A 136,847-nucleotide genomic window follows, 5' to 3' on the forward strand; every position below is an offset into this window, starting at 1 on the left:
AACACAGGCTGAAGCGGTGCCGAAAACAGCGCGCAGTCAGACTTAACGTCTCTGTGGTGTCCTTCTGTCCTGCATTTCCAAATGCCCGTGGTAGCTGTTGTGGTGTCACTGGGAAACAAATGAGCACATGTGCCACTTCTTTACTGATCTGTAGTTGGATTGGAAGAGTCCACCTTAAACCATCCAAGCTGAGGGCCTCCCGCTGACACTGAGCTCTCGTGAAGGTGCGTGTGCCACCACCTGTGAGTGACCAGGATGCTGTGCCTTGGCTGCAGACGATGACCCAGGCTTTGCCTGGCCTCTGCCCATTGTGCAGCTGGGGTAGGCCATGGCCACCCTGCAGGAGCCCACAGGACTGGGGCTCCCATTTGAAATAGATGTCAAGATGGCACTGGACTGCGACAGGACCGGGTCCTCCTCACGAGCACCAGAGGAAGCGGAGGTCGGTGTGACCGTGATGCCAGAGCCCTCTTCCCGCCATGCAGGGTCCCTCATGCCCTCACCACCACCACCCCCGAGCCGACCCTCCACACTCCACCCAGACCCTGCCCGAACCCTCAGCCTCTTCCCAGCCACCTTCCATCTTTTCCCTCCTGTTGCTGCCCCTCCACCCCCTCGGCCTCCCTTCTAAACCCGCCCCAAAGCCCAGCACCCACCGCCCCACAGCGTCAGGCAGCTGCGCGGCCCCGGCCCCTCAGGCGCTGCCGGAGTGGGCGTGGCTACAGAATGGACGGGCCGCGGCGCCAGCGCCGATTGGCCTCAGGGGGAGAGCTCCGCCCTGGAGGGCGGAGCTCTCCCCCTGAGACCAATCGGCAGCGGCGAGGGGGGCAGGGCAGTCCTATTTAAGGGCGGGGCCAGCGGTGGTGGCGGATACAGCGGGGTGAGGCCAGCGGTGAGTGAGTGCTGCTGCTGGCGCGGGGTGGGGTCGGGGTCTAGCCGTGCCTGGGAGGGGGGCTGGGGGCACCTGGTCTTCTTCTGGGGCCCTTTTGGATTTTGGGGGGGGCGCTTGGGAGGAGGTGTCATGGGTTGGTGTGTGCTGGAAGGGCTTTTGGGGCTGTTTGCTGAAGGCTGTTTGCAGAGCAGGGAGAGCTGAGGCCGTGGCGGGGTTTAGCTGCTCTGGGGTATGAAGCTTTGCCTGCCGGGGGTGGTGGGCCTTGCCCCGGGGAGGCCATGTGCCAGGTTGGCACCTGTTAAATAGCCTGTAGGAATGGAAGAGGCTGGGGGAAGCTCGTGTGTGCGCCTGCGTCTCTCTCGCCCGGGATGCTCCGGGACGTGGGAGGAGGCGGGTGCTGTTCCCCTCACCCCAGCGGTGGAGGGATGAGTCTGGGGAGGCCGTGGCCTGATGGGTGGGATGGATGTTGCGACGTGCCCTTGGCAGGTGGTGAGGCTGGGTGTGGCCGCCACCAGGCAGGCAGGCGCTTGGAGAGGCTGTCACCCCTCTGGAGGTGATAACTATAACATCAGTGTGGATCCTTGTGACAGGCCAGTGGGGGGCAAAACTGCTTGTTTTAGGAGGAAGATAAGCGGAGTCCAACTTGGGTTGTTGAAGTGATTTTTAGGACCAGCTCGGTCCTGATGCTGTGAGGATCTGCTGTGCTCCCCAGAGCCCCCGGCTCACGGCGTGGTGGCACTGCCCCAGAGCATGGACCGGGGTGCCCAGGGAAGGGTGTAGTTCCCTCTCCACAGCCGGGCTGCTCTCCCTGGGGCAGCCGTATGCCAGAGCCGTCTGCTTTGTACTGTCTCGGTTCAGTGCTTGGGATGTTTTCCCAGCCCGCCGGGAGGAAGGACTGTCTCCTTGCTGGTTGTGTGCCAGGGCACAGGCACCCTGGCCTCGGGCCCGGCAGGTCTTTGCCCGGAGGCTGTGCCGGTGGCAGGGTCCCGGCAGCGCTGGGGCTTCCTCCCTGCTGCTGGCAGAGATGGGCCCTGAGCCAGGGGCTTGTTTCCTCTCCTCTTGTTTCTGCACAGCTTGATGGGGAGGATCGGCGTTGCTGTGTTGGCACTGGAGGGGCTGGGGGCAGCTGCTGCGGCTCCAGCCGGCAGCAGGGCAGGCCGCGGCCGGGGCTCGCTGGAAGGTGGCTTAACCCCCCGTCACTTCGGCGGCGGTGCGGGCCCGCCTGGGTGTCACGCAGAGGCCCTTCCCCGGGCCCGGCCGTGCAGGCCCCGCTGGCGGCAGTGCCGGCGCTGGGCCGGGCCGCGGCACCGCGCTTCCGGGGCCCGGGGCGGCGGTAGGCCCCGGCGGCGCCCCACCCCGCGGCCGTGCCGGGAGCCGCCCGCGCTGCCCGCTCCCGGCCGGGGGGGCGGCGGGAGGGGGGGTCCCTGCGGGACTCGGTGCTCCCCACGGCCAGCAGCGGAATGGGGGGCTGGGGGCCTGGGGGGGAGCCGCCTCGGGGGGGAGGCGGGGGGTAAGGCCCGTGTGGGGTGCTGCCCAGGGGCCCCGGCTGCGCTCGGCTCCCTGACGCCCTCCGTCGTGGTGCGGCTGCTGGCTTCAGCCCTGGCTGAGAGCCTCGGGGATGTTGAGGAGCTGAGGAGGGCTGTGGTCTGCTGGGCCTTCACTGCAACAGGGTGAGAGCAGCGTCCGGCAGCGCTGGCTGCTTGGTGGCTGGGGAGCTTTCTCCTACACAGCCCTCAGCATCAATGTACCATTGAGATGGCTCTTCCCTCCTCCTCCGGGCAGGGTGGCAGTACCAGGCCTCCCCCGCTGCTGTGACACAATGTTAGCTTTGAGTGCTGGCTGGTGTAGGTGCTTGGCCTCCCTCTGGCCCTTGTTCTGGAACGCCGGTGGGAGGAGGAGGGGGTCACTGTCACCCTCCTGGTGGCAGCAGTAGCCTGGCTGCATGCTCACCTCAGGCTGGTGTGTGGTCATGCACAGGGGTCTGCACGTGCTGGGAAACTGCAGGTTTAATAACCATGGCCAAGTGCTCATATGACCTTCCACAGGCGGTACAGGACTTGGTCTATAGGTGTCTCATGTGGGCCTTTTCCTCTGTTGTAATGAAGGGGCAGTTGGGAAAGCTGCTTTTTTTTTTTTATCTCTGTAACAGGCTAAATGAGACAGCATAAATACATAGGCATTGCGACAGGAGGGGTGGCTTTGGGGGTGGCAGGCTGTATGCCTTAGTGCCCAGGCTGCTTCCTGCAAGTGGGCTGTCAGGTGGTTTCCCTGCAACTGACCACCTTGGTTCTGGAGTCCTAAGGGCAGGAAGAAGTGGGGCAAATACCCCTTCCTATGCTTGGTGGGCAGTGTGGGATAACACTGGGTGCTTTCCCTGCTAGCACATTCCCTCAGAGCATCTCTTCCCCTCTCAGAGGCTAGGACTGGCAGTGCAGCAGTGTATCCATACTGCTGTGCTGCCCCAAATTGACCACCTTCTCTTCTGCCAGAATGCAGCCAGGGCAGATTCCTAGCTGGATGGAGCTGACCCTCTCCCCAGACCTGCTGGGCAGCTTCTTGAGGATGGTTTAGAGTCAGTTGGCTGAGCCCTTGGGGCTTGACTGAGACTGCTGTGTCTTATCTCTTTCCTAGGAAACCCCTCTAGCTTGTGTGAGCTGCCCCTGACAGCTTGTTCCTGTGTTAAGTAGCGTGATGCCAGCTGTTGCAGCATCCACTTGCTGCATCTTGCTGTGGGGCTTGAGCCATGCCACCCACACAGCCTGGGCCTCTAGTTCTGCTCTGTGTTGTATTCTTGGCTCTCTTTTCTAAAAGTCACTTAGATGGGGAGGATTATATGGTCCTCCAAGGCAGAAATGTAGTAAGAGAGAAAGTAATGTTAAAACTGAGGCTAGGGTGATTAAAAACTTACTCTGATCTAGAGCTGTCTCGCACCATGTTTTGGAGGTGAAAATAAGTGAGCTTATTCGAGGTGCTTAGTGTCTCCATTCTCTTCTGGTGGAGACAAGCTTTACATCTCCAAGAAGCTCTGAACCTGGCATCAGAAGTAGGTGCATTGCTGTGTGCTTGGCTTGGTGCTGTCCTTGAAGGTTGTGAGTGAACATTTTCCCCTTTCCTGCTGGGGTTACAGCACAGTCAACACTCAGGCTGAGATCCTTCCTTCAGGAAGAAGCTTACAGGAGATATTGGGAGTGGTGCCTGTGATGGCCCAAGAGATCTGTGTTTCTGTGCTTTTGTATTGGTGTGTGCCCTACTAGCTGTCAGATGGTGGGAATACTTGTGCTGGAAAGTCAGGTTCTTGCCAGTCAAACAGGTGAGGCAGCCTGGGCTGCTGCAGGGAGGAGCTGGTCCCCAGGAGCCAGAGCTCTTCCTTGCAGGAGTTGTGGGGCTGCTGTTGCTCAGAGATGACAAGTTGCAGGTGCCACAGCCAGCTCCCCATCAGCAGGCCTGTATCTTCAAGCCGTCTGAGACTTTAGTTGCATGGTGGAGGTGGTAACTGGGCTGATGGTTCTTGTTTTGCTTTAGTGTCTCACAGGGTATTTAATTTCTGGTTGATTCTTCCCTGTGGGATGGATCAGGGTGGTAAGCTGTCACTGTGGTAGCAGGTTCTCTAGCTTTGCTTCAAGGAGTGCTCTTACCCTGTGGATCAGATCAGCTAGCTTGTTCTCATGGTTTGTTAATAGATTTGCTCTGTATACATGCAGATTTATATCTTGCTGCTTCTACTTAACCTTAAGAGCCTTTCCCTGTCTGTACAGGACCAGCAGTAGGAGCAACAGCCCTGGCTTTCTGTGATCCATCTACACCTGTATGGAGATAATCAGGCCTGATGCTTCTTTTGTTCACAGAGGGCTGTGAACCCTGTTAAAGGTGGTATCTATTAAGCCTTATGCCTGTTGGGATCTGTGGTGCATATACTGTGCTGCTGGAGTCTGACATCTCTAGCACTGTCAGATAACATTCCTTTCCCTTGTTAGAAGGTGGTTATGTGACTTAGTGTGGAGCGTAGGGGGGCCCAAAGCTCATGTCATGGTGAATTCTAGGCAGTGACCCCTTGTCTCAATGAGATGTGGCTCTGGGTTTACACTTTGGGCTTCTTGAATAGTCCAGGTAGAGCTGTTGGTGGGATTCTACGAGTCTTTCCTTCTTGCATCTTGCTTTGTAGACTTCTAATGTCCATCTTGTCTTGGCGTGCCTGTCCAATTAATGCACAGGCCTGTATGGGACAGAGCACAGTAATCATTACTGTGTAATGATTACAGACACTGCTTTCAGAACAGAGGTGAAGCCTTGTAGTGAGGTACTTGCATAATGATTAAAAACCACAGAGATGAATGCTCTGGTACAGTCTGTCCCACCTCCAGATAGGGGTGCTCTGTGTTTCTCTGCTAGAGGGTTTTAGGAGGCTTGACTTATTTCTAAAAGCGGATTTCGGGAGTTGGCCTTGCTCAGTCTAGCCCTGCCCTCCTCTCTCACCTGCCTAGTTCTGTCCTTCCCAAGTGTGGTCTCCAGTGCACCCTGGGGGGCTCCTGGGTGGCATCACTTCAGAGTGAGCCCAGCCATTTCCCCCTCCTTTCCGCCTCACCTGGTGCTGCACAGGGGAGTGGACACAGCTCAGTGTGGTTAGCTTGGAAAGAAAATATCTTATTTTCCACTTCTTTAGGTATCTCATCCTCTTTTCTTCCTTCACTTTAGTCCTTTGTAGTAGGAGTCTGGCACTGCTGTGTCAGACTTTCTGCCTAATGGTGCCTTTTTCCCTGACTGCTCTCATCTGTACCGATATCAGTGCCCTGAATATGCAGCCACCAGTGTTGAGTGTGATAAGGTTGCCTAAGCAGTTTGGGGAGGTGCTGTCCCTGAAAAAACACTGTGTGCTGTGTATATAGACCTTTTACTGCAATGTATGCTCTTGTGGGACCTTGAAGTCCTGTTACCTGCCTTGTTTTTTGTACAAGGTTACTAGTACCCTATTGCATTGGGCTTACTCCTTCCTCTGAAAGCTTGTGAGGTGCCAGGTTGACTGCCTGGGCTCTGTGGAGTTTGCCTGCTAACCTGGGAGTGTACTCTTGCTCTCCCTGCTTCCAGTAAGCATGGGACTAGGAAAGCTTAATCTCTGTTTGTAGGATGCTATCCAAAGGCCTCAGGGTTTTACAGCCACCGTGTGAGAGGTGGGGTATTAACACACATTTGGTGTTGATGGGAAAATTCTTCAACTTCAGACAGGTCACTTCCTGCCACTTGGAGCCAGTGTGCCTCCCGGACCAGCTCTTGCAAAAGCTGTCACATATCATGAGATTGAGAGTTTGCATCCCTTCTTTGGAGTCCTCCTATAGTGACTTCAAACTGTGCTAATGCAGAGCATATGGTACCAGGCTGTTAGCCATGTCCTTTGACACTCGGAATGAAGTAGCTGAGCCAGAGGAAGTGACAAATGGATGTGATTCAAGTAGGAAAACTTTTCTGGTGGTGTTAGCATGAAGTTTCCTTGCAGACTTTGTAGTTGTGTGGTAGGCTGAGAGTTCTGGGACTGGTTGTTCTTAAACTCTGATCAGAGTCTGTCCTGAATCCTCAGAGCCAAGGTGCCAGGCTAGGAGAGCTACTTCCCTGGTAGGACTTTTCACGCTTAAAACATAGCAGCTCTCCTGCCAGGCTGGTCTTCTGTGCCTGATGAGCTGGTGCACAGGCATCTCTTTAGGCTGTGACTTCTTTTGAGGGGAAAAAACATGACTTCAGTAGCATGTGGACAACAGTGCCTTAACTGAGTCTTCAGTCAGATGGCTGAATCATTAGCAGTAATGCAGGTATACTTGAATACACTCTTCTGTTGAGTGCTTGGTACATGTGCTTGAGCTGGTGTCCTGAGATGCTGTGTGAAGCAAGCATGCACTCCTTGGTTACAGGCCTCTCTCCCTTTCACCTGGACACAGAGTGACAGAAGGAGGAGATTCAGATCCAGCTGTGCTTCACTCTAAAGTTTGGACTTAGAGTGGTCCCACTGCAGACTTGATAAAGAACAGGGTTTTGCTGCTTAGGAATGGCCAGGCTCCTTCTCACTCTTGTGTTTTCACAGCAGACATGGTTTTTGTTCCTCATCTTGCTGGATTCACTTGTACATAAGCTCAGAAAAGCTTCTCCTAGTGCTGTGACTGATGGTTCTTGGTGATGGTTTGAGGTGCCAGGTGTGTGCTGTGCCTGGTCTGGGGCCACCAGACTGTGGATTGGTCAGTCCCACTCTTCTGCAGTGGCACCTGCTCCTTGCAGATACTTCAGAACCACAGATCCCTGTAGCTCTGCTGGGAAATGTACTCCCTGGGTGCATGGAGCTGCATGCAGGCCTTGCTGGACCCCACAGTGACTTTCTGAAGCTCCAAGAAGCTGGGCAGGAGCTGAGGGAGGAAAATGCCCCTTTCTGAGAGGCTGTGGATCTCAGAGCTGCAGCAGGCCTTGCTGCCAGCTTGTAGGTCAGGGATGTGGGTTAGTTTGATACCTGGCCAACTGGTTATCTCCTGAGCTTTGAGGGCTGCTAATCCCCTGGTAGCATCGCAGGGGCCAGGCCTGCTTTAGCCAGTTCAGCAAGGGCCCTGTGCCAGCTATCCCTGGGGTAGCAGCTCTGTGGCCACCTACCAGCATGTATTGGTGCTGCCTGTAATTAAACGAGTGGGAAGATTAGGGTGGCTTGCTTTCACACTTATTACAGAACTGATTTCTGACTTGAATGCTGATGGAGTAGGAGTGTTGGGTATTGGATGGCTGGAGCTATCTGTCGCTTGCAGATGGTTGCTGTGGGAGAGATGTACTCTGTGAGGCTGTTAACAAAACTGCGTTGAGCTCTAGTCTCTGTCAGTGTCACGGTTCACAATGCTGTGGGCTGCTGGGGCTGGTTATAAAGGGCCTTGCTATTCTTGCTGAAGTTGCACTAATTATACTGTATAGCTTGTTGGAAATATGCAGTGTACATTGCTTGGCGTAAGCAAGTATCTAATCCTTGATGTTGGTTACTAGGGCAGAATGAGGCCTGATAATCTGGTTTGCGCATAGTGAGAACTTTCTCGCTGAGATGGGGAAGTGACACTTTGTTGGTGAGAGGTGAAAGGAGATGTGTTGCAAGGTCTCTAGGCATTGTGCAGGGTGTGTTTGGGCTTCTCCAAAGTGGGGAGTGCCACCTGACCTCTTATAAGAGCAGTGGGGTTCCCAGTGCTTTGGGATGCTTGGACCTGTTTGCATAATTTCTTTTCAGCTGTTTAAGGCTCAGCTTTGGGTTCCCTATCTCCTCCCAGCTCCTTGCTGAAGAGGATCAGGATCCAGGAGCAGTCAAAGGAGAGTTAGCATCTCCCCTGTGCAGAGAGAACAGGTACCAAGCACTGAGCTGTGAACACCTGCAGTGTAGCATGGAGGGCAGTAAGAACAGATGACTGGCTGGATGGTGAACCCCTCAAAGTGCAGAGGGACATCAAGTGCTGGTGTTCTGCTGAGAGGTGAGTCCAGGTTCTCAGACACTTGCTGCTCTGTACTGGAAAACGCCTGCCTGCAGCAGAAAGGCTGGCATGAAGTCAGGCAGGCCAGTGCACTTCGCATCCTCCTGCTTAGTGATGGTAATGCTTGGGCCTGCTCCACAACTCCCCTTGGCAGCTCAACTGCCAATGCTCCAAGGCCAGTGGCTGCTCCTTGGGAGACAGGATGGGGAGACATACCTGCATCTGCTCATTGAGCAGGGTGTCCTTCAGCCTCTGTCTAATGCAGCATCATGGAGCATGCCAGTGTGGATACCAGGTCTTGCAAACACCTGAAGACCTCAGGGCTTCCTGTGAGATGTGGTTGCTCTGTTAGCTGAGTGCAGCAGGATGTTGTTCTGCCTAGGGAAGCTGTGGAAAATGCATAGGTCCTTTTCATAAGGGCCTGTAGCATAATCCTGCTAATTCTGCCCTGGTAGAAGTCCTGGTGCTTGCCCAGAGCCCAAGTTCAGGACAAGTTCAGTGCCTCCTGTCTCCCTGTGGGATGTTTGGCTGTAGGAGTGCTGGAGGTGCTTCACAAGCAGTGAAGAGGGACTTGTTGCTGTTCACACTGGTGGGGATTTCTGTGCTGGGCTTAAGTGTGCTTTTCCCACTGCTTGGGGGGATAGTTGTCTGGGTTCAGGCCTGCTGCCAGGATGACCCTTGTCTGCTGTGAGGTCTGTGCAGCCTTCAGCAGGTCTGTCAGGGCAAAACTGCGGTGTGGGTCTTCTCACCTGAGTCTCCAGTGTCCTGGGACCCCAAACTGCTGGAACCAGAGTCCTAGTTGGCCAGTGGTGCCAGAGCCTTGCTAGCAGCAGGGTCAATAAAGTAATCTGTAGTGTCTGAGCTCAGGTGTTTCCCTGCAGTGTGAGATACAGCTCTGAGTTTGTGGTCAACTGATACTATCTTCTCATCCTGGTCTGCCCAAAATAGGCAAGTACTCTGCAGGAGTTTTGTCTCTGCCCTGGACCTATAGTAAGGCTGACTCATTCAGTTTGATAAGATAAACACAGAGCTTGAATAGTCAGGTACCTGTACTGGGAACTAACTCTTGAGGGCTCCTCAATCTAGCAAATAAAGGTGTAGCTGGATGTAGTGGTTGAAAGCTGAAACGAGACAGACAAGTTTAGAGCTTGCTCTTAGCCATTAAAGCAACATAAAACTCAGCACCTTTCAGGACTTGTACTTACTGCATTTCCCACAGCTGGAGCCTTGAGTAGCTCTCAAGGATGCTGTAGTTCCTGCTACACTTTTCTGGCCTCTGCTGCATGTGGAGAGTGGATAATCTTGGCAGTGCTCAGGACCTTAAATATTGCTTGTAGTATCACCGTGATACAAGTGAGTATTGTTTTCCATTAAACCTTCTGAAACCTTGGGTTGGGAAGGTGAGCATCTCTTCTGCTGCTGGTGCTCCTGTGGTGTGGGGATCATTCCTAAGGGGGCTTTATAGCCTATTACGGCAGCTGCCTCTGAGGTGGCATGAGGAACCACCTTCTGTGCTTGCTGAATCACAGAAGGACTTCTGGGCTCTGTCCTTGGGGTGCATGGTTGTGCAGGCTGCTCTGGAGCCTTGCTTGGAGAAATGGCTACTTTGTGGAGTGGGGGTGAAGGGGGAGACCTGTTCTACCCCACTACTGTTGCAAAGAGGTCGGGTGGCACTCCACACTTTGGAGGACACAGACAGTATGACTGGGCAGGCACAGAGCCAGCACTGTGCAGCAACAGTGATTTGCAGAGACTGGTGAGCCAGGATGGTGTGTGCCAGGCCCCTGTGAAGATTGCTGCCACCAAAGCCTTGGTAGCACTGCACAGGTAGTGTCTGCTGCTGTTCTGCCTGCCTCCCAGCTAGAGCAAAGGAGACTTTGAGCTCTTTCTCATCCAGCGAAGCTGAAGGAGCAATGCTGATGCTGCCTGGTGAGGGCTTGAGGAGACGATGGCTGCTGGATACTCCCAGCTGGGACCTTACTGGGAAGGTTACTCTGACTTCAGCCTCCTGGATGCTGGTCTGGGAGAGGCTGTGTGCTTCCTGGTGGCAGCAGCAATAAACCTCCTGGGGAGACTGGGCTGGGGACCTGTTTCCCCAGGCCTGTGCGTGGGCAGCGATTCATGTGCACCTTTGTGGAGGGATGGGTAGGTGGAGTGTCTGGTAGCAGCTGTGAGGAATGCCTCCCTCGCAGGTGGGTGAGTCAGATGAGGCTGGGCCTGTGCTCTGCCTCCTTTCCTGCTGCTCTGGTGTCTTGCAGGCTGGAGAGAGGTTGGGGAGCACAGGGGGCTGGGTGAGGATGTTTCAAACTTGCCTGCAGCAGCAAGAGCCTGGGCCCTTCCTGCTGTTCTGGAGAGCATCTGTCTGGATTGCTGTCTGGTGTGTGCTCATACTGAGGCTTAGCAAGTATGGGGAGTGCTAGTCCTTCTCCCTGCAGCTTTATATCCTTCTCCTGCAGCTTTCTCTACTACCTGGGGATACTGTCCGCTGTCTGGAAGGGGAGTGGAAATGTCATTGCCAAGCAGGATGCACCTAGTTTCTGAGGTGCTGGCTTATGGGGTGGTAGTTCTTGTCAGAAAGGTTTTGTGCAAGGATGTGAAACCAGGAACTCTAATGGCAGAAACTGTTTCTGAACCGATGACTTTCCTTCCCCATGCAGTAGGTCTGCCAGTGATGCTGTTGCTTCTCTGGCAGGGATCAGTGGGCAGGAGCCCAAAGCAGCTCATAAAAGCACTGCTCTGTAGAGTGTGGGCCAGCTCTGCTTTTCCCTTGGAGATGTTGCAACAGGGTCAGGCAGAGCAGTGTGCTGGGTGGGTATGGGTGGCAAGGCTGGTAGAATCATGATTGTGGATGATAATGCTTGAGCCTGTATAGCAGGAGCAAGACTGAGGCTGGAGATACAGTGCTTAGGTTGGAAGCTTTCCTAGATGGCTTGAAATGTTAGGATCCTGCCTTAGAAGGACTGTTGGTGGTGGATGATTGCATTCCCAGCAGAGTAGGGGAGAAGGGGCCAGGCTCAGTGAGGAGAAGTGGGGATCATGTGGCTCAGCTGTAAAGTGGATGCTTGTGTGTGATCAGCTGAGAGCAATGCTGGCCAGATACACATGACTCTACCTCTGAAGCTGTGCATGAAATTTGCTGATCTGCAGGGCTGTGCTTTGCAGGCTGCTCTCCTGGGAAAACAGCTGCCTGATCTGCCCTTCCTTTCCCCACAGAGATACTGCCGCCACCATGGAGGGGATTGTGACCATGTATCAGGACTTCATGAAGAAAGCAGGTGAGTGCTGGGCTCTGCCCTGCTGCAGGGCAGGTGGCATTGCATGCCTTACTGCCACAGGTGCAGGGGGGTGATCTGTCATCCATGAAGCAACCTGGGTCTAGGTGCATCCTGCCTCTGCCCTGACACAGATGCAGCTCTGTTTTTTTGGGCTGCTGTCTTGCGTTAGTGGCTGTGCAGGCCCTTTTGGGGCACTTGTGCTCTCCTGGGCAGATCTCCAGGCTGCCCTGCAGTGTGGCTTCAGGCTGTACCTTACTGAGTCTGGCTGGCTTCACCAGCCTCTGCTCCCAGACTGCCGCCCTACCTGCACTCCTGTCGTAGGAGAACAGGCCATGTCTTTGCCTCTGCTCTGGCATCAGATTGGGGTGAGGATGCTAACTGCTCTGCAATGTGGCTCTCTCTGCAGACCCCCGCATTGCTGATTATCCACTGATGCAGTCCCCGTTCCTTGTGATGGGCATCCTTCTGGCATATGTCTACTTTGTACTATCCTTGGGTCCCCGGCTAATGGCCAACAGGAAGCCTTTAAACCTGAAGAAGTTCATGGTGCTATACAACTTCTTTCTGGTGGGACTCTCACTTTACATAGTCTATGAGGTGAGTTGTAGGCTGTAGTAGTCTGGCATACATAAAGCAGTGTATGCAGGCTGCACGGGTAATAGGGAACCTTTTTGCAGGCTGTTCCCTGCCCTTCTGTGCACAGCTTGGGAAGTGTAGTGGTGATGTGTTGGGCCTCACCCTGATGGTGCTCTTGTTGCAGTTCCTGATGGCAGGGTGGCTTACTGGGTACACCTGGCGATGTGACCCTGTGGACTTCTCGCAGGACCCCAAGGCCCTCAGGGTGAGTTCTCATCCCTCTCCTGATAAATGGGGATGGCCTTTAGTGCTTCTATTAGGATAGCAAGGTCACAGCTACTTGCCTCTCCTGAGGCAGAGGACTTAGTCCTGGCTCTTGGGTTCACCCCAGGGTTACTGTATGGAGACCCTTGGTCACTGGGTGTGTTCAGGCTGGGGTGGGTCTCTAATGTTAACCTGCTCTGTTACAGATGGTCAGTGTCGCTTGGCTCTTTGTCTTCTCCAAGTTCATCGAACTGACAGACACGGTGAGTGAGTTACTGAGGAGGCCTCGTTGCTGCTTGTTGGACAGGGAGTTGGGACCTTGTATGTTTGGGCTAGATGCTTTCTTCAGCCCTTCCAGTCTGATCTGGTAGTGCTTCTGTCTGGCATCACTGCCAAGGAAGCCACTCTGGGCTGTTGCAGAGGCTGCTCTTGGCATGTTACAGCTCTGGAAGGTGTGGGATGACCTAATGTGTGGTGGCAGTGAGCTTGGAAGGGGGTGGGGGGGTGAAGTATCGATGAGATAAGACATTGAATTAGTGGCCCAGCGTGTTCTATCTGCTTTCAGGACTGCAGGTGCTTGATGCTGTTGGGTTCTCATTGCAGGTTATCTTTGTCCTACGGAAGAAGAATGAACAGGTCACATTTCTGCACCTCTTTCACCATTCAGTTCTGCCTTGGAGCTGGTGGTGGGGAGCTAAGTTTGGTCCAGGTAGGATAGAAACTTTCTGGGTGTGCACAGTTTAGGGAAAGGGTGGGATTAGCCCCAGCATGCTGAGAAGGGGTTTTTGGCCCTGCTGGGCTCCTGTGAGTTTCTTGTAGTACTGATTGCTGTGGAGGATTGACTTAACACTAATGAAAATCTGTTTCAACAGGGGGAATGGGCTCGTTCCATGCTATGATCAATTCCATGGTGCATGTTGTCATGTACTTCTACTATGGGCTTTCAGCAGCAGGACCTGCCTTCCAAAAGTACCTTTGGTGGAAGAAGCACATCACAGCCATCCAGCTGGTGAGTCTGTGCTGTGGAGCAGAGCATGTGTCCTCAGCCTCTGATGTGAGGGGCAGGACAGCCCTTGTACCTATGAAAGGTGCAGCCAGCAGCTGTAGCTGTCTCCTCTGTAGCCTCTCACTCTGAGTTTCTAACAGCTCTGGTGTACTGTGGGCCTCTGATAGCCCTCCACAGCCTGGTTAGGGTGTGGGTGCTGCTCAGCCTACTGCCCCTGGGCTGCAGCTGTGTTGGGAGGGTGAGAGGCACATGCTGCCTAGAGACTTGTCTGCCTCTTCCAGCTGCTGCTGACTGTGCCTCACCCTGAGGACCTCTACTTCAGAGTGGGAAAGGAGCCTGTTTAGTTTTGTTTAGAAAGGAGGTCACTGGTGGGATCCCTGACCCTCCTCCCACAAATAACTTGTCCCTGCTCTGCCTTGCTCCCAGGCACAGTTCGTGATTGTCTCCGTCCACATCTCCCAGTATTACTTCATGCCCAGCTGCCAGTACCAGTTCCCTATCTTCATCCACCTCATCTGGATTTATGGGACCATCTTCTTCATCCTCTTCTCCAACTTTTGGTACCAGTCCTACACCAAGGGCAAACGGTTGCCCAGGGTGGCTCAGCAAGCAGCCCAGCACAATGGTAGCAGCATCCATGAGAATGGCACTGTCACCAACGGCAAGGTCAAAGCCAACTAGAGGGCAAGGCCCTCCCAGAGCCAATGAGAGCCCCGGGGCAGAGGCAGCTGGGACCTGTTCCCCTGCTCCTGGGTGCCACTAGCCAAGTCAAGTGCCTACAGACTGTTGTACCCCTGTGCCCAGCCCTGCTGTCCTCTGTCTGCATGCCCAGCCCCTCTGCTCTGAGCAGCCGTGGGCAACTTCTCCAGTTCCTGGAAGGGCTCATGCGGTTTCTCAGTGTTGCTGAGCAGAGAGGCAGCTGCCTGCATCACAGCTGTGGGGCTGCAGTCCTATTCCAGTGTTTCCAAAGGAACTTCCCCCAAGTGCCTACATCTGGCCCTTCTGCCTAGGGGCCATTTCCTTCTGAGTAGGACCAAAAGAAGAGACCGGTCCCTGTCCTGGTGCCCTCTCCTCTACCCTGTCTCATCACAGCCTGTGTGGGTGAGCAGACTTGTCCCTGGCTGCCTGCTGCTGCCAGCTCAAGTGTGAGTGCTCCTGCTCTACCATGCCTTGTGCCACTTTGTTCCATGCCACAGTGCTGCATGTCCCTTCTGGTCCCTGTGTGTCCAGGTGTGGGGTCCTGCCCTGGTGTATGTGCTCAGGTGTGGCTGTGGAGAATGTAGGGGCAGCGTGTATGGGGCTTGAGGGCCCAGCCCTGCCCAGTACAGTACACATGCCCTGTGCCTAGTACATAGTGGGGGTTGTGACAGCCTGAAATGCCTCACCCACATGCTGAGCCCAGGTTGCCTTGCCTTTCTGTGCCTAGGCTGGGTGCTTTGTGTGCACTTGAGCCACACTTGCCTGATCCTGTATAGCAGCTGGAGGCTTGCTCTAGAATGGCAGAGGCCAAGCTCAGCCTTGACTTGGACCACTTCCATTCCTGCAAGCTCAAGACTTGAGCAATAATTGCCCCTAGAATCAGCTCCTGGGCTCTCCTGCTTGGGACCAGCCTTGCACTGGCCCAGCAGGAGCACAGCAGAGGATGGCTGTAGTGTGCCCTGCTGTGGTGTAACAGTGAGCACCTCTTGCCTCTGTGGATCTGACTGGACCTGGGTGAAGGTGTATGCTGCCCTACAGCAGGGCAGTGCAGCAGCTCTCCTGGGCTTGGCACCTATCACCTGCTCTGACTGTAACCAAAACCATGCCGATGGCCTTGAGGATGAGGTGAAGGAGCCAGGCCCTGTCAGATTGGGCTGCTCTTCTATCACAAATAAACAGACAGAAGGAGAAATGGCTCTGCCCTCTTGTTTCTCTGGCTTGCTGTGCTCAGAAGCTGTTCCAGATGCTTGGTCCTACCCAGTGTGGTTGGAGGCAGGGTTGGGAGAAACAGCTGGCATAGCAGGCTTGTGTGTTGGGGGGGAGAGGGTGATAGCAGTGTGCTGATGAAGCAGATGGCAGATTATTTCCAAGGGCTTTGGTAGATCCGTGCTCAGGGCAGGAAATGTGTCAAGGCTCCTGTTGTGAAAGTGGCTCCACCCTGTGAAAGAATGGCTGGGGTGGAGTGCGGGTGTGGGCTGGGACCCAGGCCAGCAGCCCAGGAGGAGCTGCTGCTTTTCAGAAATCCTGGGGAGCTGAGGTGTGGCAGAGTAGGGAATAGAGACCCTGGAAACCCGGGTGATGGCTAAACAGCAGTCTCTTGCTTTCTGTATCTGCTGAAGCCAAAGCTGCTGCCATCTGTGATTGCCCCTGCAGCTTGGATTTGTGCAGAATGTAGCTCAGGTTGGTCAGAGGGAAGTTGATGTTGCTGCTGCCTTGCTCTTGCTACAGAACTGCATCTTACCTGGCTGGGCTCTATCTCCCGACCACCTGGGACAGCCTGGCTTCCCTTCAGCGCTGTTGGGGTGCAGTGCTACCTTCGCCATCACCTTGTGACTGGGGCCCTCCTGAGTGGAGAAGCCAGCCTAGGTGCTGAGTCAACACTGGGAAGAGGGATGGGTAGCCAGCTGGGCTGCTTGTGGCTGGAAGGAATGTATTAGACCAGCAGACCTCCAGAAGCTGAGTTTCACTGTAGGTTTGGTTGGGGAGTGGATGTCTAACCAAAGTCTTAGAGCAGGGCTTGGTGTGAGGGAAAGCTCTGCTGACCCTTCCTAAGCTGCTCAACCCCTCAAGGCCATGCTCTGAAATGTAGGAAAACCTCTTTGTGTGACCTGAACGGGTGTCACCAATATACCAAACTGCAGTTGGCATCACCCTGCTTTACAGGGCTCAGCGCCCTTGTACATATGAAGCCTTAAAATGGGATCTGGCTGCTGCACTGGGTAGTGTTCTTGTTGTTGCTGCTTCTCTGTGGGCAAGGACTGGCAGGAGAGCTTTTTCTGGTCCCTGCTGAAGGGGCATGTAACATTATTTCAGTGCTCAGAATTCATCACTTCAGGAGCTGTAGGTGACAGTCCAGCTGAGATGGAGCATTCCCTGTCTAGCCTCCTTCTCTCCCTGCACTGCCCTCCCCCCACTGACAGTCCTCTCTTTTGCCCAAAATAGTAACAATACTTTAAACTCCTTATGCTTGGCATTTCAAAGGAGGCTGTTCCCTACGTGTGCTCTACTCTCCCTTCCTCCAATTGTTCCTGTTAGCTGTGATCTTTTTCTATGGGCTGACTGTGGCACTTGGTAATTTATATGCTGTCAGGGTCAGTCTGGGCTGCTGCTCTGAACCGATTTCACACCTTATATGGCAGCGTTTCCTGGGCCAGCTCCTTCCTCTGCTCCTCATTGCTCCAGGGCAGTAGGACCAGTATGGGGCCAAAGGAAGACAATGCAATACCATCACCTTCTGGTAATGCCTAGAGGACTTCCAAGGAGTGTGTAAATGCACAGCTGCTGGGGCTGGGTATGTGCTAAGGAGAGAGGCAAGACAGGCTCTGCTGTTACACAGGAGTGAAGAAAATACGCCAGCTTTCAGGCTTGTAGAGCCTTCCAGGGTCAGGAGCTACTGGAAGCCTTAATCGGCTGTAGGGCCACAGGGCCAGTCTGTGCTAACTCCCAGCATCATGAGGGGTGTGGGGCAGGGCTCCTACAATCTTCTGGTGAAGAGCCTAATCTTGTGGGGGGGCTCCTGACCCCTTCCCCATTACAGCCAGCTGCTGTTCTCAGAGGTGCTTCTGAAGAGGAAGGAGAGCATCTGCTTCCTCCTTGGATCTCCCCTGCTCTTCCCTGGGTGGCCAAAGGGGGATGCACCAACAGCACTGCTGGGAAGGTGCTGGGCTCAGCTGCTGTAAGCTGATTTTTGAGACTGTGCCACCCATATCAGGAATAAGTGGGGGGCTGCTCTGGCGAGGGAGGGTGCATGCTGGCTGGCCTCCCCACAGCACAGGGTGGTGCAGCACTGCCCACCTTTGAAGGCTCCAGCTGGCTTAAGGCTCAGGAGGCAGAGCAGGAGCCTGGCACCAGGTACAGCATGGTACTGTGCTGAGAGGAAGGTGAAAACAGTTAATAATAATCCACCCTCAGCTAATCACAGGCTGATGAGAGGCACAGGCTTTGTCAAGCTGCTTTGCACAGGCCAAGGTGCTAATCAGCTGCGTGGTGTCCCCAGCAGCCCCTGGCTGTGCTGGTGCAACTGAAGAACAGGCTTGGTGGGTCTGGTGCAGCCCCACAACCCCAGACACCACGGCTCCAACATGCAGAGCAGCATGGCCACTGGGGCCACAGCTCTCTTGCTCATGTGAAGGCTCAAATATGCTCTGTGCAACTTGCACCAGCATAACTGAACCTGGAAGAAATGCATTTTTCCAAGTGCTGGGGAATCAACCTCTACCAAATGTCAGCTTCCCTACCCTGAGCCTCAGCTTGGCACCAGGGCTTCCCCTCAGCAAGGAGGGTGGACAGAGATCAGGGCTGCTGGAAGAATGTATGACTGAGGGCAGTGTGCTGGGTTGATGGTGCTTTGGGTGGCTCTTGCATGATAGCCAAGCTGGCTTTGCAATGTAAACCAACCTTTTGATTTGCATCAGGCTTCATGCCCTTACCATCCCCTTTCTGGCCTTTGGGGTGATTATAGCTGTTGCTGTATGGTTCCAGTTTATGCCCCCCCCCCCCTTATTTTTTCCAAATAGCATTTGGCTTTTAAATGTACTAAACTCCCTGTAAAAGTAGCTATTCTACCATGGAACAGGCAGCACTGGCTGCAGCACAGAGGCTGTATGTAGCAGAACAAGGCTAACTGCTGACTGCCAAGAACAAGGCCCCACGCTGCTCTGGCACAGCTGGTCACTGCTGGTGGTTGCCCACAGAGTCCCACCAAAAGAGGCAGGACACAGGAAAAGCTGGGGACACAGATATCACTGTGCTTTTAGTTGAGCCTTATTCCTCCCCACCACAGCTGGCACCAAAGCAGGCAGGAGCTGGGCAGAGGGCACTGCCTTAGGCCCAGGCCAGTTTGGAGCTGGTTCACTGCTCTGGGGAAGCTGAGGCAAGTCAGGGGTACTTCCTCCCTAACCCCACTGCAGGGCTAGAGCTCTGCAAAGTGTCAGTTTTGACACACTCTGATTAGGGATGGAGGGCTAGGAAGTCACCCTGGCTACAGCTTCCCCCTGTAGCAGAGCTGCTGTGCCTGTGGTCAGGAACAGAAACAGAAGTGCAGCCATGGCACAGCTGCCTCCTTCTCCCAGGACTTCAGAGCTGTGCTACACTCAGGCTGCCTGAAACCAGCCCTGAAGAGCAAGAGCTCCACCACTTGTCCAGATCCCAAACCTCAGGGAGGAAGAGCTTGGTTCTATGAGCCACAGCCTTTTCTTCCATCAGACTCCATAAAAAAAAAATCAAATTAAAGCAGTTTATTAACTTTTAAAATACTGTACAGTGTGTAAACTAAGTTTTCCCCTCCCCAGAATAGCCACGTGCACTTATCGGATGCCCTGGTGAATAATGCTGCTTTTGGCACTGTTTGCCTTCTCTTTCTCCTTCTTCTTTATGGGGTCCAACTCAAAACAGCGCCAGAGCCGCAGTGTTTCATCAGCAGCTGCTGAGGCCACTGTTGCACCATCAGGGCTCATAGTCAGGTTCAAGACCCTGGCAGTGTGACCTGGGGAGGAGAAGGTGTGTAGTCAGTGTTAGGCTGATCACCACACACCCTGGTCCCTCTGGCTCTACCACAATGGTCACATCTACTCCCATATGCCCCATGAGCCCCACCAATTTGCACAGCTGTCTGCAGCAGCACAAATTCACACCCTGGGCATGCATCTGGAGCAATGATGTTTCTGCAGTAGGCCCCAGGAGTGCCTCCCTCTAGCAGCATGCCCGCAGACACCATTCTGCAGCCATGATACTTCAGACTGGACCACCAGCATGCTCAAACCCAAGGCTATATCTGCACTCAGCCTCTAGCAGCCCTCCCTCCCTCTGGCAAAGGGCTCAGCCTACCTTTCAGCTCAGTGACCTTGGCCATTGTTGGATACTTCCATATAACCAGCTGATTTTGTGCAAAGCCATGGCCCGAAATGAACTCCTTGTAGTTTGTTGACCACAAGATAGAACAGACCTAGGAAGAGACAGTAATACAGGTAAGACAAGCTGCTTGTGCTGATGTTTACCATCCAGATATGAGCATGGTCCCCTCCTTTCCTGTGGGACTCGGGAGCCAGCAGCTCTGTAGGTGTCCTACCAGAAGGTGTTTATCTCCACACTGATGTTCATGTCTCACCTGGGAATGGGCATCAACAATACTGAGGCAGCTGCCAGAACACACATTCCAGATGCGGATGTGTCTGTCACTAGTCCCACCTCCGGTGGCTAAAACATTTGACTGCCAGGGACACCACGACACAGCCTGAAAGAAAATGGTTAATTTTAAGACACGCAAGAGACAACCTGTGCCCAGCCAGAGCTGCATGTCTGCCTTGCACGCAGACACATTCTCACAGCAGCCCTGCGCTCACCTTGACAGCACCCTGGTGCTGAGTGAAGGTGTGTAGAGGAGCAAAGTGTCCACTGTCCCCCTGGGTGCACGGCCAGATGTTCACCAGGTTGTCATTGCCACCACTGGCAAGGTAGCGGCCATCTAGAGACCACTTGAGTCCACACACCTCCTGCGTGTGGCCAGCAAGCGTGGCCACATGATGCTCAGCCACTCGGACATCATGGTGGTGGATGTGGCCAGTCCGTGCCCCGCTGCAGAGAGAAGGCTTACAGAGTCAAGCTGGCACTTTTTTTTTTTTTTACAAAAATACATTCTTGTTCAAGGATGCTGTACCTGCCACTGGGTTTCAACCAGTGTTACCAGCATCACTGGCCTGATGGCATGAGTGAAGCAGCCACAGATGCTCTTCACAACTTCAGCATAAAGGGCAAGAGAGAAAAGAGCAGCCTTCTCCCCACAGTCCCAACAGAACAGGCTGAGTAAGAATCCCAAGCCAAGACAGAAACTCCTCTCTGCCACCCCTAACCTGCACCACCCAGAGCTAGGACAGGAATCTGCAACAGCCAGACACTGCCCTTCACCGCCCTCCCCGCACTGCTTTACCTGGAGAGGATGTAGCTGTTCCAGCTGAGGGACCCCACACGAGAAGAATGGCTGGTCATATTTCGGAGGCGTTTCTGGTGCTGTATGTCCCATAGCTAGAGAGGCAGAGCAGTTAAGTTTTCCAGAGGATGAGGAAACCTAGCCCTGTTGCTTTGCCCGGGGAACCTTAGTGCACAGGCTCTGGCTTTCAACCTTGTCAGTATGGGAGCAGAGATAATTTGTATCTCATACCTAGGGAGCAGAAGGTAACTCCAAGTATCAGAAAACCCCTAAACCAAAACCTCTGCCTTGTGTGCTGCAGTTGGTCACTGGCTGGGGACATTCCCACCCCACCCCGGTCAGGGCAAGTCAAGGTGCACTGCACCCTTTTTTTGCTAGCCAAGCCTTTGTCCCAAGACCCCACGGTTTCAGCAATCCCTAGACAACACCTCTAGTTTTACTCCTGCACTCACCTGGACCTCAGCATTACTTGTGCCAACAGCAAGGTAGTTTCCTTCTTTAATCCATGACACAGAGGAAACATAGTCATCTGGATGCTCCATCTGCAGCAGCTGGATGATCTCCCCAGAGGCGTGATTCCACAGATAGACAGAGTTGTCCAGAGCCACTGCCAGGAAGTTCTGAGAGCTCCAGTCAATGAGATTCAGATCTACAATTTGGAAGAGCGATGCAGGTCACACCATGGTTATCTGGCAAGCACTGCCCTTCACCAGTGCTGATGACAGCTCTTCCTCCCACACAGGTGTGCATGCACAGGCACACAGGTGGGTAAGGGGCAGCCTTCCAGGTGTCACCATGGCCAGTTAGGAGCCCTGATCCAAGCTGCCTACACAGCACTCTAGACCACTGTTCCTGTAAGGCCACACAGGGACACTCCAGAAGTGGTCCATAAGATACTGAAACAGCCTGGTTGTTACACTGTCCTGGGAACTGCACCCCAGCACAGAATTATCTCAGTGCCCAGCACTCAACATTGCAGCCTACTTACAATAGTCATTGCGGATCTCTGGTGCATCCAGGATCCGGTCTGGCATTGAGGGAATGTATCTGCCATTCTTCTTGCTGGATCCAGGTGTCCCTTTCTGACTGTAGAGCACTTTCAGGTTATTCTGATAGCCTGTGTGCAGAGGAACAGACTTGTTAACCTCAGTCACTCTTTCCTCCCAGCTGAGGAAAATGAAGCTGTGAGAGAAGAGATACATTGAGAAGAGCCCAACGTGCCAGCCCCACTGGCAGTGTGGCCTGCTGAACCAGGGTGAGCTCTGATTCCTAATTCATAGGAACAAATATAAACCAACAAGCACTTGGTTTTCTGTATCTCATTATGTTTAGTTACAGTTAAGCTCCGAAGTGCAGAGCAGAGCGTTGGAAGCTCTTGCAGACCTCAGGAAGGTTTGCAACCAGTAGTACAAGTGAGCAACTGGCAGTCATTTCAACATTTATAATTAAATTCACTGTAGTCATTATGTAGCCCCTCAAGCTCAGGAACCCCAAGGAGGGAGACTCCAGTGCGCACAGGAGCTCTGAGAAGCCAGCTGATGTCTCCCATGTCCACACGCAGGACCTCTGTGTTGCTGTTCCCCTGCCCAGATCTCTCCAGCTGAGTCAACTCCTGCAGGCCCTGTACCATACCTTCCGGAGCATTCTGTGGCTTTCCAGTGAGGCGAAGGATCTTTGCCTCTTCTATGTCAAAGCCGTTCAGATTCACTGCCCAGGCTTTCTGTTGCTCCTACAGAGACAAACCACCCTCAGTGAGATGCATTTGAAAAAAAGCCCATGCTGCACTTAAAACTGCAGCAGGCTAAGGACACACCTAAGACCCCTTATAGAATCAGGAGATGTACAGCTGTGCTGGGGGAGTCAGCTACAGACAGGCAGGTCAAAGTAGCCTTTCCTCAGAGACTGGCACACTGTCCTGCTCACATTTTCATACAGATGAGTGGCAAGTTCAGTGTCTCATTGCCAGTGGGGAAGGCCACAGCCACAAGGGACCAAATGCTTCATGAACAGATTTCAGAACACTGTGTACACATTCCAGAATAGTTCCCCATGTAGGCATTGTCCTAGAATAGCTACCACCAGCAGTTTCACTGTGCACAGGCTCACAGCTTTGTCTCTAGTCTCCTATGTTTTAAAGCCTCATTAGCCTAAAGTTGAATTTTGCTACCAGAAGTGGCACATGCTAGAGTGAGTGGAATCAGAGGGGTAATGCTCAATGCTCTTCCCTCTGCCTAGGGAAACAACCCTACAGAGCAGCTATGCTCAGGCTGTTCCATCTGCAACTTTATAGCTTCCACCTCATCCCAGGCTCCTGAAGCCTGCACTGGAAGCAGTGATGGCTGGGGCAGTCAGCCCCAGGTGCCCACTTCATAGAACTTAGTTTGCTTCTCTGGAACAGGCCAGGAAGAGTTAGCTGCTTGGCAGTAATCATTGTAGTAATCATAACTTGGCAACATGCTCACCTTCTTTGTGGGGGACTCCTCAGCAGGGTCATTCTCTTTGGTTAGGAGGAAGTTGGCCATTTCCATCTGCATAGCGCTACGGTTGGGTATGTAGCGATCGCCCCCAGCCTTTGTTGGGGTGCTCTGGATTTTGGATCCAGATTTACCTGCATTCACATGCATAAATATTGTCTTACAGCTATTAAGCAGCCTGTATTAGAGCTTTCAAGAGACAGCAAACCTAGCACTCTTCCACATCACACCTACTAGACAAGGTTCAGACAAGCAGGACTCAGAGTTCATGTCATGCAATCACAACTAACTCATTTTTCCCACACCCCCCCCATTGCACTAAACTCTGGTTAGGGACTGCCAGAAGACAGATCGTTGGGTCTAGTTCACAGATAAGGGGAAGATGCAAAAATACTGTTACAGCATGTAAAGCTTTCAGCAGACAGCCCCACCCACGCTTGTCCCAACACACGGCTGCGCCAGCACGGCTCAGCCGGGGCATCAGCAGTTCACCTAGCCCCAGTGCACGGGGCTCCGTTCCCCTCACGCTGGGGAGAAGGTGGGCGACTTCCAGGCGCCAGGCAGTGTAGCCCGCCGCCTCCCGCCCGCCCAGCATGCCGGCTCGGGCAGCCTAGCACGGAGTCCCCGCAGCCCCAGGTAAGCAGCCCAAGCGACGCTCCCCCACCCAACCTGTTGCCGCTGGCCGCCGCCGACGCTCACCGGGTGTCCTGGACGGCGTCTTGCTGAAGCTGTGGGAGCGATTCATGGGCTTCATGGGCGACAGGCCGGCGGCGGGGCTGGGCCCGGGGGCGCCGCTTTCCTTGGCCTTGCGCTGCCACCGCGCGGGCGGCGCGTTGGGGATCGGCGTGTCCAGCTTCAGCAGCCCGTGCAGGTCCGCCTCGAACACGAACTGCGCCATGGCGCTGCGGGCGAGCGGCGTCAGCGGGGGCCCCACGCAGGGACGCCGGCGGGGCCGCGGCCCAACCCCGCCGGGCGCCCCCCCCCAGCCGCTCCGCAGGGCCCTCTCCACCCCAGGACACCCATCTCTCCCCAGGGCCGCTCCACCGCAGCCCCCCCCCGCCGAGGCCGCGCCTCAGGGGTCCCTTCGCCACCAAGGGTCCCTCCCGCGCCCCGGTTCGGCTCAGAGCGCAGCCCTCACCTCCCCGGCCCCCCCGCCCGCCGCAGCGCCGCCGGCCCTCACCTCCGCTGCGCCGCCGCCGCTCCCGCAGCCACCCTCAGCCGCAGCATTTAAACCCCGCGCGGCCGCTCCTCCCATTGGCCGCTTCAAACCCAAACGCCGCGCGCTGCCATGGCGACCACCGCGCGCCGCGACGCGATTGGCTGAGCCGCGGGGCGGGGCGGGGCTCCCTACCGGTCGCGGCGGGCGCCGGTTATGCGGGGAGGGAAAACACCGGGGCGCGAGGGTAGCCCCGCCCCGCGCCTCTCCGCCCCGCCCCGCCCCGCCCCGCTGCGGGCCCAGGGGCCGGGGCGCCGCCAAGGAGAGAGGAGGCCGGGTGGTTGCCCGTGTAGTTTATATCGGGGCGGGGGGCGGGTCAGGGCGGCCCGCGCGGCTCCCAGCCGCTCATGAGCAGGTAGGACTGGTTGGCGATGTCGGTGCTGGGCAGCCGGCCGGCAGCCTGCGCTGGCGGCGACGCGGCCGCCTCCCGCTGCGGGGCGGGCAGCACCTCCAGCTGGCAGGGCAGGACGGCCTCCTCCGGCGGCTGCTTGTAGAAGGCGCTGGCCTGGGGGGCGACACAGAGGGGGCGCGGTGGGGGCTGCCCGTGGAGCTGCTCCCGGGGGGCGCTCAGCCGCGCTGGGCCCTGCCCCGGCCCCCTCACCTGCCCGTGCTTGCTGCTTTCGTGGAGGAAGCTGCCCAGTACGCGGTGCAGGTCGGGCACGGGGGGCCAGAGCTTCTGCTTCACATTGCTGGGTGCGAGGAGGGCGGTGTTGAGAGCACACCCAAGTCCTGGGGTGCCCTGACGCCCCCGAGCATGGTGCTGGACCCCCCTCACCTGCCCCAGGCCCAGCCCTTACCTGTAGAGGGAGGGGAAGGTGCACCGCAGCCCCAGGAGCACTCCCGTGAAGAGCAGCGGCACCACCGTAACACTTGGGATGATCCAGCCTACATCGGCAGAGGAACGCGGGGACTGCAGCCCTCTCCAGACCCCCCACCACTGTCACCCGTTGCCCAGTGCTCCCCATCCCATTTCCAGTACTCTCAGTCTCCCACCCTTGGCTCTGTGGCTCCTCTGGCCGCAGCCTCCGGTCCTGCCCCGTCCCTTACCCGCATCTGCCATGGCATCAACCACAACAGGTTTGGACCAGGCGCTCCAGCTGCCCTGGTACCACGGCCCGCTGGGCTGGGCCCGCACCTGGACACGGTAGCGGGTGCCTGGCCGTAGGTCCAGGACTTCTTTCCTGGCTGCCTGTGGGACCTGCAGGACCTGCGGGGCAGAGCTGAGCTGAAGACGATGACTGCTGCGGGGCAGACAAGGGGCAGCGCTGGGGTGTGGGACCGTCCTGCCTGACCCTGTGTGGGACATGTGCTGGCAGTGGAGGTGGGCAGGGCTGCTCGGGAGACAGCCCTGGCCATGCCTTACCTTCCAGTCATGGCTATTCTCCACGGCATAGCGGACCTGGTAATCCAACTGCTCAGCCAGTGCCTCCAGGGGCGGCAGCCACTGCAGGCTCAGCCGGCCCTGTGACACTGTCGCCTGCATGAGCTGTGGGGCATCTGTGAGCACTGATGGGCACGGGGATATGTCACCACCACAGAATGGGACATAGGACACCGATTCCGCCATCAGCCAGGCATGGGCGAGGGCATAGGCCACTGTGGCACTGGGACTCACCAGCCTGGTGCAGCCAGAAGGGCTCCTTGAAGAAGCTGAGAGTGAGAGGCACATGGGGCTGGGTGACGTTCACCAGGACAGAGATGGCACTGCCAGCCCTGGGCTGGAAGGTGCAGGCGTGGGTACCCTGTGCCCCCACGCTCTCCTCCTCGCAAAGCTGCCATGTGTCTTCCCTGTGTGAGGAGCAGGGAGCCAGTCAGCCCCACCATGGCAGTCCCACTCCCCTTCCCTGCTGCCAGCCCTGCTCTGGGGCCACCCTGCCCCCACAGCCAGCGCTGCCTTGCTCCTCCTGCACTTGCCCAGGAGGGCCAGTGCTGCCCATAGTCAGGGGGCCAGGAGGTGGTGGGGAGGGTTGAGGTGGATGGTGGCAAGTCAGGGCACAGGGCCTAGTGGCACAGTGTGGGATGTGGGGCACTGAGCAGGTCCCTGGGATATGCCATCCCTCTGCCTGAGTGCCGTGTCCCCACCATGCCCCTCACCTTGTGCTGGCCCCACTTGGAGGTGGCCGGTAGAAGAGCTGGTGGGAGCTGCGGGGCTCTGTGGCATCCCATCTCCACTCGCAGTGCATGTGCCGCAGGTCAGAGGTGCTGCAGCGCAGCCCGATGTCTCCTGGGCAGGCAAGATCCAGGGCAGGGAGGGGGCTGCTTCCCCATGGCTCCCCAAAACCTGGGTACTGCACCTCACCTACCCCAGGACCCCCGTCCCTTGCAGCCCCAGCCATGAGTGCCTCCTCACTGTGCCTGCCAGCACCCCGGAGGGGGGGATGGCCGCTCACCAGAGGAGTGGGGTGTCTCTGCAGCCACTGCCTGTGACCAGGGCCCCCAGACGCCATCCATGGAGGTGCCGTCGGGCTTGCTGCGCACCTGGATCTGGTACCTCATCCCTGGGCACAGGTCCCGGAGGATCACCCAGGTGTTTGTCTGGACCAGCCTCTGCAGGAGAGGGGCCAGGCTGGGGAACGGCTGTGACCCCCAAATCCCCCTGCCTGTCCTTGGCCCCTTTGTGTACCTGCCCCACTCCCGGGGAGGCTGTGGCTGCCCTGGCCGTGGGTGCATGGTTGCTGACCACTGGGTGGATGGAGGGATCCCCAAGGCGCTGCTCGCCGGGGTCCAACGCAGTGCTGCAGGGCATCTCTGGGGAGCTGGCAGGGCACCACTGTACCTCGTAGAGGAAGAAGTTGAGGTAGTCTTCAAGCGGTGGCTGCCACGACACACAGAGCTGCCCCGCAGCCCCAGCCCAGCGGGCTGTGATGTTCACTGGCGGGGCAATGAGACCTGCAGGGAACGTGCCGGGGTGTTTTCCCTCCTGTGACAGCCCCCATCTGGGCACCCCCTGGTCCTGCTGGGGGACAGCTGGCAGTCCCCTCAGGGCTGGCTCCATACCCGGCGTGCAGGGCACAGGGTGCTGCCAGCCCCCACAGCAGGCAGAAGGGCAGGGGATCCAGTTCTGGGGACTTCTGTTCTGGTGTCACAGGGGTATGTCCCGGTGGGAGGGACTCACCCACCGCGTCCACGCTGAGGTCCCGCCAGTACTTGGTCTGGTTGGTGGTGGCATTCAGGACACGTAGGTGGAGCTGGGTGAAGAGCCGCACGTCCTGGCTGGGGAAGACGCAGACGTGCCGCATCCCACCAGCCCCATGGTGCCATGTGGACACTGTGCACGCTGTGGGCATGTCCCTGAGGAATGGAGAGCGGGGTCCTGCAGCACCACGTGCCTCCTGCCTGGGGCCAGACTGGAGCAGAGGGGACTTGGGGCATGGCACCAAGACCTTGGTGTAACCAGCTCCTTCCCTGTGCCCCCATCCACTGCAGGGCACCATCCCCATGGGACTGAGGGACAGCCGAGGTCCCAGCCCTGCCGCAGGGTGTGTGGTGGCTGCCGTGTAGCTCCCATGGGCTGTCCACCATCTTTCCTTCCAGCTGGGAGCCACTGGGATGGCACAGAGGGCTGTGGCACCCTGACCCTGCTGTTCTCTGTGCAGGCAAGGGGGAGGCTGGGCTGTGTCCCCACCACCTCCTACCTGCTGTACCAGTAGTAGAAGTGGCACATCCCGCTTGCTGCCTCCTCTTTCTCCTCATCCCAAAAGCAGGTGAGATCCTCAAAGGACCGTGAGAAGCAGAGGATGTCCTCAGGTACCCCTGCCAGCAACGCAGCATCTGGGAGGAGTGTGTGCATGGAGGAGCCTGTGGGCACAAACCTGCCCCCACCTCACCCGTGTCCCCCCTCCCCATGCCTGCTGGCCAGCTTGCCCCTGAGGCCAGGCTGTGCAGGCACCTGGGGCAGCATGGGCACAGCCGTGGGCACAGCCATGGCACAGACTTGGGCACAGCTGTGGCATGGCTGCAGCACGGGTGCCTTCCACCAGCTTGGCACAGCAGGAGGGACATGGCATGTGCCCTGGCTGCTGGCTTGCACCGGGGTCCTGGCTGGCAGCAGGGATCCCGCCGGCTGGCCCCACCACCCCCCCCTCCTCTGCACGCCGGGTCCTTCAGGACAAACAAACATCCCGAAATAGCCCTGCGGTCGGAGGGGGGCTCAGGGCCCGGCGATCGGGGGGAAGCACCCCTGCCCTGCTCACGCCGGAAGGTGCGCGGAAGTGAGATAAGGAGGAGCAGCGTCCCGAGGAGAGGGAAAGGGCCTCGGGGCTGGCGTGGGGGTGTGTGGTCCTGAGCAGGAGGGGATGCTCAAACCCCAGCCTGGGGACTGCTTGGGGGGCTGTGGCTTTCTCTGCCCCACTCAGAAAGCTTCCCTCCTCCCTGTTTGCAGGGATGAACTGGAGTGTCACACCCTGCAGGATCTCCATCCCAAGCAGTGGTGGCTTTGCTGGCACATGGGTGCCTGTCCCTGTTGTCAGGGAAAAGGGGACAGCCCCAAGACGCAGATGTGTGAAGCAAAGGGGTGGCTTTGCTGCCCCCAGAATTGCTCCAGCACTCCCTTGTCTACCACTGCCTCTGCCCTGGGACCTGCTCCAGCCCCCCTTCTCCTCTTCCTCCTGAGATATGCCCCCTTCCCCAGGGGCTTCCCCAGCTGCAGGACCCCACTGCTCTCCTTGTCCTGACCCCCCAGACCTGTTCCTCCTTTACCAGCCCTGTGTTGCCTTCCTCACCCAACCAACATCCCCTTCAAGCAGACCACAGCCTCCCCACCTGCTCTTCCCTTTTTGTACCTCACTGTCCCCACCCTCATGCTGGGTCCCAGTGCCAGGATGGCCAAGTCCTAGCAGCCCAGGGACCCATGGCACCAGTGGGAGGGCACACCAGTCCTGTGGGCTACCAGAGCATCTTTGCTGGGCTCAGGTTGTTTCCCAGGAAGAGCGGCCACCCAGTTCTGCAGCCCACATCAGCCACGCTCAGGCAGTACGCTGCCAAGCTGGTGGTGGGCTCAGGGCACGATGATGTTGCAGAAGCTGCAGGCAGAGGGAGGATGAGCCCAGCCCCAATCTTCTTCCCGCTGCCCCTCCAGGGGCAACTCAGAATGTCTGCCTGAGCCTGCAGTAGTCAGAGATCTGGGGTGGGGCTGGAAGAGCAGAGCAGGATATCGACAGGATTTTGTTCAATTAATGGTTTTTATGGTGCTATAGAAAGCGTTAAAAAGATTTAGGAGGGGCTCAAAGAAAGTGTGAACAAGCCTAAAATGGGAGAAAGCCGTGAAATGGTTCTTCCAGGTGCAGTGAAGCAGGCTGGGGCCAGCTACCAGCTGAGCTGAGGATGCTCACTGGGGCAGTAAGATCACTGCAAGGCTGGCACAGAAGCATTGGGATCAGCCTGGCAGTGCCACCGAGTCACCCACGGTGCAGAGCCGTGCCGTCAGACGTTAACTTGAATTTTGCTCAGACCCTCATCACCATAACTCCAAGAACTTTTGATGAGCGGGGAGCTCCCTCTGCTACCTGCATGGGACTGGGAGCCCCAGATTGCCATCCTAGAGGGGCACCTGGGGGCTGCCAAGTCCTGCCTGCAGAGACCAGGGATGTCCCTTTGCTCTGGGCACCCCAGGGTGTCCCACAGGTGAGAAGGGTGCCCCATGGCCCATCCTGAAGACCACCTGCACACCCACCTGGGATGTTCCCCAACCCTGCAGATTTTGGCTGCCTTGGGGTGCTTGCTGCCCATGCCCAGTGTGCCAGCTCCTCTCTGGCCCATTCTTTGTGGGAGAAAATGGCCCCAAGGTCTTACCTTGGGATGTCACTGGTTCGAGGGCTGATGGTGGGCTGCGGAGGCTGAGCAGGATGGCAGGGAGCAGGGAGAGCAGCCAGCCCCAGTGCAGGCAGGCTGCCATCCTGCAACCTGTGTGCCAGGGCCACGCGTGCCTCAGCCCTTCCAAGCGTCCTGGGAGCTGCTGCAGCTCCTCCGGGCGGTACCTTTATCTGGGAAGTGGCGGCTGTGCAGCTCAGGAAGCCTGGCTGAAGGCTCCCCCCACCCCATCGCCGGCACTTCCCCGTGCCCAAAACCACCGTTCTGCGGCCCCTCCGCCACCAGCCGCAGTGCCAAGAGAAGCTGCTCCTATCAGATAGGCGGCACGTCATGCTCTTGTGGCTAAGGGCACACCGGGAGGCTGGGGTAGGAAGAAAAACAACCCCTGAGAAACCAGGGAGGCCCCTGTGTGGGGCAGGGCAGGGCAGGCTGTTGGGGGCTGCAGGCATGTGGGAGCATGGGACATGGGGCAGCTGCTCCAGCTCCATCCCACTCTGGGCCACCTGGCACTGGTGTGCACTGGATCTGCCCTGCACGGCCCAGCAGCACCATCCCCGTGGCTGTGCCAGGAGCAGAGCTGCAGGCACAGGGGCATTGGCAGGGCCCACACAGATGCTCGTGGTGTAGGTGCAGGAGCAGGATCACTATGGTGGGGTCCTGCAGGCATGCTCAACCTCATGCTAATCCACTACCATCGCTCAGCGCGGGCAGCTGGAGGGGTGTCCCACCCTGCTGGGGTGCAGCACCATGGCACAGCCCAGGGAGCATCAGTCGGGGCATGAGGAGCCACTCGCACACGCATCCCCACTGTGTCAAGGATGAGCTGGCTTCTCCTTGTCCTGCAGCCAGAGACAGCACCAGGGGCACTGAGGGTAGGCAGGAACAGCCAGCACCAACTTGTCATGGTTAAAATTTGTCGAACAAGTCCCACTTCCTTCTCCATCTGACTACTGGGCTTTGCCTCAGGGAGGCAAAAAGCAGAAAGCCCTTGGTTTGAGCAGGGTTGATGACAATGATTCAGATGCCATTCCCAGCCAGCAGCAGGGGAGGTACACAGGCAGTGGCACTCATCAGGCTGCCTGCAAGAGCCAGTCTCCAACACCCTTTCACTGGGGACCTCAGTGATGGGACAGAGAGGCTGCTTACTAACAGCTATGGTTGATACCAAGAAGCACTGGAGGCCAGAATGGGAAATCAAACTGGTATTGACAGGGTTGAAACACCTTCTGGGGAAAAAAGACTCTTGCCCAGAAGGGCAAATGCAAATGCCCCTGCCTTCGGCTGAGATACCGGACTCTGGAGGAGCAGAGTCCTGCAGACTGTAGAAGACGGCTAGATGGGCAGCTGGATGGCACGCCTAGTGCTTAGCAAGCTGAAGCCAACAGAGATAAAGGCCCACCCACTGTCTATATAACAAATGGCGGCAATGCAGGATGAAGCACCATGGCCTGGGACAGAAGCTCCTGCGGGAGGGTCAGCCCAGGCGACCCTCAAGGGACCGGCATGTGTTTGAGCAGGCTGGTTGAACATAACCGTCCCTTTGCGAGACACAGGGTTACCCGACAGCTTGGTGCAGCGCTGGGCAGTGCTGGCTGGCCACAGTGGGAAGGGTGCAAAGGTGCACAGACCCACAGGGACCGGCTGGAGGAGTGGGGCCATCCCCATGTACAGCAGCCAACCAAGGGGAAGCTGCAGGAACAGTTTTCAAGCATGCAAGACGCAGCTGTGCAGAAGAAGGACATAGTCTGTTCTCCATATCCCTTGGTGACAGGACAAAGCCTTAAATTGCAGGGGAGAGATCTCAGATGGATACTAAGAAAACGCATCCCTATTGCATGATGAGACCTGGGGCATCCCTGGAGATCATCAGAGGACCTCAACAGGGACAGGATCCCAAGGAGTGCAGCAGACCATCGGAGCCCTGCATCTTCTTCCCTGGTGCTGTCAGGGGCACAGAGCTGGGTCCCCTCCTCTGGACCCGGCTGCCTGTTGCTCTGCGTTTATTGTCCATAAGGCAGAGCTGGCACCTCTGAAGGGTTACTGCAGAGCTGGAGGCTATGCACAGCCAACGCTGTGCTGTCCCTTGTCCCTTGCCCTATCCCACGCCGGCAGTGATGCTCACAGCCTTGCTGGCACCACTTCAGGCCCAGAGCATGCTGAGGGCTGCAGGGCAGGCAGCTGCCAGGCTGCCGCTTCCCCTCTCACCCTAAACCTTGGGCATTTTGTGTCCATGGGCTCAGGCAGCAGCACCCTGGCTCCTGAGAGAGCCCTTCTCCTGCCCACTCTGCTGGGAACACCCTGCTGCTGCTTGTCCTTGGGGGCCATCCCAGCATGTCCTTCAGCAGCGTGGGGCTGTGTTGGTCAGTGGTGTGCCAGCATGAGCACAGGCAGTCAGGGAGGGGATGGCACAGTCCTGCTGTGGGGCAGGTGCTCTTGGGAAGGGGCACCGGCATTTGTCTGCTCAGCCCTGGAGAGGGACAGGCAGCCCCTAGTCCCCACAGCACTGTCCCAGCAGGCTGTGGCCAGCATTGCCCCCCTGCACGGTGCCAGCGCAGCCTCACGCCTCCTCAGCAGTGGCATCGATCCCCGCATAGGTGAAGTTCTCGAACAGGGCCATGTTCACGTAGGCCTGTGGGGGAACCCCAGTCAGGAGCTGGTTGTGACAATGTCCCCGTCTACCTCCCATCCTTGCTGGCATGTTTGAGGGTTCTGCGCCCTGGGGGGAGGCAATGGGGCTCCCCACACCCAAAAAGTGATTCTGGGGTTACTCCCATGCATGGTGGGGTCACACAAGTTCTGCTGCTGGATGTCCCTCCCTGAGCCCAAGGGATGCTCCAGCATTTGGACAAGCCCCATGCAGGGTGGGCATCCCTCCTGCTGAGCCGCCACCACTCACCTTCCTGGCCTCCAGCATGCGGATGAGCTGCATGGAGATCTGGGCGAAGGGAGGTCGCTCGTAGGGGCGGTCGCGCCAGCACTGCCGCATCAGCTCGTACCTGGGGGCAGAGAGCCGGTGGCGGCTCAGCATGCACGGGGGGGAGAGGGGGCAGCGAAGCAGTTTGTGGGAGATGAGGGGAAACAGGTGGGAAACTGAAGCCCAGGAAGTGTGTTTGGGTTGTGGGACCAGAGCTGTCACCCCCCAGTCACAGAGAGGAACCAGGCAGGAAGCTACAGCAAGTTGGTGGGATCCCCATGGGGCAGGGGGGGCAGGGGGATGTGGGTGCTGCCATCCCCTGGGGCTCTCTGCCTACTTACACCTCGTCATCACAGTTGCGTGGCTTCTCCATGCGGTAGCCCTGGGGCAGCTTCTCATAGAGCTCGGCGCACGTCATCCCGCAGTATGGTGTCCCCCCTGCAGCCACAGACACAGAGCTGGCTGTAGGGTGACTGTCCCCCGGATGTCCCCTCTGGAGCTGCAGGAGGACCAGACTTGCAGGGACCCAATTGGAGGCAGGGGACACAGAAGTGCCTTACCCAAGCTGACGATCTCCCAGAGCAGGACACCAAATGACCACCTGAAAGGGCAGGAGCCGAGGCTGTGACGGAGCCTCCAGGCATGACCCACTGATGAGCACGGGTAAAAGCCCAGGGTGGAGTGGGCAGCCAGGGCTTGGGCTGAGCCAGCAGCTCCCCAGGGAGATGCATCATCATCACCTCCTGCCCTCACAACACCCAGAGCAAAAGCATCGCTGCACTGACCACCCCGGAGATGGATGGAGGCAGCCGCAGCCCCCCATGCCCCTGCCTGCAGGACTTACACATCGCTCTTGGTGGTGTACACACTGTAGTTCAGGGACTCGATGGCCATCCAGCGAACCGGCAAGCGGCCCTGGGGAAACAGAGAGCAACTGTCAGGGGAGGGGGGATGTCCCACGGAGAGAGGAGAGCTGTGACCCAGCCAGTCCTGGCATGGTAGGTCATTCCTGCTGATGGTGGGGATCCTGCCCACTGCATCGGTGCAGGTCCCATGGAGATACTTCGCTCCTGCCTCACCATCGTCTTCTTCACATAGACCTCCTCCCCTCTGGAGAGGCCAAAGTCGGCAATCTTGGAAGCCAGGTTTTCTCCCACCAGGATATTCCTGGCTGCCAGGTCCCTGTGAATGAACTGAAAGGGGCCAGCAGTCAGCAGGAGCTGCACACTCCCTACTGCTGGCCCCAGGGCTCTCATGCCCTGATGGGGAGTCCCCAGGCCCCAGGGGAAGGATGTTCTGAGGGGCTTGCTGGGGATGTACCTGCTTCTCACTCAGGTACTGCATCCCCTTGGCCACATCTGAAGCAAACTGGAGGAGCTGCTGGGAGGTGAGGGTGGAGGCAGTACCGTGCTCCTTGGCAAAGGCAGGGTCTGTCTCCAAGACCCGGCTTTTGCGAAGGAAGTCGAGGAGGTTTCCATAGGGAGCATACTCAATGGCGATGTACAGGTATCCTGGGGGGCAGAAGGATATTGGGCTTGTGGGGCTCTCTCTAGCAAAGAGGAAATCACAGCCGGGCAGGGCCTGTGGGGCTGGGGAGAGGAGAACAGTCCTCACCCTTGTTCTCGCAGGCACCCAACAAGTTGATGATGTTGGGGTGATGGCCCAGTTTGCACAGCACCTCCAGCTCCCCAGCAAAGTCCCGATGGTCATTCTCTGAAGCAAACTCTGGAAGCAAAGAAGGGATGGTCACCTCAGTCTTACAACAAGGGCCCTTCCTCTGCTCCTCCACTGATGGCTCCTGCCCCTCCTCAGCCCCAAGCATGGCCCAGGATGCAGCTGCATCCCCCAGCCCACGCTGCCTGCCTGCCACCACACTCACCTTTCAACATCTTGATGGCTGCGTTCATTTTCAGGCCGTCCTTTTTGATCATGGCCCTGATGACCTGCCCAAAGTTGCCCTCCCCGATCATGTCCTCAAACTTGATGTCTTCCCACTCCAGGATGGGGTAGCTGAGGGGCTCTGGCTGTGGCTTGGGCCGGCGTGTCAGGGTCAGAGTCCCCGAGTTGAACTGCAGGATGGTCTCTTCCCCCTGGGAGATGGGAGTGGGTAAGGTTAGAGGCACCGGGCACCCCTCTACCTGCACGGGAGTCCCGGCAGGGCAGATGTCGTGGGCAAGGACAGGCTCCGCACCCTCTCTGCGTGGAAGTGAGGTCTGGCTGCATCCGGACTGGAGGCTATGGAGCGTGACCTGGATCGGGCTGGGAAGTGGGGAGCTGGGGACATGGTCCTGGTGGGGCAGGCAGCACTCACCGAGCCAGACTGGTATGTAAAGGTGCGGCGCCGGTGGAAAAAATTCTTCTTGATGAGGAAAAGTGCCAGGAGGGCAAAGAGGATGGTGAGGCAGGTGACGGACACGGAGCCAACGATGGCCAAGAGCAGCTGCTGGTCTACTCCTGCCTGCTCGGTGCTCTGGCTGCCCAGGCTGGGTGGCACGCTCAGCGCTCCTGCCAAAAGGAGGGATTGAGGGTCGTGGCCCACAGCTGAACCCTGCTCAGGCTGCACAGGTGGCCCAGCACCAAGATGGCAGCCCTCTCCCAGCACCCTGGGACCCCATGAAGACACCAAAATCACAGCCCAAGCTCTTGGTGCCATGGTGGCACAGGGGTGAAGGTGTCACTGCCTGGGCCTTGCCACCAAACCTGCTGGTTTCTGGTCTTCCAACCAGCTCTGGGTCCAGCCACCAGCTCCTCCCGTGCAGGCTCTGCCCTGCTCCTCTAGCCCCTCACACACCATGTCAGCCTCTGGCCAAGGCAGAGCCACTCTGGTGGCCATGCTGTCACCATGCCTCCCCTGCCCCATCAGGACTAGGAGGACCCAGATTTCTGAAAACACCCATAAGTGTTTTGGGCTTGGGCTGCTGCTTCAGAGCCACTCTCTGAGGTTACCAGAAGCACCCTGGTCATTCTTTGCTGACCCAAATGCTGAGCCCAAGCTTCAGCAGAGCTGTCAGCACCCTGCCTGCTGGGACACCCCTCTCACCGTCCCCCAGGGTCTTGGCTTTTACGGGCTGACTCCATTCCCCTGGGACATGGGAGTTGGCACGGACGCGAAACTGGTAGCTGGTGCTGGCGTTGAGGCCCCCGACGATCTTGGTGGTCTCGGCGCCACTGTCAGTGTCAATCCACTGGGGCTCGCTGGTGCCCCCCACCTGCTGCAGCTCCACGATGTACTTGGTGATGCCCCCGTTGGGGTACTCGGGGACCTGCCAGGAGAGCTTGACAGCGGTGTCAGACATGGACTCTGCTGAGAGCAACCGTGGGGAGGAGGGCCCTGGGACAAGAAGAGGAGAGTGTCAGTCCCAGGACAGGGCTCCTGGCACTGCAGAGGCTGAACGCTGCTGGACCGGACCCTGTGGATGGCAGTGGCAACCAAAGCTGTGAGGGACTTCCAGGGACCCCCAGACCCTGCTTGGAGGAGGTGCAGGAGGATATGGAGTTGCTCTCCAGGTACAACAGTGGGTCAGGACTGTACCCCTAAATGCTCCCAGCCTCAGGGACCATCAAGCTAGATGTCTGTGTATTGACTAGCCCTTGGAATATTTTCCTTCTTCAACCTTTCCTCACACGGTGTTCCCATTGCTTCCTCTGAGCCTTCCCCAGCCTGCCCACATCCCTAACTCCAAATCCCCAAATCACACAAAGCTCTTACAAGCACGAAGTGGAAAAAAACCTTGCATCCTCCAAACCTGATGCCCACCAGCCCTCCCAACACATACCAGCCAGCACCAAGCCTCACTGTGAAGGCCTCATGCACTCCTTCCCCCTTGGCTGCCAGAAAGGCTGGTCAGGCCGATGCTCCACCTCCCCACATGGAGGGCTGCATGCAAGTGTGCATGTGCCCACAGGAAGGACTGCAGGTCTCTCCAAGCCCTAGTGACCATCCAGCAAAATTACCAGGCAGCTGGGTTAAAGTGAACCTAAGGGAAATAATGTTTTCACATAAAGCATATTTATATTGAGGAACTTGTTGCTACAGGGTGTTGTAAAAGCTGCAGGTATAGACAGGTCCATCAGGGCTTGGGCAAGGGTGCGGAGGGCAGATATGTTTGTGAGCATCACTCGTGATGGCCTGAATGTCATGTTCAGCTTAGGGTGTTTCTCAGCCGCTTGGTGCTGGAGGCTGCAGAGTCTAGCAAGGAAAGGAGGACCCATTTTCCCCCCCAAGCAGCTGTTCATGCTGTATCAGAGATGGGATACAGGGGCAGCTGGACCTGAGGATGGTCACTGTTACAACTGTAACTGATTTATCATTGTAATTCCCTGTAATAATTCCCTGTGTTCCAATGGACCCACCTTTGCTGTTGATCATGACCTTGTAGAGGTCGGAGGGGGGCCCGAGGCTGGCACAATGGTACACCAGCACCTCCAACCCGTACTCCTTGTTGAACTCCAGGTCACCAATGCGGGCAGAGAGCACAGAGATGGACGTGATATTTTTCTCACAGACCAGTCGCCTTGCAGAGTCAAAGAGGTGGACAATGAACCCATGTGCTGGCTCGTGGTTACTTGGCAATTTCCAGTTGATGTGAAGCGTGTTTTTCTCCTCTATGGACCAGCCTTCAATCACAGGCTTGACTGTGGGCTCTGCGAACAAAAAGGCAGCAATACCTCACAACACATCAGTTGAGGGGCTTTGCAGACCCTGTGCCGTGCAGGGTTAGGGGTACAGTCAGTGTTAGAGTCAGAGTGAGGGAGATGGAGGCTCACCAAGGCACTCGGTCACCATGACAGCCTCGGGCCCCTTGCTGCCCTCCCCACCGTCCCCCGGCCGGCTCAGCTGCACCTTGACGATGTAGGCGGTCACCGGCCGGAGGTTCATGACAGTGATGTTCTCGCTGTTGTCAACTGTTGGCCAAGAGGACATGTCAAAGCCATGTCCATGACACACAATCTGCCCTGCCACTGGCATCCTCCTTGGCATCACCACAGGAGTCCCAGGACGGAGACGTCTGCCCACCCCTGACCCTCACTGGCTGGGGCAGCCATCCCTTCCCTTCCAGGTCCTACCTGTGCCCCCCACCCTGTGGCAGACACATACCCACAATGGATGACCATGCTGACGTGTCGTCCTTGGGCTTGTAGAGCAGCTTGATGGAGATGATTGGTCCATCGCCAGAGAAGCAGTCCACAGGCGACACCACGAGCTGACGGCTCTGTTTGGCCAGCAGCCTGGGGGGGCTCAGGGGCGCTGGTGGCACTTGGTGAAGAAGGGGGGAATGACACCAGTGGGACTGGGAGCAATAAGTAGCAGAGCGTGGGTACATCTGCCACCTCTTGGCTCCTTTCAGCTTTGTCAGGGAAGTCTTTTATCACTACCCAAACCTGTCTGCTGGCACTGGAGCACATGATGGGTGGCACCCGGTTCAGTATGGAGAGGTTGGCATTGCCACACAGTGCTGTCAGCCTCCCCCAGCAACCCCGGCTCATTCTACTTGTGCCACCACTCTTTCCTCACCTCGGATGTTGACCTTGACTTTCCGGCTGTCCTGGCCTCCGGTTGTGGAGACCCGGCACTCCCAGAGCCCCGTGTCTGCCTTTGTCAGACGCTGCACCTGAAACTCACAGGTGATCTGCCCCGGCTCAATGATGGCTTTGATGAGCTGTGGGCACAGAGGGTGCCTCAGTCCCCTGGCTCAGCCTCCCAGCTCCCCACACTGGTCTGAAGCTTCCCAGAAGCCAGGTGGGCAGACAAGTGCTTCTGAGTGAGCCAGCAACATGGGGCTGGTGGTGGGGCAAGGACATGGGGGCAGTACCTTGAGCACAGTGCCATCAGCCTTGCGCAGCTCCACGCTGTCGCTGGCAGGCAGTGGGTTGCCAGTGGCCACGCAGCTGACAACAGGCTCTGAGCCCAGGTTGAACTCCAGCTCCGAGGCCAGTTGGATGATCTGGGGGAACCGGTCTGGCACACAGAAATTGGCATTAGGGCTGACCCCGCTTCTCCCCAGACACAAGAGAGGCTGGCACCTTTCCCTGGTCCCAGCTGAAGCCAGCCCCAGTGCTAGGGGGCCAGTGCCACATGCTGCGGTCCAGCTCTGATCCCAACCCCATGTGCTGGGCTCAGCAATGTTCTTGGCATGGCTAATCCCAGGGGCCCAGACTAGATGGTCCCCTTGTAGCACCCTGGTTTCCATTCCCAGCCCCCACCTGGGTTGGGCGCTCTTTCTGCAGACAAGGAGGCTGCTGAGCTGGCTGGTGGTAGCCGATGGCTCCTCCAGTCACCAGTGAGGAAGGAGCCAGAGCCCACCTGAGGGTGAGGGACAGAAACCCACCACATCCCTGCGCCAGTCTTACCTGACTTCTCACAGTGCTGTCCGTGCCAGCCCGCCGGGCAGACACAGCCACTGAAGCGGTTACAGGTGCCTCCATTTCGGCATGCGCACGCCAGGGCGCAGTCGGGGCCGTAGTATCCTGGGGGACAGGCTGCAAGAAGAGGAGATCTGGCTGCTACCCGGGGCAGAGACCGCCGGCTGCTATTGCAGGCAGCAGCACTGCTCAGCCCATGCCACCTCTCAGGCTAGGGGAGGTTTGGATGGGTGCTGATGCTGCAGACCAGAGCCAGGCCTCGCAGGAAGCCCAGGCTGGATGGGCGAGCTGATGGTTGCCCAAGTCCCCGTACCTTGGCTGCAGCGGGAGCCACTCCAGCCCGAGGCGCAGGAGCAGCCGTAGGGATCTGGCAGGCAGAAGCTCAGCCCTCTGCAGCCCTGGGCTCTCTGGCACGTCTCCTGGCAGTTGCGGCCAAACTGGCCTTCCCGGCAGGCTGGAAAAACAAGCGTGGTTTGCCCTCACCCACTGTTCACTCGTGCACTGCTTGTGCATGGCATGGCACCAGCTCAGGTGCCCCAAGCCCCATAACTCCACCCTGAGCTGGCACAGGAGCCAGAAATGGGGCACTGTGGGCAGAGAGGCACTGGGGATGCATGTGGAATTTCTGGCCACAGAACACCAGTGCCTGTGTCTGGGGGTGCAGCAGGGCCCGCATGCACGCCCTGGGAATAGCTCCCACTGCTGGGCAGCCCCACACCTACCTCGCTCACAACGGGTCCCCATGAACCCGGGAGGGCAGATGCATTCGCCAACATGGTCATGGCAGATGCCGCCGTTCAGACAGTTGGGACAATCCTTCTCACAGGACGGTCCCCATTTCTTCGCGGGACAGGCTGCAGAGAGAGCGGAGGGGGCGCAGGGTGGCACCAGGCCAGAGGGCAGGGTGTGGTCACCTGTCCCTGTGTCCCGGGGAGCCAGGGCCCCACTCACCTCTCACGATCAGGCGGTAGAAGGCGCTCCACAGAGGGCTGTCCCCCATGAACGTGGCACTGTAGACACCGTTTTCAGTCACACTGACATTGGGGAGAGTCATGGTGACAAGGTTGCCCTGCACCTCGCCCCGGTCCGTGGTCTGGTAGTAGGTACCTGCAAGGAGGCAGAGGGTGACCTTGGGGCTCCCCCACGCCCCCAGGGCTGGTGCCAGGCATGGCATGGGAGCAGCCCTAGCCCCGTGCCTGCTCTCAGGGCCACTTGCCATTTCTTTTCCACATAACGTCTGTCTCCTTCCGCTTGAGGACCCTGGCAGAGAAGGTGGCTGGCTCGGCGACATTCACAGACTGTGTGGCCTTCACTGGGAAAAGGTGCGCTGCAGAGGAAGAGGAGGAGGAAGAGCAGGGTGAACAGTGATCACCTCCCAGGGCGCTCACACCCAAGGGCAGTGCCAGAGCTTTCAGCCCAGCCACACAGCCCTGGCTCAGCCCAGCACCCACCAGACATTTCTGCTGGGACATCGTGACACCCCCATCCACCTCGTGTGGGAGCTGGGACCTCACGAACCTCTGCAGGGACAGGCACTCCCTTCCTGACCCGGCCAGCCCCCACGGGCAGACACCAAGGAGTGGGACAGGGCATCCTGCCCTCTGGCCAGCCCGCCAGCCCCAGCCTGGTGTGGGATGCCGGTGGCAGCAGCCTGGAGAGGTGACAGCTGGGACAAATCTGCAGGGTAGATTCTGCTTGCTGCCAGCTTGGGCGGTGCAAAGCAGCTGCAGGCAGTGACAGCACGGGCAGGCGAGGGGTGGTGAGGGGAAGCAGGCGTGCGGAGGGCTGCACACCAGCCCATGGGACCAGTGGCCCTGTCGTGGCTGTGTGCCTGATTTCCCGGGTGTTGGGGCATGAAGCAGCAATGAACTCTCAGACTATTAATGTGTCAGCCAGAGCCCAGCTCTGAGCACAAACTGGGCTATAAATACATTAAGGTCTGGGAAACCAAACCCTGGGCGTGCCAGGACAGACACAAAAGAGGGCACAAGCCGGTGCTGGGTCTCAGATCCTGCACACCAGCTTGCACACACTAAAAGCAGCCACGCCAGGTTGGAGCTAAGGCACATCCAGCCCCATGTCCTGCCCCACCAAGGCCAGGGGCCAGGAGGAAGCAGCACACGCCACAGATGCCCAGGGAACGACACTGCAGGTCACACCTCCCAGTAATTCCCCAGAATCACCTCCCCACCTATCCCTCCAGTTGAGATCTGTCAACAGCGGACTCTGCAGTCCCTTGAAAAGGGCACACAGATGTGGCCCCTGTTCTGTCTCACTCCGTCTCACTCACTGGAGCGAGAGCCCAACATGTTCCCTGGGGATCCCCAAACACAGCACTTTGTGTTTACCTACACTGAATTTTATCTGTCACTCCATCCCTGCTCAGTAGCATCTGCAGTCCTGCACAGAGCGCAACCATCTCCCCATCTCTCCAGGCAGCTCGGGGACAGCAGCCAGCACAGCCCCTTGTTCAGCTGTTTGTAACCACAACCGGTGGCACAGGTTCCTGCAGACACCCCATGCCACGCGGACTTCTCCATGTGACAAGAACCACAAATTAACTCCTATTCTTGCTCCCTTTCTTTTAGTCAGTGATTTACCCATGCAAAGACCTCCCCTGCCACCCCCTGGGGGCAGAGTTGCTCCCAAAGAGCCTTTGAGAAGGAATTTTCCCAGTTTTCTCCAGGAACCCAAGCAGTCATCCACAGCATCCTCACCACTGCCACCCGACACCCTCACACTGCAAACCCATGCTGCCTCTTTCTCAGGGACCACATAACCACAAATTCTGCACTTTATTATGGTTCCTACTGATTTGCCCAGTTCTGATTTGGGTTTACAAGCCTGTAACTCCCTACACAGAAAGCCTTTAGGAAAGGTGGGCATCTCGCGAGCAGCCTTGCCGCCTGCCCTCTGCTCACACCTCCCAGGCAGTGGCACACCCCGCTCACAGAAAGCCCAGCCTGGCAATGCCATGCTGCTCTTTTTGGCTATTTATCACCTGTCTCCTGCTATCAGCACTGGCAGTTTAGACAGGTCCTCCAGCAAGCTTCCCCAGCTTCTCTATCAGGCACACAGATGCAAAAATAAAAGAATTTTGGTGTTCTGCAGTTGTTTTTCTGGGCATCTTTCTGCTCTGGATATTGTAAAAAAATAGTTTATTGCCAGATTTAAACCCTTCTGAAATTGCTTCTCAGGATCTCTTTGGTCTGCTTTACTTTGTTTTTACAGCAAAACTTCCAAAGTTTATCATCCTTCCTATGTCCTTCGTCATGCATGACCTTTTGGGAGATGCCAGTTTTCCTCTAACAGCATTCCCCAGCCGCTGCTTCATCACTCTGGCCTGTTTTGGTGTGCTCTTTGGCTTAATAGGAGAGACAATGTGCACCAAAGCCTCCCTGGTGGGTTCTATACACAGCTCTCCCTCTCCCTGCAAATATGCCTTTTTTTTTCTGATTTTTTCCTTTATTTTTTTACTTCTCCTTCTCTAAATTAAACAGAGAAACAGCAGCTTGTTTGGCGCTTGGTAAAAACCAACTTTTTTGGCACTTGTAAGTCCTGTAGGGACATGGACCCAGACACAGCACTGTTTTGGCCTGGATGTGTCGACTCAGGAGCAGGGGGTCCACCTTACCGCGGGACACACGGTCATGCCGATGGAGCCTCAGACCCATCACATCCCTCCATGACCTATATACAGGGACATCCAGGGGTGCAGAGCCCCCTCTGTGCTCCTCGCCCTCCACCACCAGCCCTGCCCCCCATGCCGCCTCCCGGTGCCTCTGCCTCCCTCCCTCGGCGTCTCTGTGCCGCTCTGCTTGCCCAGACTGGCTGGCTCCATTTCTGATAGGACTGCGATGGTTTGAGGTTAAGCCTCTGGACACAGGCCCTGCTCCTTTGGGGATGCTTGGACCACACTGGCAGCCTCTGTTCTCCCAGCCCGGAGATTACTTGAGCTGCTTGCTAAAGCTGTGTTTTAACACAGGCAGGGAAACTTGTATCGCCCACCCTCTCATTCTCAGCATCCTCAGGCAAGCACCTATCACAGAAAATTTCGGTCCTAATAGTTTTGCAAAGTCTTGAGCACAGAGGGAGTGGATGTCGAAGGGGCAGTGTGGAAGAGTGCTTCCCCGAGTGGTATCCCTGCCACTGGCCAGCCCAGGGAGGCCCTTTTGGCTTATGTGGCCCAAAATGGGATCTGGAGACCAGAGCCCAGCACTGCCCTTGGCTGCAGCGCATCCTGGCAGCACCTCTCAGCAGACCCCACTGCTGGAGCAGATACGTGCTGCTGTGGCATGGTGCTTGCCAAGCGCCTGGGGAGGCTGCAGCACTGCCTCCTCCCTGGGAGCCTGTGGTGGGGGCATGAGTTTGGCACGGCTCTGATGGGCTGCCCCCCACCCTGGTTAATGATTTCCAGACCCACCACCTCCTTCAAGGGCACCTGATTTCCTCTTGGACCTTGCCCTGCTCCTGGGCACTATTCCCAGCCCAGCCAGCTGCCTGCACTGCTGCCCATCCCCACACACCTCCATGGGGCTCGGCCGCGCTCCTCCAGCTGAACATCTCTTCCCCCTCCACCCCACTGGTGATGGAGGACCCCAAATATAGCCCGTGGGTCACTGCTGTCCCCCTGCCATGCTGGCTGGCGCTGGGATTGTGAAGCACAGGGCAGATAACACTCCCATGTGGACCCAGCAAGCAGGAGGGGGGCTGCCCGCCACCCCCCCAGTTCTCACCGTTGTGGCTGTTGTGCACATAGACCACCTGGGCCTGCTCGGTCGGCGTGCGCCCCAGGCAGTAGAGGATCCCCACCAGGTCAGACATAGAGAAGCTCCTGGCCTCAACATGGTTGCTGCGGTTGCGGTAGATTTGGAAGCCCGTCTTGGGGTGTGTCATCACGATCTTGTTCTCCCGCTCAATCTGCAGGTAGCTCACGTCGCGCTCCCCCATGACACAGGAGAGGAAGAAGTTGGAGTGGGACAGGCTCTGCACATTGGCGATCAGGGTGATGTCCAGGATGGCCCCTGGGGTGGGGGAACACAAGGGCATGTCACGGCTGGACAAGGACACGGCCATCCCAGCCCTGCCTCAGGGCCAGACCCCGTCACCCAGATGTCACCCCCTTTCCAGGACATTTTTGACACCGCCATCTCAGGAGGTGCAGCCAGGTTGGGTGCAGACCCATTGGGATGACACAGTGGGCATTTCCACTCTCCTTTTGGAGATCCCCATGGGCTCAGCCCCCTACCATGAGCTAAGCATGCAGCAGGATGGGGGTCTTGGGACCCTTTCCTCCCACAGGGTGCCTGTGCCCCAGCCTCACGCTAGAGGGAGGCAGGTAGAGGAGGGCACTGCCGACCTCTCAGGTTTCCAAATGGCCGATTACAACCGAATGTTCCCTCTCCAAACCCTGCTCTGATGGCACCACTGAGCTCCCACAGCTGCCTTGTCCCACCCAGCCACCCTGGGGCAGAGGGAAATCGACGATTTACCTGCCAACCGTGGAAGGAGAAGCAGAAGGTAAAAACGGAGTCCCATGTCCTTGGAGCGTGTCCTGAATCTGGCAGAGGTCAGAAAATCCCCGACATGTCCCAGCCACAAGGGTCAGAGCTGGTGACTGCAGCTGCCTAGGGGCTCCACGTGAGCAGTGTCTCAGGACCCCTGCTCCCTGCCCGTGCCCCCCATCTTGCCTCTGCCCTGCTGCTCAGCGTCTGGGGCAGCTGGGACCACCTCCTCTGGCGCATAGCCTGAGCACGGCAAGGAAGATGACCCTGTCCCTGCTTGCTCGGTGGCCACCCACTCAGGAGCAGGTCTTGGTGGTGAAGAGGCCACTGAGGTTCCCTGCCCTGCGGCAGCTTTCACAGGGAGCAGGCGCCCACCCCTCCAGGGCTAGGGCTGTGTGCTCAGGGCTTCCCAAGCCATGCTGAGACCCCAGCCCAGACAGGAGGTGTCCTGACACCCCTCTTCGCCTGCTGTGTAGAGGGTCTCATGCCCCAGACTGCCTGGGTGGCAGCATCCCCGTCCCCTCAGTGCAGCCCCGTGGCTGACGGCTGTGGGAAGGGCTCTCTGGAGCAGGGAAAGGAAAGGGGCCAAGGGGCCGTGGCTGGCGGCGGCGGCGGAGCCAAATCCTGTTTCCCATGCAGCGTTTCCTGCTCTCCACCCATTGTTTGGAGACGGCCCTGACTCCAGGAGCTGGCAGGAGCTGCCTTGTGCAGGCTTTCCCCCAGTGAGCAGCATGCGGTGATGCTGAGACCATACACACCTTGTGACACCTTGGCCTCCTGCCACGATGAGCCAGGGTGCCAAGGCATGACCCCACCTGGGCTCCGTGTTGTGCCGGGGCCTGACTCATGCCTGCAGCAGCCCATCACAGGGCTGGATTGAAAGGGGCTGAGTGGGATCACAGGCAGGGCAACAAAAAGATGGCCAGCCTGCATGGGAGGGCGGTTACTGCCAAGAGAGAAAACCCTCTGTGTTGCAGTAAACATGTCTGGGAGGAAGTGGAAAGCGGCAGAAAGCCTGGCTTTCCCTGAGCACTTTCCCTGAGTGCTTTCCCATGCACAGTGCCACCACAGGCACCGGCACGGGCACAGGCATGGCACAGCATGGCCCTGCTGCTCCCCTCACCTCCAACAGGCTCTGGGCTCTTTGCCTGGCAAAAGAGAGGCATTCTCCAGGAAAACACTGTAAGCTTCACCCGCTAAACTTCACGTTGCCTAACAAATTGAACTGTTCCCACGTGAAAGCCAGGGCTGCCGGGGAGCGAGCTTCATGTTTTGGTGTGTCCCGAGCTCATGTTGTATCCGGCCAAAAATCTAAAGCACACATGGAGAGGAAGGGGAAATCCATTCATCGCTTCCGACTATTTACAGCGCACTCCAGGGTCGTGCAGTGCCCATGATGTGCTGAGGGAGGGATGGCAGCGGGCAGGGGCTCCCCAGTGCAACCACCCGGCCACCCCGAGACAGGAGGGATGGAGAGGATCTGAAAAAGATGGACACCAGATGCAGCTGCCCCTGTTTGTCTGGGAAATTTAAGCACGGTGCTCTACTGTGGGCTGTGCATAGGTGAGGGGCTCTGGTTTTGGGAGACCCCCCCAGGGCACTTAAAGCACAACCATAACGTCAGCGTGGAGCACGAGGCTGTTCTGCAGTGGGACACGCAGGGGCTGGGCAGCCAGGGCTGGTCCCTCCTGACGTCTGTGCCCTCCTGGGGCACCCCGCATCCCCATTTGCCTGGCCAACCCCAAGCTCATTTGCAAGCGCGTTGGGTCAGGGATTCATCCGCGCACTCAGTACAGCTGCAGGAAGGGGACAGATACATGAATAGATAAATAAATGGCTTCTTCCCCTAGTTCACTGGCTGTAGAGGCCAGTCACACTCAGAACCGTAACTGCAGTTGTGCCACCATGGGCTCACACATGCTGCGCCTGGGGAAGAAACTCATTCTGTGCTCCCCTGGCAGCACACAGAGCTGTGTTATGATGCATTCTGTGAAATGTCCTCCGACATGAGGATCCTTTTGAGGATGGGATCATTTACACAGAACAAACATGCTTTATGGGAAGGCTTTGCAGCCGCGGGCCCTGCAGCGTGCTCCTCCAGGGAGCACAGAATGGCTCCTCTGACTGTCTGAGGGGAACCAGCACATTGCTTTTACTCTTTTGGGGAGTGGGAGCCATTTGGGATCAGCTCTCCACACCAGGTGATGTCCAGGAGATCTCAGGAATCCATCAAGGGATCTGACCCAAGCTGATATGTCCCCTTGCATTTCTTCTAGGAACACCTGCATAAGAGGTGTTTATCTGTGCACAATCCTTGGGCTGGAGGTGGAGTAGGAAAACTCTCTGGAAGGTTTTGTGTGGAGACCCAACCAGGACCCTGCAGCTCCAGTTTAATCCTATGTGCTTCCAGAGGAACCAGGGAGGTGGCGGCAGCTGAGCCCAGCCAAAGCAGCTCACTACACTTGCTTTCCTGTAATATGGAAAGCTCCAGCTGCCCAACCCACAGCACAGTGAAAGCACCTGAATTTCTGCTGAATTCACAGACCTCAATGTTTTTGCTGAATCACAACAGACTAAAAAAGAGTGACAAAAATATCTCTTTTTGTTATCATTTGCACATTCTAATGCACAGCGCCGCATGCCAGAAACCATAACGCACTGATACGTTTCCTGATAGGAAATGCAAACGCCCTGTGAATCCACCAACAGGCTGGGCTGCCTCAGCAACATTTTCTAGTCCTGCTTCTCTGGCCATTTGTTTTCTTTTAAGAGTCCCAGGGAGGCCCTACAAGGCTGGGTTAAGGGCTGCTGCACCCTCAGCCCACCTGGTCGCGTTGGCAGGGCAGCTGGGGAGCAGGCAGCTGCCTGGCTGTGTTGGCATCCACCACACACTCGCAGGATGAAGGACAGGCTCCTGGGAAGCCCTTTCCCCGAGGAAAGGGTGGGACACGTAGCTGCGGAGGAGACCCTTGGCAGCAGGGGGGAGTGGGGCCACCCTGTCCCAGCTGCTGCCAGGATGGAAACTGCAGATCCAAAGTGCTCTTGTTGGCAGGCGGCCTCCTGTGGCTGAGCAGGAGTGGGAATGGGAAATGGGGAGCAGGGAAGAAAGCTTGGGGCTCCCTCCTGCTGCAGAGGCAAAAGCTTTGCCAGTCCTTTCCCGCTTACATGCCCCAGCACCCGTGGTCATGGGAGAACATCCCATCCAACCGTGTGCCAGCAAGCACCCACAAGATGCTGCTTTGATGTGATTTTCCAAATTTTCATTGACTCCACAGCAGGGCTGGCAGGGAGCACTACTGATGAGCAGTGTGTCTGTGTGAGGGGTGCTGGAGGTGGTGGGGCACCCCCATCCTCTAGGACCTTCACAGGAGCCCTGGGTGCTCCTCAGGGAAGTCACATTTTTGTTAGAAGCTCCTCGATGCTGGAAAGCCAACACTGCTGAGCCACTGCCAGGCCCAGGACCTGCCCATTTGCTGCCCATTTGCAACACCTTTCCACCAGAATCCAAATAAAATTTTTGTTTTCCTGTAGGACACTTTTCTGCTGCCTCACCCCCTGCTTCTCTGGCAGAGGCTTGTTATGTTCCCCTGTCCTGGGTGTGTGGAGCCAGGGCACAGCACTGGGGCCAGGCTCAGGCTGCTCTCCTCGAGCACGGCCATCTCAGGGCACATGCCATAGAGGTGCCCCCCTCCTCCTCTGGCCCCCCAGCACCTCCTGGTGCTCTGCTCCCACCAAGGCAGCCCCCACAGCCCCGCACAAACCACCAGGCAGATGCTGGCGGTCCCCTGGTCACCCGTCACAGGAGGCAGCGGGTGGGAGGTGGCGGGGCGTGGCGGTTAATGTGTAACCGGTGCCGCCACCTTTCACCCGCGCGCAGCCGTCGGGAGGGAGCGGGGCTGTGGCCGCAGCCGGGCTGGCTCCCAGGTGCTGGTGGTCTGCGGGGCCGTGTGGCCGGGGCGCAGGGGCTCGGAGAGGGCCCCAGGCCGTGTGGCTGTGGCCACACCTCGCCCTGCACAGCCGGCTCCACCGGCTTCCCAGCTTTCCCTGAGTCTTATTTTTCTGACAGCAGTTTCCTGGAGCCAATGGCTCCTTCCCGCCTGCTCGGGGTCTGCAGCCTCCTCTGCGCCTGGTCAGTGGTGACGGGACACCCCTGCAGCCTCGATCACCAGGTAGGGGGGCCAAGGGGGCTCCAGTGTGGGCAGCAGCTGGGGGGGGTGGGCAGGGACACCCCACTCGCGGTCCTGCCGGCACAGCTGGGGTGGCAGCACCGTAGCACCGTGTGCTTGTGGGCAGCAGTCCCTGGCAGGCAGCTCCTGCTCTGCATGGCTTGAGAGACAGTGAAAACCTACGGGAGGAAGCGGAGTTAACTGGGAGATGTGCAGTGCCAGTGGCCACCAGCCACAGGGGTGGTTCACCCACACATGGAGCCTGGCTGCCCTGCTCCCAGCCCCACAACACCCCATCTCCCAGCCCCACAACACCCCATCTCCCAGCCTCAGGCTGAACACGTCATGTTGTCCAGCCCATTCACCAGAGCACAGCAGGGGCTGGCAAAGCCTTGTCAGTGCTGTGGCATTTCTGACTCTGGGGGTCAGAACTGCAGCCATAACACAGCTGCCCAGACAGGGTGCAGAGCGAGCAGCAGCGAAGCACATCCCTGAGGGGCTCTGAGCCCCCCACTCCCTTCTCCAGTGCATGGTGATGCAGTGACTGAAGCCAGGGTCAGGGCAGCTGTGGGGTCAGGATCCCCACGGGAAACAGAACTAACCCATCCCACCGGGACAAGCGCTGCAGGCAGTAGTTCAGCTGCACCAGGCGGGAACCAGGAGGAAGCCAGAAAAGTGGCTGTTGCGGACAGATGGCACAGGGCAGTGCTGCCCACCCAGCGCTCAGATACTCCCTCAGAAGGCTTGCACTGTTTTCCACAGCCTCCCGGAGCCCAGCACCATCTGAGCCTGAGACAGGACCTGTGTGGTGCCCAAATGGCTCAGCCCCATTATAACCCAGTCCTCGGCAGCCCAGCTTTGTAAGTGCACATCTATTCCTCTAGCAAGCAGGGACGGCAGGGTCTGATAGATTTAGGTGAACAGGAGGATGAAAGGAGAGGTGATCACATGAGAGGCAAGGAAATGAAAAGGCTGGTTAGCTGGGAACCAGTCAGACCTAGAAACCCAGAACTATGACCGCAGCAAACTTCCAGCATGGCACCTCTGCCTGGGGGGCCCACACACAGCATCGAGCAGGAGCCCATGCCTGTCCAACCAAACTTAAACTGCTGACCTGCTCTCTGGCAGCTTTAGTGTGGGCAGCTGACCCTCTCCAACATAAAGCCCAAGCAGGAGTAACACATGTTGGGGACCACTCCCCAAAACCAGCTTGAATTTGACCACCCATTTTTTTGGGGAAGAAACCTCTATCTGTGTGGGTTGATTGATCCATCCAGCATGCACTGCTGGCCTTTTGGGACAGTGAATGGTCTCTGGTCTGTTTTGTTTAGTAGCCTCTGCCACTCGCAGTGTATCATCAGAAACACGGGAGGGCTGGAAGCATGGGTGCAATATCCTGCACAGGCCCTGAGGAGCAGCTCTTGGCAGGGGTGCCTGGTGCAGGTCCCACTGCTCCTGCCTGCCGCTGCCTGCCTGCCTGCCCTTCCAGCAGGCAGGGGTCTTGCCCACTGCCTTGCCCCCAGTGGGAGGACACCCTTGTGTCACACAAGAGCTCCCTGGGGGCTGGAGGTGGGGATCTGGGGGAGGAAGAGGAAGGCCCTCTGCAAGCTGACCCTGTATGACAACTGCTCTGTAAGGGAGGACAGGAGAGTGACAACCTGGTCCCTTCGCACCCACCTTGTCTGTTTGGGTTCCTCCCAGTTCTCCACACTCCTTCTTTACTCCTTCAGTTGGCTGCTCAATCCTGGCTGTCCAGTTCATCTTTCTCCATTTATCCTGGCCTACACCAAACTGGCAACTCATGTGTTTTTTAAAGTTTTTTGTGTCTTTTTTAAAATCTGCAAGGGTAAGGGGTTTGAATTTCTGGGGAGTCTCAGTCTAGAGACCCTCTCCAGCACGGAGAGCCTGTCTCAGACAGCAGGTCTTTTCCCAGGGATGGGCCGACTGCAATGGGAAGAGCCTCCTGCACGCTCCAAGTTCCCTTCCAAGCAACATCACTGGTTTGGACCTCTCCTTCAACTCCTTGGTTGTGCCACGTCATGGGACTCTCCTGATGCATTTCCCTTCCCTGCGGTACCTCAACCTCTCTAGCAATGCCCTGCTAGCACTGAGCCCAGCAGTCTTCTCCAACCTCAGGGCACTGCGTTTGCTGGACCTGAGCAGCTGCAGCATCACCTACCTCCACACAGACACTTTCAAGGGCCTGGGAAACTTGCAGACACTGCTCCTAAGAAACAACAGTCTACAAGGGCTTGAGGTCCCTTTCTTCCTGCCACTGAAGGCTCTTTTCCACCTGGACCTGCAGCACAATGCGCTGGTCTCTGTGGACGCTCTGAGCCTGCAGCTGATGGAGGCAGTCCCGCAGGTCTGGCTGGAAGGGAATCCCTGGGTCTGTGACTGCGCCGCACACCCTCTGCAGCAGTGGCTACAGCGCAGGCAAGGTGAGCGGGCAGGGGCGGCTGGCAGGAGAGGTGTCAGGTGGGAGGAATCCCGGGTCCAGGGGTCTCACTCAAGCCTTTTGCTCCAACCCCAGGCATGCTCTGAGATGGCTCTCCAGGAACCTCTCCCACCCTGTTGAGGGACAGCGAACCAAAAGGGGATGTGTCTGATCCTTGCTTGCAGTTACATATGATACCAAAGACTTCTAGAAATGACAGCAGGATAATTTAGCCACTCTTCTGGGAAAGGGGCTGCATGTGTGCTTCAGTCCCTAAATCCACCTATATGTATCTACATGGAGTGACCGCATTTTCAAGAGCTGCTGAGCACTTGGCAGCTCCTCTGCTGGAGCCAGATCAGCTCCATGCCTCTGAGCTCGGCTCTCAAGCGAGAGCAGCCCTGTGACAGTGAGGTTTCTGTTAGTATCCATGAATTTGGCATTATCCAGTTAAAAGGAACCTGCTAAACAGTCACACACTTGAATGACTCCTTGGTCAGAGAATTTTTTCTTTGGTTGTACCTTACAATGTGCTGAGGGTGACTGAGGCTGGAGGGCAGAACCAGGAGCACCTTGTGATGTGTCCCATCAACTTGGGAGCAAGCAGATATAGTCTTCTTTAAACTGGGGGGGAGATGGGCAAAGACCCCCGGTCCCACCTTAGTCCGTGTGTCTTCCAGCCGTGCAGGTGACCTGTGCGTTGCCCCCGGGACTGCAGGGCCGGGAGGTCGCAGCTCTGAATTCCCAGGACCTGGGCTGCGGAATGAAGCAGCGGTTTCCTCGGTGGGTCAGCACGGCGCAGCAGATCACAGTGACCCACAACAGTAAGTTGTACAGCTACAGAGGCGTCTGTAAGGTCTAGCTCCCTCCTGCCCTCCATCACGCCAGAAGGGACCATGGGTGGAGACCCCTGCTCTGCCCCTCAGTCCCAGGGGCTCCAGCTGTCCAGCCGCCACCGGTGCAGTGGCTTGGTGGGGAGGGTGGCCACCGCCTGGAGGTGTTTGCTGGCTTTGCAACAGAAAAGTTAGCAGATGCCACAAAGCCACACAGCACAGACTCCACAGTGATGGGCACCACTCTCAGACAGCATCTGGCAGTTTCCCTCACAGTGTTCACACCCCCTTGGTAGCTAGCTCTTGGTGAAGAGCATTTTTATTACTCCTAACAAAAGCAATCCAGTGCTGGCTGCACACTGCAGGCATGCGCAGGGCTGGCTGGTGGGGAGCGCTGGGTATGCCACAGCCTGACCCGCTGTGCCCTGATGTGTCTTTCTTGTGCCACAGCCACCACACCACCCGCCGGGAAGGGGGGAAGGAGCTGGCCGTACCTGGTGGGCTTCCTGGTGGCAGCAATCGGCATCTCTGTCCTGATCGCACTGGCTGCCAAGTGCAAGCTCTTCCACAAGAACTTTGCCAGCTACCGCCACCGGCCGCTACCTGAAACCAGCTCGATTGGAGGCAGCCCCATGGAGGACGGCAGCGGGTGGGACAGGGGCTCCTCAGGCCGGGGGGACTGTGAGAGGCACCCCATGCCCGGTGTTGCCGACCTTCAAGCTGAGGATGACGATGGCTTCATCGAAGACAACTACATCCAGCCAAGCGAGCAGCTGCCAGAGGAAGAGGAGCGGGGGTCCCACCTCTCCATCTGAGCTTGCAGCTCAGCCACCACCGCTGCAGCCTCTCTCTGTACCCCCCATCTCCATCTCCCTCCTGCTCTTTCCCACCTGCCCTCAGCTTTTGCCCCCACGTGGCTAGGGACAGGAAGAAAGGAGAGGAGGGGAGAGAAGGGGTGGGCTGGGAGTGGTGATGGAGGCTGAAGGCAGCCAGCCCCACAGTGCCCCAGTGTGATGCCAAGAGGGCTACACTGGCATGGGAACACCAGACCTGCCACTGCTCTCCCAGCCCTGCTTGGATGCTGAGGATGAAGGAGACGATGCTTACCAGGCAGCCTGGTGGGGTGAGAAGAGCCTGCCCTACTGCTCCCTGTGGGGTCTCAAGCACTGGCCCTGCTCCCCCCCGGTTACAGACCCAGCCCTGCTCTGTCCCTCAATATGTGGTCACTTTGGGTGTGATTAAAGCATGATTTAACCCTGCCTCTGCCTGCAATGGTTTGCTGGGGCTCTCCCAGTGGTGGTGCCAGGAGGAGATCCCCAGCCCTACAGCTGGGATGCGGCTTTTTTGGCCTGTGCTTTCAAGGACCATAAATACATTCCTCGTTAACTGCAGCAGTGAGAGAACAGGTCTGTGGCACAAGTGCTCTTGTGCAAACAAATCTGTCACCTGCTGTGGTGCGGGCAGCCTTGGTGCGTCATTGCAGGGTTTCTCTGCACGTGTCTCCAGCATTGCTTCCCGCTGCATCACTTTTCTCACTCTTCCGTCTCCAGCAAGATGTGCTAGAAAGGCACTTACCTTTCCATGTTGGCTCTGTAGAGCTAAGCAAACTTGTTGGCAGTGCTGGTTGTGGCGTCAGGCAGGCACATGTGCTGGGGTGAAACAGCCCTGTCCCCCGGCACCCATTACAGAGTCCCATCTGTATCTATAACCATGGAATTATACAAACATTATAATTTTTGCATGCCTGTCATCTCTGTGGTATGAGAGACATAGTTATCTGCAAGTTATTTCTGCTGTAGCCGGTCGTGCCTGTGTGGGTCACACTGGGGTTAAAAGCAGGGAGCAGCAGTGGTACTCACCCCTCATAGTAAGTGTTTCACAAGGCTGGTGCCATTGGGCTGGGGAAGATTTCCCAGGGCACAGTCGGGTTGTTACAGTCCCTGATAGCCTGGGAATCTCCATCATGCTCCAGAGCATGAAGCATCATCACAGGGACAGCATTTCTTGCAGCCCCCCATCTCTTTCAAACCTCCATTTCACTGTAAACTGCCTTTCTATTTCTCTACTCATTAAGATATTTATAGAGCACACTGTAGGCAAAACTAAATAATACACGTTAGAGAAGATAAATCAAAGAGGATGACAGGGTCAGGGGTTGGATGGGTGATCCAGGCCAGTGGCTTAAAGCACCTTCCAGAGAGGGAACGTGCTAGTTGAAGCCAGGAGGAGGAGGAGGAAAACCTGCTGGCTTGTTTCACTGGTCAGCCTGTTTTTGCTCTTAAATGTTGTATTTCTAAACTGAGCTTTACTTGTGCAGTCCCTGCCTCATGTTTTGCCTTCTGGGCTCATCTTAACAGATGAAAATACAATATATGCTGTAATTTTTGGAAATTTCTAGTATCTTTCAGGTAAGATAGGTAACTTAAATCTGAGGGCTGGGAAAATGCATTTCAGTTATCTTTTGGAGGGTATTTTCTGGGCTTTTCAACATGCTTTTCAATCACAAGGACTTGTGCTAGATGCGGTACTTTACTTTTGGTCTCAGCAATGTCTTAAATGAGATTAAAAATAAAACTGCCCAGATTTACTTATGCAGGATCTTGCTCACTCTCATCCCTCAGTGTGCAGTGGTGGGTTGCTTGTCTACTTTGACCCTGATGGGAGGCCCACCTGTTTATTCTTTAACTGAGAAGACGTTACTGTTTTTCTGGTGTGCAGGGAGCCCTGGTCTCGTGGCAGCCCCTCTGCCCTCCCTCCAGGCAGCTCATGTCAGGGGGAAATGCATCTGGAATGCAGAGCTGGAAATACAAGAGGGTCAGAGCAGAAAAGGAGGTGCCTTCTCAAGGTGGGTCCCCCCCAGGAAGCTGCTAGAAGGATGGTGGTTGAGGCTGGCGGATGGGTGCAGTAGCAGGCATGCAGGCTGACTGGTTCCGGGCTCCTTGCAGGCAGCAGCTGCCGCCGTGAGGCTCGAGGCTCAGCCCTACTTGCAGGGCAAAACAGCTTCTCTGTAAACAAACCAGCCGGCACTGACATATTTAGGAGGCTTGGCGAGCTCCACGTGAGGATCTTTCAGGGGCATGGCCAGGTCTTAGCTTCACAGAGCAGTGGTAGCGGGGACTGGCTATGTCTAGGTCTTTAAGCAGAGGGACATGCAAATGGATCTGGAGGTGAGAGTTGTGTATCAGGAAATAAATACTGGTATTTGGGGGCTGTGGTGGTGGAGCCACACTAGTGATGAGCAGAAACCACAGCCACAGGAGGGACCCTGGGCTGTCATGATTTCTGTCCTGGGCTCAGCCTCAGCAGAGGCCAGCTCTGCACAGCCCTGCCACCTCCCGCTCCACAGAGAGGCCGACGCTCAAGCATCAGCCTTCAACACGGTTGACTTCGGTAACACTTTATTATGTATTTCCATACACAACACAGGGATTAAAAAAGGAACAAGACAGTACCACTGTTGCAGAGGTGGCCCAGTGACTGGGGCAGTGCAGGCTGTCCATCTGGACAGCCAGACACCCAAACCACCATCTTCAGGGACAGCCTGTGCTCAGACATTATTTCCTTGGGTTACTGTCACAGCCCATGAACATCATTTTCTGACACAATTCATGGGTACTTTGGGCACATTTTGAAGGGGCTATGGAGGGGAGGATTCATATTAGCATATAGGCAGCACGGAGCTGCGAGCTGGGCACAGTCACACATCTTCACAGAAATGCCCAGATGTGCAAAACAGCTGGTGTGCAGGCAGCTGTGGCCTGTCCACATGTGCAGGTTAGGGGAGCTGGGAGTAACTGCTAAAGCACTGCAACAGGCAGAGGTGGTGCAGCCTGGCTTAACTGCACATGCACCGACACAGACGTGCTGAGCAGCAGGAATGGTGATGGTGCAAAACTGTCCAGCTCTGGCCTGTCCCTCCCTATGCACCTGGCACCAGAGCCTGGAGAGGAAGGACAGCTCTTTGCTTCGCAGAGGATTTAGCACAGAAAGACCTGAGCTTGGTATCACCCTCTGAACTCTTGGGCAGATTAAGGGAAGTGATGCAAAGAGATGAGGAAACAGCAGTTTAATAAAATCTATGGATGATGTGAAAGTGGCAAAGGAAAATGTAGAAATAACAGAGATCCAGAAATAAAAGCTAAAATGATGTTCCTGTACTTTGGGGAAAAAATCCAAGGCTTCTGTGGAAGGAAATCCACCAGGAGCAGGACAAGAGTGGATGAATACAGAAATGCCCTCATGCTACCTGAGTACGCTGGGGACAGTGTGGTCTGGAGCTGCAAAGGGATGAAGTCCTCATTGTCCAGCGTATAGCTGGTGGGGTTCATTGATGCTGAACTCTGACACTGCCTCCAGGTGTAATATGGACAGTGATTTGTGCTGTTACTAACAGAATGAGCTACTATCCTCTTCCAATAAATTTTCTACCAGGCACCAAAAAATAATAGTTCCATTACAGAGGGAATTTAGCAAATAATGAGCAAAAATAACAGCTGAGGCAGAGCAGTTTATGTGAGGGGGAGACAGGAGCAGACAGAAGATGAAAAGAACGTTGTGCAGAAGCAGCTTTGCTAGGAGGTTAGGATCTGTGTCTGCGGAAAGGACTGTGAAATGGTTCATGGGTACAAGGAGCAAATAAGAATTTTGACAGGTAAATTAGCCTCAAGTCACAGGAAAAGCTCCCGAGGCGAGCTGTTACTCTGCCTCTGGGAAAGACACCTCAGTGATAGCTACCTTCTAGAGATAAAAACACTAAAAAAGCTCCAGGTAAGGCCCAAGTGGTAGCAAAAGACCTTTTCTGCTCCACAGCAGCTGCAGCACTTTGGGAGACAGAACAGGCAGGGACTGTCTTGAGCTGCAGTGCTCCTGCGGCAGCAGAGGTGCCTCTTCCTTGGGAAACTCCTGTCAGAGGGCAACAGCGCTCCCGCCTCGCACCACCCTTGCAGAGCAGCATCTTCCCTTCACCATCCCCCAGTGACTGCACCTTGCGGCTTGTGGCTCATGTGGCTGGAGCACTTTGGCATGATAACAGAGCCCCAGCACAGTCCAGACTGATAACCCGTCAGGGCTGACACCAACACCCTTTGATCACCCCTTTGATAAACCACAGAAGGTGGTGGGCTGCCGAAATGTAACACTGAAACAGATCCTGGCATTGCAAACACAAACAGCGTTTCATGTGGGGTCCAGCCATGCTGGGGCTCCGGCACAGACATCCCATGAAGATCCCACGCTCGCTCCCACAGACGCGCAGATGTTTTCTCAGGAGCAGCCCCTGCAGCTGTACCTCCCACCAAGCTCCCTTCACTTGCGCTGCATGCCTGCTGACATGCAGAGTATTTCCTGCCATTCATCAGCTGCTAGAGGCTCTACCTTGCTCAGGAGTTGGTGGCTCTGCACAAAGCACAGGGTGGTTTTATACCACCTGCAATCACAGCCTCTCCTGCCAGGAGAGCACATGACACAGCTCTGGGAACTGCAGGAACCAAGCAAGTTCTGGGGTCCCCAGGGATACAGGACAGGCTCACCTTAACTCTGTGACAGGGATCACAGCCGGGTGGGCAGCAGCTGCCACAGGAGGCTTTGTGGAGATAAAACACCAGCCAGGCCAGTGCTGTGCTCCTAATGCGTCAGGTCACAGAGCCCATTCACGCACCCCAAGTCCCTGCTGTGCCGTCAGCCTGGGGCAAAGCAAATGCCAGTCATCTCCAAAAGAAGCAAAGGCACACTGCAACGCTCACCCTTCCTTCGGGAAAGGCTGGCACAAGCCCTGCTGATGGGTTGTATCCAGTGAGGCTCATGCAGGGGTGTCCTGGGTCAGATCAGGTTGGCCATGCTGGAGGTGGGAGGAAGCCGCCTGTTCGCAGTGAGGCGGCCAGAGATGGTGAAGACACGGATCTCACCGGCCTCCAGGCTCCGAGGAGCAGCCTGGCGACAGGAGGTGCAGAGCAGGTAGAGCAGCAGGCAGAGGAGGATGGCACTGCCAGCGGTCAGGAGGACAACCCCGCTGGTGAACATGCTGGCCAGCGGCCGTGCAGGGCTCAGCTGCATGGTCGTGGTGGAGAGGATGGTGAGCACGACCCCACAGACCATCAGCACCAGGGCGCTGAGCAGCAGCACCAGGCAGTCCGAGAAGCCCCCACTCTTCAGGAGCTCGATCTGATCCCGGCTGCGGATGCAGTTCATGTCCTGGATTGCAGAGCTCAGCAGCTGCTTCAGCAGCACGAGCAGGGCCAGGAGGCAGAGCGTGGTGCCCACAGCCAGCCTCCACTCCCCAGACCGGCTGCTAGTGCTGTACAGCAGGATGATGCCGCCAATCCCGCAGGCCAGAATCAGCACCACAGCCATCCCATAGCACAGGATGGACTTCTTGGGGTCCTGGAACCACCAGAGCTCCACATGCTCCTCCAAGATGTTCCTCTGAATGTGGTCTGCATCCACAGGGGTGCGGGGGCTGCTCAGTTCTGCCAGCTCTGGCATGGTGGACGGATGGATGGGGAGGGCACGGTGGGGTGGTTGCACAGAGGAATCTACACCCTTACAGCGATGTGGAGGGTCAAGGCAGCAGCAGTTTCAAAGGCAGTTGCATTTCTCAAGCGGGGACGCCTCTGTCTCATTCTCTGGAGCCTGGTGGAGCTCCCTTCTGCAGCAGTGCCACTTGAAGAGCTATGGTCCATGTGCTGGGGCTGAGTCCACCCCCCAGGCAGGGCTGCAGGACATGGTGGAGCATCCCCTGAGCAGCACCATAAGGGAATACCCAGTGCTGTGTCCTTTCTTTCCTGTGTCTTTTATCTGAAAGAGTCAAGAAGAGAAGATATTATTAAACAGAGACCCTGCTCTCTGTACCAAACCATCCCCAGCCAAACCCTGGGCCTGGGTTGCCCCGGGCTGGCCTGCAGACCTTCCCCTGCCTCCCTCACAGCAGCCCCATGAGTTGGAGCACAGATCACCACACACGTCTTCCTGGGAGACCTCTGTGCACTGCGGGGGGACCTCAGCCTGCCCCAAGGGTGAGTCTCTTGCCTCCCCAGCCCTCTGTGCCCTGCTCAGAGGCTACTGGCACTCGCTGCCCACAGGACTCTGCCTGCAGCTGGTGCTGGCAGCAGGGCAGGGATGGAGCAGAGGCAGGTCTCTCCTGGGATAAAGCCCCATTCACAGCTCTGGCTTCACATGCTCCCTCATCAGCATCAGCCTCTTGTCACCAACTGGCTCTGCTGCCCAGAATGACAGCGGGAGGTGGGGGTCAGGACTGGGGCTTAACCCTTCCAGTCCAGTCACTGGAAGAACAAGAGCTGCCCTTGCTGTAAGTTCTCAGACCTGTCCCCACTCCTGCATTGCCAGTGGTTTCCCCTCCCAAGTTCTCCAGAGGTATATGATGGTTACATCTCCAGTGGTCTCAGCACTTCCCTGGAAAGAACCCCCAGACAGCTGGGACCTGGTACCCTACAATTTTGCTCTCCTCTCTGCTGATCCCTGAAGCACTTCACCACTGGAGGGGAGCAGGGGAAGGGCAGCAGTGGCTGCAGCGTGGAGGCAGGCTCTATGGTGCTGTGCTTAGCTGGGCTCCCCTTGGCACAGCACCTAGTCTCACTCGCAGCCCGGCTTCCTGGGCTTATCACCTCCTCAGCGTCCTGGGCCCCCTTCAATGCTTCTCTGGGTACAGTTTTACACCAAGAGTGGAAACTACTTGAATTTCTCTCAGATAACATCCTGCTGCAGTATGTGAGTGTTCCAGCTGGTCCCACAGCACCAGAGGGACCCTCCAGCACAGCTAGTGCCCAGAACAAGGACAAGTGCTGGGAAGGACAGTGTGGGAGGATCTCAAGTATGGCTGAGCCCTTGAGACATGGGGCAGAGCCTGGAGACCCACAAATTGCCTCCCTGGTCACCTCCCAGACAGAACGATGCACCCTCAGCCATCACGGGAACACACACACACACAAACTGCTCAGAGTCCCACGGGAGCCTGTGGTGGGGACAGGAACTGATGCAGATCCCCTCTGTCAGAGCTGTGTCACTTCTCCCGGGTGGGACAGGCCACACAGCACCCTGCCTACTAGAAATGGCTCTCTGGGAGCCTGTCAGCACATGCCAAACACACTCCATTTGTCTTTGTGCCTTGCTCTGCACAGCGCTGAGACTCTGGGATCATTACGGATGGGTGGGGATGATTTGTGACCTCCACGCATGGCAGGTCTGCACACACCAGGGATCTTTCTTCCCACAGCTCTCCCTGTCCTCAGACAGTCTCCACAGACTGCATCCCTTTATAGCAATGCCTTTGCTACCAATGCCTGAATATCCCCCTCCACCGGAGACAAGCCAATGTGGGGTGGGGGGAGAGGGAGGACAATAGTGTGGGGGGTGCCTGAACCAGACACCGCCTGACAGTGTCAGGCCAAGCTCCTCCTGAGTCACTCCCCGGCTGTGATGGAGCATGAGGTCACTTTGGACGTGGCTCAGGGCATGCTGCCAGCTGGCAGCACGTGTCCAGGAAGTCTGTAACCATCGCGGGTTTGCAGGCCCGGGACCCATCGTGCCACATGAGCTGTGCGCTGTGCTGCTCCCCTGCACGGCTGCCGGCGCTTGAACTGCCTGGGAGCGAGTGGGCTGGGACACAGAAACCCAGGCTCCAGAGGGTACAATTCCCTGGAGGCCTGTGGGAGATCTGCAGCTCCTGGCTAGAGCCAGAACAATCGGAAAGCACCAATTAGAGAGAAAAAAAGCTGTGGTTGAGTATGCTGATTTGTGCCTGCTGGGACCCACTTCTATTTTGCATGAGACAGCAGATACCTTGTGCTGTCTGCATGTGCCCAGGACACAGGTCCCAGAGAAGGTGAGGATGCCACTGAGCACTTTCAAGTAGAGGGGTGAAAAGACATTGAGCCTGGAGACATTTCCCCAGTTTATGCAAACCAGCTCAGTGCTAAGCACTACTTCCTTCTGCCTTTCCTTCTCCAAGCACAGAGGTGCCTTATCTCCTTACCAGCAAATGGGTGAGTCTAGTAGATAGCAGGTTTGTAGATTAGATTGCGATTTTGGACTAAGAAAACATAAACCTTGGAGAAGTGCAAAGTCTGCAGCCTTCTGCTGCTTGACTGAAGTTGTGCACACAGTTGTGACAACAGTAAGCAAAACAACCACAACAGTACAAATGACAACAAGGGAAAATGCGACAGAAAATCAAGCTATGGCACTGCATTCTCATGTTACTTTTAAAAATTTAACCATTTTAAATTTTGTGTGCTTAGAAGAAGGTCAGTGAACAAGATAAAACTGTTAGAGCATCTGGCTGCAGAACAAAGTAAGGTGTGGCCTCTATGAGCATGTATTTCCCAGTGTTATATTAACCTCTATTAAACAAATTATTTGGAGAGGCAAAGGCTTCCACTGAAGTGTGCCTCCATGTTTCCTTCCATGTGTCTGTTTGAAAATGTTCTGGGAATAGAATATTTTGCTCTATAAGCATCCACACTTGCTTGGGCTTCTCTAGACCATGAGGATTTGTGCCACTAGTAACATTTTTTTTACTTTTAGAATCACAGAATAATTCAGATGGGATGGAATCTTGAAAATTCACCTGGTCCATCCACCTATTTAAAGTGGAGTTAACCTCAAAGTCAGACTGAGCAGCTCAGGACCACATCCACTTAGATGCTGGATACTGCCAAGGATGGAGGGTCCACAGCCCCTCTGGGATCATACCAGTGTTTAACCATCCCTATCACAAATAAATTTTCTCTAAATCTAACTACAGTTTGTCATTCCTCAGCAGGGGTGTATTGCCTTCCATCCTTTTAAGAAAATGCTGATTGTCTTTGTATGTTAAACCAAAGGAGCCCTATCCTGGGCTGTTACCCACCACTCCTTGGAGAAGGGATGAAACCAGATCTCAGCAACAGCCTTTCCACAGCAGTTGCCCCTTCTGTAGCTCTTCTTTGGGCTACCTGTTCTCACTGGTCTGGGATAGACCATAACAGAGACCCTTTGGGAGCTTAAACCAGTTAGCCCATCAGATTAGCCAGCTTGATAATTTTTATCGTTACAAAGGTCATTAATCTCTACCATTTACTTACTACAGAATCCAGTAGTAAGTAAATCCTTCTCTGTATGCAAGGGAAAAAGGAGGAGAGGGTCCCCCCAGTCACACAATGCTTTCTGTCTGAAGGTCGCATTTCAGGAAAAAATTGACAGGCTGTCCTTCCCCACTGCTGGCTGACAGCTGGGGAGGAAGAACAGGAAAGAACTGGGAATGCAGGAAAACAAAAATGTTCATGTTTTTCCCTTTTCACTAGGTACTTTTTTCCTACTCTGACAACATTTAACTGGGAACTGAGGGTCATCAACCGGTTTCTGGCCACTCCTGGCTGCAGGTGTGGGAGATGCATGCCTACTGACCGCCCGGGAATGGTATATGCATTTATTTATCTACTCATAGACATTTGATGTCTGAGTGTCTGATATCTGAGAGACGAGCCATGGACTGTGTGTTAATTAACACTTCCATTTCAGAGCCACATACAACTCAGCTGTTGAACTACTCCTCAATTCACTCCTCTCTCTGAGTCCAAGGTACACCATGAGACATTGCTTACCCACAGCATTCAGGAGGGGAAGTCTGGGGGTGGGACAGGCTCCTGCAGTGCTTACATCTTTGGAAAGGTTTTATGCAGCTCTGTGGACTTTGTGAGCATCATGGAGACTGGGAGAGTCTGTCAAGATTTGCTGTAAAATAACAATACATAAAATGATTTGTACAAGCAATCTAGATGAGAGCCCTGAATTGTTGTAGGTCCCTTCCAACTGAAATAGTCTATTCTATTCTGCTTCAGTTGGAAGGGACCTACAATGATCATCTTAGTCCAGCTGCCTGACCACCTCAGAGCTGAGCAAGTTAAAGCACGTTATTAAGGGCTTCGTGTAAATGCCTCTTGAACACTGGCAAGCTTGGAGTATCGACCACCTCTCTAGGAAGCCTGTTCTAGTGTCCGACCACCCTCTTGGTAAAGAAATGGTTCCTAAAGCATATTCTGTTCTACCCTAATTCCCTAGTAGGCTCAAAGACAATGAAGCTCATATATTTTGTTTTATGCCTGAGTTACTGCCAATACACAAATCAGAAGCTCTGAATGTCATAGTGCTCAAGGCCCACCTGTGCCCCTGGGAGCAGGGATGCTGCTGCCCTGGGACGTGTGGGAAGGGCCCCTCTCTTCTGAGAACTCAGAGGTAGAGGAACCTGCAGGGAGTTGGAGTAATGGGGCTTTTATGCGGCATCTGTCTGTCTCACCCAGAATCCTATCAGGAGATCCACACTTCTTCGGCTGCTACATCAGCCACCAGTTCCCAAGTCTCCTCCTTTGTGGAGCTGCTCAAAATCCAGGCAAACCTATGCTGTCTAATCTGTATCTCTGGGGAGAGACCACCTTCTCGACCCTGCCAGAGGGATAATGTTCTCCCAGAAACGAGCATCTGTCCCACCAGCGCTCCTGCCACCAGACATCTTTCAGGAAGCCTCAGGGAAGCCCTGGGTGATGGTGGATTGTCCCTTCCTTTCACCAAGCCTAGAAGCTCTGGGAGTAAGGGTGGTAGAGGGCTTGTTGTAACAGGGTCAGCACGCAGCTGCTTTTTACAGAAATCTAGATAGCTTTGGCATGCTCCATTATAAAGTTTCGTGTTCCCCTTCCTCTGTGTGCGTAACAGGCATCTATCACCCTGAGCCCACAGAGCCTGTCCTGATGCACCTCTGCCGAGGGAGGCCTGGGAGTCCCAAAGGAACAAGAAACTCCTGAGTCTTATATGCCGAGAGGAAATACAATGGCACAAGAAAGAAATGATGTGGAGACAAGAGGCAGGATCTCTTAAGAAGTATGTCTGAAGCAGCCCCAAACCTGCCAGCAGCTGCTGGTGAAGCACAGCCCTTCCCGCACACGCCCGGCTCGGGGGAGCAGGGCTCACTCACCTGCAGCAGACGCTGCCCACACCCGACAGCCCAACACTGTTCCCTGCTCCTGGCTGGCAGCAGTGGTTTTTCCTGACTCTCCTTCCACTGGATCAAGGTAACGAGGGAGCTCACGGGGAAAATCTCTTCCCTTTCTCCAGCAACCGCCTGCCAAGAAACAGGTGCTCCTGCCGGCTCCCCTTCCTGGTGCGGCGCGGGCAGCGCTGGCGATAGGCTGCAAGCCCTCACCTCTCGCCCGGGCAGGTGCATTCCCCGGCAGGGTGGCGTCTCAGCAAACCTGCTGCTGGCCTTGGAAAGGCTCCAGAGCCGCGTCGGTGTGCAGGTACTACCCCTCCCTCCCTCCCTGCCTCCCTGGACAGGATCTGGCCACGCACCGATCCTGGAAGGTGGCTCATTTCCTCCCAGCTGGAGGTGAAGGGGTGCCAGCGCCAGGGAGCAGCTCCCAGGCAGCAGGTGAGAGGAAGCCTGCAGCCAGGTTGGCAGTGCTAGGGAAGATTTGACACATTCAGCAAGTATTTGGTATTATGTGGTATTAAATAAAATAGCTCCTGCACTACTGGATAGGCTAGAGCCATCTGGTCACATCATGAGTGGGTCATCGTATGGCATTAGTCCAGGCAGGCACTTAAGTCAGGCACGATGTCATTGCGGTGCCATCTCCCCATCACCAGGCAGCTGCAGTACCCTCCTCCCTGGGAGACAGAGGCATCAGCTGAGCCTACCATGTTGTAGAAGAGCTGACTTCCTGGTAATCTAGCAGAAAGAAAGGGAGTAGCAGGAACATTGAAGTCAGCAGGGGAATGGGACTCCCAGACTGAAGGCATGCCCCCTCCTTTGTGGCTGGGCTTAATGACAGCAGAAGGGATCACTGCTGCGTGTCTGAGCAGCTGGAAAATCTCCTGGGAGATGTAGGAAGAAGAGAACAGGGCTGAACAACAGCTCTTGCCTGACTAATGGAAAGGGAGGCTCAGTTATTAAGTCGCATGCTAGATTTTTAGCAGGCTATGAGAGGGGAAGCTTAGGATATGCTAATACAATAGACACAATTAGTATGACAGCTTCAGGAATTTGTCTGAGTAAAATCTAACAGATCTTTTGAAACTTGTGAAATATCATCTGTCCAGTGGCTGGTCTCCTAAACCTAAAACAACAAACGGGATGCGGTGGATTTCTCTCTACAAACACCCGTGAACAATGAGCTTGCCCATACTCAGAAAAACCTTGTCCTTTAGTTGGGCCAGTTAACAAACACGTCATCCAAGGGGAAACCTTATTCACTTCTAAAGAGACATGTATTCACTTTAAAAAGTGGGCTGTAACTTTATAAGCGCATGAGATGCTTATCGGCTCCTTTAGAGAGGTATCAAGAGGAGAAACAGACAATGCAGACCAAGAAAGGATGAAAGCAGAAAGTGTCTTTGCACCCTGAGAAATTTCAGCAGACCATTAGCATACAAAACTGTAATCCAGTTACAACTTAATTCTGTAAACATTTCTACAGCACATGTGTGGGAGATTGACCTTGGTGTAGTTTTCCCAGTATAGAAGGGGCTTGTACATCTGTTTTGCTTCCAGCAGACCTCTGATAAACCTCAGTTATAACACTCTGCTGTGCCTGACTTTTAATGTTCTCCCATACAAAAAATGTTTTAGCTGCCTTTTAGCCAGTAAGATCAAGTTTAAAATCCTCCCCAACCTAGTTTGCCAGCTGTCTACCTAGGCTTCATCTGACAGGCCTTGCATTGCCTTTAAAATCTTTCTAATGAGGGTGACACATGGGCATACGTTTAAGCATATTAATCACCACTTAGAAATCATTCTTCACCTATATATGCTTCTTCCTCTTATTAGAACAAGGTTCTTCTTTTTCAGGAAGATTGATTCCATTTCTCTAAACCACATCTATTAAAGCAGTGGCTTCTACCACTCAATTTATTTTGACAGAGAGGGGAAAATTATACCACACGGGAGTCTAGCAAATTAAAATAGGTGTGTTCTGAAAATTTGAGAGGGAACTAGTTTCTAAAATATTTGCTAATTACATTAATTACATCCTCTTTCTGTACAGGAAGTATCAAGATGATTATATGGGGAGGGGAGGAGGGTGTTAAGCTAGTACATTAACAGACCAATTCCATCGTAACTTTGTTCCTGTGAAACCTATGTTTCATACACCTTAAAGATGCAAAATGAAAAAAGACTAAAGAAACTTAATTCCACACATGGACAAAACACTCAGCTGAACTCTCCTAAGTCACAGGAGCTTGTGGAACCATCTGTTTTGCCATGGTGTTAGCCTCGAAATGAGTTTAGTATCCCTAATGGTAATATAGCTTACAGGTTATCCAGCCTTGGCACCACGATCTTCTGTGTAATCTTATTATTAGTATGCAGAAAGCACTTGTCACTTCTCTACAATTCAGGATAGGAAATGGAAATGGTAACATACTGGCTGTTACAATACCATATAGTTCCATGCTCAACCAGTAGCTTAAACTTCTGAAGTATATGAAGTATTTCTCAGTGAGACAGTGTGTCATGCACTCACAACAAAGGATGAAAAATTTACTTTTTTCCCCCTCTTTATAAAAGAAACTCCCTGCCTTTTTCTATACATGAGTAGTTTGCATAGTGTCTTTTTAGGAGAATTTCACTAAAGAACTGAACTAAAGGGATTGCAGATGCTGGGGGAAAGAAAAAAACCACAAAGATTAATTTATCAAAGTTATAGGAGATTTATGACATAAGGTTTGGACTTTATTCCAGATTTCAGAGTCTGAAACTGAGCTGCCTTTTTGTCCTGCTGAAATGATTGTAGCAGATGAGACAACACATCTCTAGACAGGAGGCAGCAGCTTGAGCAAGGGCTCTAGCTCAGGTTTGCTTGACCACTAGACAAAAATTGCCCTCACAAGGTAATTGAGTTTTAGTCTGTGACTGAATACCTGCTTGGAATAACACTGACATCTGGCCTTAAGTATGGGCAGTAATAAGACGCTGATGTTGATTTTTGCAGCACAATGACACCAAATAAGAATTCTAGCAGAAAATGCTTACAGAGTTTGACCAGCTCTTCTGAACTAGGACATGTTATTGTTCAAGAGAAAGGTGCATACCTGCCCTAGCATGAAGGCACAAAGACCAGTCTTGCACTAACACAAATTTATTTTTTTTCTCTTGGCTCCTAGGCCTCATGGAAAGGGCAAATTCCAGGAAAGTAGAAGGGAGTGAAGGTTGCTGCCATGTGTTCAGAGTGAGTGTTGCACAAATGCTTCTAGTGGAAGAGTATAGGATCATGGCAGTCTAATCTATGCTGTTGCATTTCTGATCTTGCTAGGAGAATATAATAATGTGAGGCATCCTTGAATCAGGTCACTGTTGCTGTGTCTTGTGGCTTCTTTCTAGATTCAGCTTAGGAAGATTTCCAACTAAGAGAGGCTGAACTGCAAGGACTTGCCCCTTCTCCTGGATTTGGTCTCGCAGGTATTGAATTTCTAGCTGCTGCATTTCTATGATGTTCTCACTTTCCTTCTCTGCATTCAACCTTAGGACAGCTGGGCTGGACAGCAGTTCACTGGAGGGAGCTAGAAGATAAAATCAGAGTGGACAGAGCAGAGTAACAAAGGCCCAACTCACATTGTTTTTTGGCATGAACAAAGAAAGGCATCTTTCAGGGCTGAAGGAGTAGAGCTAAATAGTAAGATTCTGCAATATTTAGCAGCTGCTACAACTAACATTACAATATAACAGGTACCACCAGGCAGACAAGCTGGAATGATATGGAGACAGTTCACCAAGGACAAAAAGGGCTTCTGGAATGAGTACTGACAATATGGGAATCATACAAGAAGCACTATTCACCTGTGTCTTGAATCGCCTGTTTTTTCTTGGTTAATCTTAGTGTTGACCGGAGGTCATGTACCTGGGTGTGGGCCACCTTCAGTTCTTGCCGCAAGTCATTAATTTCCTTTATCAGACTCACATTTTCCTGCAAAAACAGTATGTCCTATGAGGAAAAGCACAGGTACTATCTGGCTCAGCAATATGTATCTCCATATCATTGGGAAGGACACTGGACAGTACAGAATCAGTATCACAAGCAGAAGATACAGGGCTATCAGTACAGTACACATTTCAGATAAGGCCATGGCAGATTTGACACGAAGTATGACAGTATTCTAACTATGTTAGCTCAATAAGCTAATACTTGTTTTGCTTTTCTGACTGCAGCTGCACTCCAAGCTATCATCTTTGTTGTCAATTCCACAGGGAAGCTCAGGTCCTTTCCTGGATTAATTAATTCAGAATTAATGTAGGGATTTCCATTTTTCCCTCTAGTGTGTATTATTTTGCTTTTCATTTGCCACTATGTGTCTATTCACTTAAATTATCTGTATCTCCTTGCAGTTCTTCAAAGCTCTCTTCATTAGTTCTGACAGACATCACTTTCCAACACCGCTTCCAAATTATTAAGAAATAAAGCATATGGAGACTTGAGATACCTACTGCTAACATGCTGTTATGAGGAAAAGTTAGCTCTGTATTCATCTTTTGTTCTTTTTTTAGTCAGTTCTCAACCCATAAAAGTTCAATCCTTTAATTTTTTAATAGCCTACCACAAAGCATCTTGCTGCAGGAATTGTGGAAGTACAAGTGAATGTACTTTACCCATTTTTGTGACAGATTCAAAGACTTCAGCAAAAACAGTATGGGCTAATACTGCTGAAGGATGGTATGTTGCTCATGATTCAGAAACAGGAGCACTATTAACTAAATATTTATTTTCTGAATTCAAGAGAAGTAGAATTCTGTATTTGCCTCTTACAAAGACCTTAGCACACCAACAGCTAGTGCAAATGTTAAACAGCTGCCATTATACTCGAACCAAGAATAGCAATGATTTCAGCTACCCGTGGTAGTTTTTTAGAAGTTCTGGAACACAGTGCCATTCCAACTCCTTGAACTTCATCATAAATGCCAATATTTTAGAGAGATAAATGGCCAAAAGGCATGCTTTGGGTACCTCACATAAAACCAGTCTCAAGAAATAGGGAACCCACTAAAACAACATAAGATAAGAACAAGGATTAATTACGTTTTCCTATGAAGAAGGTCTCTTCAAATCTTGATTTTTTTAAATGATAATTTTGGTTGATAGAGATAATTACGCTGCCATAAGAGATTTATGGAAGGCATAAGATTCAGTTCCTTACGGTATACTTATAAAGTATTGGCACCACACAACAGAAAGCTCGTTAGTAACAAAGTACAATGCTTACTGCAATTATCTGCGTATAGAGGCACTCAAGGAGTTCAAGTTGGCAGCAATAACTCAAGGTGCATATGTGTGGCAAGATTCTCAATACTTCACATGAAGACAAGTACACCAACTGTGCTTTATTTTCCCCTCAGCTGAAAAATCACTGTCTGGAGGAAGATTGTGGGATGCCTTAAGATCTGAACTTACTGGGTAAGAACAGTGGTTGTGTTGGACTCTAAATGCAGCATGAGTTGGTGAGCTCAGGCAGTTTGCTCTCAAACCACAACATTTTGTTGACTCTGACTTGTTTAATTCAAGTCATGAAACACAGATGAAACGTGACTGCTATGCATTTATCCCAGAGCTTGATTCTGAAAGGAACACATGAAGAGGATAACTTCCAAGAATGAGTCAAGGTAACTTTCTTTTGACCAGCTTTCAGGGCTAGGTCACAGCATTTCTGTTTAGGTGTACTGTAGTCATGAACATCTCTGTAAGTTCACTGCAATTGTTTGAATGCTGCTATGAAATTAAGATCTTGCTTTTGGTTTCTTAGTATAATACATAGTATCTGGTATGAGGCAATCTGGGCTATGTAGAAATATCTTGTCTGGTTTGCTGGGCGCTAAAAGGTTGATGGTGGGCACTAATAATATCTTTCTGAAGAGGCATGCTATCCAGAGAGATTAGTCTCTAATTCAATCTTTGCATTCTGACAGAAAGCTTGCACTGCAATGCAGTGATCCTGCAATGAATTAAAATAAATGTTCATGGTAAAACTTCATTGTCATGGGATGTTGTGGCAAAGTACCAATTGTTTCAGAAAAGGGATTGATCAAATGAATGGAGGATGAGGCCATCAGGTACAACTGCATATGATGTCTGAATGCAATCTACAGCCTAGGAAGTCCCTATAGTGCTGATTGTCATAGACAGGTAGGACATATTATAGAAGAGATCATCCTATATATGCTTCAGTTCAATCAGCATTACTTCAAGATTATTCAGTGTGTCTGTTCTTAGGTATCCAAGTGACAAAAGAAGCCATTACAAATACAGAAGGCTGGAGGGAAAACTAGTAGTCTAACAACAAGAAACTTGCCAATTGGTAAGAATAATTAAAATTATCTTGACAGTTCTAATCATCTGTTGCAGCAGTTGCTAGTGTAATGTACCTATGAACAGTCACTCAAAGAGGAATGCAAAACTCTGAAAAAGTAAGCACAACTAAGGAATAATAGAAATACAGAGCTAGAAGGCCGCCAAGATGTCATTTACTTTTTCAAAGCAAGTCCTGACAGAAGTTTGTCTAAACTAGTCTTAAAAGCCCCCTGTGAAGGACTGGAAGACCATGATAATTCCTTCTGGCTGTAAAGTCTCATTAATCTACTAGACTTCAGAGAAATGCTTTTGCTTTGAAGAAACCAGGCTGGTTAGAACCTTTGATATCTTCATCTTCCAGATGTTTTATTAATTCGGTTTTAATCATCATTTCATGTTAAGCTTACTGATCCAAGACATCAAGTATTATCATTATGAGCACCATCTGTCACCCTATTCCAGCAAGGAAATTCTTCAGGTTATTTTCTGAAGCCATCTCCTTTTGTGCCATAGGAAACATCTAACTCACAGAAAGAGTGAAAAATTAAAACAGGGCCAGGGAAGAAGATCATTGCTGCCTAGACCTGTGTCCTGGTTTCAGCTGGGATAGTGTTAATTTTTCTTCTTAGCAGCTAGAATAGTGCTGTTTTGGATTCAGTATGGGATTTGGTATGAGAATAATATTGATAATACATTGATGTTTTCAGTTGTTGCTAAGAGATCAAGGACCTTCCAACTTCCCATGTCCTGCCCATGCGCAGGTGTACAAGAAGCTGGGAGGGAGCAGAGCCAAAGCACTGGACCCAAACCGGCCAATGAAAATTCCATATCATGTAGCATCATGCTCAGTATATAAAGGAAGGTTGGCCAGGAATGAGGGGGCTCTCTCTTGCTTCCAGGACTGTGACTGTGGGATCTTGGTATTTCAGGATCACTAGCTGGGTACAGGCTGGGTATCAGTCAGCGGGTGGTGAGCAATCGCATTGTGCATTACCCATTTGTCCTTTCTATTACTGTTATTGTTTTATTTTTATTTCAATTATTAAACTGTTTTTATCTCAATCTATGAGTCTCCCTTTACCGCTCCAATTCTTTCCCTCATCTCCTGGGCAGGGAAGGTTGTGCAAGCCACTGCATAGTGTCTGGTTGCCAGCTGGGTTTAAAACATGACATCCCAAAGAAGAACTATAAATAAATAGCAAAGAACAGATTACTTAGGAGGGGTTTGAAGTCTAATGATCCTGAGGAAGCATAATAAAGTAACAATGAAAAAAGGGCTAGTGAGGGGAAAAGGAAATGCTGACTGAGCAGAAGGAGATCACAGTAAGAAGAGACTGCAGAAGAGCTGTCCTCCTAGGATGTTTGCTGTGGGGCTTTAGACCCTTTCACTCCAGATGAAAGCAATTTTTATCTGTGGCCCCCCCAGTCATAAGTTCACCTTGCCTTGTAAGGAACAAAGATTCTGAGAAAGAGATGTTGGTACAAATAGGCATATTTATCATGTGTTTCTGAACTTCCTCAAAAAACCTGGATGTGAAAAGCAGAAAGTTCTTCTGAATTCAGACCAGTATGTGTGGGACTATGGGGACAAAGAAAGTTGTTGGGTTTTTTTTTATTTCCTCCAAAATTACTTCCTAAACACAACCAAAGAGCAAGTACAGCTTGTCACTCACAGGTGCAAATTGATTATGATGGCAATTATAAACAGTGATTGAAATAAAAAATAAGAACATTAATTGCTTAAAAAATGTCCAGGCAGCAGAGATTCCCTATCTCCTTTTACATTATGGAGTGGGAGATAAACAAAAGTATCCACAAAACAGCAGCAATTTCTGACTTCAGAGACCTTGCTCTTTTTGACCAGAAAATTATAGAACTTTACTAGCTCAATGAATATTACCCTTGACTGGAAGCACTTGAAAAACTTCGGAATTTCTGTCAAGGAAGCAAACCAAAACTGTTTCAAAGTCCTAAAAAAACACAGTGGTAAGGCTGCTAAAGTCTCTTTTGTGTAGATGCTTCCTTTTTCCCTCTCCATAACACAAGGAAAAGGCTTATTACCTGCACAATGTGCATGTAAGCAGCTCGGTGGATTTCCTGATCCTTCACCACCTTCTTTTTTAAAGCTGCCAAATTCCTCTCAAGATACTCTCGCTGTCTCATGTACTCCTGCTGCAAGTCTCTGTCTACTGCTTCAGTCTCCACCTGAGGGGGCACAGCATGTTGCCTCAGTAATTACTCTACCAGAGAAATTCATCTGCAAGGAGAAGGCAAAGGTCTTGACTCACCAAGTCTGATTGGTTCACATACTTCCTGTAGAGCTCACGGATCCCACCCTTCATTTTTCTGGAATCCTGAATGAAGCCCACACAATTATGAAGATCTGTTTTAAATCGTTTGATGAAAGTTTCCATATTTTGCTTCTGCAAAAATGATGTAGGTACATTCTTAATTGACTCATCAGAGCACTCTTACCATGTACAATTTTTTATAAAGTCTATTAGAACTGGAGAAAGCTCTCATATACTTTACTTCCACTTAATTTAAAAAAAAAAAAAAAAATCATTAAAAAATCCGCTGGGGATGTGAGCACTACATGTTGAAGAACAGTGATAAGTTTTAGCAGTAATAATAATCCAAGATAATTGCATTAGGTAATGTAAGTGTCAGCATCCACAGATCTCATCTGAAAACCAGTGGCTTATTACCATGAATGCTGTCTCCCACTGCCCTTTCCCAGACAACTTACGTTCTTATTTAGAAACAACATGCAAACAGTTAATGAGAGAAGGCAAGGGACAAAACACATATCAGACACATGCACAACTTGATGACTTCATCAAGATTGTCTTCTCATTCTCACTTGGTTTCTACCAGGCCCCTCTACCTGCTTCCTCAGTCCTGCACTGCCTGCTAAGCAACTTCACCTTCACTTGCAGTTCCTTTTCCTCCCTCATGACTTGACGTGCTTGTTGTCAAACACAAGGGATCCTTGTCTCCTCCATTAATAAGCCCACCCTTCTTTTCATCCTACTACTGCCTACATGTCATTGTAGGTGGTAGCCTATGTGCTGCTCCTGTTTAGGCCATGTATCCCCAGATTTCAAGCTTGGGCAGGAAAGTTGAGCATTTGCCTCACTGCTCTGTTAAAGCTAGAAGAATATGTGTTGATTGAAAAAACTGACACATAAATAACTGGATTTTTTAAAATAACAATTCTCTAACCTGGTTGCAGGCTTGGAAGTTTTCTTTGTCCCGATTGACCAGACTCTCCTGGCCCTTGGACACAGTACCTCTGAAGTACCTGTTTGCTCAGACTAATGCTTCTGCAGTGTTTTGTCCCCACAAACTTCATTATGTAGGACCTGCACAGTGGTTGTACCCCATACCTTCTGCCTCTCTCTGTGCATCTTGCTATTAGTTGCCTTTAGTTTCTGTTGCAGTTGTGTGATGTTCAGCTTCAACTGTGTGCTCTCCCTGTGGAATCGTTCCAGCTCCCCCTCCATCTGAAAGGAAGCAGAAGGAGGAAATCAGGACTAAAAGAGACATGAAAAAACAACACATAACAGGAAAACCAGAGACTGGAAATACAGACTTGAAGGAGGATATCCCCCTTCAGGATGAATTACAACACGAAAAAAGTCAATTTTGGAACAACACTGCCCTCTGTCAGAATGTAGAGAAAGCACAAAACTGGATATTCAAGTCCCTTTGAGTTACAGGTATTTAAGTGACATGATGCCCCTTCATTTCCTTGAGCTGAACTGAAGCTTTACTGTTGCATCTGAATAAAAATAGATGATATTGAAATTAGCAGTCAATACTGGAAAGAGTAAGTGCAACAACAGAAAAAAAACTGTCACTGAAAAGAAACAAATACATTGAAATACATTTAGGTGTTGGAATGGGCTGCCCAGGGAGGGGGTGGAGTCCCCATCCCTGGAGGGGTTCAAGAGTAGGGTCGATTTAGAGCTTAAGGATATGCTGTAGGTGGGAACTGTGCTAGGCGAACGGTTGGACTAGATGATCTCCAGGGTCCTTTCCAACCTAGATGATTCTGTGAAAAGCTGTGGGTACATATGTAGAACACAGGCGAAAAAAGCAGTAAGGGTACTATAGCATTTACTGGCATAAGATGGTGACCAGAAGAGAGAACAGGGCATTCATCCTGCTAGTCTGACATACATACACATTTTTCATTAGTTTGCATTTTATTTTAAAGGCTTTTTTTCTGAATAAACAGACTTATGAAAACTATTAGGTCACTGATTAGCTATGTCACCATAGTCCTAATTTGGCTGTGCTAAAGCTACATCGATGGAGAGATCACAATAAGTTTCTATCATAAATAAGTTGGCTCAATGAATTTCCTGCAAGCTAAGTCTGAATACATGGAAATTTTCCACAGATCAGCTGATGAACAGTATTTTGTCAATGTACTAACCCCTAAACAGTGATGTGTGCATAAATTTGCAACTTTCTGAGAGGAGTTCACTCTCTCTTCCTCCAGACAGTAAAGGCAGTGTCTTGCAAACTCTACAGGTTACGTGGTGGGCAACCAAATGACAAGATCCATTTTTAAGGAAAACTGATACTACTCAGACTCTAGAACTGAATACAGAAACAGGAACTTAAATAACTGTGTCGATCACTTGTAACATGTGATAGAAAATTAAATGGCAGCTACTGTGTGCAAATATTTTTACTAGCTGTAAATAACTGAATCAGTGCTATGTATCCTCAACAGAAGTCAAGGAACAGGGTGGAGTCTTCCATGGAACTTGTTGAGTCATCTTTGTATCCAAACCAAGGGCTTAGTTAGCAGAGGCCAAATGAGTGTTACTCACCTCACAGATCTGCTCCTTCATTGTTTTAATATCATTTTCACGTAACTCTCTTTGCTTCTTAAACTCCTCTATTCTGTAATCAAGTACAAATTTGAACTTTTCGAGTTCCTGATTTTTCTTTTTTAGGTCATATATGTGCTTCTCCTGGAAGAAATAGGTACAGAGATCTGAATCAGACACAGAACTCTCAAACATCCCTAGGACAAGGCACAAACATGACAGAGGCAAAAACAGCAGTCACAGATCTAGTGGAAGACTGAACTTCAGTTGCACATCTACACAGACTGAGTGGGAAGGACCAGAGCAAACAATGCAGAGATCCCAGAACAGGGAACAAGAAACTCAACATCCTGAATTTGAGCTCCCTAAGAAAAGCTTAGAATGTAAACTAAAAACTAAAATCCCAAACTAAAGATAGCAAATTCTTTGAGTTAAAACTGAGTTTCCAGTCATGTGATATTATTACAACATGATACCATTATAATAAATATCTGTATTACACCAAGGGAGGGTGACTTTGATCTCAGCCAACTGTCCAGTTCCTCACCTTGTCTTGGATAGCGTTGGCTCTCACTTGAATTTCCGTCTTTAGTGCAAAGATGTCATTCTCCAGTGACTTAATAATGCCTTGCAGCTTCTGCTGTTCCAGTCTCATTTCCTCAATATTCCCGTTTCGTTCCTTGAGCTCTTTCTGTAGGCTGTTCAACTAGAGAGGCAAACAAGTAAGAACTTAACAGTCTCCAAAAGCTGTGCACAACTTAGCCATTCTACTCTGTAAGACACCTTGTAGACAGTGTGGGATAAAGGATATTAAACTAAGACATGATGAAGGAGCATCACATCACTTAAATACCTGTAATTCAAAAGGGGGCTGAATATCCATTTATGTATTGTCTGTATATTCTGACAGAATACTTGCTGCACTACAAGGAATCAAAGAATTTGCATCCAGAAGCAAGAAGGGTATGGATATTATTCCAAAGCATCAGCTTCAAATAACACTCAAGCCAGGGAAATTATTTCAAGATAATCACTTCTCATGCATCTCTAAAGATGTCAAAAGTAGATTGGAAGGGTGCCTAGTTCATAGTAAAGCCAGGAAAGTTGGAACCAAGGAATGGTGCTGGTCAAACTGTGAGGACCCATGAAGAAATTCCTGGTGTCTAAAAGACAATGCAACTGAAGACAGTACCATGATAATAGAAAGTATGAAGGAAGAGAACCTATCTGTCTCCAGATAGATACTGAAGGGACTGAAAAGAAAAAATGTCTCTAACATCCTTAGGCAAATGTAATGCTTAGCCAGTAAAAGAGCTAAAAGGTTTTATGCCTCCTTAAAAATCCTAGTAAAATCAATAAAAAATGATGATGCACACAAAACACATAGTGTTTATTGCATCAAATGAAGCAGTAGAAGTATTTTCTAGCAAAGCAATGCATTAGATCTTGTAAAAATTAAAAGGTTCATTTCTTTCCCATCATAGGATGAACAATATTATTATTTATAATTTAAAACCATGTAAGATAAAGGAAAATGTCCTAATAAAAACACACCTCCTCTATCATCTATCTCGAATCACATCAGCAATACAATCAGCACACAGCTGCTTCTTCTGCCCAAATATTCCTAAAACATTCAGACTGATATAAGAAGGAGGCTACTGTTCTCAGATGAAATACCACGTTTTTACAGACTAAATTAACAGACTAAACTACGTGCCATTAGTCACATTCAATCCTCAGCTATAGGTTTCCATGTGCAGGTCTGATCCTACCACAGAATAAGACATACCCTTTTATTCATGACTCCTATTTCTCCTTTCAGTTGCAGGTTTGATGCCTTTTCTTCTGAGAGCCGTCTCTCGTACTGGATTTTGATTTCCAGGATTTCTCGGTCTTCATCTTCTTCAATTTGTTTCTTAATTTCTTCATGTGCTTGAAGCTGCCGCCTCATATCCTCCTCTGTCTGCAGTTAAGGAAAGCAAACATTAGAGAAGGCAACAGTAAGAGACCAATAAGAAGAGGAGAATTCTTTATTTGTAACTGTGTTTCTCTTGGGAGGACCTATTTATATTATGAATGGACTCTTCAACTGCAGCAATATCATTTAAGGATCTTAACATCTTAAGGGATTAAAGTAACTTTAAAAACTGTTAAGATAAACATAAAAATTATTTTTAAAATTTCTTCTTTAGGCTTGGTTTCTTCAAGTTAGGAACCTGGCCTAACATCAGCAAACTTGTTCTGGCTGCAGAAAACACAAACATGAGTAACACTTGAGATCTTTCAAAATTGCCATTTCTGATACATTAGGACCAATAACCAGACAGGTTTGCATCAGTCTCTGTATGCCTCTCTTCTCACATTCATTCCTCACATTCTTTCCAAATTGGTATTGCAACATAGGGCTGCCAACAGTAATGTTGATAGAATTTATTGACTTTAGATACATAAGTATCGGGTATCTGGCTGCCCTTTGTCAAGCCAAGTCTTTGACCTCAATGTGAAGGAGTTTTTTGAAGTATACAGGGTATTTCTCTTTGTTCCCCATATTATGCAGGCAGGAATCTCTGGGACTCAGGAATGGAATTCACAATTTTATAAATGTTATCTCTTCACTAGAACAAGGTGATTGAATCTATTTTTATTAAATTACAGTAAACGTATCATCTAACCCACATTAATAAACAGAAATTATTGGATCTAGGAGACAGAGAGGGGAATCTGAGGATGCCCAAGGATATTAATCTTAGCAGGTTACTTTCTGAAGATATGAAGCCCAGAAAAGTTGGTAACTCAGCTGGGTTTTCCTCATTACTATTCTACCACCTGTTAACGTATTTCCCCAAGGTTACAAGCAGATCAGGATTTGCATGGAGGGAGCCAGCCTCTCCTGCCCTAGGGAACACTTCATCACAGTTGGAGAAAAACTTAAGTCAATAATTCAAACTGCAAATCAAGTTTCCTACCTCTTTCAGCAGAACAGATTTCTCATTAAGTTTTTCCTCGTAATATTCTGTTAGCTCCCTCACAGCCTTGCTTTTGCTTTCCTCCAAATTGTGCAATTGTTTCTCGTATTCCTCCTGCATCCTCTGGGATTTCACTTGCAGCTCCTGGTATTTCTCATTTTCCATTAAGAGTTTCTGATTACTGTCAGACTCTGAAAACAGGAAACACATGGAATGGCTGAAAGTAGCAGAAGAGAGGTGTATCCTATCCTTCTACAGTCATCAATATCTTATTCTCTATTTTATTTTTGGCAGCTGGTTGCAATTAAGTTACACTAGAAGCACTTCATCACTTTCTTCATCAGATATACAGGGGTTTTAGATTCTGTGGTCATACAAAATTTTACGTCAGAAAACCATATCTTGAGTTTCCTGCTCTTCTTTTTACTTACCACTTCATTAATAATGCCTGTTTCAAAGCTGTCATTCACCTTTCTCAGCTGTGTTTCTGAATATTCTGCTATAACCCTGCTTGCTGCATCGGGACAGAATGTTGTTCTGTTCCAGCTTGAACAAATCTAAAACCTACACCAAAATCTCCCACTCTGCCATTACAACAAATTAATAACAGCTAACTTAGGCATTCCCTTGAGATGACAACCATGACAAAGTTGTATAAGCACAACGGTTACAGAATATGAGTAGGGAATAGATTAATTTATGGGTGGACTTCCTTTCTGGTACTAATCTGCAGTATTTCTGAATCTGGGGTCCAGGTATTCCCATGTTGTGTGCACTGTACATTAGCCTCCTTGCTGAGCAGTACGGCCTCAGTATTCTTGCACAGTGAACTATCAGATAAATGAAGAAATTACTAATCTCAAAATGCAAACAGCTAAGATACAGTGCCCATGTGCAAATCTGCATCATAGTCATGTGTGTGGTGCAGTTTATACAAACGTTTGGTTTGTAGTATCTATGCCATACATGCATTTTGCCTTGTACTGTAGTACAATCCCTGTCACATTACTTGCTATGAAGCTAATGCACTTCCTCCAGATTCTAGTTATAAACACTTGTTACAGTCTAACCTAGCTGTTGCACCTCCCTGGCCTGTTTATTCATCAGCTCAGACAGTTGAAACTGGTGTTGTAGCTCCTGTTTTTCTTTTTCTGCCTGTAAAATCTGGGGAAAAAATAAGAAAAATATGTTTTAATTTGATACTAGGCAAAACAGTGTCAAATTGTTCGTGCTCTTACTCATGGTAGGGAACACATACACAACAGAATTTATGCTTGAAGTCTCTCACCAAAATTCAGATGCCATATGTCACTAAGTGAAGTTTTCCCAGAGATTAGTTTGTTACGACAAGTTACAAAACTATGGAAAGCTAAGGGAAAGTAGCAAATGGAGATCCTATAATACAGAGTACTGTACAATCCCAATCTAACAAGAAGTTTCTAAGCTACAAAAGCCTCTGCTTCTTTGCGTGTGCCTGCTTGAGGAGAATTTGCAGTTCCACAAATTGTTGTCCCAATATTAAAGTTCAAGCTGCTTCCTGTCTCACTTGAAGCAACCTTGAGGTCCTAAAGCACTGACATTTGCATAGAATGGCATACACCTAAGCAGAAGTGAGTTCTGAATGCCATTTGCTTGGAATGTCTGACTACCACTACAAATGACTTAATCTTCTAAAAAAGCACAAAGAACTGGAACAATAAAATGGGTGAGAAGTTTCTCAGAAAAGTTGGGAATTGTACCATAGGTACAATTTTTTCACTTTGTTCTCATAATAACTGTATGGGTCTTACATAAGCAGAAACACTCCATTTGCCTGCCGGACACAACAACTAGAAAGGTTAGCCCCAAGCCTGTCCAAATCTGTTGTTCAGTTTAATCTTAACACATACTGATACTCAGAGAGCAGTAACTTGCCTGCCTAGAAAACTTTTATTCACCTTCAGAAGCATTTGCTTGCAAGCCTGTAATCAACAAGCTTGAAGAAGTTTTGGCATAGCTGAGATTATTATAGCTCTATAGCCAAGCGCTACCTATGAAAAGACCTGAAAAGACAGAAGAAAACCAGCACAGATGAAACACAGGTAGAGGGATCTATAAGAATTGAAGTGGCTTTCCTGTAAAAAGTCAAGCTGTACAAAAATGAGGAAAAACAGAAAGGTTAAAACTCAGGTTACTTAAACACAAAAACCACAATGAAAAAAGCTAATGAGTCTGAGGAACTACTTGAAGAAAACATTAAAATGAATAATTAAACTTCCTCAAAAAAATAAAAATCAGAAACCGGCCAGAACATTTGTAGGGTCAAGAGACAAGATAGGTATAAAAAGAGCACTTGATAATGACAAGGCCATAAAATAATAAAATTCATAAGTAACCTGGCAAGCTTTCATACTGGAATCCTTCTTTATGTGGAGTCAAACTGAAATACTGCTTGAAGGGACTATGTACAACTCGACAAAATAAAGAGTAACAAATCACCAGGACAGGATAATATTAATCCAAAAGCTCGAAAAGAACATGAACTGACAGCAATGAATCATGTGATATGTAGTCTCTCATTTCAAGCTATCTTACTGCCAGACAAATGGCTATTGGAGCACTTGCCTTCTAACTCCAAAAAGGGTCCAGAAGAAATACAGCAAATTACAGGTCAGTAATCTGGTGAGTGCACCAGACAGATGGACAGAATAGAATTAACACACACAAATAAGACATTGGGAAGAATTATGGCGGCTTTTGCCTTTCAGGGAAGTCCACAGACCACAGAGAAATCAATAAACACATGAACAGAAGAAATCCAGGGAATATATCTTACTTCTATTTTCAAAAAGCATACAGACACCTCAGGAGATGTTCTTAAAAAAGCTAAGCATCCAGGGCATAAGAAAGGCGGCATTAAGAACAATTGTTGGATTCTGCAGCAGCTGCTACCCTATATGTGACAGAGCTTTTAAGGCATGGTCCCATTTCTACTTCAGGGTGATACAGCTTACTGATCCTTGGTCTCAGTCAGCATTTATTGCTGGAACTGTTTTTATGTGAAGATGCTTACAGGCTACCTAGGAGAACTCTTGCATCCCCTTGTACTTACAAGATACTTGACTCAAGGGTAGCTTCATGCTTTACACATATCAAGAACATCTTTACTGGAAAGGAATGCTTCGTTTTTCAGATGGTTTATGGCATTCATACATATATAATGCAATCTTGAATTCAACTCTTCAGTGAAAGATTTCTTGGTATTTGGTTCTGCAATATGAATCATACCTGGTATTTGGTTTTAAGGGAGCCTATTTCCTGAGTGAAATTCTCTTCTAATTCCTTTATTTTTTCATTACAGTACATGTCCTTGAGACGTAGCTGGTAATCATTTTCTGTCTGCAGCTCTTTCACACGAATCTGCAGGTCTAGCATTGCCTGACTCTGTTAGGACAAGAATGAGAAGATAGTTTTAACAAAGGTATTATTTGCCATTAGCAACAGTTTGTTAAAGATGTTTTATTTGCATGCACATACTTACGAAACACAGCCTTCGCAGAGAATTTTCAGACAGACCAAGAAGTTTCAGAAGTAAGGTTCCTTTGTTATCTTACAAGATGGTTTATAGAAATGCAGCTTCTGACTTCTCTACTCCATTAAAACTGCTTTCAAAGGATTGGGGAAAGTAGTAGAGAAAAGTCTAAACTTTTCTCCAGACTCACTGTTCATACAATGCAGTTTGCATATTAACAAGCAGCTGCAGCCACTTGCTGCAACTTCTTTTTATGACAAAATTCATGCAAGCCCTCTTGAACAGAAGGCCACATAGGAACAGCTAGTCACAAACATCATGCAAACGTACTAGGAATCCTATGGTTCATGTTCACAAGTTGCTCCTCCTACCTTCTCTTCTATATCTGCTCTCATGATTAGAACTTCCTCAGCATACTCAACTTCCTTTTCCCATTTCAGTATTCCATCTCCTTTATCATACACTTTCCAGATAAATATAGAGCCATCCTCTGAAGCAGTCAGCAGAAATAGGTCATCGTTTGTTACAGACATCTTAGAATGAAGAGGCAACAAAATAATAGTAGAGACAAGGAAGAATGGAGACACAGTTTGATTTTATACCAAATTTTTCTTCCCACCCACATACTCCCTGTCATTTCTACCACAGAAAGTCAACAGTGGAAATATTTACATAGCCCCACTACCAACATTTTGATTATGTCCATGCTCCACCCTGGTCCAAACAACAGGGGAAGGGAAGATAAAGAACATGTGAAGTCACTAGATCCACTTCTGCTCTCAAAGCTGTAGGAAGATTTTTTAAAACCTGGAACAGAAAAGACCTTCTAGACAGTTATAGCACAGACAGGCGATTTATATGACAATTCCAAAGGTCTCTAGCTTTTTTCTTTGAGGACTTGTTTGAGCAACAGATGGCTAAACATTTTCTTCTGAATATGCAAATAACCTCACCAAGAACTATCTAGTAATAACTGCCGTCACCTTCTCCAAACCCCCTGTGACTGCATGGCCTGGCATAGAGTACCTGGGAGTTGACATAGCCTATGAATGAGGTGAAAGTAGAGTTCCAGTACCTGAGGTTCACAGCCTAATGCTGGACTGTGCAGCTCTAAGTCAAGATGCTGCATTTGACAGTGATACTTGAAATGCCCAAACTAGGAACAATTTTAACAAGACAGAACATGTGGCTTCCTGGAGAAAGTGCACTGAAATATTCCATGGTTGCAGGCTCTATTCACCTTTCACATGCTGTTCATTACCCTTTTAGAAATACACTCTGGTTAGCAGACCAGCACTGCAATCTCTTCTGCTCTTTACCCTGGTGGCAAGTTGCTTAATACATTTATCTCATTCCTCCTTCCATTCTCACAAGAGATTTTCAAGCCTGCATAAATCTGTCTTCCTCTTTTCCTGAAACATCTATATCAAAGTTCTCCACCAGGGATATGCCAGATGACATGACCTGGTGCAAGCCACTTTTTAGCCAACAACAGCTTACCCAGTGACATCTATTTCTAGAGACAGGGCTTCTATGAATGCTGTAATATTCATTCTCCATGTGCAGGCTCAACCTTAGTAACTGTTAACATATTATGCTATGAAATAGGAAGAAGAATCATCACTAAAGGAGATGTATGCAGCTGATATCACAGGGAAAAGAAAGTACTCTATGTTACCTTTGTAACAGCACCTGCATGGGCCTGATACTCATTGAAATCCCTCGTCAAAGGTAATGGGTACTTCATAGCTCGAATTGTCCCCAGAGATGTACCAACAAATACCATGTGCCCGGAATGAGAAACAGCTACTGCAGTATAAACAACACCAAAAGCAGATACTTCAAGCTGGATCTAAAAAAAAACAAACCAAACCAAAACCACATAAAACCCACACATTACATTAAGTTCTCCAATACTATTTGATTACTTATTGCATGAGCAATTGTCATACCACTGCCTGCAGCTAATAATTCAGTTAAAAGAACCTACATGCCTATAGGAGTAAAGCCATGAACAGTAATTAGTATTAAGATTTACAGATATACACTCTTAAAATTTCAAGCCAAGTTCCACAGTTGATCACTTCTGAAAGATGTAATGGTTATCACATACAATTTACTACTTTTCTGGAGAAAAAGAAATGCACGTAGCTTACAGTGGTAGATTCAATACACTTGTATTTCAACAAAACAGTTGATACAATATTGCCAAGTTAGTTTGTTAGCTGATTAGAAGATTTCTAGGTGAATCCAAGTGAAGTTATAAAAATACAAAACTACAACAAAATTTCAGGCTTCATGGTAAAGGACATAAGAACACAAGAAAAGTGTCAGTAAATATTGCAGCTATCAAAACCAGACTGATTCCTACTTACAAATGAATGCTAAGGAAACCAAAGCACTAGTATATTACCCTCCCCAGAGAATTTAGGAAAATCCCAGAGTGCTTGTTAGCTCACCGAAGACTCGGAAATTTCTTTGAGAGTTTGGTCAGATCCAACAGCAAAGATGATTTTGGCATCAGAAGACAGGGCAATGCTGCTGTAGATGCAGGACTTGAGCACACACTCTGACTCCCTTTTACCTGTCAACAAGTTCCACTCATACACAGCACCATGTGTGTCACAGGAGACAAATTTAGCATCATCTGTGCTCCATTTAACAGCATGTATCTGGCAAAAGCAAAACACACCAAGGAGAGGTTACAGACATACAGCATGGAGTCCTTTTAATGGTAAATCCATGACAACTTTGGAATCATACTTCTAAGTCTTACTTAAAAACCCCCAGATGTTTCTCAACTAATTCCATTTTAGCATTTAAAAAAACCTCAGTAAGAACTACCTTATGAACACACTGTCAGGAAAAAGCTAATTTCAATAGTGAATAGTATATTTTATTTTTATAATTTATTATTGGGTTATTTTTCCTGGTTCAGCTGCCTGCCAATCATTCACCTTCAATTTAAGGACAGACTCTTTAGATGTATCTAATGCATGCATACATTGGTTTCTGACCAATGAAAACTATCTTCTGGATTTCTATTTTTAATTTTTGGGCCCATTTCTGATCCAAAATTGTACTTTACCTTTCCAAAATGCATCTTACCAAGTAGTTCAAACTTTAACGACTTGTATAGCATAGGATTTGTTTACTAACCTTCCCACTATGTCCTTTCAGATTATTAATATTCTCAAAGGTGATGCTGGAATAAATTTGAATCACATTTCCATTAACTACAGCAAAAAGATGGCCTCTGTTACTGAATGAGCACTGCAAAAAGAACATAACCACCCATTACTGCAGATGCAGTGGATAAAAACTTTCATGCATTGAATTCCAATGACATCATCTAACATCAAACTGTTACACAAAAAGAAAACTCCGTAACATAATTAGTCTCTTACTGCTTTCTTAATCGGTGGTTTCCCCTGTAAAATTCAGTCCTTGAGTATTTCTGAGCAAACTACCTGTTGCTTCCCAGGTCCACAGTCATGCATCAGCCTCCAGGCTTATTTTCTGACAGTCAGAATCTTTTTCTCTATGCTTTGTCTCCTAAATCCCACTAGGATCTATTGGAGAGGTTTCTATCTTCCATCATGTTCTCCACCACTCTGCTCCCTGTAACTCCCCAATTTCAATTTTGCATCACTCCTTACCTCTCTACACTTTCTCACAGAAAACTCCTTGAAAACATGCATGTCCTCATGCAGTAGACTTATAAATCGTAGTTTGTGAGAAAACCCAACCAAACAGAAAAGGCCAGTGGGATGAAGTGATACTGTGTATGCTTCCTCCTGATATTCCTTATACAGCTCCAAAGTGCTGAAAGAGAAAACCACTGCAGAGTATGGAATAGTACAAACTCCCTGTGCATGCTAGACAGGACATATCTGACTCGGCAAGGACACCTGCAGCTACAATGTGATTCTGCCTTGTCCTGGAGGAGATATGTTGTCATTCAGTTAAGTAATGATCACACACAGTGTTAAGGGAAACAAAGGCAAATATGAACTTTCTGGTTCACAGAGAAGGTATGGAAGGTGAAAGAACAAATACTTGTTTACTGTAATATAATGAAGAAGGTAAACAAACTGCTGATTGCAAACCTACACAAATATCTCTTCCGAGATTTGTTTTTCTGCCCCTCTTGCTCCAAAGAACCTTAAAAGCTGGAGTAATTTTGCTTAAGAACTATGGCTATGAAGTAGGAGATGGGACAACAGTATCTTAAGACAAAGCTGAATGAAATATTCCTAAAGAGTTCTTTTTCCAAAACGCATTAGAAGTCTGACACAAAAAAGGCCTAATAGAAAAGGCTTTAGATTATTTTGGCACTGGTTTTAAAAGCATTGCATATTTACACTCCCCAAATCATGTCAGTAAGACCATTTACATCCCACACCACACATGAATGTTACCAGAACAACACTCTCATTCATATGAGATTGTTGCTGTTGCCTGCTAAATACAATATACAACAAAGCAAGAGGTAATAACAAACAGAAACAACTCTTTACTTTGTCTTGTAATTCCAGATGCGGACAGATCTATCCAGGGAACAAGTAGCAAGAATGGGTTTCCAAACACAGATGTCCATACCAGTGATTGGAGCAGAATGCAGTGGAAAATTCAGATATGCAAAATAAGCTGCCTTCTCCTAAGAAGCAAAAAGAACATTAAAAAATCACAAATATTTCACCGCAGGCAGTAAGTCAAGTAAGAAAGCTATCATAGCTCTTTGCATACAGTAACCAAATAGATTTGAGGAAACCACTTAATCCTCTCACTGTCCCGGTCTGAACATAACAATGTTAAAAACATAACAATGTTAGTATCAGTTTTAACTTAATAATCAAGAAAAGTGATGCAGGGAAGATGTAGGTTCCATAGTTTTCATACAGTAGCAATAGCAGAACATAATCATAAGTGACCAAAAAAATGCAAGTTAGATCAACAAATAAAACTGGACCTGCAAGAATTCAGTTAAGACCATCTGGTCAGACAGACACTTAAAAATAATCAGGTGCTAAGTGATAAACAATTTAACCAGGATGTTTAGCTAGTATATGCTGGAAGCTGAAGCACCAATAAAATTTTAGACTGCATGCAGAAAAAGGACCTGTAAATACAAAACTCCTTCCTGTAAAGATCTTCCCATACGTCTGTACACAGGTTAGGTATTTAACTCCATACAAGCCTATTTCATGATAATACATCTATCTCTTGTCTTTAAATTATTTAATACCTTTAGAGTAGGGAATGTTTTTCATTGTGTTTATCCTTCACAAAGAGGTTTCACTTCTAACTTGGACTTTAACTATTATTTTAGAGTAACATGAGGCTGTTCCAGATTTATCATGGCATTAAAGTTTCTGCATACTACAGTGGAGCATAAACAACTGGTTACATTAAAAACCTCTCCATTAAAGCCTTACTTAAGTTGTTCAACAGTGACACACACCCTTAAACAGTATTAACAGTGTCCTCTATCATTCTGCTGAATAACATCAGGTATTCATACGAAGGGATGCTTAAACATGGGGCTACTGAAATACAGCTCTCAGAAGCATGCAGAGCACTTCCTATCATGAGCTCTAAGAGTTCAGATGCTATTTGATGGATTTTATGAGAATCTATCATAGAAAGAGACACTCAATAGCTTGTGCCGTTACAATACACCCCCTTACTGGACATGATGGATGTGGAATGTGATAAGATTACACCCACCTTCATACGATCAGTGGAGAGCATAGTAAACATGTAAAGCTGATTTTTATTTGTGTTAACAACCATCGTTTCCTCAGAGGGACTGAAGCATATACATATAATGTCCTGTCTGCCTGACTTTTTCGGCTCACTGCTGAACAGGTCCTGAGGAAGCTGCACAAGAAATGCATCCCATGGGATATTCCAGGTCTCCGTGTATTAGTAGTAGGCACATACACACAAACTGTTGCTGTAATGCTACTCTAATAAACATATTCATAATATCAGTAAGACAACTTGGATATTTACTAGTACATAACTACTGCAAGGCAGGGAATAGAGGACAACATAACCTAGCTGTATAAATAGCATTAACAGCTGAAAAAAGTATCAGAGTATTCAGCAGTAAACTTAAGTACTGCATAAACAAAAATGAAAATGGTAGCAGAAAAACACAGAGAAAAAAATCTAGCAAGTGTCAGAATGAAAACTGTTTGAAAACTGTGATCTCAGAATAAAGGTTCTCTGTAGTGTATCATTCAGGTTCATAACAGTCTGATTACAGGGTCTCGTGCACAGGGCAGAACTGACCTTTAAGGCCCAGAGTATGAAGGCTTGACATGGTCATCAGAATTAAATGTTCTTATCCAGAGACTGCAGTAAGTCAATGCATACAGCTTGCTATAGAACAGTTAGAGATCTTACTAGATTACTTAAGAGTTCACAAGTCCATGACAATAGCTGTCATGTAATAAATATCTGAGGGGAGAAAAGTTTTGTCTTGGAAAAAAACCAGCAACATAGTTCTCCAAAACTGATGTAGACAGCTTCTTAGCTCCAAGTCTCCACAAATAAAAGTTTCTTAAAGGTTTCCTGAAGTTTAGCAGCTTCAAAACACATTTTACATGTGTGAACACGCAGAGCTACCTTGCAAAAGGACATCTGCCACTGACTTTCAGTTTGACCTCTGGCAGCTCCCTTCCTTTTGATTCAACAGACAGTTTGCTAATGTTTACAATGTAATTTAGATATGTATTAAAAATTATTATTAATAACTGAATTGGAAGCACTCCCACCCCTCTAAACAGGCCTCTGCTGCCTAATTGCTTGGAAAAGCTTTTTTCTCCCTACCCAGATTTCTTGACCCTCCTTGTAGACCTCCTTTTCCTTGGTCTTCTCAAACAGAAGAACAACTCCTGGGCTAGATGAACATGCAAAGCCTTTGGAATAAGCTGCAACTGCAGATATTTGAGGCAAAGAATCCTTTTGTGAACTATTATCTTCAGAGGCCAGTCCACTAGAAACATCAGAACTGCAAGCAGGAAATGCATAAAGACTTAAAAATAAAGAAGGACAAAACAAAAAATGCTTATCAACAGCAATCAAAATATTATAACCCATGCATAAACTGGACAAGAAGGAAATAAATGAACAGCCTGCGATAATAAGTATTATTAAGAAATAAGTAATCTGCATGCACAAGCATGGAACTATTAGCAATAGCATTTAACAGATTTACCTCTCATATTCATTTGTTGTAACATCTTCTTCTAGTTCCCTGGGTGGTTTTTTGCACTCTACACTTGTCTCCCAGTGCAACTTTCCAGTTTCAAACAAGAAAAGCTTGCCTGAGTCAGTGCCACATATAACTTCCTCCTTGGACAGCCAGGCATGGCACAAGTAGTTTTGTGGCTCTCCCTTTTGTAAATTCATCTGCTTCAAAGTTCCTTCACTGTACTTAAAAAGTTTAAAAAAGCCATTTCCAGTGATACAAACCTGTGCATTGTCTTGAGGACTAAAGCTCACCTATGGAACAAAAGAGAGAGAAATTATTTTATACAACTATGTTCACAAATAAGCAAGTATTATACCTGTTCCGAAGACTTTCAAAACCAGATAAAGGAAAACAAACAAGGGAAGAAGGCTCATAGAAACATATAGGAATGGGGAAGAGACTAAGAAATACCCACCATAACTAGATACTGCCACTTTCACCGTTTCAAAACTGAGTAATCAATTTTACAGAATGCTACAAATACATTAACACTATTACGATGCTATGTGACAATGCAATACTGAAGAGAAAGTAGTTTCTGCCCTTCAGAATTAAATGACAAAAGTAAGGCCAAAATACCTCTTTACTGCTGATTAGCAAGTTTTTCTGGTACCAAGCTTCCTGAAAACTGGGACCATTCATTCTTAAAGGCCAGCAATAAATTCTGTATTTCTTTATTTCAGGCAAATCTTGCCCACTACGCATATTAATTCACATAATTATGTGTTTATTGGTGAAAATAGTGGAATAACCATCTCAATACCTAACATGAAGGATAGCAGGGGTAGTTAGGCCTCATTTTTCATGCTTAATGGGACTTCAGACAGCAGCTGTCTTTACAATCACCCTACTCTCTCTAGGAATTGAGCTCATGAAGTCAGTTGTTTGTCCAACCTCTGCTTGTAGCTGTACCCGGGAAAAAATGGCAGCTAGGGTCCAACAAACCCATTTACTGGAAGCTTCTTACCTACCTGCAAGAAGGATACCAAAAAAAGGGTACCCAAAGCAGGGTGCAGGAATAGTTCGAGTGCCATCAGTCTGCTCTTAGCCACTCTTCCTGGGCTATTCCTCTGATCTACACAAAGAACAGACTGCAGGAGGGAAAAGGTGCACCAGCACACTGAGAACTTCCAAGATGTGTGTTAGCTACTGAGCACAGCCAATATATTTAAGGAGTGTTCTGCAGGGACACAAGGGATACATTGCACACTCACTGGCCAGTTGTACTGGCCCCATACTGTAGATCTCATGTGATATACAAGAATCTCATGTGATACAAGAGGTATGGACATGTCCATTATGGGTCAAAGAAAAATTTATTCAGCCCAGTGTCCTACTGCTGAGGAAGGCCAACAGCAGACGCCAAGAAAGGCCAGAGAAACTATGTAAAATCTACAACGTGGAGCCCTCTCCTCCCTCTCTAGCCCCAGACAGAAGCCACATGGCTGCAGGAAAGCAAGCTGTGCACATATCCTGCAGACAGAACCTACGTGCTACCTGGCACCCAGTACTTGCTGAATGAAGTTTGCTCTTTTTATCCAACTTTTTGAAATAGTGCAATAGGCTCCCAAAGAACCAGTCACCTGTGAATCAAAATGTTAAAAATAAGCCGCAGAGACGCTGGCCCAGCTCGGTTTTGGAGGCTGGCGTGTGCACCCCCTACCCTGGCAAGGACGGGGGGGCCGAATGGGCCCGGGGCTGCCGTGCCGGGCGCGGAGCCCGTGCGGGCCGCGGCCGTTACCTGGCAGCCGCCGCTCTCCGGCGCCCCGACGCGCACCGCCGCCATCAGCCGCTGCTGCTCCCACAGCCAGTAGGTGAGGTGCCCCTCGGGGGGGGCCGTGGCGGCCGCCAGGTACCGGCAGTCGGGGGAGAAGGCCAGGGACACCGCCTCCCGCGCCGGCAGCCTGGCGGCGGCCAGCGTCCTCCGCCGCCGCGCCGGCCCCGACGACAGCTCATAGACCGTCAGGACCGGCTGCTCCGCCACCGTTTCTGAGACAGCCAGGTACCGCCGGTTGGGGCTGACGGCCAGCGCCTGCACGCCCCGGCTCTTCTCCGTGCCTGCGGGGAGGAGAGGGGTCAGGGCGGGCGAGGGCCGGGCCTGGGGCCGGGGCCGGGGCCGGGACAGGGGCCACCTGGGATGAACCTGTGCCGCTTCTGCTCGAGGTGGAGCCGGAGGCAGCCCGCCCCCGCCGCGTGCAGCACGACCCGCTCCTCCAGGAAGCAGAGGCCGCCGGCCACCCGCGGCCGGCACCCGAAGACGGCCACGGGCTCCGCCACCACCGTCGACATCCTACGGGCGCTGCCGCCGCCGTCGCCGTGACGACCGCGGCCCCGACACCCCCGGAAGCGGCGGCGGCGGCGCGCGCACGCGGCCGGAAGCGGCGGGAGCGGCGGCAGCATGGCGCGGCGCGGGTCCCTCTCGGACTCCGGCTCGGAGGACTCCTCCCTCTCGGACTCGGAGGTGAGCCGGTGGCCGCGCCGGGGCGCGGGCCCGGCCGTGAGGCCTCCCCCGGCAGGCGCCTGGTAGGGCCGCCCGGTGTCCCCGCCGGCGGCGCGGCCTGACGGCGCCCTCTCCGCAGCTCCAGGAGGCCTTCGCGAGGGGCGCGCTCAAGCCGGGGCTCAACGTGGTGCTGGAGGAGCGGCCGAAGCGGCGCAACGACGTGGTGAGCGGGGCCTGCGGGGCGGCCGCGGCCCCCAGCGCCGGGTGGGGGGCGGAGGAGCCCCCGCCGGGGCCGGACCGGGCCGGGCAGAGCTCCAGGGCCCCTGCACTGCTGTGGTGATTTGGGGTGTCGCCCGGCGGCCTTGGAGGAGCAGCCCACGGTGTGACCCGGGCATGGGGTGGGGCTGCGGTTCGGTGCGGCGGTGGGCAGAGCTGTGCTTCCTTCCCAGGACGGCCTGAAGCAGTGTTTGACCGACTTCAAGCAGCAGCTACCTTGGGTGGAAAGGCTGGATGTGACTTCGGGCCAGGTCATGGACCCCGTCTCACAGAGTGCTCCTAACAAAGATGCTGTTGATCCCGAGAATGATTTCCAAAGAGAGATGAGCTTGTAAGTGACAAAAAGGGAGATTTCTCGTAGGGTCCTGGCATACTGCTGCATGCTTGGAGTCGTGTTTCACAGGTGTGCTGCAGACTGCCACACTGGCCGTCAGCGGTATCATGTCACTCTTGGGCAGTGATTTTTTACATTCATAACTCTGAATGTTTTCCAAAATAACCTCAAATTATGCTGGTGTACTTAACTTGTCTTGCGACTGGAAATCATTTCCGTTCTTGCGGCAGATTTCCATTCCTTGCTGAACAGTTTTTTTGAAAAGTTCCTTGGTTGCAGCACTATGGCTTTAACACAGGATTTGGATTTTTCTTTGTGGATTTGTTTTGGTGTTACTACAGTTCTCTTGTTCGGCTCTGCCTTTCATAGTCCAACATATAAAGCTGTAACTGGAAACCAGATAAATGTATATGTGCAAGATATAAGTGTTAATATTGTACTGGCACCTAAATTGCTTTTAGTAGCACTGAATGCTTTAGGGCACAGCGTGTTGATATAAGGGTAGATCAATGCTTGTTAGATCCCAGTACCAGGTAGCTGATGTGAGCAGAGTTTCTGTCAGCGCTGGGAGATGCCCAGCCCCCCCGTGACAGAGCTGGTGCTGTGCTGTCGTCCTAGTTACCGGCAGGCTCAGGCAGCGGTCCTGGAAGCGCTACCTAGATTGCGTAAGCTCCAAGTTCCTACTAGAAGGCCAGATGATTACTTTGCAGAGATGGCCAAATCAGACCAGCAGATGCAGAAGGTATGTGCAGTGAATAATGACTTTCTTTTCTGTGTTATGTTTTGGTTTTAGCCTGTGTTAGGGATTAACTTTAAGGTGTGATGTGTGAATACCTACCTTCATCTTCTTTGACAGATGTTTGTGAAAATGTTTGTGTTTGAAATTTTTTTTGTGGCAGGAAATGTCTTCCTTTTTAGGTATTTCAGTGTAATGTGGGGATTTCCATAATAGGTTGGAGCATAAAGTAGAAAAGCATGATTTATATTCTGTTCTGAATGTATTTAATATTAAAAATTGAGACTTCATTTCTGTATGTGTGACAGTGGTTGTAAAGTTGGCTGTATTTGTGCTCTTTGGCCTAAGACTTGCAGTCAGCTGTGGCGTTAATGTAATCCTTTTTTCCTATTTAAGTATCACCCTTTGTTTATATTTGTGTGTGTTTTGGTTCTCTATGATTTTAAACTGTGTGTTATTGAATTAGTCTATCATGGGTAGTGTAGGAAATAAGAATTTAATGAACTTGCTTCTTGATTGTGGTCGTGGTTCAGAATGGAACCCTAAGTTTTGTTTTTGTTTTGGAAAAAGACAAGATTGTATAAGTTAAACAAACATGAGCTGGATTCTAATTTGGAGGTTCATGTGTGACTTGAACTTGGCTTGTTCCAAGTGATGGCTTATAGAATCTTCCTAGAGAAAAACGAAGATTAATAATTAACTGGTGCTGCGGCTTAAGTCAATTCTGCACATTATTATTACCTTCTTTTTCTGGCTTTTGTTTGAAGAACAGAGTTTTTATCTCTTGGTGAAGTCACAGACTGAATCCAGAAGATCTGTGTTGAAATCTTTGTAATCCCGTGTAATGCAGCATCCTTATAGAAACATTTGTGAACAAGGATGAAACAAAAAGATGTTTTCTATAGCATGGAAGGGCTGTTGACTCTTTTAATAATGACAAGAAAGAAGCTGTTAAGTCTTTGACATACACCTGAGTAGACTGACAAGATGTGACAAGATAATCTTGTTTAGCAGTTCCATTAGAGCCCATGATAAGGCTTTGTCTTGTCTCTATGTGAGTTTTGTCTTTTTAACCATATTGTGGCTACAGATCAGTTCAGAAATTTGTAATAACTGTTCGATCTTGAGTTGAAAAAACATTCTGCCTTACAAAGCGTTACCTGATTGATATTTTCGTTTTTACACTCATTAATAGTTCAAATAATTATTCATTTCAGGACTGTACAGCAATCATAAAATTCTCGCATTACTGATAAATTTTGTCTTTTCTATACCCTAATAAGATTCGACAGAAGCTTAAGAGTAAACAGGAAGCAATGGAGAGGTCTGAGAAAGCGAAACAGCTCCGTGCAATGAGAAAATATGGCAAGAAGGTGAGGAGAAGTTACAAACGGGACCTATCTATGACAAGAATCTAGAGCCTGAGTGAGGAGCTTAGAAAGTGAGCCCACAGGAGGCTGGCTAAAATATATAGAATCTGTCTGGTCTTCTGTCTAGCTGCTTTGAAGGAAGACAGAGCAAAAGATGGAATACCGTAAAAAGTATGGGATACTAGAAGTAGCAACACTAACATTCTGCTTCTAATCTCAGGTGCAAACTGAGATTCTACAGAGGAGACAAAAAGAGAAAAAAAATATGTTGAATGCAGTCAAGAAATACCAGAAAGGTAAAGTTAACTTGTCTAAGAGAGCAAATGTGTAATGTGAATAGTGATGTGTGAGCAATGTAAGGCAGTATGATGTGTGGTGTCAATCTGTAGTGCTGAGCAGTGAGCTTGAAAGGCTGCCGCTGTGCAGAATCACATGCCAGTGGCAGCGAAAATCCTCTCAAGTAGCTGTTCTTCAGGGAGGGTGACTTGTTGCACTTAATTGCTTAGACTGAAAATTCATATTTTCTGTGGTGGTAGCTGAGCAACTGTTGTTATGTCGTCACTCTTGCAGGTCTCTCTGACAAGCTGGATTTTCTAGATGAAGAGCAGACATCATCTCAGGGGCATAAAAAAGGCGGTGCAAGTCAACAGATAAAGAAGGGGTGAGACCAGAAAAGAAATAGATATAAATGCAGAATCTCTGAGTATTTCAGTCTTCTAGTGGATCATTTTGAGGCACAAGAAAGCTGCTCTGATTAATGTTCATTAATATAAGTCTGAGGTGTATTTCTGTCCCTAGAGAGGCGGGAAATTGTGTCCAGAATGGAACAGAGACCAAAATGTTCTAATTTCTGTCTCTTCAGTAAGAGGGAAAGGGTTTAGGATAGCTGATGGGAGTCCATCGGCAGATACATGTGCCTTCTTGAGAGCTTTCTGAGGAAAGAAATATAGGTGGTGATGCTGTTCGATGTTTTTCAGACCAAATGCCAAAAGACGATACAAGAATCAGAAGTTTGGTTTTGGTGGGAAGAAGAAGGGCTCAAAGTGGAACACAAAGGAGAGTTTTAATGATGTATCGAGCTTCCGGTCGAAAGTGGCTCACAACAAAGGCCCAGGAAAAGCAGGAAGAGGAGGGAAAAAAGCCCTCAATGTAAGTTCAGTGTTGTATGCAAATTCTCCCGGTTGGCTGGGAAGCCAGCCCTGGTCTGGGAGGTAGAGCTGAGTACATGATGGGTGGCTCCAGCGTCTGGAAGTGACAATGTCTGTCTTTGGGATTCGAACATAATTCAGTTGCAGAGTTGAGGACAGTGGTTTGGTGTCTGAGCAGGGGAATGAGTGGGGGAGTTAGCAAGTACTGTTTGTTGCTACCTGTGTCCAAAAACCTCCTTCTCCAAAGGTGCTGGCAAATATGTTCTTGGTATCCTCCCCAAGCTATAGAGCTAGAATAAAGATTGAGAACATGAAACTAAAGATCTGAATCTGTCCTTTATTTTGCAGAAGAGACCTGGAAAGAGAGCAAGGCAGAAAATGAAAAGCCGAGCGCGATAAGAGGACTGTGCTCCCCCGTGGAGTTCCTGTGTTTCTGTGTGTTGCAAGATGTGTTTGTGCTGTCCTCAAGCAGCTAATGGTGAAGCAAGCTGGACGCTTCCAAGTGGCAAGAAAAAAATGTCAGTGGAGACTAGTGTCTTATCACTAATTTCTTCTTACTGTCAGTTTTGTTGAAGGATTCTTTTCTACTTAAACCTTTGGTGTGTAAGCGCATTAAATGGTTTGCACAGAACAATGTCTCATTCATGTTTAGCTGTGTTATGAGTGGTGGCCAAAGCCTGCCCTTTGTTCCCTTCGCTCTGACAGCTTTCTCCACAGCTACTGTTGACATGTACTTGGTGAACTTGAGTTCTGGGTCATGTTGCCGATGTCAAAATAAGAAGTCTGAAGCCTGTCAAGATGTTAAAGTGGTTTTTAGACTATTTATGTAGATGGGTTTATATAGCAGTGAGACAAATGCAGCAATCTTATAAATAGGTTTATTTCTGTAACTATTGTCAGGCTGTAAATCTGGACGGACTGAGGTTCTCTCTTCCCTTTTCTCACTACATTCTCTTGTCGGAAATCTACCACTCTCCTAATAACAAGCAAGGCCTAACACATGAGATGTCATTGACTGTTTCTATCTTAAGTTGTGTGGCTTTGCCACTCTCCTACTGCAGGTTCTCTGACTTCTCCTCCCCATGCCCCATGGCAGCTGTTTATTTAGTGATCTCTGTTTTCCGGCGTGGGAAGTAGAGTCTGCAATCAGTACGGTCCATCTGAATCTGGGAAAGAAAAATAATGAACAGTCATGAGCTTTTACTAGAATTAGCAGTAGTAATCCTTCCTAAGAGTGACACACAGTGTTCTTGCTGCTGAGAAATGCCCAAGTGACAAGTGAGAGAATATACTGTTCACTGATTCATTACGGTAGAACCTGGTGGAAAAGGAAAACTTAACATATGAAATAGCATTGTGAGTCCTGACTATAAATGTAACTCCTCTCCCTACACACAAGTTTAGTTGCCCCTTTCCTGGCAGTCTAATCTACCACTAGTATCTAACAGTGTAAATCATTGCTGGGATGTCTGTCTCTATCTAGCCTTGTCGTGAGTAACAAGTTTACCTGAAGTGTAATATGAAAAGTTGCAAAAGACTATCTTATTTATCTTAGTTTTCTTTGTAACAGGCCAAAATTAATCAGGCCCTCATTTGCCTTTCTCAAAACTAATCTAAAAAGTCAGTCATCGTCACAGCTACTCATCTGTCAGATATGAATGATTGATGTCTTGGCTTGTTAATAAGACTTCTTTTCCTCCTGTTTATTCATGCTTCACCAAATGAATCCTCACTGATGTATTCCGCCTTGGATATAATTAGCTGATTATTAATTTCATGGTTCTGCTTACAATTTGTTTGAAAGATACTTTACAGCAGCACATTTTTTTTTCACAGTACTTACGTATGTCACTTCACATTGCTCGCTACACCATTTCTCATGGCTGAATGCTTTAATAAACAGCCATGATTACATAGGTGGCATTTGGCACTATGCTTGGAGTTGACTGTCACTGTAGATATTTTGCATGCAAGTTTCTCAGGGAAAGTCTACTGTTTCTGTGTGCACAGACCTGTGCCAGTGTGAAGAGTCCTCTTAGGTGTAAATTTTAAAAATTTGTTATCCATGAACAGCTATGCTCATTCCTAGTCATTCCTGTTTTTTGTGTTTGTCACAATTTATTTTCTTGCATGAATATCTTTCAGGGTTACGTGCTGCACCTCTCTGAATCCTGCAAAGAGCCAAGTCCTTAAGCACCCTACTCACCAAAGGTGTTGTGTTCCAGCCAATTTCCTGACTTTCAGTTTGTGGCTCTGAATATTTCTTTGTTGGCTCCAGTGCTGCGTGGTGAATAAGATTCATAAACTTGGCTGTTGGTTTGAGACACAAATACAAATGAAAGAAAGCAGATTTAAAAACTAGTCACATGTGGTTGTGTGTTAGAATAGGACATCCTAACACTGTGCAAGCAATAGCAAGAAAGCCAAGGTTGAAGTAAACCTCAGTGCTTCTGTGTATGATCTTGTAAAACAATCCGGGGTGGCATTTCTCCTCAAATTTATCGTAAGGAAGGTTCAAGATTTGCCTGCCTATATTGTCTTGATAATTCTGTCATCCCTGTGTACCATATTTTAGCATCTTTTCTTATACCACATCTAGTATCCACCAGTGCTCCATGTTAGCTCTCCTCTTATTCAGTTGCCTGAGACCTTCTGCCTTTCCCTGTCTTGGTTTTCTTTCACCCCTGATCCTTGACTAAACAGGCCAACCTTAACAGACTGTTAAGTTTTTTAGGCAAAATTGGCATGTTAGAAATAAGGGAGCAGCTGCTAGCAGTTCCTGTAACTAGTGCTGTAAAGCAACACTCAGCAGCCATTTCAGCAGCTTATCATATGTGGTGGTTGATTAGAATCTGCAATGGCTGGCAACATGTATGTATAAAACATGTTTCTAGATTATTTTTTCCTGAAAGAGGTTTAGATTCTCAAGCAGAATTTTATGGTAGATAACTAAAAAAAAAACCCCAAAACAAACCCATAATTGCATGAATGCAAGCTTGTATTGATAATGAAAAGTAATGGGAAACGGCCTTAAAGTGGAAAAAACCCCTGCAAAACCCGTGAATGAGTTTAACTTTCTTACATTGTTACAGGGGTGTTTCCAGATGTGTCATCTTCTAGACTAATTGGAATTTTAAAATCTTACTTATCAGTCTTCTGCTGTAATTATCACAAGCTGTTCAGAGATTTCTTACCATCTGCTGGCTCTTCTATATTATCATGCCAAGACATGGGTTTCTTGGTGATCGTGTGAACTGGAAAGAAATTATGCAGGTGAATTGCTTTAATGTTAATTTAGCATCACAGCCAGGTATAGGATATCTATCATTGCAGATGCTGTTTTTGATTATTCCCCAGTCTGGGCCCAGCTACTTCAGTGAAGTTGTAAAGGAAGAAGAGCATGTGAACAGTACAAAATAAGTTGAGATAGCAACTTCCCTGAAACGGAAAGAGGGTTAAACATTTTAAAGGCCCTTCTACTGAATGCTACCTGCATTCACCACAGCAAAGTTCCACCCCACCCAAGTGATGGCCTAAAGAGTGTCAAGTTTCAGGAAATTATTTTCTTTGTGTTTGTTTTTGTTTTATTGTAAAAGCTAGGCCTGAGTGAATCTATTCACATCATCTGTCTGTTCCAGCACAGATTACGATATTCTGTGACTGTGACTTGGCAGGTAGAAATCAGCCTGAGGGCTGAAGAATCACAGTGTAGTGTTGGGGTTCTCTACCCTATCTTAGCTCTGTGTTGTTCACTCAGGATCTATGGGTTCCAGAGCCTAGTCACCTCGTGTCTACGTGTTCCCTAAGGCACCATCTAATCTGGGCAAATTGGTCACTGTTCTGTCTTTGAGGGTGCAGACTGGTTCCTTAAGCAAAAGAAAAGCCCAGGGGTTGCTCCTTCCAGATCTACCCCTCTCGCTGGCCCCTGCTGGCGTTCTTGGGGGCAGCTGCTGGTCTCTGATGCAGGTGAGCGCCTCAGGCGGGCAGCCCCCGAGCCCTCCCTCAGCCCCGCGGCTCGGTCCAAGCCTGTCTTGCCCTCGGGCCTTCACGCCCGTTCTCTGACCGTGGGGGTGACCGTGGGGCCGCCCGCGCGGCGCCTCACCGCGGTGGAGCGGGTTCACGTTGTACTGCGTGTGCAGCCTCTGGCACTGCCGCTCCTTCCGCACCCGCTCGCACAGGAGCTGGTTCTGCCGCACCGGGTCCAGCGGTTCCCTCTCCCCGCCGCGGGCGGCCATGGCCCCGCCGGGCTACGCGGCGTCCCGTGGCATAGCAACGCCTCACGCGGTCCCCCACGAGGCCGCTGGTTGGCCCGGCTGGTGCCCCGCCCCTCTCTCCCGTCCTTCCCGTCTCCTATTGGCCGCCGCGTTAAAGCTCCCGGCGCTGATTGGCGGCGGCTGCGGGCGGCGGGTTTGAACGGCCGGTGGGGCCGATGGCGGATGCGGGGCTGCGCTGCACGGTGGCGGTGGAGCAGCCGCTGCCGGGGGGACAGGCTCCGCGGCGCCGCGTGGTGCGGGGCGCGCTGGTGCTGCTGGGCCGCAACGAGCTGCGGCGGCCGGTGCTGCGGGTGGTCGGGGGCGGCGGGGCGCCGGCGCTGAGCTTCGCGCTGGCCGGTGACGCCGTGCGGCTCTTCACGCGGTTCGCGGGCGAAGGGCGGGCGGCGGTGCGGATCGGGCCGGGCGGCGCCCAGGTCCTGCTCTCCGACTGCCCTCCGGACGCGCTGCGCCGCTTCCTCCGCCTCCTGCGGCTCAAGGTGACCGCCGGGCCGCGGGGCGCGCCGCGCAGCCCCCGCCTGCTGGACCGGCCGCCGCCGGCCTTCGCCGTCATCAGCCCGCTGCAGGAGCGAGACCTGCTGCGCGCCCCCGGCCGCCGCCGCGGAGGGGAGCGCCCGGCGGAGGTGAGTCCCGGGCCGAGGGGGCACCGGTTACCGGCCCCGGTTACCGGCCCCGCCCTCACAGCACGCCACCGCCCGTCCCGCAGGAGCCCCGCGCGGAGAGGCGGCCCCCGGCGAGGCTCTCGGCGGAACAGGAGGCGGTGCTGGACGCCGTGCGGAGCGGGAAGAGCATCTTCTTCACTGGCTGTGCGGGTGAGGGGGCCGGCGTGGCTGCCGCCGGGTAAGGTCCTCGGGCCTCGCCGCTGACCTGCTGCTTCTCTCTCCGCCAAGGGACCGGGAAGTCGTTTCTGCTGAAGAAGGTCGTGGGTTCCCTCCCTCCGAAGAGCACCTACGCCACAGCCAGCACGGGAGTGGCGGCGTGCCACATCGGCGGCACCACTCTCCATGCCTTTGCAGGTAACGGTCCGCTGACAGGGAGGCGCTGGGAGCTCTTGCTCCCGTCCCAAAGAGACTGGAGCTTCCCAAAGCTTTACTTCCTCCTCCTGCCAGGGATCGGCTCTGGGAAGGCACCGCTGGAACAGTGTATTCAGCTGGCAGAGAGGCCTGGGGTGCGCCAGCACTGGCTGGCCTGCCAGCACTTAATTATCGATGAGATCTCAATGGTGGATGGCAAGTTCTTTGACAGGCTGGAGGCAGTGGCGAGGTGAGTGATCGTCTGGTCCAACAATTTCCCTAAATTTCCTTCCTCTGGTTATGTGCATGGATACAAGGCAACCACCAGTGCAGGACTGGAAGGAAGCGTGAAATCATAGCCAGTATCTGGGCAGATAGGTTTTGATCATGTTCCCCTCCCAGCTGTGGCTGTTCTGGTTGCTATTTCTATCTTTGGAGCCAAGTGCTGTCTATAGAACTGAGTCCACAATCCAGCTGTCTATTTATGCTGTGCCTAGCAGTTCTCTCTTGCAGAGAGAAGCAGCTGTGGTACAACAGTTACCAAAGAACCAAGAATGATAATGACATCTGGAGTGGGTAAGCCCGGTAAATTTAGTGCCTTGTAATAGCACTGCTTAATTATTTGAGCTCTTCTGACACAGCTGAGGATAATCATCTTTTACTGCAGGTGGTGTATGCTTAAATATAGTGATAGACTAAGAAGTAAATTCTGAGACCTGGCTATGTCCAGGTCCTGCAGGACATTAAAAATTTCTTCTCTCTTCCCTCCCTCTCAGGGCAGTCAGAAAGCGGGATGAGCCTTTTGGAGGAATTCAGCTAATTATCTGTGGGGACTTCTTGCAGCTACCCCCAGTCTGCAAGGCTAATGAAGAGACTAAGTTCTGCTTCCAGGTACAAAACTGTTCCTAAATTCATTCTTATACTTCAAGTCTGCCTCTTCTTAACAATAGAATGATTTTCCAGGCAAAAAGCTGGAGGAAATGCATCCACGTAAACATGGAGCTGACAGAAGTGCGGCGACAGACCGACAAGACCTTTATCTCACTCCTGAGTGCAGTCCGTTTAGGCAGGTGAGGAGAAATGGGGCTTTCTTTGTAATCTCTACTCCCTACTGATGGAGCAGAGAAAAGGGTGGTTTGTCACTTCTCTGCTCTGTCAGGAGTGTGTGGCTGGGGGCAATAGCTATAAATGCTTGAGTCAATGTAAGCAGGTTTTATGTATGCTGCTGTTCTGATGAGGAAGGAGCCTTTCAAGGGTCCTTCTCTGCAACTTCTGTGAAGAAATTTAATGGATCCTGAGCTGGCAGGGCTAGGACACACACTTGCACTACTCTCCAATTCTTGTAGTTATCTTTCTCTATCCTTGTCACTCAGGGCCTGGGGCTTTCACAGCCTGATCCAGCTGGGTGGAGGTTGCTGCTGCTCAGGACCTGTTCCTGATCACTTTAAATAACAATCTCTTTTTCCTGGTTACCAGGTGCACAGAGGAGGTTACCAGACAGCTGATGCAGACTGCTGCGAACAGGTCTGAGCGTGATGGGATCCTGGCTACACGGCTCTGCACCCATAAAGATGATGTGGAAATAACTAATGAGAGATGCTTGCAACAGCTATCAGGTGACCTCCTTGGAGGAGACTGCCAGTTTTGGGGCTGAGCTCTGAGTGGCTGCAATGGGGATACTGTGATGTCAGGAGGAACTGGTCTGTCATGCATAGCATCATCAGTCCCAGTTCTGTGTGTTGGAGTTGAGCTGCCCAGGGAAAAACTTCACAGCTTTTTGCTTTAAAATTCACACTGTTACTTCTTTGTATGTAATAGACAGTGAGCTCATTGCTTGCTCTGAGATAGAGTAGGTCGCTTTTTGCCTCCATGCCCCTTCTTTTTCTTTGTATAGCATCTCAGAAAGGCCTTGCTCTATGCAGCCACAACTTGAATTAAGGGCTGTTTCATTTCTGCATCCCTGTCTGGCCCTAGGATTCTTCCCTAGTCCTCTTTGGAGATCTGTTGTTGGCAGCAAGTGAAACTGGTCATATGCTTAAAATGGTGACTACTCAATTCTTAGTTACTGCTGCCCTTTGATTCCTGAGTCTTCTCATGCTCTGGGAGTTATGCTGGGAAGAGATGCAATAGTGAGCTTTCTGCCATTAGATGTGACAAGATTATTAAAAGGTTATTAGATGTGACAATGGATATTAAAAGAGAAATTGTTGTAGAAATAAATGCCGAGCCTCCTGCAACACTGTAGAATATGTTCAATGTTTGTAATTCATGTCTGTTTTTAACAGGAGAAGTGCACACTTTTGAGGCTTTGGACAGTGACCCAATGCTAGTGAAGTTAATTGATGCTCAGTGTCCTGTGGGTGGTAGAGTTGAGCTAAAGCTTGGAGCCCAGGTAAGTGTGTGTACATACATTTGTGAAAGACCAGTGGCTCAAATGGCATAAGAAAACTAAAGGTATAGCAGATTATTGTATAGAAAGCAGATTCTGTACAGAACACCTATGCCAGACCAACAGAAGACTCTATCCAAATATTTATATTCTTTCTGCTTGGAATCTTGTCCAGACAGAGAATTAGTTTTTGTGGACAGTGGTGACTGCGAAGACTGGCACACATTTCCAATCAGGTTTAGAAGCATCCAAGTAGCAGAGAGCGCAAGCAGTCCTTGCCTGCAGTCTCAGCTCGGTACAGCAGCCCTCCTGACCTGTAAGGTTATGGCAGAGCTTGCCAAACTTGCAGGATTGGGCACCTTGCTGTGAGCTAGGGCTGTCAGAGTGGAAAGAATGCAGGATTGTGTTTACCAGCAACACTGTTTTGTCTTGGGAAGTTGCTCCTTAAGTGTTCCCAGAATCTATATATGTCTAGGCTGGTTGGTGTTTGGGGAAAGGGAATCTGTTCCGTGGATCTGAGCTCACAGTTGTGGACAGAAGCAGCTCAAGTGAAGTGTTCAGTGCTGCAGAATGATGTGGTCAAGAATCCTAGGAATGGAAGGCTGTGAAATCATTTCAGTCAATTTGGAGACGGTGCTCTATCCTGCAACAGAATGATGTGGTGCTGTGCTTATGCTTCCTGACTAAAAGTTTACCTGCAGGTGGCTGAACAGGCTGTAAAGACAGCGCACTAACGATTTTTTTTTTTTCCTGTAGGTGATGCTAGCTAAGAATTTGGATGTGTCTCGAGGGCTGGTGAATGGGGCACGAGGAGTTGTTGTAGGATTTGAAAGTGAACAGAAAGGTAAGTAAGATTTTTGATCTTTTGTTGAAGGAAGAGGAAAAAAAAAAAAACCCAAACAATTTATCATTGATGGCGGATGACTTGTTCATTTTGCTTACTGCTTGGTAAGAATAATTTGAGAAACGCAGGGGGGAGGTCTGCTCTGCAGTGAGACCCTTGGAGCTCTCATGAGTTGTGATGTCATGTGCTGTATCAGCTGTAGCTATCTGTAGGGCCTCTTGTGTTTGCTTTTCTTTATTCTCTAAATGTGTATAATCACTTCCATTTCCTGTCTGTTCTGTTGAAGCAAGTTTTGGAGGGGGTTTTGTTTGTTTTTCTCAGAGAATAATGTTCTGCTACCTGCAACATGTATTTTTCTCTGCATCTCTTCTGATATATTACCTGACTTTAATCCTCCTGCTTCAGTAGGTTCCAAACATCATTTGGGGACATCCTATTTCCTGTGTGTGGGTTTAGGGTTTGGGTTTTTTTTTGTGTGTGTGATTTTCTTTTTTTAATGCAGCCCTAACAGTCATGAAAGACTGATATGGGGAAGGAGGGGGGGGGGAAATAAAATTGTGTTCTTAGACTGTTGGCTTCCTGGCTCTTGAATGTCAGGAAAACATCTCTTTCTCTCCTGTTCCCATTCCTACAGGGCTGCCTAAGGTGAGGTTTCTCTGTGGGGTCACACAGGTCATCAAAATGGAGAAATGGGTCTTCAAAGGACCATCAGGAGTTCATTTGAGTCGTCAACAGTTGCCTTTAAAATTGGCATGGGCCATTTCCATTCACAAGAGTCAAGTGGGTGTTCTTATACAGATGTCTGTAGACTTTTACACTATCCTAAGCCTTATTTCCTGGGTGACCTTGCATTGCTGGCTAAAACAGGAGGGAAAACTAAAAGGTTCTTGTTGAGGGGGACCTCTGGAATATGTGTCTTGAGCTGCATAGAAGGTAGTGCCTCTTCTGCTTGTGATGCTTGTCTATAGGGTCAAGGATGGGCTAGAAATACCACTAGAGTTTCCGTAAGTGTCCTACTATCTGCATAGCTGGTGTTACAGTCTAAAGCAGCATTACTTACCACTGTGGGCTGATCAGGGTACTGTTTCTGTGATGGTCATCAGTATTAGTGACCTTGAGGCTTGCAGTGTACCTGAGGAAGCTGCAGGAGTCACAGCTGTGCCCTTTGGGCTAGACTCCCCCTTTGGTGGTATATGTTGGGGGTTTTTTTCAGTGTCACTAATACGGTTCATACCTTTCCAGAAAACTTCATACGCTTTGATAAATACATGTCTTGGTATTAGACCTGTGAGTTTGTTCCCATGCCACTGCTTAAACCAGGCCGTGTTGTAAATTCTGCTGCCTCCTGGGGTGTCTCCTGGTGCAGACAGGGCTGGCCAGGCCTAACCCAAACTCTGCCTCAGCTGGTCTGCCTGAGGACTGCTTAGAGACTGGTGGCTGCTCCAGTGAATTACTTGGAGTGAAAACAGCAGGACTTCTTTTCCAGCTGTGATGATTATATGGGATTTGTGGACTTTCACACAACAAGCAGCTCACTGGTTAGTGGACCCTACTGTCTGCTAGCAATTTCCTGATGGTGGAAAACTGTCCTTTTCTTTCTACTGACTCCCGTCTTTTAATGAGTTACATAGTCAAACAAGGCATTTCGTTTTTTTTTTTTTTTTAATCAAGTCCATACACCAAGGATGGTACCTTTGAAAGACCCACAGGACAGGTTAGTGTCGATACAGCACAGTGTTCTTTTTTGTTTGTTGTTTTTTTAACAAACTTCTCATGTCTTTGATAGGGCATGTCTTTAGACTGTGTGGAAATCTCCCTGTCTCGTGTCTTTGAAAGTGGGCAGGCTTATGTAGCCCTCTCCCGAGCCCGTAGCCTTGCAGGTCTCCGTGTTCTGGATTTTGATCCAAAAGCAGTGAGAGCTGACCCTTCTGTGTTGCAGTTCTACAGACAGCTGAGACATCATCAACTTCTAACCCAGGTAAAGAACAGTACTTTGCTAGCAAAGCCTGCATTGTGCAGCCAGGATGAGAGATGTTTTCCTGAGATGCTACTCTTTTTCTTCCTAAGCAAGACAATTCAAATTAAAACTTGTAGTGGCAGGAGATGAAACTGCAGAGAGGGAATGTGGTGGGGCAGTTCTTGGTGGTAAAATACCTGCTATAGTGCTGGGATAGTATAACACTACCTGGCCCTGTGGATGAAAGGATGTGTTGGGATTCTTTGATCCTCTTCTTGCTGTAAGAACTGAAGGGGAAGTGGGCATACAAGCGATCTCTAATTTTTTTTTTTTTCCTCCCCCTGCCAGGATTCACTACATACCCATTCAGGTGCTGATGAGAAGGAGAACTGGAAATGCAGCTGAGTATCGGCATCTGCAGAGACTGCTGAGTTGCAGTGATCTTGATATTGGGTATATGTGATAACCTAGATAAATTTGAAGGAATTGTTTTTACATGTTTGCTTCATTCAGCTGACTCTGGATGTGTAGATGCGTCCCTGTCTTGTGTCTCTGAAATTTGGAAGGCTTCTGTAGTCCCCTTCTGGGCCCACAGCCTTGAGTACTTCTGTGTCACAGATGCAACTCTAGAAAAGAAGACTGAACAAGAACGTGCCTGAGGGACCTTCCTACAGTTCTAATCTGCCTGGCTGCATTTTATTCTCCACATATGTAGACTGAAACTTATGTGCCTGCCTTCAAGTATATCACAGTTCAGAGATGGAAAGTGTGTGTCCTCTTTTAGTGGATGGATTGGACCTGTTCACAAGAGCTGCTGACACAAGTGGAAGCAGTTATAAGTATCTGGAATTCATGCCTGATTCTCCTGCAAGTGAGGGGCTGCCAGGAGCTGGGATATCACTTTAGAGTCTGCTGGGGTGTTCTTGCCTTCCAGATGCTTAACACCAGGAGGCTTTGCATAACTTCCACAAGCAGAACTGTAAGAGTTATACATTGCCTGTTATGCTGATACATAGCCTTTTTATTAGTCTGCATATAATAAAATGATTTTTTAACCTTCTGAGATGAGCTGGAACTGTTTCAAAATAGGAGGAAGTCCTATATCTTATAGCCGTAGTTATGGGACTACAGGGATTGTGAATATCTGTTACCCCATTAGCAAGAAGGGAGTGAGAGGAAATGGGTGTTGGTGGGAGCTTCTCTTGTCTAAACATGAGGCTTGCTCAGATGGGAGGGACCTTCTGCTGGAGATAATGCACCTGACTAATGAGGTAGAATTTGAATGTGTGATAGAGACTACTGACCAAGGACATGTGAAGTGAGCTGTAACTTCACCTGTTTCAGCAAAAGCAAAGATGTGTAGAACTAATATACTGTCTTTTTGAAACCTTAATAAAGGAGAAGCTTTGGTCTGTCTTTTTTTTTTTTTTTGGCACATTGCTTAAGTAATATCTTTTAAAAAAATGTTTAACATGCAGGAATAATGTGAAATATCAAGCTGGAACTCGTCTCTTACAGAGGAGTGTCTCTGTAACAGTCTCTGTAGTTTGAGCAAGTTGAAGGCAACTTCTTTGCAGCTTCTCTCTTTAAAGCCAGGGAAGGATGTTGACTAGCCAGTGGTTAACATAACAGAAAGCAGATTTTGGTAGGATTTCAAAATGTATTTTTTAAGTGGGGTTTGGTTTGGGTTTTTTTAATGGGCTTGAGGGCTGGAGTTTTGGAGGAAGTACTAGTAGAAGGTAGAAGTGGTGAGAATTTTCTTAATCGTAAACACCTCCGAATAGAGTTTTTAATATATCAGCACATTGTTTCTTCAAAGAAGTCTGGTGGGGGGTAGGTGGAAGTACCTGAAGCTGGGGCTGGAGTCTGGAAGGTGAGACCCTTCCCCTCACACTGCCTGCTGTTCCTGGCACTACCTCTGGTCTTTCAGACTCTCTATGTGTGTGTGAATATCTAATCCTCTGAGATGGATTTAATCTGTTTATCCAATTTGGGGAGGAACTGAAAAACTACTTTCTCATGCCCACACCCCTGGGAAGGAGTGTGCTGGCATACTAGAGCATTGCTGCTGGGGCAGATGAGCATGGGGGGTGATTCCTTGGCCTGTGGCTCCCAGAGCCTCCACCAGACCTGGGTGAGGGCCTGACTCCATTGCAGCCTGGCAGCCACAGGGGACCTGCTGCAGGTGCCCTTGCCCAGCCTGCAGGCTGTGTCCCCCAGCTGACTGGGTGGCAGTACCCGGTTGGGGTGACTGTGAGCATGGGGGTGCTCAGGTTCAGCCCTTTCCTGCTGTGGCAGCACACATGGAGTGCAGGTGTGGCAGGCTGGCCCAAGCCTTTATTTGCACACCTCTTGTTCTCTTGGCTGCACATCAGCCCTAGCCTGCTGTGTGTCCCTATCTCACTTGTCCTTTCCTCATGTCACTGTTCTGCGGTGGGTGCTGTGGCTGAGCCTCTGTGCTGTGCCACTCGTGCTTCCTGCATCATTCCAGCTGGGCTTCAACATGCATCCTCCACCTTTGCTGTGCATTGAGTTTTTGCTTTCGTTCACTTTGTTCTACAGACCATTGGCTGACATCATGTCCATCTTCCCCTTGTGCCCCTTGTGCAGCTGGTCAGAGGCTGTGGGTGCCCTAATTGTCAGGGGCAAGGTTGTCTGTGCAGGCAGTGAAGCCCAAGAGGTAACCTAAAGGCCAGTATACACTCTTGCGGGTTTTTAGAGATGGGACTCTGCAGTATGAGGGTTTTGTGTTGCATTGGAGGTTGAGGTTTGGGTATGCTCAGGGATGTTAAAGCAAGTTTTACTGTTGGGGTAGACAGGAAGAATATGCCAGGCACTTTATTGGACACAGTACATTACTTGTACACAATCTGTCAAGAAATCAATGAGATAATGCAGATTCAAATCCTTTAACGTCTCTTAAAAAGTTCCTGTACCACTGTAATGACAGGATAATTTAGAGTGTAAGACTGTTGATTATGTACAATGCAAATAAACTTTTAATTGTGATCTTCTGAAGCAACTCACTTAACTGCAGCTTTCATGGGTTTAGGGACTAAAATCTTTACAGCTGTACAGGGTTGTTTCTGGTGCCAATCTGAGGTTTGAGATAGAACACTAAACAGAACTTAAAGCTGGAACGGGTAATTAATATTTCATGTTAGTATTAAATGTACATGAAATATTGTGGTTGCCTTCTCAGAGGTGGAGCAGTGGGAACAGAATAGCAGTGGCTTTTGAAGGGCTGGCAGCTGTCCTGAGGCCAAAGGGAGTCTGTAAATTTTGGATGTTCTTGTTTGCTTCCAGCTAAAGCAGATGTAGGGATGGGGGCTGAGGCTGAGGGCTGCTATTTAAATCCTAAAAGGAGCAGACAGGACAAATCTGAGCTGTCAGGTTCTGTCATGGCTCCCCTGCAGACAGGATTGTGATGAGGCCTTTTTTTAACAAAATAATGCTTCTGTGTACATGAGGTAAAAAAATCTTGTAATACAATAAAAATCCCTTCTTCCAAATATTCCTTACCATCTTAATTTTTCTTGCAGAAGGGCATTAGTCTGTAGCTAGAACCTAGTACACCAACATGGAGAGGGATTTAAACTTTTTTTGTTGCAGTGACTGTACTGGAAGAAGGGAGCTGCACATCTTCTCCTTACTAGTAAGTAAAATTAAGAAGAATCTGAAGAACAAGCAACTTTTTACATTATGCCGCCACAAGCCATCTTCAAGATGTTGGTAATGCTGCTGCTTTCACCTGCCGAGGCAAGGTGGTCTTAACAGGTTGTATTTCTTCAGGGACATTTCACATGTCTTGTGATGGAGCCAGTGTATGTCCTGTTCTCAGCTTACACAATCTATATAGCTCATGCTTTTCCCCTGCCCCAGTGCAGGTGTTCTCCACAGGCTGCAGTTCTTCAGGAAACAAATCTGCTCCACCGTGGTCTTTCCAGGGGCTGCAGGGAATTTGTGCTTGTGCACCTGGAGGTCCTCCTCACTCTCTGACCTGGGTGCTCGCAGGGTTCATTTTCCACACTTTTTTTCCTTACTCCTCACAGCTATACAGTTTCCACCTTCTTAAACCTGTTACCACAGAGGCTGCACCAGTGTTGGTGATGGGTCCAGCTGTGCCCTGCGGCAGGGCTGCTGTGGAACCAGCTGGAAGCGCTTGGAACCACCCGTGTCAGGTACGGGACAGCCCTGAGTTCTCCTCTCAAAGACTCCTGCCAACCTGGGCACGGGCACCTGATACACCAAGTATCAAGTGCGTTAGCTTCCTTCAAAATTGCCTCTCTACCCTCTCCGGTAGATGCTTGTAACGTTTGCATGGCTGGATATCCTGGGACACAGAGGTAAGGCGCGGGGTTCTGGAGCAGGCCAAAAAGGAAATGGCCAGTGATGAAGGAACCACCATTTCTGGGTGTCAGGGGGCAGAGGTAGGGGGTGCCTGGCAGTGCGGCCGGAGTCCAGCTAAAACGAGAGGCTGCCAAGAGGGCACATGGCAGTGCTATGAATGGCTGGGGGTTCATTACTGTGCGCCAGTAAAGGTGAGGAAATGAATATTGTCTCTCCACTTTCACAAACTGAAGAAAAAGTATTTAAACATGGCTTTTGCCTTAACTGCAGCTATAATTAAGTGAATTAAACTGCAAGTTTGATTCATAATTGGTATTTCTGTTACCACAAAGTAAAGCCATTCTCTTTTCAAATATATTAAGCCATAAGAAACTGCTTTATACCAGCTAAAGCTTCATAATACATTTATGTGTTATTGGAAGCATAATTCATATGCAGAGTGTTATTAAAACCTTACCAGCTTCCAGTTTAAATCTTTGTACAGTGATTTAACTCCCTTCTCATTCTTTACGTGACATTTTCATAATAATTAAACATGAATGTGTCCTTACAGTCTCTACCCAGAAGTCCTGTGGTGCCCAGGAAAGGCAGCAATAGTCCTGTAGGTCTCAGATACTGTAATAAGATTGTGTCCGTGAATTAGATCTTCCTATCTAGAATCGCTCTGCATAGATCAAACAAATGCTTCTCTTAAGTAATGGAAATACAGTGCGTTATAGGCTATGCTATGAATGCTAATAATGCCATTTTTCTCACAGATATTAAAAGTTTCTTGTTTTGTATTATGCCACTCCGTGACATGCAATTGTCTTCTGCTGCTAAATCTAAGCATTTCTATTATTGGCGTGAGAAAAGACCTGAATTACTAGAGACTGCATTTAGATGTGTAAAATCTCTACCTCACTATTTCCTGTATGATTATTTTATGCTTGTTTCTATTACAGATTATAAGGATGTTGGATGGAATATTTTAGCTAAACTACTGACTAGTATATAATTTATGAAATCTGGCTATATGAGTTGATAACAAGTCTAAGAGTAAACTTCATTTATAATTATTGAATACTGCACTTTTTAAAAAAGTCTGTTATGATGTCAATACAGAGGGCTTTCAGATGTGACACAACCTACAAGACACCTTCTGGGATGGTAGCTGGAGGCTGGGTGGGCACCAAGAGCATCTTAAATGGTACCATGTGCCTATGTGCAGGCAACTGAATTAAGCCCATAATGTTCCAAATGTAACCATAACACATGTTCTTACTAAATTGTTTATTACAGTCTTTTTGCAAGAAGGCAGAGCTATGATAAAGATGCACTGACAGAAATCTGATGAAGATTTTATCAGATGAAGTTTAGCATTTTAGGGATTTTTCTTTTATTTCTTAAAATATATAGTTTTTATCAACAAGTATTATACTAAGTATATAAATCACACCTTCCATCTACTCTTCCCAAATCACTAGGCTATGTCAGTTTTCTGTAGGTATATAATATTAATTTTTTGTTTTCCAAATTATTATTAACACACTGAGAATTATAGGGGGATTTGCCCAGACTTGTGGTTGGGTGTCAGGAGTTAGTTCAGGTCTTCAAAGATTCTGGATCCTGCTTTGCTTGTTGAAAGACCTGTGATTCCCTGTTATCAAGTATCAGTTTTGACAGGATATAATGTATTTTGCAGATGATGCTAGACATTAAAGTAAAAACATAAGTAAGGCTTCTTAAGACTATTCCAGTAGCTATTAATTCAGAAAAGTGAGGCAACACATCTTTTAATATCTCAGGCTGAAGGTTGGATAGATTTATTGAATAAAATAAATATGAAAAACACTTATGTGGATTAATGTAAGAATAACTTGGTTTAGTAAAAAGTTTTTAAACTTTGTAATTTATCTTGGAAGTTGCACATAACGATCTCCTCTCTTCAAGCTATTCTGAGAAACCATTCCAGGTAAGATGCCTTCATGTTTGTGTTGGATTAGTGGGACACCTTGTAATAAAATATTTTAGCATAATAACACCAGGTACTTTCAAATGATACTTTTCAATACAAAGTAAATTTTTAAAATAGATCTTGAATCTTGAGCAACGAGCTAGTATTTAATTGCCAGAATTTCAATGTGTAATGCATTAGGCAGGAGGATGTTACCAGAATTAATTTTAATAATAAAGAAGGAAGTTTTGAAATAGTTTGGTTTTTACATGTCTTGTCTCCAGATGAAAGAGACCTTACAATAATCTTAATCATTTTACTTGTGCTGGTAACAAGCTATGGCTATTCTAACGTAAAATCCACACTGAAAATTCAGTCATGTCAAAATGACAGACTTTCAGAAAATGTTGTCCCTTTCCTTCATTAGCCATAATTATTGCTGTCAATAATTTTGAATAAATATTATACATTTTAATTTTGTTTTAAAAATGAAGGATAAAAATCACTCAGTGTACAAACAATTTCAAGTTTATATTAGAGATATAATATTACTTTTGACAGATTGCTGCGTAGTCTTGTGCAGTCTCAGATCTCAAAAAGGTACAAGGTCAAAAATATTGTTTCTGACCTATCTATTTTAATAGAAATATTGTCCAAAAAAAAAAAAAAAGATAATCAGATTTTGACACTTGTCCTGGTAGTGTCATTAAGGGCCTCCATATAACATAATACATCAGAAATATCAGTCAAAAACTCTTAAGTGTAATGCTCGTTCAATACTTCCATAACGTATTGATCATTTTACAGTGCTAAGTTTTGGGATCAGGACACTAGTATGACAAGAAGTACCCGTCCCTTGACAACCTTTGCTATAGGTTTTAGGAGATAGTCTTAAAAAAAAAAAAAAAAGGGGGGGGGGAAGGGGGAATCAAAGAAAACCCCAACCAAACACAAAGACAAACAACAAAAACATTTCTGTCCATCAGTGTGACTTGAGGCATTTCACTGTCAACAGAAAGCAGGGCTGGAGGAAGAAAGAATTCAGCACTGTACCAAGCTGTAACAAGTCCAAGTAGAGTGCTGGGAGCAGGGTATCAAGCTAAGGTGAAAGCTATGTCAAAAACTGAAGCTGAAGAGAGCATGGGACATTTCTAGAACCAGAGAAACTGAGTCATTAGGAATAGGTCCAGTTCAAGGCATGCAGGTGAAGTAGATTTAGAATAGTTACCAACTATGTTTCCCCATTTGACACACTTATGGACCTTTGTGATAGTTAAGAAATCTAGTATGGTCAAAAAGTATCAGAAAGAGCAGGGGAAGTCACAGGATCAGTACCGCCCTTTTGCACCTTGGGTCTTACTGTGGCATGGCTAGAAGTGTAACAGTAGAGGTAATGATGCCTCTGAAGGAGGGCTAGGAGCAGTGCTGAGGCAAAGCCAGTTCAGTAGAGCTTGCAGTGCTTTAATGGGCACAGAAGGGAGATAAGCTCAAATAAAAAAGGAGCTGCTGGCCATGTTCACTGCCACAGAATGAGATTGTCAGTTGACCTTGGGACACCAGATGGACAGGCAGTCTGTTCAGGAGCTGTCAGGAAGCTTTATGGTAGAGCTAGTGCTGAAGGCAGCCAAATGACAATAACCCTTGTTAGATGCATAGCAGTCCAATGAGGTGATAAGGTACTCCCCCAAAAAGTCATGGTTAGGGGCAGATGCATTGCACATGCTGTTCTGACAACAATGTAGACAACTTCTTGGAACAGAAAAAAAGCTACCAACATGTGTCAGTATATCTCTTTTTTGGCCTTCATGAAGTCTGCTTTGCTATGGTGGACTCTGAAGGAGGAGGAGGTATTTTCAGGACATTTAAGAGGTGACAAAAGATAGGTGCTACATGTAGCTATATAGAATAGATACGATGATATTTCCATTAAATGGTTATGCAATAATAGATTTCAGCCCAAACAAGTGGAGGAACATACGAAAAACTTGATAAAACTTACTAAAAGGGAAGACGTAACAATTAGTTTGGAGCCTAAATAGAGGAGAGGATGTTGCAGAGGAAACTAGTTTAGATCTCGCAATATCCTCTTTTCTTCAAAAGGATCTAGTTTACTTCTCAAGTATGGAGGCTTTTCAGTTTATTTCCAGAGCACAGTTGATGGAGCCTATTTCATCTTTACCTCTCAGATCATAAAGACCTTCTCCTGCTCTAACCGAAACATTTGCTGGAAATCAAGGGTGAATTCTTTGCATAGATTGCTGACAAGGGAGATAACTGCTTTATATCTCTTTTTCTTCCTTTCTCTAGGGTATGGCTGAGGGTTCCTTGTTTGTTTTAGAGTTTCAGTCAGAGACATCTCCGTATTTCAAAGATAATTTAGTTGTGCTGAAGCCCCAAATCAGTATGCTCTCTATAGTGAAAAGAAAGCTACCTTTTTTTCAATATACGTTTTGCATATTTTCCAACAAGTGAGGGGAAAAATGCTACCTAACAAGTATTTTGATAGAAAATGCTGCTCAGGGAATAGACTTTAAACCCCAGCTCTTCTTTTGGAGGGAAGAGAAGTTGATCTGATGTTATTGAACACTCCGCTGCAAACAGCTGGTGTTCTGTTCTCTGTTTTAAGAGTAGGACTGCTTTCTGTCTCTAAAACATGCATTTTCATTAAAGAGAAGATAATTGATCATAAAAGCAGGGGAAGAGTGCATATCGTAATCTTAATGCTATGTGACATACTGTCAGAAGAAAACTGCATTGCCTACTTTAGCTGCATAAACTTTGATAGTAGGCTGGAAGCTGCTCTTATTTTCTATCAAATAAGATTTTAAAAAATCAGTTCTACAGCTTATAAGCAGTATGAAGGCTTAATTGTTTCCTTATGCTCCATTCTACAAATATACTAAACATTAACAATCAATTAGCTACCAGCGTGCCAGACTGTTCCTTAATATGGAATGTCTGCTGTGTCTTAATTTTTGCCTTGAACAGGTAATTTCACAGAGCTAACTCATAATTTTTTACAGTCTCAGTGCAATCCCAACTAAACATTTTGATACTTAGTCCCTTGACTGCCTCTTGGAGCTCCTTTGCCAAGGAGGTCCTTCTTAACCTTTCAGGAAATACGACATGCACCTGGAACTGTACACATGCCAGTGTGAGATAAGTCATGTGGAATGCCTGAAGGACGTAATAAATATTGCATGCAATGCAGATTTTGTTGACAGATATCTAAGGGAGAATGGAATTCCTGTCTAGCTATTTGAAGGACTTTGTATGGAATGAACTACTTGTAGTGCTGTAGGAATTGCCATATTGTATCAGACCATCAAGTTTGATTTCTTGCCCTTAGCAATGCCTACTGTTTTATAATCTGGTTATTCAGGGAATGAAGGACTACCCTTCTATGTCACACAGAGAGAAGGGATGCTTGTTCAGGGAAGAAGGGTAAATTCTTAATTCTTTGTTGATTTTTTTTTTTTTTTTTTTTTCCCCAAGCTGTAACCTTCTTCCCTGAAAGACGAGGTTATGGTGTCCTTGAAACACACACATCGAGCTGTAACAGCTGTAACAGACCTGATTACTTTCACCTTAAAAACAAAAAACAAAACCAAAACTCTGCAAATATTTTTTGTCCAGTTTCTTTAACTACGATTGGAAGAACTTTTTACTTGGTCTATCTTAAATTTACTCATCTTTAGTTTATCAGATGTTTTCCCTGTACACCAACTGAAGAAGAGCATAATTTTCTCATCACATTTCATGTTTTTTAATGTGATTAGTGTTTAGAAAGACATATGCATTCTCTTGAGTCTGTCTGGCCTTCTCTTGAGTTTCAGTTGGGGTCGTAGCTACTGGGCAAGGTAGATCAGACTTGTATGGACTGCAGCTAGGAGCCTGGATGCACAGAGTAAGATGTGCTAGCTTCAGTCTGGTCAGAATATAACCAGTGTTTAAACATTTACGTCTTCTATTTTAAGCTAAGCTTGAGTAGTCTCAATGTAGTTTATCAATTTACTGATTAGCTCCTCTGCAAAGTGGGAATGTTATGACTAAATGATGTGTAAACATCCCCTGTAGGTATCAATGGGAGTTTTGCACGAGTCTTTGCATGCAGTTTTATGATCCACAGTAAATATTTATCACATGCAAACTTTAATGGCACCACTACTGAGTTCTCTTCTATGCTAGAAGAAGCTGTTTATTCTAACTATCTTTATTTGCGTTTGTTTTCTAATTATTCCTTTTCCTTCAATTCCTCACAAGGAACATTCAGGTCATGTAGGACCTATAGTCCATTTCATCCAACTTTATGTCAAAGCATATGAGAAGTCACACACATATATATATATATATATATATATATATATATAAGAATTAGGCTATCAGAAGATAGGTCTTTTTCTTGCGGTTTTCACTAACAGCTGTTGAAAACAGTAATAGCCAGTGAAAATATGGAAAGACGTGGAATTTAGGGCCCGCTAAATACAACGTGGATTAATTTCATAACAAGATCACTTCCTGTTCAGGAAAGCTTGCTCAGCCAGCTGCAGAAAGGAGGAAAAGACGTAGATATCCACCCTGGCTTTATTTTCAGTATTCAGATCTTGTGTGTTTCATCCTCAAGGTTCAGCAGTGTGTTTACACTAAAACCTTATTGGGATCTGTATTATTGAAAGCCTGTCCTGGAGAGAAGCTCACAACACATTACTGTGGAAATCACCCCTGGCACTGGAAACTTAAATGCAGCTTAATTACATAACTGTAGGCAAAACTCAAGGCATCTACATGCTGCAGCAGGAGTAGTTTAAAATAACATATCACAAACTGCTCAGTTCTGGTGACGACTGATAACCAGCATTAATGCATAACACAGGAAAGCAATTATGTACATTTATATCCATCCCCTCTCTACAAGGAACCAAAAATGTTCCTTCAAAATGTTCTACTACAGTGTATGCGACCTGACTAGACATTGGTGTGATGAGATAAACTCCTTAATTGGGGCTTTAGCACACTAGCAACTTATCACAGTATTTGGGATTCAGTGATGAGGGAGCCATTAAAGATTATTTTTCCTGAAGAACTTGAAAATGGCATGGCCTTTCCACTTGCTTTCCTCTAAGCCTCTTCTTTTGAATATCCTATTTACCTTCTGGAATCTTCTTGTTTTTCTGTGTCCAGTCTCCAAGGGGAAGCTTATCTTGGGGTTGTTCTCCCGGGTTAAATACATTGCCTCCATCTATTTCTCTAGACAGATGAAAGCCTCTGCTTATCTAAAGGGGTTTGAGTCTGCAATAACGTGTGCTTTTTCTCCCTCTACAATACATTGCATGTATTCAGAAGGTAGCTACAATCAGGGAGGCACTGGGCATTTACTGCTCAAAAGGTTTACGCTGTGAGTCATGCTGAAAAGAAATCAGAAGAGTTTTGCATGGATGTCCAGTGAATCTCACAGGTTCTGGGAGCATCCTACTTCCCAGATGTGTACATTCCAACTTTTCTTATTAGGTGATAGGAAAGGTAGAGACACTCTTATCTTAAAAAAATTGGAAGAGCTACAATCTCCCAATTGCCTCTCCCAATTTTATGTTCTGCATCTGATAGAATGGGACACTGTTACTGCTATATGGTTACAATTCAGTTCCCTCAGACTATCTCTGCATTTCCAGAAGTGTGAAAAAATTATCACAATAAACAGCAGCAGGATACAGGTGAGACAGCGCCTGCTGTTATATGGTCTTAAGGATGAGGAAGAGTAAAGGAAAAGTTAAAAAAGAAGCTAAGCATTGAATCTCTCCAGTCTTACAAAACAGTCTGAAATACACTGCTTCATTTTCACGTTTGTGGAGACTGTTAATCCAGTCCTGAGCCTGCAGTTTGACCCAACTGGGAATGTGATAATTTACAAACTGAAGTGGCTTGTAATTTTTTGCTGGTGTTTAATATACATATATTCAATTCTTCCCTCATGGTTATCAAAAATACTGAGCCTTATTCACATCTCCTTTTTGGTTAGTAAGGGGCAAGAGTAGAGGCTGACATGTTTTTAGTATTTAGTAAGTGGTTAGTATTTTAATACTGTGTACCCTGCATAATGAATATCACCAGGATCATCTTGATAGAGCTGTAGCTGTCAGTGAGTGAGGCAATTACTAAGTGAGGGCATGGAAATATTCTTGAATCAAGACTGCAGTAAGCTGTTGTATTTATAGGTGCTAGAGACAGAATACATTTCATAGTAAAATATAATTTATTATATTTATACAGATTTGGAAATTGCTGAACAGCTGGGCAGTCAACTTACAGGTCTGTGTGTGGGGTTATCTGCTTGTGCTTTATTTCCTGCAGCAGTAGGAGGGTTCCTACACCATCTATTTGCAGAGATGGGCTATACCAGTCAAGAGAACATAATAGCCTTCCCTTGGGTACTCCCATCAAGCATTTGTTCAGCAGTCACCCTAAAAACCCAGATCTGAAATGCGACCGCACCGTGTAACACTTTTTTCCTCTCCTCAAATATTTCTCACCCCTGGATTCTTAAACTGCTGAGTTTTATGCCCTTCTGAGGAGTGGGACATAGAGGAGATTATTTTGGTGACTTGCATTTGTTTTCCCAGAAAGCTTGACTCTTACTGACAGTCATTCTTTTCCATTCTTTCATCCCGCTGGTAGGCTTTCTGTGCCTCAGGATAGCCTTTAAATGAAAGAGCCTGATCTTCTGATGTGCTGATCTCCTACCATTCCACTTGGCAGCAGTTGGCGTTGTGAGCACTCAGCACTAATGGAAATTAGCCTCCAAGTGTGTAACTGGTAACATGTGTTCTTTGTTAGCTCTGGCTCACTTGTGCTGATTTGCTGCTTTAGTAGCTTTGAACTTTCTTAGGTCACTGAATCACAATTCATTTCTTATTGGAGTTTATGACTGTATGGGAAAAACCTTGTCTTGTAAGAAACAAAGGGAAAGGATATACTGGGTTTGAGTTCCTGTTTGTTTTCCTAACCCTTCCCTCCCTGTTAACCTCTAAGTTAGTGACCTGAAGGGTAAAGGTAAACTGTTATACAGAAGAAGTATAATATTTTGTTTTAAACTCTGTTTCCATGACATGATGTTTCTCACCACTAGTATTTCTACAGGCTTATTGAATTTGAATTCAGAGGGCTAGCTGGGCTTGAAATTTTTGTCCTGTGTTTTCCTAACAAAATTATGTTTTCCTAGCATGTCCAGTTAGCCAGGTCACCACCACATATGACCTATAACCTCAGGCTGACCAGGACACTTTCTAAATCATATTGACTTAAATGTATAACTGCTTATATGAACAAAGATCAATGACATTCTGCAGTGGACAGGCCTAACATGTCAAGACCATCTCTGTGGTTACATAGTGAGGTTAAATAAGCTGAAAGCTATCTCTAGGTCTAACCTTCCTGAGCCAGATAAGCAAGATTCACAGGAAAGCTACCACCTTGCTTTGAAAAATCTCTTCTTTGCCATTTAAGACACTGAACTTCTGTCTCTAATCAGGCTGGTAACTGGAGGTAGCTGAGGGTGCTGGCTGCAGCTATCTGTGCTTGTTCCTAGAGGCCTGCAATCTCAGAAAGCTGGAAATTCAATGCAGTGACAAGTGCTAAGGGATAAAAAGGTATCCTAGCAAACTTTCCAAAGGTGATGCTGATGAGAGAAGGGAACTCAGGCATTACCACTTTACAAGGATTTTTGGAATGCTGTGAATTCAGCACGAGGAGGAATATTAATGCATACAGTTTACCACAATGTTCTTCTGGGACACATGAGAGATGCCCCTGAAATTGACCCAGGATAGACCAAATTGCTGGTCTCCAAATAGGTCTTTTTGGTACAGCACTAAAGCAGTTGTCCAGCAGATTATTTCCTTTGGAATAATCTGTACACCCAATGGTAGAATTGGCATGGCAAAAATTCTTCCACATCTGTGCTTTCAGGTAAGCTGATCATTAAGAACACAGAAGGCAAGCATATAGCAGTGCATAACTAGCCCTCCTAAGGTTCTTGTGAGCAAAGGCTGCTCATGAGGTATACCAGCTAAGCTTGTTTGTCTGCCTGTCTCAGCTATATTCCCTTGTAACACAGCACCCTTGCTTCTGCAGGAGTTGGTTGTTTTGACATGCTATATAGCTGCAGTATTTCAATCACAATAGCATAGAGGATGTAAACTAATGGAATTTTAAATTCTTTCAATAAGGTGTTACTGAAACTGGAAGACCACAGCAAAATGGCAGTGGGGCACTGTCTGCAGCGATGAAAAAGATGGTGGAATGCACAATAGCTGTAATGATTGCCTGCTTAGCATACACGAACATAATTTATCCTCACAACAACTTTGTCCTATGATGAAGGCAAGTTAAATGATGTTGCAAACATTGCTTGGAGAGAGAGATGGCACTGTAGTCCTCTAGCTGTGAGTGCCAGTAAGGACAAACTGTGTGTGTAAAACCTGGGGAAAAAAACAACCTTTAATTGCTATCATATCCTTTGTATTTATCTATTGCAGCTGACAGCAGTGCCTTCTAACTGAACCAAGATAATTTCAGAATGGAATGAAACCAGTATGGACTCAAGTGACTACATAAAAGGTGACTTGAGGTTCCTACACCTTAGAAACCTATTAGAAAGAAAATGCTCCATTTCTGCCCCCTCTTAATGTCCCCAAACATCCTTTATTTGCACTAGAATGGCTTCCTACTGTAGTATCATGTGGTCTGTGATTATCTGTTCAAAGGAAAAGCTACAGAACACTCAATTCACAACCTAAAATCAATGCATCAAGTACAAGTGGTTGGACTATTTCTTGTCCTCCATGACTGTTTGTGGTGGTAATGATAAAAAAACCTTGGCACTTCCCAAGCAATTAATGTCATTAATGTGCTATAAAAACAATTAAACTCCCTTAGGAAAAACGTCTCTGTGCCTTTTGCCTCTTGCATCTTTTCCTTTTGTAGTCAAGTTTTCAGCCCTATAGATCTGAGAGACAGTTTGTATAAAATAATTTGGGAGAGATTCTCTTATGTAGCAGGTACAACTGGCAGGAAGGGTGAAAAAAAGTCTTAATGTTAATTTTTCCACTTAAATTTTGGCTATCGAATAGACCAAAATAAGGTAAGTTAGGGGCTAGTTTGGTGTATGGCTGACTCCACAGTGACTTTCTGTGGGTGGCTTTGTGGTTAAGAGCAGCATTCAGCACTGTGCATACAGCCCTGCCTAGTACCTGACCCTTCCTCTCTGCGGCAGGAACTGGGTAGGCGTGTTTAATCTGTCCTAAATGATGCATTTATAGAGGACATTTTCCTCCTGTGTGGCTGAAGCTCCTCTAACATCCTGTTATCTTTCCACAGTGACATGTGTGGGAGTCAGGTGGCCTTGCTATATAGAACAAAGTTGTTTTTGCTAAACTCGGGCAGTTTCTGAAATTGAATTTGAAATAAGAGTTTCTCCCTGTATCTGTAGGAAAGTGGTCAGCTGATGGCATCACCAGCATAGTTTGATTACCTAAATTCGATTCCAATTGTCCACCTTAGTCTTCTAGCATCTACTTTAAAATTAAACTAAAGGTGAAATGAAGTACCAAATGAAGTCCCAGCAGTAAGCAATAAATGAGCATGGATTTGAACTATGTAAATCTAACATAATGAAAAGAAGTTGTCACTACATATGGAGAGAGCCAGAGAAGGAAAAGAGATCCTGATTGGAGAAAGTTGACACAAATGAGCTGTTTGTGCCAAATCCTCAAATTAACTGGAATTGGGAGATGATAGATTGCACGGAATTAAGGCCTAGAGCCACAGAGATAGATGTCCAACTCTGATTGTAGTAAATTAGTTATATGCCTAAATACCTTTGAAAACCTAGTCTTTAAAATGCTTAAATGTGTGCAGCTGTTGTAGAATTTATAAACCTCCCATAGTTACTGAAGAGGTGAACAGGTAGGACATGACAAATACATTTGCTTTGTCAAAACAGCTGCAGAAGAGCAGCTCTGGCCAAGCTAGTCACAACTGCCTTGTGATTACCCAGGAAAGGGTGGGGTGGTTTCTTTAGTACTAAGTGTTTAACGAGCAGGTGGATCTCCATGGTCCATACAGCTTTAACCCAGGTGAGAGTGATGCTTTCTAAACAGACCGCTTTTAACTCAGGGTTTGCACTAAGGAGGCCAGGTTGAGAGTTTGTCGGATGTTGGGGAAGAGTGGAAGGAGTAGGATTTGCTCATTAAGGTTGGTTCATAAATTTAGCTGTGTTGATGAGGTGTTATTAATGGTGGGATTGTTCTCAAAGCATGGTGTGTACAGTGCTAGCTTTCAGAGACTAAGACATTTCAGAATATCTTTATTTGTGGGGGCTTTGCTGTTTCTAAAGCATGCTTAGTACTTCATGATATTTTCATGTTCAGGATAGTGAATGCATGCTGTGTTTCCTTTTTTTGGAATGATTTTTTTCTTATTAAGTAGAAATTCTTTCTCTTTGTTTTAAATTATTGAACTAATGTGAAGCTTGAAGTGTTATGAGGACTGTATAGTGCTTGCTTTGAAGATGTAGTGTAACACTATTTAAATGTTAAGATTTAAATATGGGCTGTGAAGGTGCTGCTGATTGAATTTTCAGAGACAGTATGTTAGATAACACTGTTATTTAAAGGCAAAATGAAAGCTACAGAAAACTCTTCCAAAGTATGAACAGTAGAGAAAACTTGTTAACGACTTTGTAGAAAAGAATATGCCTTTTTGTTTCATAAATATTTAAAAACCTTTAGGGCTCTTAGTAGACTTATACAGAGTGTGCAAGGGATTGTGATGGGAAGGGCAGTTGAAGCCCCACATTTGGCCTGAGACTATCTCTAGCATCACTACTGATGCCAAGAATAATTGATGCTTCTTAGTTTTTTGTTGTTTTAAATTTTGATCCATGTATGCAAAAAAATGGATAAACAAACAAGATCTTTACTACGTGCGCTACAGCCCAGAGGACAAGGAAATACATATGGGTACTCCTTAGAGGGCACTGTTACAATTTTTTCTCCGAATGAAATACTATTCTGTAGAACTCCATAGCACAGATATTAATGGGTTAAGGCATTCTGTTAAATATATTGTCAAGGCTTCAGGAAAACATCACAATCTAATTCCAGTTTTCTTCGGGGGAGATACAAGTATATAGATTTTGGTGTTGAATTCTATGCAGCAAGCATAAACCGCCATCCTGAAAATTTCCTTTCATTAATAAATAATTATAATGGTGTCTTAATAGTGTATGTGCATAAGGATTGATGTGTTTCTAGTTTTTCCTCTTTAAACAGTGACCATTTCAAAGTCTGATTGAAAAATAATATTGATGACTCTTTTGCAGAATGTGCAATAAACATTTAAAATGTTTCCTGTTAGCTTCCTAGGCAGACACGTTTCAGAAGGTTAAAAGCTCTAAGTATGAAATGCCGCCTTCTGACCTGAGTGGATTTTTTTATGTGTTTTCTCCCCTAAGAACATGAGAATATTTTGGACTAATCTAAATGAATTTTTGTGTTCCCCAAGCAAACTGCAAAAATCAATTATTTGCATAGCCCTAGTCTTAATGTGTATCATCTGTTACTGTGTATCCTCAGGAAGACAGTACTCCTCTGGTGCGCTGGCACGTTTTCAAACAGCCTAAGTGATAGTTTATATCAGTTTGATTCTGTGATTTACTATCTCAACATAAAGATGGAAGCAAATCTATTTGTTTCAGCAAGAAGCTTTGTTTCACATAACAGTATTTTACTACACAGGATGCTGTAAGGATGTTTTAAAAGAAAGGGAAAACTATGTTCTCAAAGGGACAAGCACGTCTAATGAGAATGAAAGGCCAGTGAATAGTTATTTAGGATTTCTGTCTCATTTTCCTTTGCCTTTCCCAAGAGGCTTTACAAACATATTTTGATAGAATGTAGTTATCAGCACTGCGAAACACAGAATGCCCAGACCTTGCCAAAAATATGATGTCATAGGGCAGAAGCTGTCAATAACAAGATGTATTTTCTATTCTGGAGGACTCCTTAAATCATGAAATACAGTGAAAATCTAAATTTCTGATTCAGTGCAGGCCTAGGCATAATTTAAGCACTATTTCTGCTGATTAGCTAGAGAAACAGATGCATCATGTGAAAGCGTGCTGGGTTTGGAGAACTTGTAACTGAGATAAGAGTGTTGCTGCATGAAAACATCTAAGGATGGCTAGCACTGGGTAGAAAGCATTATATTGGCTAGCAAAGCCAGGTATCAAAATAAAGATGCCTATATACAGCACATATATTTTGTACTTAGTAAGCTAATATTTGATCTTTATAATATGATGGAAATTTTTCCAACAAATCAGGGGTTCAGACTCCCCCTTAGTTTCACTGCAAGGTTTCAGTTTGCAGTTATGAGTCAACATAGATGATCTAACTTTCTGTGCTGTGCATCTGGTAAGTAGGTGCACCCTTCATGAGGCTTTGGCAAGGGGTATCTGGAAAAGGTGGTCAGTGTTAGAAGTCCATTTTATGTACTGCCAAGAAACTAATTCAGAAACTGGTTGAAACAGGCTGCTGCACAGCCTGGAGCAATGACGGGAGAATACCATTGTGGTAGATGGGCAACAGTGCAATTGTGTTTTTTCTCCAGGGTCCTGCCTGGCATTGATTACCATAGTATTTGAGTGCTTCCCAGACATTAAGTGACTTGTATGCAACGTGCATTGCTTTGCCAGCTGGAGCCAACAATAAAAGCTCCTACTGGAAGTACTTGTAGGAGGAGAATGCTGTCCAAGCTTCACTGATGCATGTGGGTGACTTTTACACACATCCTAGTTTAGCTTTTCAGAGTAAAGCGCGTAAGTTTCAAACTCAGATTCAAATTCTGCAGAATTTGAACTTCTAATTCAAAAAAGTCTGTATAAACACCTAACCACCTTAATATGGTACAAAGAAGTACAGTAGTTAGGAAGAGAGGGGGAATTTTGATTTCTTCTGTTTATTTGCTTGTTCCAATGCAAGCCATCGTTATTTACTTTCCAGCACCATGTTGCATGATGACCAGTAGACAACAATGTGCCATTATATTGATGCACATGAATTTTAGCTATCTGTATTCACATTAATATGTTTAGGTAACTACTTAGCCCTGTGTGCAGTCACATCACAGTAGACTCGTTTGTACAAATATTTATGTTCTGATTCATGTCAAAAAAAAAAAAGCATCAAGATTGGTATGGTGAAGACTCTTCAGAGTTAAATATATATAACAGAAGAGATGTTGTCTAATGGCAAGACTTAGAAAGGATCATTTATTTTGAAGTCACATCTCCTAGGCTGTATAGGGAAAGGGAACTGATGAATGGTGACAACCAGAAGCCAGCCTTGCTTTGATTTGAGATTGAGAGACTTTATACTAAAGAGGAATGTTACAGGTGTATACCTATATGGAATGCCATGCAATTTTTTGTAATCCTGGGTGTAAAGTACTCTATAAATTGCTTTAGTGATGGATGGCCCTAAGTTAAAAAGAAGGTATTAAGGTAAAAGTCAAACTGAGTTGTCAATAGTTTTTACAGACTTCAGAGCTGATCAGCCTTCAACTCCAGGGGTTTAGCTGAAAGTGCCGGTACAGAGTCATGGGGAGTTTGAGTGTACACTGAGCGGCTGTCAGCCTGTGCTGACAGACCTGGCCCAGCACTTGGTGTAACTGGCAACAGAGTAGTTGCAGTAGTGAAAGCCAGTGACCTTTTGGCGTTCTGGTGGCTAGTGTAGAGCTGGGCCATAGTACTTTTTTACCTGCCCTGTTCTTCAGACATATGAACATTATTTTACATTTGTATTCCTATATTACCTGTGACCCCAGCCAACATGAGCAGGGACCCCTCTCTGGCACGTGGCACCTTCACTGGTCTCCACTGCTATCCCTGCCACACAGTGGCCAAATTCAGTATGTGAGATGGAGGATGACCCTACTGAAGAATGCCTTAAAGCAAGGGTTGCTTGTATGTCCCCTTTGAAAGTTCGCACAACCTCTGGCTGAGGAGGAAATTGAACAAAGGTCTCCTATTCCCTAGCAGACGTTCTGTAGTGGCTATTATGCAGGAAGTAGGCAGCAATACCTCTCCTTCCCGTGTTTTTAATGAAAGATATTTTTACAAGAAAATTTGTAAGTACTTACTTTTGGCAGAGCGATGCTGGATTTGAAGTGGTGAAGAGATATTCTGTGACTACAGAAAATGCTTGTATGAGATCTTCAAAGATGTGGCTTATGAAGTTTTGTGGCAAGCTGAAGGCATTATTTTAGCTAGGATTGGGGGACTCATTTAAGAGGTACAACAGAAGCACATTGATTCCTGCAATAATTGCTGTCCCATTCCGTGTTCATGTTGGAGACTAACATCAGTCAATTCAAGGCTGTGCAACCTCTCAAAATAGCAGGGAAATGTGTAACTGATATAAAATATTACCACGAAATTCAGTAGTAGGAGAAAATAAAGTGCTAGGATTCAGTCTGAGGCTTTGCTTTTAGGTAAGGGTGTCTTGATTGCTGAGGAGCCTAAGAGCTATATCAGGTGAAGCTTGTCATTTTTACAAAGAAATAAATTGTGTCAAACACTTCCCCATGAGGTTATGAGTGTTAAGCTGGCAGAAAGGAATTCTGGAAGTAATTAAATTAGTTATATAAACATACATGACTATTCTTTGCCTACAGGGAGTATGCTGTGAACAGAGTCCATCTAGCATGGCTCAAAGGCTTGTTTGTTTGGTTTGCTTTTATCAGTTTGTAAGGGTCACTTGGGAGCTCATAGTTTCAGAAAGCAATCACATGGAGGGTCTCTGGCAAGCAGTGGGAAGACACAGATCACAAATCTGAAAATGGCCATCAATGACATTCTATTTCTGGTCTGTTTCTTAAGAGGACAGGAGTCTTCAACTGATTTCAGGTTTCACTCACCAGGGTGTGAGGGACAGCAATGGGGGAAAGAGAGGCAGCATTCTTCTCAGAAATATCAAGGAAGATGACAAAAAGGTAACCAGTTCCAAAGAACAACAATTTGTTCTTTAGAATAGCAATTCAGTAATTCACTCTTATCCAAGGGCTCACCTATGAACTGTTGCCACACCAGGACCGTGGGCGATAGTAGGTATAAAGTCAAAATGACACAATAGATCAGCTTAAGGAAATCTTGAAAAATGAAATAGAAAACTTATGGAGACAATATGAATGCCTCCTTAGTGTGAGGAGCCAGACTAGAGCATTACAAAGGGATGGTACCTCCTTTCCTGCTCATCTTGCATCATGTTTGGCTAGTCACAGGCAATAGTATTGCCATGTTTTTTATCCCTCCCCCTCTGCAGAAAAGGCAGTCATCCTTCAGAAACTAAAGGATCCAGTCTGAAGCATGACTCTGACCATAGAAGGCTTATCTATATATTTTAAACATATCCATTTTTCTGTGGTTTATCTCCTAATAACTGTGAATACTTTAGTGAGCAACATCAGCTATTTCCAACTGTTAACAGAAGTGGGAAAGTCAGATAAACAAGCCCACTCCCTTAGTTCATTCCAACAAGAAGTAGTAGACTGGGTCTTTGTCCATGTTCAACATGCTACTGGTATTTGCTCTAGGATGCCTGATATCTGTTTTCCTTTATTCCTTTTCCTCTTGAGACTGATGTCAAAGAAAGACAAGACAGGCCTAGGTGATCCTGCTCACCTCACTGTGTCCCAGGCAGATTTTGTTCTATGATCTAGCTATATAACATAACCTGGCCCATACCACTGAATGCCTTTTTTTTTTTCCTAAATAAAAATAAATCGGTCGGGCCACAGGTAATACAAATGCAGTGTCTGATTTAATTATTATCATTCTCTAGATTTGTGGAACTATTTGAAAATATAAAAATACATACGGATAAATCAGGATGGGTTCACATCTGTGCTATCAGAATGCTGTGCTTGAGGCTAGCAGAAAGGAAAGGAGAGCAGCAAGGTTACAAAGGGCAAGTTAGAAAGCTCTGACTCGGAAAAGTAATTCAATCTTCTCACCTGGAGCGTGTCTGTTAAGTACAAGCTATGAATTGCACTGTTGTAGTTCTGAATGGTATTTAAGAACTGCAGTGAGCTGTTGTACCCAACCAAATACCATGAAGGGGAAGGGAGGTCAGTGTGTGTGCTTGGGTGCCTCTTGAATTTGTCACTTATAAGTGTACATTCTCTGAATACTACTGCATGCATGCTCCTAAGCAAAAGTTGTCAGTGGGAATTGGAGGGTTTGATGCCAACAAGTTCATTTTCCAATGTTATTTTGTTTCATTGCGCTTTGCTGAAATCTTGACCAAAATGTAGTATTTCTTTTCTGTGGCAGTGGTTTGTCTTTGAAGCTGTGAGAGGAAGGCCATGGCTATAGGAATTTGTGTTAGAGCACTCTAAAAGCACAGCATAACCGCATCACAAACAATCTGACTTGGAGGTCATTAATGCTAGAGTATTGTTATTGTGCTCTGTTATTGCTAGAGTGCTGGTTGACCACAAATTCTGTTTATTATACTTTCAGGACAGTTTATTCTCTTATATGCCCCAACACAAACAGGTTTGTGTTCACTAAGTTCTTTCTTCACTAGATAGCTAAGCCATTAAAGTCTGTGAGACAAATACCATAAAATAGTTTTGAAGGCTAATGTAAGAAAATTGAAACATGTTCACAGCCACAGAAAAAAAGCTACAGAGAAGCAGCTAATAATATGAGGATTTTGTATACATGCACACACACAGAGGCACATATATATGTCCCACAGTGGTGGCTAATTATGTTGAAGATCATTTAATAAGCTTGACTCTTTTGGGTCCTTGAGTTGCAATGTCCATGTAGGAATATCTGATGTGAACTGTGCCAGTCCAAAGTGAAGAAAGAAATTCTTCTAGCTTGTTATGACCTGTACCTAGTAATATTTCTGTTGTGATTCTCATCTGTATTTCAAATTTCAAGATATCTTTCATTTTAAAAAAATAAAAGATTTATAGCATCTTCCATACTTCTCTTATTGTTTGCAGAACAACACCAGTTGCAGTGTTGTGTAAATATCAAGCTTTTGGAGCTTTGGTTAGTGTATCTGCTGTGTACTGTGTTGCACCACAAAGCCATAGCAGCCTATTCAGCCTCTGGTCAGGACTCCCTGCACTGTGCCCCCAGTATTTCATAGCAGATCAAAAACCTATTATAATGCCACTTCATTTTTATTTTACAATTATTTTCCTGGCTCTTTCCAGATGACAGATGGGATTTTAACTGTGATTGCATAACAGTTTATTTCTTGTTCTCTTAAATCCATACACCAGAATTTTACTTTGTGTGATGCTGAGTCTCGTGAGGCAAATCGCCATCTTGGTCATGTTGCTGTGATCCCAGTATAAGCTTAACAATAAAATGCATTCTGCTTATTTTTGAAAGTGGACAATGTTATCCAGCAGTGTTGGCTGATAACAGTCTACTAGAACGGAGAATAACTGACATTTAGGCCAGTATAATTTTTTTCCTGTGTAATTTACACTGTCCCTGTGGTTTAACAATTGTGCCAGCATTTATCCTGGTTGGATGACTTTGCTTCCTTCTTTTGCATGACACTGGAAAAGCCTTTGTAGCTATCATATCACATTCCCTGATGCCTTCATGTCTGTTTTGCATCCAGTTTTCTATTTGTCTGTTAAGGTCATGTCTTGGTCCTAATCTGAGCATTAAATGTATTTTGCTGGCTTGCACTGTGTGCTCTTCTCTTACGTACAGAATGTCATCTATTGAATTCTTGTGCAGCTCCTTTATATGGCACTCTTACTCCCCTTATCACTGTAGCTCAGGTGACCCTGTACTGAGAACACTTTCCATTATCACAGTTCTCAATAATTCCCACGAGTGCTACCCTGCATTTAGGTTTCCCTCCTATTCTACATTCTATTTGCTATCCATTTTTTTCCTCTTCATTTTTGTTCTTTCTATGGTTTGTTATATTTGGTAAATTCTCTGCTCTACTTGTGTTCTTCACTTGGGACATGAGCCTTGAGCTTCACTTATTTCTTGATTTAAAACTTTTGTGGTCACTCTAAGGATTCATGGAATTTTAAACAAATGTAAACAGTCACTGTCCTGTCCCCGCAGCCTTTATTCAATGTCCCTTACATGTGCATGCATACACACACACACATATATATGCTTTTTCCTTCACTAGCAGTAGTGCTCATGCAACCAGGTGCCAGCTCCTGGTGCTGATCTTGCTGAAAATCAATCCTGAAGAGGAAAGAGTTGAGAAGTTCAAGCTGTAACAGAGCCATGATTTGATTGTCTCTATAAAAACCTGTAATGAAGTTGGTTCATCTTGTATGTATGGGAGGACAGTTTCATGCAGTTTGCCAGTCTACTGTCTCTGTGACTGAAGACAGCTATTTACAGTAAATACAACTTTTGGACAGGAAATAGATTTTTTTTTTTTTTTTTTTTAAAGATACATCTTCCTGCTCTCCTGTTCAAATGAGAAACTTGGTACATGGTGCAGCTGGTCTTTCTGGTATGTTTCTTTTCTGCAGGTTTGTGTTCTTCAACCTCCGAGGGCTTTCCAGCACCTCCTTTGTGTCCACAGGCCTGGAACAGGACTCTAATCCATACCTGTTGTTCTCTACTAAAAAAAAGTCTCAGTTTCTGATTTTGCATGCATACAAGAACAACTTCCTTCTGGCACTTTTTGAAAACAGAGGAGAGTTGGCACCTTCACTGCTTACCCTGTGCCGCTGTTCCCCTCCAAGCACTGTCCGGCAGCAGAGTTAAGTGTTTCAGTGCTGAGGTTACAAAGCAGCATGAATGCCACCCAAACAGCTGAGCAGATGGGAGCTGGTGCTGCTCTTATTGATGGCATTACCTGAGTTAGGAGCCCTCCCCGTCCTAGAAGTGTTGTAAGATGCCTCCCATTGTGAAGGTGTCTGCCAGAACAGAAGGAACAGCTCTACTAGTGTCTGGGAGAGCTGGCAGCTATACGTTGGTCATCCCAGCCCAGGGAAAGCCTGGATCCCAAATCAGGCTACAACTACCTTGATGCTGGAGAGGAAGAGGATGAGCAGTGTGGTTCTTCACTTTCACTGTTCATCTTTGCAGTTCTTGATGTAATGACAAGTAGAGACAGCTTGGATCAGCAGCATGGTGTGCTGTTTTAGTGTTGGGGGTTTTTTTAAATACCTCTATCTTTAAAATTAGTGGTTCTATTTATATCTAATTGTTAGCAGTACTATGTGCAAGAAACAGGAAACAAGAACTCTTAATGGGGGTACTTGCTGATGAAGACAAGTGTCTCTCCTGATAATAATATAATTAAGAGCTTTTTCTAGTTACTGACCCTGCCAACCATATACTTAGTAAAATTATTGGCCCTTACACAAAGTATACTCTGGTGTCTGTGAAAGTATTTGTCACTGTTGCTTAAATTGTTTCATGATGCTTGCGCAGGAAACTAGTTTGCACCTCAATCTGCTTTTCAGCCATCTGGAATATGATTAACATAAGTAACAGCACAGGTTTAGCATAGAGGGTGGTTAAATAACTTTTTCTTATGAGAGAATTCTGTTCTAGCAGTGCTAACTGCTAGATTCACTTGTCTTTTACCTCCCTAAGAATGCATGTACTTACAGTAAAAGGGGTGGGTGACATGACCAAGTCCTAAGATATCTTTTTTGTGATTTCATCACATGCAGTATAATCAGCCACTAAATGTAGTGTCTTATGTTCCTAAACAGTTTGAGAGCAGATCCTGACTTCTGTGAGTAGTCATACTACTTTATAGCATGTTTAGCAACTTCCTGAGAAGTTATTGGTGTCTTCTTTCTCAGTGGAATTAATCATGATAGCATTTACTTGCATTTCAGCCACAATTAGGAAACTTTCTGACTACTCTTGGAATAGATTAATTTAGATTGTTCCTGTAAATAGACTCATGTTTTGTTTGAGAACATTTTCTGGTGTTTCTCACACATTATTGAAAAGTCTTGCATGGTTTTGGAAGGACACTGCAAATGTGAGCTAAACATTTGAGCAAATGTCTCCTGGAAACAAAAAATTAATGAATATGAAAAAGATTTAGAGCTTTAAATTTCCACCTGTGTCACAGTGAGATCTGGCTGTTAACAACATTGACTCTTGTTCTTCCCTCTTTCAGGTTCTTCCTTTCAGTCTTGCAGAGTCCTGGTCTAGCTTCATTTTCACTACTTTCATGAGCTGTAACATGCAAACAGTAAAGAAGAGTTGGGTTTTGGAGATTGTTGCTTGCTTTCCAGCTGAAATAATTTCCTCTGACAAGCCATTTTCCCTTGCTATATCCAAATTACTATTTTCCAGCACTTATTCACCTAAGTACATTGATAGGATACTACGTGGGCAATCTCCAATGTTATTCTAGCTTGGCTGCAGTCAGTCATCCTTGTTACTGCTTTGAGCTGGTTTGGAGAGAGGGAAGTGTGAATGAAGGAAAGCAGGAGGGAGGAGGAAGAATCCCACATCTCTCTCTGCAGCTGTTCTCAAGGAGAGACAGAATATTGTAATAAAACTCCAAAAGCTTTGTTCAAGGCGAAGCAGAGCTACTGTCTGAAATGTATTCAAAGCTAAATTCTCTTGCCCCTCCACTGAATTTATTTTGTGTAACAGTATTTGTTTTGACTGTGCATGAGAAAAGCTTCAAGCAATGCAAATAATGGCTGCCTTCTGAAACCCAGATAGAAATAAACTGGGCACACTGTAGAAATGTAAATGTCACTAAAATCTCAAGTGGATTTAAGATACTGCTTAAAGATACTGCTTAAGATAGGCTGTGTTGAAGGAAGAGAATTTCACTTTAGAAAAACAGTTTCCATTTCTGCTTGTGAAAACAGAATTAAACACCAAGCTGGGAGCTCTTCACCCAGCCCTGATGCCAGTCTATTTAACTATGCCAGTTAGTGGCCTCATGCCTTTACCTTTCCAATATCAAACTGCTGTCCCCTGGGGACATTGCTGGTGCTTCACTTTGTGGGGTTTAATAATAGTAACAGAAGGAAGGAAGGAAATGCTCTCAGAGTTGCAATAGGGCTACTTTCCTGTCTGACTACCAATTTTCTGTATTCCTCCACCCTCCCCTGCCCCGTATTATCCCAAGACCTTTAGTCCTGACTGAAACCTTATTAATATTGCAGCCTTTAGACTACAGCAGCAAAAGCAACTACTGTGTGGTTCACAGAAGGGAAGTGTGACCGCAAAGCCTGATGTCCTTGATTTTTACAAAAGAGGATCTCCTTACTGCTTGCTATTATATTAGACTAAGATTTTTAAAGGACTGCAACAATGCGCAGTTATCTTTATTTTTATCAGAAGATAGATAAATGTTAACTTACAAAGCAAATTTCCAAGAATACAAAGGATATGATAGAGCTGTGACTTGAAAAGCTGTCCTTCCTGCACTTTAGAACGCGTTGCCTCTGAGTTGTTTATGACCTCACCTAACAGTCAGGTTTGTATCTGTCTTCTAAGGAGAACTCTAAGGATTGCTATTTCTACCAAGAAGGACATAAATATGGTCCTGGGCAAATTACAGCGAATCTGACTATTTCTTTTGTGGTGTCCACTTCTGAAATGATACTTCCTAAAGGATAGGACCCAAAAGGTAGGATTAGTCCAATATAATTAAATCTCTCCCTACTCCCCAACTCCAAAATTATGCACCTCTACTTTAGGAGCCTTTAACTGCAAAAGATAACTTTGTTTCAGATTAATATAATGGAGGAGCTCTGTGTCTGCAGATAGGTATTGCATTTAGTCTCACATTAAAAAACCTAGGCTATCCATGTATGCTGACACTTTCTGGTGCTATCAGCAGTCCTGCTTGCATATGAACTCCAGAATTTAAATCGAATCAGTCCTTAAAATCCTTAATTTACCTTCCTGATAACTCCTTGCTTCTGTGACTGCTATACAAAATGACTAAATGGGCATAAAGTCAATCTTAGTTCCTCGTATGTATTTTTTCCAGAGTCAATGAAATCTGGTGCTGCAGTTTCTCCAAATGCTGTTGTAGATTTTATTAAAATGGAAAGACAGACACAGTAAGTTTATCTCCAACTATAAAGCATTTTCTTTATCATGTGCTGCAGCATTTTAAGGAGACAGCTGAGCTATGGGAAGACTTCTGTCACATCTTGATAAAGAAAATCCTAGAAGGCTTTGAAAATAATAAAAATGTTATAAAACCATATTATGGTGTGCATGATAAATCACAGGTTATTTTTTAACTTTGATACTTGCTGGTGGATTAACAGAAATACTGTAGTTTTATTGAGATCAACACTAATTCCAGTAATAAATCTCTGGGGGAATATGGAATAAGGAGTGTTATCCACCTGAAGATGATCAAAATTATTTTCTTTCCAAAATGTTTTCTATTTAAAATATGTCTCTTTATATTTATTTCATTCTCTCCTTGGTGTTCACATACAAGATTACTTGCACTTTTGTTGCAAGGGAATCGGAGTGTTAAGTGATTTGCAAGCACTAATGGCTATGCTATCAGTAATAAGAACAGACATAGAAAAATGACATGCTGATAATCATCTTGAAAATGTAGGGGCAGGAAATCTCTTTACTTGTCTTGCACATTAATATTAAAAATTTGCATTATGAACACGTTTCACTTAGACATTCTCAAATGTTTTTGGCTCTGAGTTCTGATTCCTTTGCTACTGGGACATAGGCTGTGACTGTAGGGCAGTATTAATGAATATGTACTGAAACTGCTGAGAATATTTTTACAGAAGTCTTTAAATTGTAGTGAGGGAGGAATGATAGTTATGGAAGTTTGTAAATGATTGTGTGATTGAAGACATGGTAAATTTCTCCTGAAGATACACAACTTGCTTCCAGTGAAAACTTTTCAGATTGAATTATCTTTGCAAAACCTGGCATTTTATGCCAAAAGCCAATGAGTCAGTAATGTCCCTCACTTGCTTAGAGTGACTGATGATTAAATTGCTCAAAAAAGTGGCTTTTAAAAAACAATCAGACCACCAAATCTTTGTGTTTTACCACTGTAATGGATGCATGCATCTTCCACTTTCAGTCTGGGGAAACTGTTAACAGTTGACTTAATGACTTTTTGAAAAGTCTAAAATGACTTTTAACAAAATATCAGGATTACCAGAAGTCATAAATCATCAAAATTAACAAACATGCTACTTTTCCAATTGCCCAGAGATGACTGTATGGACTTTATTTACACCATTAAAAGGACTTACTCTGAGAGTTCTTGTTTCTCAAGTTACTTGAACGCTTAAAATATTTGAACACTTAAAATGTTTAGTTTTGTTCTTGTTTCGGTGTTTTTCCCCTTCCCAAAGCATAACAGTGACATACATTCTGTCTGTAGCTTCTGGATGAGGATACATTGATAGCAATGACTTAAGTGGTATCCCATTAAATGAGAGCTGGTAAATTCAGCAGCCAGCATTAACTATATTGGTGTTTGTCACAGGACAGGATCTTGTCTTTCTTTGCTGCTACCACATATCAGGAAATGTTTGTGTCTTGTACTCTAGGCCTAGAAGTGACTGCTTTTGTGTGAGTGTTGGTTTCTGAGGAGTGGTGTCCTGAATGATCCTGGAATCTAGGAAAATTTACTGGCAACCCTGTTGAGTGCCACTGTAACGGCAGGAGATGGAATTTGTGCCTGTGAATTCTGGATACGAAAATAAAAATAGTATTAAATAACAAACCTAGGCATTCAAAAGTTTAAAATGCCGAGCTGATTACCTCTGTAGTCTAAATTTGGTCAAATTATCTCCTAAATATTATGCATAATTTTAAATAACATGATCAATAATATGGTTTTTGTTCTAATGCTGCTGACTTGTGTATGTGCCCAGGTTGGTGGAAAGCAGCTATTTAATATTCTGTTTGCTCCTCCTTGCCCAGCTGTGGCCCTGTGCCACATGTTACTTCATGACAATGAAAGCATTTCCTGAAGGCAGGGTGCCTAATTTCTTAATGGACACTCTTATGATATTCATTATAATATGATATATCCACATTAAAAATTATTACTGTTTTATAGGAAAGAAAGTGAATCACTTAAAAAATAGTTAAAGTGTCCATTTATGCTGCTGTCCAGTATAGGATGCCTAAGATTTACTTTTTTTCAGAGTACTTAGCATTATGTATCAATTAATATGCTCAAAATATAACTCCTATTACATTCAGTTGCAGCTGCAGGAATCCAGTGCATCAGTGAATAAGCCCTTATGGTTTCAAATTGAGAGTCCAGAAAATGAGGCAAAATAATACTAGTGCCTAGCTATTAATTCAGAGAGCATTACAGAGGATTTCTTTGAGACAAATTCAGAATCCGCCTCTTCCCAGCTGCTTTTAATGATTTAAATCATCAGACTACTTCTGCAGTTTTTCCTTAAAACCATTTCTCATTCATTATATAACTTTTAATTTTTTCCAGTAAGTGAAGCAGTGATCCTGTAGGA

The 136,847-nt window shown here is 48.5% G+C and overlaps 10 protein-coding genes across 16 annotated transcripts; 4 read left to right on the plus strand and 6 right to left on the minus strand.

Moving 5' to 3' along the window:
- The first annotated feature begins 847 nt into the window (after positions 1 to 847).
- On the plus strand, positions 848 to 15,374 carry ELOVL1 (ELOVL fatty acid elongase 1). 3 transcript variants are annotated; one of them, XM_074906394.1, is made up of 8 exons: positions 848 to 892; positions 11,578 to 11,639; positions 12,046 to 12,236; positions 12,400 to 12,480; positions 12,686 to 12,742; positions 13,083 to 13,188; positions 13,352 to 13,488; positions 13,912 to 15,374. In XM_074906394.1, exons 2-8 carry the CDS (start codon positions 11,594 to 11,596, stop codon positions 14,164 to 14,166), a joined length of 873 nt encoding a protein of 290 aa, XP_074762495.1. In that variant the 5' UTR covers positions 848 to 892; positions 11,578 to 11,593; the 3' UTR covers positions 14,167 to 15,374. The 3 variants fall into 3 exon arrangements, with proteins under 3 accessions (XP_074762495.1, XP_074762498.1, XP_074762496.1); XM_074906397.1 differs by lacking the exon at positions 848 to 892 and adding an exon at positions 4,649 to 4,759; XM_074906395.1 differs by lacking the exon at positions 848 to 892 and adding an exon at positions 9,586 to 9,717.
- A 3,547-nt stretch (positions 15,375 to 18,921) lies between these two features.
- CDC20 (cell division cycle 20) lies at positions 18,922 to 24,301 on the minus strand. The gene is made up of 11 exons (XM_074906393.1): positions 24,263 to 24,301; positions 23,782 to 23,984; positions 23,071 to 23,216; positions 22,241 to 22,337; positions 21,597 to 21,725; positions 21,061 to 21,257; positions 20,609 to 20,703; positions 20,025 to 20,256; positions 19,790 to 19,915; positions 19,510 to 19,627; positions 18,922 to 19,168 (listed from the first exon to the last, which is right to left on the minus strand). The coding sequence occupies exons 2-11, from the start codon at positions 23,978 to 23,980 to the stop codon at positions 18,990 to 18,992; spliced, it is 1,518 nt and encodes a 505-aa protein (XP_074762494.1). The 5' UTR covers positions 23,981 to 23,984; positions 24,263 to 24,301; the 3' UTR covers positions 18,922 to 18,989.
- A 313-nt stretch (positions 24,302 to 24,614) lies between these two features.
- Positions 24,615 to 31,156, minus strand: MPL (MPL proto-oncogene, thrombopoietin receptor). Its single transcript, XM_074906400.1, is given in 13 exon segments — positions 24,615 to 24,803; positions 24,900 to 24,987; positions 25,096 to 25,183; positions 25,346 to 25,505; positions 25,662 to 25,804; positions 25,914 to 26,086; positions 26,393 to 26,522; positions 26,689 to 26,845; positions 26,922 to 27,187; positions 27,414 to 27,589; positions 27,934 to 28,069; positions 30,089 to 30,221; positions 30,224 to 31,156. Coding segments are annotated over 13 exon segments (1,953 nt in total). The 5' UTR covers positions 30,338 to 31,156.
- A 136-nt stretch (positions 31,157 to 31,292) lies between these two features.
- Positions 31,293 to 45,421, minus strand: TIE1 (tyrosine kinase with immunoglobulin like and EGF like domains 1). Of its 2 annotated transcripts, none has more exons than XM_074906399.1 (23): positions 44,876 to 45,421; positions 44,120 to 44,407; positions 40,600 to 40,710; positions 40,335 to 40,490; positions 40,106 to 40,237; positions 39,697 to 39,837; positions 39,372 to 39,500; positions 38,834 to 38,979; positions 38,536 to 38,680; positions 38,119 to 38,277; positions 37,788 to 37,925; positions 37,374 to 37,664; positions 36,061 to 36,351; positions 35,332 to 35,525; positions 34,900 to 35,110; positions 34,635 to 34,745; positions 34,341 to 34,531; positions 34,100 to 34,213; positions 33,865 to 33,935; positions 33,581 to 33,621; positions 33,362 to 33,458; positions 33,003 to 33,102; positions 31,293 to 32,735 (listed from the first exon to the last, which is right to left on the minus strand). In XM_074906399.1, the coding sequence occupies exons 1-23, from the start codon at positions 44,919 to 44,921 to the stop codon at positions 32,664 to 32,666; spliced, it is 3,375 nt and encodes a 1,124-aa protein (XP_074762500.1). In that variant the 5' UTR covers positions 44,922 to 45,421; the 3' UTR covers positions 31,293 to 32,663. The 2 variants fall into 2 exon arrangements, with proteins under 2 accessions (XP_074762500.1, XP_074762499.1); XM_074906398.1 differs by having other exon boundaries at positions 35,212 to 35,525.
- Positions 45,422 to 52,386: 6,965 nt separating this feature from the next.
- C5H1orf210 (chromosome 5 C1orf210 homolog) lies at positions 52,387 to 53,499 on the plus strand. Its single transcript, XM_074907194.1, has 3 exons — positions 52,387 to 52,513; positions 52,774 to 52,968; positions 53,044 to 53,499. Exons 1-3 carry the CDS (start codon positions 52,387 to 52,389, stop codon positions 53,136 to 53,138), a joined length of 417 nt encoding a protein of 138 aa, XP_074763295.1. The 3' UTR covers positions 53,139 to 53,499.
- A 4,173-nt stretch (positions 53,500 to 57,672) lies between these two features.
- On the minus strand, positions 57,673 to 59,344 carry TMEM125 (transmembrane protein 125). Of its 2 annotated transcripts, none has more exons than XM_074908158.1 (2): positions 59,274 to 59,344; positions 57,673 to 59,115 (listed from the first exon to the last, which is right to left on the minus strand). In XM_074908158.1, the coding sequence occupies exon 2, from the start codon at positions 58,801 to 58,803 to the stop codon at positions 58,141 to 58,143; it is 663 nt and encodes a 220-aa protein (XP_074764259.1). In that variant the 5' UTR covers positions 58,804 to 59,115; positions 59,274 to 59,344; the 3' UTR covers positions 57,673 to 58,140. The 2 variants fall into 2 exon arrangements, with proteins under 2 accessions (XP_074764259.1, XP_074764258.1); XM_074908157.1 differs by having other exon boundaries at positions 59,281 to 59,327.
- A 7,795-nt stretch (positions 59,345 to 67,139) lies between these two features.
- Positions 67,140 to 91,670, minus strand: CFAP57 (cilia and flagella associated protein 57). 2 transcript variants are annotated; one of them, XM_074906402.1, is made up of 22 exons: positions 91,367 to 91,670; positions 90,976 to 91,292; positions 89,199 to 89,485; positions 88,811 to 89,015; positions 87,701 to 87,853; positions 86,491 to 86,630; positions 85,630 to 85,795; positions 85,130 to 85,243; positions 84,430 to 84,642; positions 83,649 to 83,822; positions 82,342 to 82,503; positions 81,727 to 81,882; positions 79,530 to 79,623; positions 78,460 to 78,650; positions 77,283 to 77,456; positions 76,038 to 76,196; positions 75,491 to 75,634; positions 74,033 to 74,149; positions 72,932 to 73,066; positions 72,705 to 72,848; positions 68,144 to 68,270; positions 67,140 to 67,866 (listed from the first exon to the last, which is right to left on the minus strand). In XM_074906402.1, exons 1-22 carry the CDS (start codon positions 91,632 to 91,634, stop codon positions 67,655 to 67,657), a joined length of 3,852 nt encoding a protein of 1,283 aa, XP_074762503.1. In that variant the 5' UTR covers positions 91,635 to 91,670; the 3' UTR covers positions 67,140 to 67,654. The 2 variants fall into 2 exon arrangements, with proteins under 2 accessions (XP_074762503.1, XP_074762504.1); XM_074906403.1 differs by having other exon boundaries at positions 67,141 to 67,866; positions 88,811 to 88,991; positions 91,367 to 91,669.
- EBNA1BP2 (EBNA1 binding protein 2) lies at positions 91,600 to 96,150 on the plus strand. The gene is made up of 9 exons (XM_074906405.1): positions 91,600 to 91,695; positions 91,814 to 91,897; positions 92,124 to 92,281; positions 92,903 to 93,026; positions 94,304 to 94,393; positions 94,611 to 94,686; positions 94,961 to 95,051; positions 95,368 to 95,539; positions 95,887 to 96,150. The coding sequence occupies exons 1-9, from the start codon at positions 91,633 to 91,635 to the stop codon at positions 95,935 to 95,937; spliced, it is 909 nt and encodes a 302-aa protein (XP_074762506.1). The 5' UTR covers positions 91,600 to 91,632; the 3' UTR covers positions 95,938 to 96,150.
- Positions 96,151 to 96,304: 154 nt separating this feature from the next.
- CFAP144 (cilia and flagella associated protein 144) lies at positions 96,305 to 99,773 on the minus strand. 2 transcript variants are annotated; one of them, XM_074906408.1, is made up of 4 exons: positions 99,641 to 99,773; positions 98,733 to 98,792; positions 97,745 to 97,818; positions 96,305 to 96,704 (listed from the first exon to the last, which is right to left on the minus strand). In XM_074906408.1, exons 1-4 carry the CDS (start codon positions 99,771 to 99,773, stop codon positions 96,639 to 96,641), a joined length of 333 nt encoding a protein of 110 aa, XP_074762509.1. In that variant the 3' UTR covers positions 96,305 to 96,638. The 2 variants fall into 2 exon arrangements, with proteins under 2 accessions (XP_074762509.1, XP_074762508.1); XM_074906407.1 differs by having other exon boundaries at positions 97,745 to 97,848.
- Positions 99,774 to 99,967: 194 nt separating this feature from the next.
- Positions 99,968 to 106,692, plus strand: PIF1 (PIF1 5'-to-3' DNA helicase). Its single transcript, XM_074908159.1, has 12 exons — positions 99,968 to 100,432; positions 100,516 to 100,621; positions 100,700 to 100,825; positions 100,919 to 101,072; positions 101,599 to 101,713; positions 101,786 to 101,892; positions 102,299 to 102,438; positions 103,108 to 103,214; positions 103,968 to 104,055; positions 104,690 to 104,835; positions 105,842 to 106,033; positions 106,361 to 106,692. The coding sequence occupies exons 1-12, from the start codon at positions 99,968 to 99,970 to the stop codon at positions 106,415 to 106,417; spliced, it is 1,803 nt and encodes a 600-aa protein (XP_074764260.1). The 3' UTR covers positions 106,418 to 106,692.
- The last annotated feature ends 30,155 nt before the right edge of the window (positions 106,693 to 136,847 follow it).

Source organism: Athene noctua, chromosome 5, assembly GCF_965140245.1.
Source record: "Athene noctua chromosome 5, bAthNoc1.hap1.1, whole genome shotgun sequence".
Lineage (NCBI taxonomy): Eukaryota > Metazoa > Chordata > Aves > Strigiformes > Strigidae > Athene > Athene noctua.

What these genes read in the sequence shown, in the direction of transcription:
- ELOVL1 (XM_074906394.1), top strand. Translation starts at nt 11,594, where the DNA reads ATGGAGGGGATTGTGACCATGTATCAGGACTTCATGAAGAAAGCAG. An exon ending in AGGACCCCAAGGCCCTCAGG is followed by an intron (nt 12,481 to 12,685) that starts GTGAGTTCTCAT and finishes GCTCTGTTACAG; the next exon opens with ATGGTCAGTGTCGCTTGGCT. An exon ending in ACATCACAGCCATCCAGCTG is followed by an intron (nt 13,489 to 13,911) that starts GTGAGTCTGTGC and finishes CCTTGCTCCCAG; the next exon opens with GCACAGTTCGTGATTGTCTC.
- CDC20 (XM_074906393.1), bottom strand. Translation starts at nt 23,980, where the DNA reads ATGGCGCAGTTCGTGTTCGAGGCGGACCTGCACGGGCTGCTGAAGCTG. An exon ending in GACGCCGTCCAGGACACCCG is followed by an intron (nt 23,217 to 23,781) that starts GTGAGCGTCGGC and finishes ATGTGAATGCAG; the next exon opens with GTAAATCTGGATCCAAAATC. An exon ending in AGAGATCCGCAATGACTATT is followed by an intron (nt 21,258 to 21,596) that starts GTAAGTAGGCTG and finishes TCCAAATTGTAG; the next exon opens with ATCTGAATCTCATTGACTGG.
- TIE1 (XM_074906398.1), bottom strand. Translation starts at nt 44,921, where the DNA reads ATGGGACTCCGTTTTTACCTTCTGCTTCTCCTTCCACGGTTGGCAG. An exon ending in GGGTGCCTGCGAGAACAAGG is followed by an intron (nt 34,532 to 34,634) that starts GTGAGGACTGTT and finishes TCTGCCCCCCAG; the next exon opens with GATACCTGTACATCGCCATT. An exon ending in CTGGGAGATCGTCAGCTTGG is followed by an intron (nt 33,459 to 33,580) that starts GTAAGGCACTTC and finishes CTGTGGCTGCAG; the next exon opens with GGGGGACACCATACTGCGGG.
- C5H1orf210 (XM_074907194.1), top strand. Translation starts at nt 52,387, where the DNA reads ATGGGTGGAGACCCCTGCTCTGCCCCTCAGTCCCAGGGGCTCCAGCTG. An exon ending in GCTGGCTTTGCAACAGAAAA is followed by an intron (nt 52,514 to 52,773) that starts GTTAGCAGATGC and finishes CTTGTGCCACAG; the next exon opens with CCACCACACCACCCGCCGGG. An exon ending in CAGCCCCATGGAGGACGGCA is followed by an intron (nt 52,969 to 53,043) that starts GCGGGTGGGACA and finishes CCGACCTTCAAG; the next exon opens with CTGAGGATGACGATGGCTTC.
- TMEM125 (XM_074908158.1), bottom strand. Translation starts at nt 58,803, where the DNA reads ATGCCAGAGCTGGCAGAACTGAGCAGCCCCCGCACCCCTGTGGATGCA.
- EBNA1BP2 (XM_074906405.1), top strand. Translation starts at nt 91,633, where the DNA reads ATGGCGCGGCGCGGGTCCCTCTCGGACTCCGGCTCGGAGGACTCCTCC. An exon ending in CAGACCAGCAGATGCAGAAG is followed by an intron (nt 93,027 to 94,303) that starts GTATGTGCAGTG and finishes TACCCTAATAAG; the next exon opens with ATTCGACAGAAGCTTAAGAG. An exon ending in GAGGGAAAAAAGCCCTCAAT is followed by an intron (nt 95,540 to 95,886) that starts GTAAGTTCAGTG and finishes TTTATTTTGCAG; the next exon opens with AAGAGACCTGGAAAGAGAGC.
- CFAP57 (XM_074906402.1), bottom strand. Translation starts at nt 91,634, where the DNA reads ATGCTGCCGCCGCTCCCGCCGCTTCCGGCCGCGTGCGCGCGCCGCCGC. An exon ending in ATGCAGGTGCTGTTACAAAG is followed by an intron (nt 82,504 to 83,648) that starts GTAACATAGAGT and finishes CTTCATTCTAAG; the next exon opens with ATGTCTGTAACAAACGATGA. An exon ending in CTTACATGCACATTGTGCAG is followed by an intron (nt 68,271 to 72,704) that starts GTAATAAGCCTT and finishes CTGTTTTTGCAG; the next exon opens with GAAAATGTGAGTCTGATAAA.
- CFAP144 (XM_074906407.1), bottom strand. Translation starts at nt 99,773, where the DNA reads ATGGCCGCCCGCGGCGGGGAGAGGGAACCGCTGGACCCGGTGCGGCAG. An exon ending in CGTGAACCCGCTCCACCGCG is followed by an intron (nt 98,793 to 99,640) that starts GTGAGGCGCCGC and finishes ATTTCTTTCCAG; the next exon opens with TTCACACGATCACCAAGAAA. An exon ending in GCTGGAACACAACACCTTTG is followed by an intron (nt 96,705 to 97,744) that starts GTGAGTAGGGTG and finishes TTTCTTTCCCAG; the next exon opens with ATTCAGATGGACCGTACTGA.
- PIF1 (XM_074908159.1), top strand. Translation starts at nt 99,968, where the DNA reads ATGGCGGATGCGGGGCTGCGCTGCACGGTGGCGGTGGAGCAGCCGCTG. An exon ending in CTTCTTCACTGGCTGTGCGG is followed by an intron (nt 100,622 to 100,699) that starts GTGAGGGGGCCG and finishes CTCTCCGCCAAG; the next exon opens with GGACCGGGAAGTCGTTTCTG. An exon ending in ATTTGAAAGTGAACAGAAAG is followed by an intron (nt 104,056 to 104,689) that starts GTAAGTAAGATT and finishes CCATTCCTACAG; the next exon opens with GGCTGCCTAAGGTGAGGTTT.